This window comes from Hyperolius riggenbachi, chromosome 2 (assembly GCF_040937935.1).
Source record: "Hyperolius riggenbachi isolate aHypRig1 chromosome 2, aHypRig1.pri, whole genome shotgun sequence".
Lineage (NCBI taxonomy): Eukaryota > Metazoa > Chordata > Amphibia > Anura > Hyperoliidae > Hyperolius > Hyperolius riggenbachi.
The window spans coordinates 31,540,962-31,653,882 of record NC_090647.1 but is presented as its reverse complement, the minus strand read 5'-3'; the positions used below and the strand labels follow the sequence as shown (position 1 = coordinate 31,653,882).

General features: G+C 47.7%; 2 protein-coding genes across 3 annotated transcripts; both read left to right on the top strand.

Moving 5' to 3' along the window:
* Positions 1–2,596: 2,596 nt before the first annotated feature.
* Positions 2,597–94,802, top strand: RELT (RELT TNF receptor). Of its 2 annotated transcripts, none has more exons than XM_068266606.1 (11): positions 2,597–2,659; positions 30,166–30,240; positions 55,247–55,390; positions 56,717–56,895; positions 58,258–58,337; positions 58,451–58,687; positions 69,810–69,890; positions 71,870–71,951; positions 82,900–83,121; positions 84,621–84,801; positions 92,156–94,802. In XM_068266606.1, exons 2-11 carry the CDS (start codon positions 30,202–30,204, stop codon positions 92,165–92,167), a joined length of 1,257 nt encoding a protein of 418 aa, XP_068122707.1. In that variant the 5' UTR covers positions 2,597–2,659; positions 30,166–30,201; the 3' UTR covers positions 92,168–94,802. The 2 variants fall into 2 exon arrangements, with proteins under 2 accessions (XP_068122707.1, XP_068122708.1); XM_068266607.1 differs by lacking the exon at positions 2,597–2,659 and adding an exon at positions 28,143–28,218.
* A 13,914-nt stretch (positions 94,803–108,716) lies between these two features.
* LOC137545414 (embryonic polyadenylate-binding protein-like) lies at positions 108,717–111,829 on the top strand. The gene has a single exon (XM_068266605.1). It carries the CDS (start codon positions 108,792–108,794, stop codon positions 110,637–110,639), a length of 1,848 nt encoding a protein of 615 aa, XP_068122706.1. The 5' UTR covers positions 108,717–108,791; the 3' UTR covers positions 110,640–111,829.
* The last annotated feature ends 1,092 nt before the right edge of the window (positions 111,830–112,921 follow it).

Sequence of the window (112,921 nt, the reverse complement as noted above, 5' to 3'; positions counted from 1 at the left end):
TAATTTATGGCGCCGCCTGGAAAAGCATGCACAAAATCGTGCGTTGAGCCACGGTTGTGGAAACGTGGGCGGTTACTGGACATTCCAAAAGCTCTAGGCTGATAACAGTCAAAGGAGGCAAACCCACAGGAGCGATTGCGATCAGTGATATCACAATTGCCGGCCTTGCAGCATCTCTTGAGAGATTTTGCTCAGATACAAAGGATAGGACCGCTGCAAAATCGCTTTTCAATTTCTGTACAAAAGCGATTTTGCAGCAATTTCACTACCCGAACCAAAAAAACATCAAATTAAATCACGGTGAGGGCTCGTTCACACTAAGGGCATTTTTGCCCTTTTTTCAAGCGCAGGCGATTTTCAAAATCACCCATAAACCGCTTGTGCAATGAATCTCTATGAGAAGCAGAGATGCTCAACTCCAGAACCTAATGGAATCCGAATAGTTGTTATTCAGATTTCATCCGGTTAAAATCAAATCACCTGTGCGGGGTGGGCGGGTTAATCTTATCTATCATGACGTTTTCTTCGTCCGTCCCTCGGCGCCTCCCACGATGCGGTCCAAGCGACAGTCACATGACTAAAAACTCTTCCTCTGAAGGAGAAAGTGTTTATAGTCACATGACGCGCGTGGGCCGCATCGTGGGAGGCGCCGAGGGACGGACGAAGAAGACGTCATGATAGATAAGATTAAAGGATACCCGAACTGACATGTGACATGATGAGACAGACATGTGTATGTACAGTGCCTAGCACACAAATAACTATGCTATGTTCCTTTTTTTCTTTCTCTGCCTGAAAGAGTTGAATATCAGGTATGCAAGTGGCTGACTCAGTCCTGACTCAGACAGGAAGTGACTACAGTGTGACCCTCACTGATAAGAAATTCCAACTATTAAACACTTTCCTAGCAGAAAATGGCTTCTGAGAGCAAGAAAGAGGTAAAAAAGGGGGGATTTCTTATCAGTAAGGGTCACACTGTAGTCACTTCCTGTCTGAGTCACGACTGAGTCAGCCACTTACATACCTGATATTTCACTCTTTCAGGCAGAGAAAGAAAAGAAAGGAACACAGTATAGTTATTTGTGTGCTAGGCACTGTACATACACATGTCCATCTCATTATGTCACATGTCAGTTGTGGTATCCTTTAACACCCCCGCCCACACCGCACAGGTGATTTGATTTTAACTGGATGAAATCAGAATAGCAACTATTCGGATTTCATCCGATTCTGGAGTTGAACATCTCTAATGAGAAGGTTCATATCAGTGTTTTCGGCAAATTTTGTACAGCAGCTCCTCAGCTCCTCTATAGAAACAAGACCTGAGGCTTCTACTGACCCCCTGCAGACGTCCTGTGCCCACGCTGGGACAAAGCAATCCTCCGGTCCCTGGCCGCGGTTCACTTTCGTTTCGTCAGTTGGCGGGCCACTGCGTCTGTGTGGCCCTGGTAGTGCGAGTCCTCGCTCCCGCTCATGTCGTAGGGAGCATCTGGCGCAATACGAGGTTTTCTTGTATTGAGCCTGCGCAGGACGCTCCCAGCTAGGTGAACAGGAGCAAGGATGTGGCCAGGTCCGCGCAGGTGCGGTGGCCTTCGACTTGTAAGTCGGCGGTAACAAAAGTGAGCCACAGCGGGGGACCGGAGGTTTGTTTTGTCCCGGCGCGGGCACAGGACGTCTGCAGGGTCGGTAGAAGCCCCAGGTAAGTTAAAGGGAACCTTAACTTAGAGGGATATGGATGTTTCCTTTTAAACAATACCAGTTGCTTAGCAGGCCTGCTGATCTCTTTGACTGCAGTAGTGGCTGAATCACACACCTGAAACAAGCATGCAGCAATCCAGTCTTACTTCTGTCAGAGCACCTGATCTGCATGCTTGTTGAGGGGCTGTGGCTAAAAGTATTAGAGGCAGATGATCAGCAGGACTGCCAGGCAACTGGTATTATTTTAAAAGGAAAAATCCATATCCTTCTCATTCTAATTTCCCTTTAAGGTCCTTTTCTTTTTTAAGACCTTACCAGTGGCGTAGCTAAGGAGCTGTGGGCCCCGATGCAAGTTTTACAATGGGGCCCCCCAAGCACTCTATACATAACAATTGATACGGTGCACCAAAAGCTCCCAATGGCAACTACAGTGTCAGAGGTGCAAGAGGGGGATGGGGAACAGCTTGTTAATGATTACCACTATTCAAAGTATCTATAGAACTGATTATTATGAGCACAGGACCAATAGAGAGCTAATACTGTAGTTGAGGGAGGGCCCTTCGGGGCCCCGATGCGGTTTCTACCTCTGCACCCCCTATTGCTACGCCCCTGGACCTTACAGGTTTCCCGTTAATAAAGACCCCTATGGGGGTAACAAAATCGTGGAAAATAAAATAAAAATAATACAGGTCACTATAATAGGGACTAGGGAGCATTATAGAGGAGGAACATGGAGCCAAAAATTATAGGGTAAAAAAAGACTAAAATACTACAGGCTTCAGTACATAGAGCTGAGCTTCTGAAGGTGTAATGCACCAGTGCGGCCACTAGGTGTCTCCGGTAGGCGCTGCGGTGAGAGGAGGGGCGGTGACGTCCGGAGAGGGAGTAGAAGAGGCAGAGAGTGGCACACCGCGTGCTCAGAGCTGCAGAGACAGTGCGGAGTCCCGGGACCTGAGGACAGGTGAGTGCCGCCCCGGGGGACAGACCTCTATTATTACTGTTAATTATTATAATACTGCTATTTCCCTCATTACTGCTCAGTCTGGAGGAGACACTGACTAGTGATGCTGGGGACACAGGGGTGACACTGACTAGTGATGCTGGGGACACAGGGGTGCACTGACTAGTGATGCTGGGGACACAGGGGTGACACTGACTAGTGATGTTGGGGACACAGGGGTGACACTGACTAGTGATGCTGGGGACACAGGGGTGACACTGACTAGTGATGCTGGGGACACAGGGGTGACACTGACTAGTGATGCTGGGGACACAGGGGTGACACTGACTAGTGATGCTGGGGACACAGGGGTGACACTGACTAGTGATGCTGTACAGAGTGGTGTGTGGGGGGGGGGGGGCACAGGGGTGACACTGACTAGTGATGGTGTACAGAGTGGGGGACACAGGGGTGACACTGACTAGGGATGCTGCACAGAGAGGGGGACACAGGGGTGACACTGACTAGGGATGCTGCACAGAGAGGGGGACACGGGTGACGCTGACTAGTGATGCTGTTCAGAGAGGGGGACACAGGGGTGACACTGACTAGTGATGCTGTACAGAGGGGGGACACAGGGGTGACACTGACTAGTGATGCTGTACAGAGGGGGGGGGGGGGGGGACACGGGTGACACTGACTAGTGATGCTGTACAGAGTGGGGGACACGGGGGTGACACTGACTAGTGATGCTGTACAGAGGGGGGGACACAGGGGTGACACTGACTAGTGATGCTGTTCAGAGAGGGGGACACAGGGGTGACACTGACTAGTGATGCTGTACAGAGGGGGGGACACAGGGGTGACACTGACTAGTGATGCTGGGGACACAGGGGTGACACTGACTAGTGATGCTGGGGACACAGGGGTGACACTGACTAGTGATGCTGTACAGAGTGGGGGACACAGGGGTGACACTGACTAGTGATGCTGGGGACACAGGGGTGACACACTGACTAGTGATGGTGTACAGAGTGGGGGGACACAGGGGTGACACTGACTAGTGAAGCTGTACAGAGTGGGGGACACGGGTGACACTGACTAATGATGCTGTACAGAGTGGGGGACACGGGTGACACCGACTAGTGATGCTGGGGACACGGGTGACACTGACTAGTGATGCTGTTCAGAGAGGGGGACACGGGGGTGACACTGACTAGTGATGCTATTCAGAGAGGGGGACACAGGTGACACTGACTAGGGATGCTGGGGACACGGGTGACACTGACTAGTGATGCTGTTCAGAGAGGGGGACACAGGGGTGACACTGACTAGTGATGCTGTTCAGAGAGGGGGACACAGGTGACACTGACTAGTGATGCTGTACAGACAGGGGGACACAGGTGACACTGACTAGTGATGCTGTACAGAGGGGGGAACACAGGTATGACACTGACTAGTGATGCTGTACAGAGGGGGGGACACAGGGGTGACACTGACTAGTGATGCTGTACAGAGGGGGGACACAGGGGTGACACTGACTAGTGATGCTGTACAGAGGGGGGACACAGGGGTGACACTGACTAGTAATGCTGTACAGAGGGGGGGGGGACACAGGGGTGACACTGACTAGTGATGCTGTACAGAGGGGGGGACACAGGGGTGACACTGACTAGTGATGCTGTACAGAGGGGGGACACAGGGGTGACACTGACTAGTGATGCTGTACAGAGGGGGGGACACGGGTGACACTGACTAGTGATGCTGTACAGAGGGGGGGACACAGGTATGACACTGACTAGTGATGCTGTACAGAGGGGGGACACAGGGGTGACACTGACTAGTGATGCTGTACAGAGGGGGGACACAGGGGTGACACTGACTAGTGATGCTGTACAGAGGGGGGACACGGGTGACACTGACTAGTGATGCTGTACAGAGGGGGGACACGGGTGACACTGACTAGTGATGTATAGAAGTTATGGGGGATGCAGGACACTCAGTAGTGATGGGAGGACAGGGGTGACACTGGGGACAATGGAGGTAGAGGCTGCGCAGGGTGACATTGCTGATCTCTGCAGTACTCCGGCCTCATATCCTCTGTACAGCAGGCTGCCTTATTCATGCTGATGTAAGTCTTGCCTCTGCTCCCCTCTCAGTATATATAGCATTGCTTCCTATACATTGTCTCGCTCTGCTTTCTACCCTTACTGGGTAATGTGTGGTAACCCATGGCAACCGATTACGGTAGTCTGTCATGTGTCCTCTCATTGTCACCATGCACCAGCGCAGGAGAGTGCAGTGGCTGTGCCTAGTGTGTAAGCAGTGTTGACAGTGTCATATGATGTATATACGTGGCGGTGTGTGCAGTATGTATATACGTGGCGTCTGTACATTGACGTCCGAGCAGCCTTAGGACGCCCGGCTCTGTACAGCGCTCTCCTCGTAGTTTGGGATGTGATGACGTTCTCAGCAGGGAATGTTTCTGTATGCATAATATAGGGGAATGGAGTGTGATGTTTTCCTGTCTATGGGAATTTCCTCGTATACATAATACAGGGATACGTCTTGTGTGGGGATGGCGCTGGCTGGTATCTCCGTGGCAACAATGCCTGTTCCTCTCCTCGGCCGTGGAAGCGATGTTCTCATTGCCGCTGGAATCCTCAGTGAGTTTGGAAACGCTGACTGTTCTACCTGCGCTGACAACTTTCCAGCCCAGAAACAGGGATAGTCTCAACAGAAAATCTCCTCTTTAACTCTACTTTTTTGCAATGTCAGGTTTTGGATAGGCACACCTTGCCGTGTTTCTGTAGTCAGGTGCTCAGCCTTGATGCAAAAGCGGCATCAGTCCAATACAAGCAATTCAAGGTCGGCTGGCACACCAGTTCAAAGTTCCAAGCAGTTTTATTGTATGCACAACATGACAATTGTTTCGGGGCCACGGAGGGTCCCCTTCATCAGATAAAGTGCAGACATACCAATGTCAGTTTACTATTCTATTACATAGATTTGGTAAGATTGGATGAAAATGATTGGATCATTAGTGGCCACCCTAATGCTGGGCATACACGGCAAGTTTGTATCCTTGTCAATCGAGCCGCTGATTGCTCGATTGATAATATACGACAGGTCCGATGACCTGCCAAATAGATTCCCCGCTCGATCCCGGGGATGAGCGGGAATCGATCCGCGCGCAGACGAGCGGGGACGCGGCGGGAGTTGATCCGGCGGCTAATCGGCCGCCGGATCGACCCGTGTATGCCCAGCATAAGGCTGCGGAAAATGTCACCATTCTGTACATGAAGAATGATTATAGTTGCGGTGATGATGTTTGACCTACAAAGGCATAAAGAAATAATGTCCACATCTCGCTGTCCTGAATGACAACACACAGCTAAAATACTTTCAGTAAAGTTAGTTCAGTAGGCCGGCCAGCCTAATATGGAAGCCAGTTTTCTGGGCCTTGTAAATATCCTGTATCCTGGCAACACAGGCCGTATCCATACATGCTGTGTAGTGTTGGGTTGCAGAGTCCCGGGCTCGACCTATGTAGGAATAGGATGGCCAATCATCCTGCATCCCTCGTGAGCAGCGTTCAGGTTTCCCCTGCAGGAATAAAACTGTAAGAAACTGTAACAGGAGAGGTCACAGCTTCCCAGAATTCCTGAGATTATAGCCTAGCCATACTTATAGCCTAGCCATACCGAAACTCCAGTAAGTTTCTGCGGGGGCCTCCTTCATCCCTCTGGAAGGTCCAATCTTTTCCTGCCTTATATACAGTAGAGGACCAAACAGCTGGGCTGGCAAACTTGAGCTCTGGCCAGCCCACAGTTCTGATATTTGTCACCCATTGTAACCTTTTTGTTAGTTTTGTCTAGGGCCGATTGCTGTACAGTTTGCGGGTTCAGCTGTAGACACTTTAGAGTTTTGGTTGCAGCAATCGGGAACAATTATTTCAGTAGAGGAACGTGTTAGGTGTGTACGTAACTCAACACATACTGAGGTCTTAGGTAGGTCCCTCCACCCCAGTATAGATAGCCATATGAACTCCCAGTATTAGCGGGGTTCTCCTGCCTGATATGCAGAGTAAGCATCAGTCTAGAATCAGCTTGAGGGGGCACCATTTATCCCACTGGTATGTCTTGGGCGATGGGGAGGGAACCTGGGGGCCCGGAGGAAGTCCAACAGGAGGAGGTTCTACAAAATAACTTCATGCAGATAGTGTCCTGGCCTCATATATTTGTATAAAAATGCGAAGTCCTTGTTATGAGCGGTCACTGGTGGCCATGTCCGCTAGGCCTGAAGGATAAATCGAATTTAAACCGAAATCGTGATCACCAAGATCATGATTTCGAAATCGTCAAAGCGACGAGTATCGGGATGACGTCATTTCCGTATAGAGGAAGTTTGAAGAAGCAGCTTCATACTTCCCCCTGTGGCCCGCAGCATCGGCAGTGTTGGACATACCTTCCGCACGAACCCAACACTGTCCGGTCTTTATGGCCGTCTGCCGGCTCTTGTGCACGGCATACTTCCTGGTTCCTGTATATCACATGACATACAGGAAGTATGCCGTGCATTAGATCCTGCAGGAGGCAAAGTGGATAGATGGGCATTGCAGGACTTGTGCTGGAAGGTATGTCCAGCACTGCCGCAGATTGGGGGGCAGAGGGGCCCACAAAGAGAGACCCAGAGGGGGCACAAAGAGAGAACCAGAGGGGGCACAAAGAGAGACCCAGAGGGGGCACAAAGAGAGACCCAGAGGGGGCACAAAGAGAGACCCAGAGGGGGCACAAAGAGAGACCCAGAGGGGGCACAAAGAGAGACCCAGAGGGGGCACAAAGAGAGACCCAGAGGGGGCACAAAGAGAGACCCAGAGGGGGCACAAAGAGAGACAGAGGGGACACAGAGGGGCACAAAGAGAGACAGGGGACAGAGAGACCCAGATGGGGCACAAAGAGAGACAGGGGACAGAGAGGCACAGAGGGGGAACAAAGCTTGATTTGAAGGAAATCGTGAATCGAATCAAAATTGTGATTTTTTTTTTTCCTAAATTCGTTCAGGCCTGGTGTCCGCACTGTAATCAGCTTGCAGCCCCCGGTCAACTACCTCTGCTCCTGCAGAGCAGCACTAGTGGTGCCAGGCCCCTGCTGTACAGACAGGGTCTCTTTAAAGAACAAACTCATGAATTTCCCTCTGTGAAATACATCTCCTGTATAAATAAACTGGCGTGCTTCTGTTTACTATAAATATGCCTTCCCTTCCAGTGACCTCACAGGTTTATATGAATTCCTCTGTAATCGTTTCTTTGTCATTGTCTTGTTATGCAGGCGGGACCTGACATAGCAGTACAATTGCTTTTAACAGGAACCTAAACTCAGAACTTCCTCTCTGCTCTAAAAAAATAAGCAACAGCATAATAACCTTTAAAGAAAAACATTTCTTTGTTACCGCTGATACAAATCCTGCAATAAATCTGCACTTTGTCTACTTCCTGCTTTCATGCAAGCAGACATATTTTTAACATCCTGCGATTTTATATTAGCTACTATACCAAGGCAGCCGGCTGACACCGCTGAGGGATCAAATTACACTTGTGATTAGACAGATGAGGAGGAATTAGACTGGCTAAACTCTGTAAATATAAACAGGTTGCATTGCTCTCTGTTTTCCTTAAAGAGACTCCGTAACAAAAATTGCATCCTGTTTTTTATCATCCTACAAGTTCCAAAAGCTATTCTAATGTGTTCTGGCTTACTGCAGCACTTTATACTATCACTGTCTCTGTAATAAATCAACTTATCTCTCTCTTGTCAGACTTGTCAGCCTGTGTCTGGAAGGCTGCCAAGTTCTTCAGTGTTGTGGTTCTGTGATGCATCTCCCCCCTCCAGGCCCCTCTCTGCACACTGCCTGTGTATTATTTAGATTAGAGCAGCTTCTCTCTTCTCTCTTATCTTTTACAAGCTGGATAAATCGTCCTCTGAGCTGGCTGGGTTTTCACATACTGAGGAATTACAGACAAGGGCAAAGCTGTTTGCAGGAAGAAACAAGCAGCCTGAAACTTCAATGCATGAGAACAGGGGGAAAGAAACACACAAATGATCTCTTGAGATTCAAAAGGAAGGCTGTATACAGCCTGCTTGTGTATGGATGTATTTTCTATGTGTGGACATACTGTACATCAACCTACTTCCTGTTTTGGTGGCCATTTTGTTTGTTTATAAACAAACTTTTTAAAACTGTTTTTAACCACTTTTAATGCGGCGAGGAGCGGCGAAATTGTGTCAGAGGGTAATAGGAGATGTCCCCTAACGCACTGGTATGTTTACTTTTGTGCGATTTTAACAATACAGATTCTCTTTAAGCTCAGGTCCACTTTAAGCCTAGTTTGCACAAAGGGGGCATGATGGCTGGCAGGCATGGCCCATTTGAGTGATAGAAAACAATGTTTGTAGGGCGAGTTTTGAATAATTTTTGCCTAATTCAGGTGATAAAATGAAGGCCAACCAGTTCAGAAACGATGAGAACCAAATGTAAACGTCACAAACCGAACTCAGAGGCGCCCCCGCCAGCATGCTATGAGACATCACGTCTGCCCGGAGTGGGAGTCTATAATTTCATTTTTAAAGTGAGCTCAGATTCCCTTTAAAGCGGGATTGTCACCATAAAAATCAAATTTCAACAGCAACTGGTCTGAGTGTATGAAGTGATAAAGATGCTAATCCTGCATTCAAAACTTGCAATACTTTTTCTGCTGTTATGGTTTGTAGTTATCACATACTTTAGGAGCACCGGCCCTAGTGCCAAACAGTGCCAAAGAGTTGCATGCTGGGAGTTCTTTTTGTCTTTAATATATTCCTCCTGTTCCATTTATTTCCCTGCCTAGCTGCTTATCAGATACACCCTCTGATTACTTGTGTTTACAAGCAAGGCTGAGGTGACTCAGTGATTGGAAGATAAGTCAGTGCAGTTGTTAGTATACACCTCAGTGGGAGTGTCTGAAGACTCTGGGAGGAGGGCAGCTAATGAATACACAATGAGCAAGAGAAGGGAGGGGGGAAAACAAGAGTCAGGGAGGATATGATGTCAGCATTAGCTTGGTGAAATGGTCACTGCCTAGAATAGGATTTTCTGCTTTTCCTTTATAAAATTCACAGGAATCAGTATGTGGATAACACAATACATCTGTTATACAAGTAGACGTAGTATTTATCTACTTATATATGTGTTTTTTATTTCTAGGTTAGCATGGATGTCGCTTGTTCTTTAAGCCTAGTACACACTTTCAATTATGATTGACCAATCACTGACCAATCTTACCACCTCTATATAGTATGAGAGATTACATACATAATCTGCTCATAGTTTTCAATATCTGTCGATTCTCATACTACATGGAAGTGATAAAATTGATCAGTGATTGGCCAATCATATTTGAAAGTATGTACCCGGCTTAAAGCAAACTTGAAGCGAAAATAAACAAGACAATGAACGAGATAAAATGATATAATGAACTGTGGTACAGCTAAGAAATAGAACATTAGTTGCAAAGAAAAAAGTATCATATTGTTTTCAAATACAGGAAGAATTAAAAAAAATTTCAATTATCTGGGCAAAAGAGCTTCTCTGAGCTATTCCACCCAGTGGGTCGAATTCAGTCCTTAATTCAGCACTTAAACAGCCAAGAAACAGTGAGAGGCAGCTTGAGGTAAGGTTTTATTGCAGGAAAGTTCAAAGGGTCATTATTTCTGCACTGTTTTATAGCTTAAAAGACAGAGTGTGGTTTTTAAAAATGTTGTAACTGTGACAGTATGCTGCAATGTTATAAAAAAAAGCTATATAAATGAAAATAAGAATATGAGACCCTTTTCTTTGCTACTAATGTTCTATTCATTATCCGTACTACACATACAATTCATTATATCATAAGGTTTTTTTTGCTTCAGTTCCCCTTTCAGGCATTGCTTCCTCATGCAGCTCCTATATATCCCCCCAGGTCTGCCCTGCACATGTTTCGCCCTTTGTGAGGCACTTGTCTATGTAATTAGGTGTCTGCAGTGATTTGGGCGGAGCATGTAATTGGACATAGCTGTGTGCAGAACATCTGTAAGCCGGTAGTTAGGTGAGGCAGAGTCCTGTCATTACAATCTACAGGGTGAGGCTGACAACTGCTGTACAACATGTATGGCTGCTCTAGGCCGAAGTGTAGTTAGATGCCAATTATTCAGAATGAATGCAGATTTGATGCTAATTGTTTGCAAATGTATGCAGCCTGGGAATGGGCTGCATTTGGAACTGCATAAACTTTGCATCCACTCATGCCAATCCCTAGTGCTAGGTGCACAGATATGGTTCATATATATCTAGCAATGTATGGGTAGATTGACCAAGAGACAGATCTCTCTCTGATCGGATCTGATTAGAGAGAGATCTGTTGGCTGCCCATACATCCTCTGATAGATTCCGACGCCCACTTCTTGTACATGTTTTCCCCTAATTATTGTGTCCTCCTGTCTCCTTCTGTCCCCAGTGTGACCCTCTCTGTCTCCAGTGTGTCCCCTTCTGTCCCAAGTGTGGTCCGCCTTTCCCAATGTGGCCCCCTCTGTCCCCCTGTTTTGCCTCCTGTGTCCCCAGCGTGCCCCCTCTGTCCCCCTGTTTTGCCTCCTGTGTCCCCAGTGTGGCCCCCTCTGTCCCCCTGTTTTGCCTCCTGTGTCCCCAGTGTGGCCCCCTCTGTCCCCCTGTTTTGCCTCCTGTGTCCCCAGTGTGGCCCCCTCTGTCCCCCTGTTTTGCCTCCTGTGTCCCCAGTGTGGCCTCCTGTGTCCCCCTGTTTTGCCTCCTGTGTCCCCAGTGTGGCCCCCTCTGTCCCCCTGTTTTGCCTCCTGTGTCCCCAGTGTGGCCCCCTCTCCCCCTGTTTTGCCTCCTGTGTCCCCCTGTTTTGCCTCCTGTGTCCCCCGCTTTACCTAATCTGTCCCCAGTGTGGCCATCTTTGTCCCCCTGTTTTGCCTCCTGTGTCCCCCGGCACCCGTGTAGCCTGCTCTGCTCCCCATGTGTATGTAGGAGAAGTGGCATCGTGTCTCTCGGCTCCAGCAGGCTACAGAGACCTCTTGTCTCCTGCGTGGCTCCCCCTAGTGACAGCTTCTGCCACCACTGATTCTACCCACCTGCCCCCCCCCCCCCCCCCATACCATGTAAATGCCCCCTCTATAGCCTGTCCAGCTGCCACGACTCCCGGTCTCCTCTGGTGCCTCCCTGAACACCTCCGTCTCATGGCGTCACCTCGCAGAGAGCGTGACATCACACATGCCTGGTGCCACATCGGCGAGACAGTCAGGTTCCCCGGGAATTGTGGCAGCTGGACAAGTGAGATTTATGGTGCCCGCCGGGGGGGGGGGGGGGGGGGGGGGGCAGTGCCCGGTGTCCGCCGTATTCACCAGTTGTCATCGCAATATCATACGCTGTTACAGCCCCGCATCCAATCCATCACGTTGGAATGAGATTTTCCCGTTTGTTTGATTGAGGCATTCGACTGATTTTAGCCTGTAATCGGATTTTAGCCTGTAATCGATCAGGCACGCTTCTTGCAGAACCCATTTTCATCCGATTGGATACAATTATCTAATTGGATGGTCAATCAGGCCGCAATATCGCTAGCTGCATGGCCACCTATAGCAGATAACTGTTTATATACTGCTGTGCTGTAATCTCCTTTCGTAAAATTGGAGTCGCTTTCTCTCTTTCTTTTTGTTTCCCTTGTTAAGCCAGAGCAGCGTGGGTAAAAATAACTCTTCCCTTAAAATAGCCTTTAACATATCCGGAGATGATAGGAGTGAGTAGAAATCCCCTCCCCCTCCTACATCCAGGAGAACCAGTGTCAGTCTTCCTTCCTCCATCCATCGGTTGTGTTATCTGTAGAAAGATTCCAAGCCGGGCTGCTCACATCAAATGTAATGCCTGATCTGTCTACTCCATCCACCAGGATGCTATATAAATACATAATAATAATATGGTAGGACATTATACTATGACTATGGTAGGGTTAGATTGTGAGTTCCTCTGAGATGACTATGTGCTCTGTAAAGTGCTGCTTTAAGCCTCTGTAAAGGCTTAAAGGAATCATCAGGCTTTAAAGAGAAACTCCAATCTAGAATTGAACTTTATCCCAATCAGTAGCTGATACCCCCTTTTACATGAGAAATGTAATGCTTTTCACAAACAGACCATCAGGGGGCGCTGTATGACTGATTTTGTGCTGAAACCCCTCCCACAAGAAGCTCTGAGTACCGCGGTACTCTGGGCAAACTGCCACAATGTAACAATGTTCACAGACAGGAATTAGCTGTTTACAGCTGTCTCTAACAGCCAAAACAGCTAGGAGCAGCTACATAACCTGCCCACAGTAACAATGTCACCATGTAATAAATGTCAGAATGTGAATCTGGGAGAGGAAAGATTTTACAATGAGCAAACGCTGACTAAATCATTTATACATAATTATGGTAAAAATGAAGCACTTTTTTTTACTACATTATTTTCACTGGAGTTCCTCTTTAAGGGAGTGACGGGATACAATACAACATTTTAGCCTCGCGGCAATAGGGTCCTATGGCAATGAAGGAGACACATGGGGAAGGGGCTCAGGGCTGTCTATATACTAGGGATTCTGGGGAGATATAACTGTACTCAGGAGACTGTGGGGACATGGCAGTGCTGGGGTGACACATTGTGGACATGGCTATACTAGGGACTGTGCAATATTTGGGGGATAGAACCACAGATTATGAGGGAACATTATTGATAAGGGGGTTGGGGATAACTTGTAGCTACAGATCTTTAAATAATGAGCCCTAACTATTTTAGAGGAGTGGGAGAAGAAACAGAGGTGAGGGAGAGAGTAGAGGTAATGCGCAATGCAGATTGCATGCAAGCTAGCAGGATTCTGGATCCTCTAGTATTTGCTGCTGTCAGAGTGAATCTCGGCTCACGTGTGCAGAAGTTCTGTAATCTGACCTGTTGCTCCGCTATTGGAGAACAATTAGCTTATAACCATCACCTTCCTTTTGTTTGCCTATGCTAATGATAGTATGTCCTGGTCTGGATAGCCAGTGAATTAATGATAACAGAGGAATTCAGCTCTGTGACTGATAAAAATGCATACCATTTGAGTACCTCAGTGTGGAATTCCTAAAATCTGTAGCTGATTTTCCTGTTCAGTGCACATTGCTGGAACTTGTAAACATTTAAATGTATATTATTCAGCAGGGAAGGGAACAACGGATCCCAGTCACTGCGGGCTACTGGTTGTCTTGGCCTGTCGGTAGCTCTGGGCCCACCAACAAAGGGAAAAATGATAAGCTATCCAATCGGACCAGAAGAATCATTCCGAAGTTTGGATTGCTGGACGGAACCATAAAACGATTGTTTGTGGTCGATCCACACCATTAAAGGAGTTATCAGGCATTTAAAAGTAAATAAGTGCTACTTACCTGGGGCTTCCTCCAGCCCCAAGCTCCCAGCATGTCCCTCGCCGCAGCTCTGCAGTCAGCTGTTCGCCACCGCTGTCTCCCGGTCCTCGGCGATGATGTCAGGCCGACCTAGAGTTTGGCCTGTACTGTGCCTGCACGAGCAGCGCTATCAATCACCGCCACGTGGACCAGAGCGTACTGCACAGGTGCAGTCGTTCTGACGTCATCGCCGGGAGGCAGAGGCGGCGAACGGCTGACGGCAGAGCTGCGGTGAGGGACATGCTGGGAGCTTGGGGCTGTAGGAAGCCTCCGGTAAGTAGAACTTATTTTCTTTTAAAATGCCTTGATAACTCCTTTAACGGCAGCAGATCCTATTGCTCGTATGGTCAATCGTTCTGGAGAGTTTACCGTTAATGGCACCTTACCGTGCACAGGTTTTATGAGCCTATATTCTGGTATATCACTGTTACGTAGACATTTTGCTCGCAGGATACAGAAATCTTGGCAGTGTGACATTTTTCACGTATCTGATTCCTGGAAGAAGCGATTTGCGCAGGCTGTAATCTCGGTGCGCAGTCCTCGCTGCCCGGCAGAGACAAGCAGGCACACGTTCGGCCGCGCTCCGCCAGCGTGCGTCTGCTGGGAGACTGATAACAACCACCCACTTGTTTACCCTGACAGTCTGGATGGTATAACGTCAGGATATACAAACGCCTGGCAGTGCGGGGGAATGGGTGCCAATTTCAGGGAACGTCTGCGCGCCGCTGCTGGACAAACACCAGAGCCGGGATAAACACTGTGTGAGCTTATATATAGCGGTGGGGATCAGCTGATCTCCTTAAAGGGGACCTGAACTCTTGCACAGGACAGAAGGAAAATAGAGAAATCCACCCTGTATGTAGTTAGAGAGTTTAGCCTGTCTAATTCCCCCACATCTGTGACTAATCACAAGTGTAATTTGATCTGCCAGCTCAGGAATTTCCTCTGCCCTGGTAGAGCTGCTAATTTGTAAACCCACAATGTTAATAATATGCCTGCATCCATGAAAGCAGGAAGTAGACACACTGCAGATTTATTGTAGGATTTGTATCAGCTGTAACAAGGAAATGTTTTTCTTATTATGCTGTTGCTTATCTTTTAGAGCAGAGGGGAAGTTCTGAGTTCAGGTCCGCTTTAAAGGAAACCTAAAGTGAGGCCTGGTGCACACCAAAACCCGCTAGCAGATCCGCAAAATGCTAGCAGATTTTGAAACGCTTTTTCTTATTTTTCTGTAGCGTTTCAGCTAGCATTGTGCGGTTTTGTGAGGGCCGGTGCACACCGAGCGGGATCTCCTGCATTTTTGCAGCCGCTTGCGGCTGCAGATCCTCTTGGTCAATGTATCTCAATGGGCTGGTGCACACCAGAGCGGGAGGCGTTTTGCTGAAACGCATACTCCCAGGGTGAGGCATTTTTTGGATTGCGGATGCGTTTCTGCCTCAATGTTAAGTATAGGAAAAACGCAAACCGCTCTGAAAAACGGCAGTTCAGAGCGGTTTTGCCGGCGTTTTTGTTACAGAAGCTGTTCAGTAACAGCTTTACTGTAGCAATATCTGAAATCTACTACACCAAAACCGCTTCACAAAACGCTACAGAAAAAGAAGAAAAAGCGTTTCAAAATCTGCTAGCATTTTGCGGATCTGCTAGCGGGTTTTGGTGTGCACCAGGCCTCAGATACATTGACCAAGCGTATCCGCAGCCGCAAGCGGCTGCAGAAACGCTGAAAAAGCCGCTCGGTGTGCACCAGCCCTAAGAGACAAATGGAGGCTGCCATGTTTATTTCCCTTTAAGGAGCAGGTAATGTATTACCGCTGTATTGCGTCGTCGTCGGGCATTCGAACGCCGCTATCGACGCACTCCCGACCCGCCGGCGATCGAGAAAAGTCTTCCGCACGGATGAATCGATGGGAACGATTTCGGATGGAAATCGATCGTTCTGTCAGCGGTGTGCGCGGCAATTTCACAGCCGATTCGATCACTGTGATCGAATCGGCCGTATATCGGCGGGAAAATCGTTAGGTGTATGGGCCCCTTTGGTTGGTAATCCAATTCCTATAGTGCGGGCCAGATGTTATAGGAGCAAGTATTAACATTTTAGTGTCCTGAGTGAGAAAAGACCTGTATGTGAAGTGTTTGTCCCTAACAGGTCCCCATCCCGCCACTCTGCACAATATGAAGGTCACCCCCGCTGTCGTGAGGCGTGTGCCGTTGTCACCGTGTCACCCGATCTGACGGAGTCTTCGGAGGCTCTCGCAACCTCTGTATTATTCATTCACATTACGGCCGCCTTTGTGTGGCCAACAAAGGAAACTCATTCTGAGGAAGACCAGTACAAGAGGCCCTGTCACGCAGCCCATCCTACATAATGCAGAGAGGTTAGAGTGATCATGTCAGTTTGGGGAGTCGCTGTGCACCAGGCGTTTATTGCCGTAGTAACAGAGCAGTGTTAGATCTCTCGCCGCCGCGGATCTGCCAAGTGAAATGTGGTGGCTGCTGCTGTCCTCACCCTAGTGATGGATTCTGGTATTCAATGGGTGTCCAGAATCTAATCCTGACCAGTCTACAGTCCAGCGCTGCGTATTATTATAGGCCAGGCTACTGCACTGCTGCCATCAGACTGAGTAACAAGTTCCAAAGCACAAAAGGGTGAGAGAGCCCTGCTCTTGTGAGCTTATAATCTAAAGGAGTGTGTGTGTGTGTGTGGGGGGGGGGGGGGGGGGGCAAGAGGTGGGGAAGCATGCAGTATTCATACAAACTGTTTGTGTTTAGGTTATCTAGTAGTGTAATTTGCCCAGACTCCGAATGGAGAATGGCCTGAGGTAGAGCGTATGCTTGTCTGAAAAAGGTGAATTTTGCGGGATCGTTTCAAGATTTCAAAGGTTGGAGAGTAGCGGATGTGCTGTGGAAGGGCATTCCAGGGGAAGGGTGAAGCACATGAGAAATCCTGTATACGCGAATACGAGGAACAATTTCCTTTGTCAGATCTTGAGTATACGGACTCCACTTCCAGACTTTTACACACGGTAAATGTGGCCTGGTCAATATTTTCCATTGATATGTGTCCGATTCGATCATTTGATTGGATCTGCTAGAAATATCAAACAAATATTTATTGATCGATTCAAGTGAGCACGCTTGACGGAACACAGCCCCCCACCCACTGAGGCTTAGCCCAAGCTACTTATTATGCAAGACTCTTCCCCCCAGAGCATTCTGGGAAACCAGGTATATTTTCTACTGGCTTTAGAGCTCTTAGTAAACAAACATTCTGCACCTGACAGGAGGACTAAAGATGGCACGGCCTGTGATAAATCTCAGAATGTAAATCAGGGAGAGGAAAGATTTTACAATAGGCAAACACTAAATTAATATGGTAAAAAAAAAAAAAAAGCAATTTTATGAATGGTTTTATTTTGACTACAGGTCCTCTTTAAAGCCAATAAGAGATCCTTGTTTGTAGTGTTCCCTATAGTGACAGTTGGTGTGACCTCCCTATAGCTCAGGCCGTATGGGAAGTGTCTCTGCACCCGCCCACGTCCGAGCCCAGCAGCTGGGAGTTGTATTTCGGGGCACTGCTCCCTCCTCTCCGGTTACAGTAAGGGAAGGGTCAGTGAGCCATTGTCGCTGATATTTATGGTCAGCCAGTAGCAATTTCCTTCCCATAAGCCTCTGGGGCCGGCTGGCGTTGCTCACAGTTGTCTGTGGCGGAAACAGTTGCTGTGGAGATGGATTCTATGAGAGGGGTGGGATGCTACTGCGGTTTCCCAATCACTTGTGATCTAAGAAAGGGAATCGGATCACAGACAGTGGAAGCAGGGGCCTAAAGCTGCCCATACATTCTTCATCAATGTGATCAAATCTGCCCAAGATTGTCACCCCAACATGCTGACCAATTGTAATTTCCATCAATTTGTAGTAGGGGGCAGGAGGTGTGGCCTAAAGCCAGTGACGTCTCCCTCACTGCTAATGCTGCTCTCCTCGGGGCCCCCATGCAGAGTATTAGCGCACCAATACTCATCTCTGCAGCCACGCACTCCTTCCTCTGCGCTGCCGTCATCTCCCAGTGCCCTAGTGACCCTGTGAACTGGCAGCGTACTTACAGGACCACTCCAGCGAAAAAAAGCAAGCAGTTAAAATCTGACAGAACTGACATGTTTTTGACTAGTCCATCTCCACATGGGGTATTCTCAGGATTTTCTTTGTTGTTGAGTTTTCTGCATTACCGAATGCGATAGTGCTTTGTGAATTGATTAATGGCTGCAGAATATCACGGTTTCATCTAAAATGGAGAGACTTCTGTGATTCAGGAACCACAAGCGTTTTGCGATCTCCTGAAAAGCACTGCTAGTGGGCCCCAGGCCTATGAGGTGGATCAGGAAGCAGAATTAAAGGGTCTGTTTAGGCAATGTTAGAGCCCCTTTTCATTATGTGTGTTCTGATCCGAAAATCAGATCGCACGCGCGTTTCTGATGCTCGTTAAATCGCAGGAGCACCATGATTAACACTGTAACCGTGATACCTCTTTTCCACCGTAAGACCATTGCCTGAGTTGTGATTTTTTTTTTTAAGTGTAATCACATGGCCTGCTGTTTTTGTGCTTAGGTGTACCTTATGGGCACGTACGAAAATCACGGTACTTTGTGATTTTACAAGCGACTTTTCCTATCCTAGGTGAAGCCCCGCTCCCTCATCTCCTGAAACGCCTGAAAAAAATGGCGATTGTAGAAAACAACAGCACCCAGGTGTTATTTGGCATTGTGTGTTTCAGTATTGTGGTCCCCTCTTTCTGCCTGTAACAATGTGAAGAGCGGTGCCCGGTCCCCCAGGTTTCCTCATGTCACTTCCCTTCCTCCTCGCCGCACACAGGAAGTTCAGCAGCTTGTTTTTCCTCTCAGGAACCTTTTCCGCTCACAATAATCTTGTGAACTGGAAGTTGGGCCTGTGCTGTGCTATTGAGTGTACAGCGTGACAGGTTAGCTTTTATGTGTTGTGTATTGTCACCGGCCTTGCATTGTCACTTGTTATGTGAAGAGAGGAAGTGACAACATCCCACAGCACTTCCTGTGAGGGACCCCCCTGCAGTTTGTGCTTTTTCCTCCTCATACATTCATGAGAAAATAGAATGACATAAAGGGCTTCCTGTGTACTAAGGGACAGGAGGTGGCCATAATCTCTGTTCTGTAAAGAGGATCTGTCTCGTGTTTTTTGTACAGAAGGAAGAAGTCTAAATACAGATGGTTTATTCTGTGTCTCGCCCTCAGACTGGGAGCTGCTAGCGATGATCATAACCTGCTAAATACGATTATGCAAAATTTCCCGTAAAATACCGCAAGATTCCATAAAATACCACAATTTCGGCCATACGTAATTACTATTTGCAAATTCAATTGATTTTGTGTAATCCATTCGTAATTTTGCGAAATTACGCAAAGGGAAACATTGGGAAAAAGTCAAAGAGACCTTGTAGTTTTTGAAAAAAATGTTTTTAAAACATTTCAAAGGGAAAATATATATATATTTTTTAATCACAGTTAAATGACAAATGATTTTCCCAAAAAAACTACAAGGTCTTTTTGACTTGTTCCCTCTGTTCCCCTTAAAGCGTGCCTGAACTCCTGCATAGGACAGAGAGAAACGCAACCTGTGTGTTTTTAGAGAGAAGAGCCTGTCAATTTCCCCCTCATCTTCAAGTGATTCCAACTGCAATATAATCTCAACTGTGTCAGCCTAGTGATTGGCAGACACAGCTAATATGTAAACACAGGATGTTGACCCTTTGTCTGCTTCCATGAAAGCAGGAAGTAGACACACTGCAGATTTATTGCAGGATTAGTATTGAGCTGTAACAAAGAAATGTTGTTCTGTAAAGGTTATTATGCTGCTGCTTATCTTATAGAGCAGAGAGGAAGTTCCGAGTTCTAGTCCGCTGTAACATACGTACAATAGCAGGTATGGGGGTTTTGCTTGACACTGCAAAATTAGGGTTACAAAAGAAATTGGTTAAGTTACTTTCTGAAACGTTGCATTGTGATTTTGCATCATATTTGTCAGGGCTGTGAGTCGAGGAGTCGGAGCAATTTTGGGTACCTGGAGTCGGAGTTGGAGTTGGTGGTTTCTTAAAGGACACCCGAGGTGACATGATGAGATAGACATGTGTATGTACAGTGCCTAGCACACAAATAACTAGGCTGTGTTCCTTTTTTTCTTTCTCTGCCTGAAAGAGTTAAACATCAGGTATGTAAGTGGCAGTTCCTGTCTGAGTCAAGACTGGGTCAGACTACAGTGTGACCCTCACTGATAAGAAATTACAACTATAAAACACTTTCCTGGCAGAAAATGGCTTTAAAACTTAAAAATTTGATTCAAATATAAAATAAAAATGCAGGATATTTTAAAAAGTCATTTTTAGGAGAAGGGGGATAGATACAATTGTTTATCTCATAATTTTTTTTTCACCCTGGATGTCCTTTAGGCCCCATTCGCACTAGAGCCTTTTGCCGCGATTTCGGCAAACCGCTAGCGCTCTTTAAAAGCGCTAGCGTAATGAAACCCTATGGGCCCGTTCTTACTTGGGCGATTTGCGCTAATCGCTGCAAATCGCCCAAAACGCGAAACGCAAACGCGTCCCCTGCACCATTTTCAGGCGATTTCCCAGCGATCGCGTTTCAGTGCTATAGAAGCACTAAACGTGATCGCGCCAAAATCGCCGCAGTGTTCAGTGATTTTTCCGCATGGAAGCGCGGAAAAATCACTCCTGCAAAACGCAGACAAAAATTGCCGTCGTTTTGAAAACACAGGTATGAATAGAGCCCTAAACTGAGTAAAAGTCGGATGATTTTTGGACCAAATCCACAGCCCTGTTAAGTATTAGATTAAGGAGGAGTCAGAGCCATTTTGGGTACCTGGAGTCGGAGGTTTCATAAACTGAGGAGTCGGAGTCGGATGATATTTGTACCGACTCCATAGCCCTGGTACTTGTTAATTGCCATACAAAATTATGATTATGTGAAATTTGTCCTCATCACTATGAGTTGCACCATGCTGTTCCCCCCCCAGTCTTTACAGTGGTATCTCCTGCCTGCATCCAGCAGAACGCAGCATCCTCCCCCCATCCGCAGCAGCATCCTATCTATGTGTCCTCCGGATCCTCTCGCTGCGGCTCTCCTTATGCAGGTGATGACTCAGCATCTTCTGTATATACATCTCCTCTAGCGGCCTATTTAGTAACTATAGGCTGGACACGGTGTGCGCGGATCCCTCTGCACAGCCACAGTCTATTCTTGCTTCCTTACGTTTGTGTTTCCAAGCAGATCATTACATAAAGGGGTACTCCGGACGCATAATCTCTCATACACAGTCCAGCCCCTCCTCTCATTCACTGTAACTGTTAGAAAAATAATACAAAAAGTAATATATTGATTGAAATAATTTTGAACACCGTAAAAATCTCGCATTTTACTGCGATATGCGCTTGTGATTCCCATTCAATAGAAAAAGAATCTCAACGCAATCGTCATCAAAGCATTGCATGCAGCACATTTGCATTTGATCACAAACGCTGCAGTGTAAATGGATCCCAAGGGATACATTAGCAGCAGCGCTTTGCTGATCGCCGGTGATCAGCAAAGCGCTGCAAAAGCGCGAAGTGTGAACCAGCCCTAATGTTAACCCACTCGATACCCTACTTCACTATATCGGCAGCTGGGATATTGGGCGGGGCTTGTTGCTGCCTTCCTCACCAACAGCACAGACACAAGACTACATTTCCCATAAACCTTAGTGGGGCTGTTATCTGCCAATACCCTTACTTAAAGAGAAACTCCGACCAAAAATTGAACTTTATCTTAATCAGTAGCTGATACCCCCTTTTTCATGAGAAATCTATTCCTTTTCAGAAACAGACCATCAGGGGGCGCTGTATGACTGATATTGTGGTGAAACCCCTCTCACAAGAAACCCCTCCCACAAGAAAAGTTTGAACTTTTGGCAGTTTCCTGTCTGTGAACCTTGTTGCATTGTTGGAAATAGCTGTTACAGCTGTTTCCAACTGCCAAACACCATGCAGCAGCTACATCACCTGCCAACAGTAAAATGTTCACTGGAGTTCCTCTTTAACAACACTGATTGGCAGTGGCTGGTGTCAGTTTGCTGTTCTGCTGGCTGTGATTGGGTGATGCTGTAAGCAGTGTAACCATTCTGATTTATAGGCCTGTGTGATTCTGTGAGGGTGCCCATATATTGTTCGATTTAGCAGGCCAATCAATTGTCATATCCGATAATTTTATCGTATTGGAGGAAACTTGGTGCTGCATTTCTTGCTAAAATAGTTTGTGAATGCTGGACATAAACGTGACATCATGACTACCTGGTGCGGATCCGCAGAGCGTCCCCAGCCACGGACATGCGACCAAGGATGCCCAATGCCGGGCAACGCCTGCACACTGCTCATCGACCCTGGCCTATCCGGAAGTAGCTCTGGGGGCTTTTTACAACATAACGAGGGGGGCGGAGAAGAGCGGGGGTGGAGCCATGAGCATGAGGACTGCCTACTATACATGCCTGCTCCTCCCGTTTAGAAAATTTATGAGAGCGAAGGTATCCTTTAACGCGGACCTGAACTCAGAACTTCCTCTCTGCTCTAAAAGATACACAGCAGCATGATAACCTTTAAAGAGGAACTCCAGTGAAAATAATGTAATAAAAAAGTGCTTAATTTTTACAATCATTATGTATAAATGATTTAGTCAGTGTTTGCCCATTGTAAAATCTTTTAAATCCCTGATTTACATTCTGACATTTATCACATGGTGACATTTTTACTGCTGGCAGGTGATGTAGCTGCTGCATGCTTTTTTGCCAGTTGGAAACAGCTGTAAACAGCTATTTCCCACAATGCAACAGGGTTCACAGACAGGAAACTGCCAGGAGTACCACGGTCCTCAGAGTTTCTTGTGGGCGGGGTTTCACCACAATATCAGCCATACAGCGCCCCCTGGTGGTCTGTTTGTGAAAAGGAATAGATTTCTCATGTAAAAGGGGGTGTCGGCTACTGATTGGGATAAAGTTAAATTCTTGGTCGGAGTTTCTCTTTAAGGAAAAACATTCTTTGTTGCAACTGATACAAATCCTGCAATAAATCTGCAGTGTGTCTACTTCCTGCTTTCATGGAGGCAGACATATTGTTAACATCCTGTGTTTACAAATGAGCAGCTCTGCCGAGGCAGCCAGCTGACACAGCTGAGAGATCAAATTACAGTTGTAATTTGTCGCAGATGAGGGTGAGTTAGACAGGCTAAACTCTCTAAACACATACAGGGTGCATTTCGCTGTTTTCCTTGTGTCCTGTGTAAGAGTTCAGGTCCACTGTATCTGGTAAGATTGGATGCGGCAGTACCAGCAGTCTCCAGCATCCCCCCATACACTGCAGTGATTCTCAATGCTTATTTTGGAGCCTTTTAATAGAATGTTAATTAGATGCCAGGAGAAGGCGTGTAATATAAATAGCAGAGGGAAGATATCAGAGACATGAGCCATGCGTGGTGTGACCTGTCCTCGGGAGGGGGAATTGTGAACAGCAAAGTGATGCAGCCCAGGCATCTGGCATCCTTATCACCCCAGAGGGATTCCTGATAGGTGGCATTTGTCACTTGTTTCCTAACAGAGCTGCCTGCTTCTTATTGATGCCATCAGGTGTCACACGACAGCTGAAGGGACAATTGTAGTGAGAGGGATATGGAGGCTGCCATATTTATTTCCTTTTAAACAACACCAGTTGCCTGGCTATCTTGCTGATCTGTTTGGCTGCAGTAGTGTCTGAATCACACAAGAAACAAGCATGCAGGTAATCTTGTCCGATCTGACAGTAATGTCAGTAACACCTGATCTGCTGCATGCTTGTTCAGGGGCTATGGCTATAAGTATTAAAGGCAGAGGCTCAGCAGGGCAGCCAGGCAACTGGTATTCTTTAAAAGGAAATATGGCAGCTTCCATATCCCTCTCTCTTCAGTTGTCCTACTTACACACCAGGACGTTGCGTTAGAGGGGACGTTATAGGGCACATAACGTGCCCCTAATGCAACGCCTGGTGGTGTTGGAGCAGGACGCTACCAAGAGCCGCGTTACAAGCAGCTCTTGGTGCGCCTGCTCTGCCGGAGGCACTGCGGAGACCACGTGAGCGGAGCTCTCCGCATAACGTGGTCCCGCCAGCCAATCAGCGGCCGCTCCAGGATGTAAACACTGCAAGTGCAGTGAATAATAAGTAGCCATGTGCCTGGCTACGTAGCGGCCTCTCCCCGCCTCCTCTCCGCCCATAAAATGAAAAAAAAACCCTACTGAGCATGTGCAAACAGTCGGCTTAGCCGCGTGTAAAGTACAGCATGCAGTACGTTATGTAGACGTGCTGCGTCACAATGTAACGCAACGTGGGCACTGTGAACAGCCCATTGATTTTTCATTACTGTGTGGTGGGCTACGTTACAGGCTGCACTAACATGCGCCTGTAACGTCCCACTGTGAAAGCAGCCTTAAAGAATGGGAATTTTTCGGACATCTACAGTCAGACTTTCTATCGACAAACTGCACAAAAGCGATCCAAAGTCAATTGATCGGATATGTTGGAGCAACAGGTTACTGGCAATTTCGATAAAAATAAAATAAACCTTGTATGGCTAGCTCTAGAACTTTTAAGGACAAACAGTTTCATAAAAAGTCACCTAAAAGGTTAATAGACTTAGACTATATTCCACTTTGCTTGGAAGTCTTTAAAGTGGACCTGAACTCTTGCTCAGGACAGAAGGAAAACAGAGAGAAGTGCACCCTGTGTGTATTTAGAGAGTTTAGCCTGTCTAATTTTCCATCATCTGTGCCTAATCACAAATGTAATTTGAGCTCTCAACTGTGCTAGCGGGCTGCCTCGGCAGAGCAGCTATTTTGTAAACACAGGATGTTAAAGAGAAACTACGACCAAAAATTGAACTTCATCCCAATCAGTAGCTGATACCCCCCTTTACATGATAAATCTATTCCTTTTCACAAACAGACCATCAGGGGGCACTGTATGGCTGATATTGTGGTGAAACCCCTCCCACAAGAAACTCTGAGGACCGGGGTACTCCTGGCAGTTTCCTGTCTGTGAACCCTGTTGCATTGTGGGAAATAGCTGTTTACAGCTGTTTCCAACTGCCAAAAAAGCATGCAGCAGCTACATCACCTTCCAGCAGTAAAAATGTCACCATGTGATAAATGTCAGAATGTAAATCAGGGATTTAAAAGATTTTACAATGGGCAAACACTGACTAAATCATTTATACGTAATTATTGTAAAACTGAAGCACTTTTTTATTACATTATTTTCACTGGAGTTCCTCCTTAACGCTGTGTCTGCTTCCATGAAAGCAAGAAGTAGACACACTGCAGATTTAGTGATTTGTATCAGCTGTAACAAGGAAATCTTTTTTCTTTCAAGGTTATTATGCTGTTGCTTATCTTTTAGAGCAGAGAGGAAGTTCTGAGTTCAGGTCAAATCCTTAGGGAGGGGGCCAAAATAGTCCCAGGTCACAGTGACCAATCAGAATGGCCCAGGATGAGGGATATTGGAGTGGGCGGGCAGCATTGCCCAGTGTGTTGGAGTGGGCTCTGCCTAGGGCTGCCGTCATTCCATCGCTATCCAGTGATTGGTAAAGCTGCAGTGCCCGGCCGCTCGCTCGAGTGGATCCGCCCCCCGCTCATTAACACTTATACATATTCACTGCTTCTGGCCAATCCGCGCACAGCGGGGCCAGAAGCAAGGTATTACAGACAGCGGACCGAAAAACCGAAGGTACTGACGATCAGCAGATCACCTTGCCACGAACCACGATTTCGGTTTTACACCGAAAAACCGTGCAGCCCTAGCCCTCTATAGGACTTTAGTGCCAGAGCTTGGTCTAGTCTAGGGTCGGGCATGTGCAAGGCACGCTTCCTAGACCACCAATCCCATTGCAAGCTGAGAGCCTCTAAAGGGTGCAGACACACATCCAATTTTGATTGACTGATAATTAGCCAATTCTACCACTTCTGGTAGTATATGAGCTTACCTACACAATCTGTTCATAGTATTGAAAGTTTGTTAACCCTCGTACTACATGGAGGTGATAAAATTGGTCAATTGTTGGCCTATCAAAATTGGATGTGTGTACAGACCTTTTAGTTAAGTTCCCACTGCAAGACTGAATCGCTGGAAACTACCTATGAGCAAAGTTTCCATGATCTTTATACTAAAGAAGTTTAGGGAGAGGACATGGACAACAGCAATAGGCCGCGAGAAGATTACCAACGATTGGATGGCTAAACGAGGAAGGATGGAAAGATCGTTTAAAGATTCATACACACAGGGGTCGTTGAACGAGTTGATCCGTCATGACAATCAAAATGCACAAGCATCGTCGTACATCGATCATCTGCAACCACCGTTTACTGCTTTTAAGAGATAGTTACACAATGTCGATTGGAAGGATTGTTCGTCTGTCATTTTGACAGATGAAATCTTGCTGTGGGTATGAACCTTTAGGGAATGTCTTCCTATATGTTACAAAGGAAGAATTGGCACTCCTAAACCAGGCTGCATCTGAAATGACTGCCAAAAGAGACCTGCAGAGCCCCCTAGAGGCTAAATACACGCCTTGTATTCAAAACCGATGCTAAACTATGCACTAAATCCCCAAACTCAGAATAAAAATAGAATGCAAACTTGAAATAGCAAATGGGTGCAGCTAGCCATAAAGTAAACGTACATTTTTTTATACAGCAGGGAGAGGTGACAGCGCTTCCCAAGACAGACTGCATCTGAATGACTAGCAGCATAGATGTGCAGAGCCTAATTATAGGCAGGATACGCAACTTGCATTCAAAACAGATGCACCAAAATGAACATAATGGAGGATGTTAGCTTCCAAAAACAGGTTGCATGCAGAGTGTTCCATACTAGACTCTTCCACCACAATGAGGCTTTTCTCATGGAAGGGACCCTAACCTCTAAAGACCAAACAAGTATAGTGTGAAGCTGGGGCAGTTGGCCACAAAAGGGTTGACACATATTTTTTATACGACCAGGGCTATGGAGTCTGTACAAAAATCATCCGACTCCTCAATTTATGAAACCAAGACAAATAACATTTATATCGCGCTTTTCTCCTGGCGGACTCAAGGGACCAGAGCTGCAGCCACAAGGACATGCTCTATAGGCAGTAGCAGTGTTGGGGAGACTTGCCTAGGGTCTTCTACTGAATAGGTGTTGGCTTACTGAACAGGCAGAGCCATGATTCGAACCCTGGTCTCCTGTGTCAGAGGCAGAGCCCTTAACCATTATACCATCCAGCCAGCAACCACAGACTCCAACTCCGACTTTAGGTACCCAAAATGGCTCAGACTCCTTAGTCTAATACTTACCAGGGCTATGGATTTTGTGCAAAAATTATCCAACTCCCAACTCCTTAGTTCATGAAATCACCGACTCCAACTGTAGGTACCCAAAATTGCTCCGACTCTGACTCTACAGCCCTGTAGACAACAGGGAAAAATTGGCAGTGCTCCTAAACCAGGCTGTTATAAGGGTGGGTTACCCCTGTCATGTGCTTTGAGGAGCTGTGATGTCCACCAGACATCTGGGGTGGCTACAAGAGGACACCTGCCCTACTAGAGGGGTACTAGTTCTTTTATTCGGTACCTAATTGGAGTGTCTATTTCCACACCTTTGTATATACAGTATATATTAGAATCCATGTGACAGATTTGTCACCTCATTTGGGTAATGACTTCCAAGCCTTGCAGGTTGTGTGACTAATTTGATGTAGTCATTGCCTCATCTGGATGGAGTCAGTCCCAGAAACTGTCATTAGATGACTTGGCGCTCTCACTGCACCACACGTCTTTCCCAGCTATTGTCATGTTTGGAGGCCGGGCTGGTGACGTAGGTTGCACATAGAAGGCATTGTCTGCGTCCCTTGAGGGCACCAGCCGTTTACTACGCTTTGGGTGAGGACAGGCGGTGCAGACTCCCGGGACGAACAGATTCTCCAGGCTTCTTCCTCCTGAAAGATCCAGACGGTAAAGAGATATTATCACGTAGTGTTTTGTTACGAGAAGGCTTAGTGCAGTTCTCATGATGTTTGAAGGCATGTTCTGCCTCGGGACCAACTCTCTGAGGGAACTAGTGAGGGGTTCTAAAGCTTCTTTCCCAGACCATTACATCTGAAAAGCAGATCTTTCATCTTGTAGATTATGATCTCCAGTTGACTTTTGTTTCTGGTGTACTGCCCTCTTCTTTCTTCCATTCCTCAATCGAGTCCAACTCTTCAAGACCTCATGGAGTTTAGCACACCAGGCCCGTCTCTCAGCCTCTGTTTCGCTGATATTTTGTGTGGAGCATATTTGTTGCTTCACAAATGCTGTTATCCTTCGATGTCTCCTTTTCCATAACTTTTCCCAACATTGAGGTCTTCTCCAGTGAGACTTGTCTCTCATTTGGTGGCCAAGTATTAAGTATTTATTTTTTATTTTACTCTGAACCTTTCTAGTGAACATGTGGACAAGTTACTTGTTATAGTTAGTTTTTCATCTCGGATCCGCTTTAAGGGCCACTAGAAACAGCGACTGCGTTTTGCAAAGCATTGTTATAGAGATGTTAGCAGCGTTTTCTGGAGGAACTTCTGGTGATTTTAAAGCACTTTTTAATGTAATGCTAGCGATTTTTACAGTGATTACGATTTCTCTCTTTTTTTCCTGCATATCTGAGTAGTAAAAGCTGTATAAAATTGCTTTGTGCAAACTATTAAAAAGTGATTTTTGCAGTGTTCGTAAACTTTGTATTAAAGCGCAATCATTCCAAAAATGCTGCTGGTAATTCTGTCACTTCCTCCACTTTTTCTGTAAATAAGAAATAATAGGAAAACTTTGCTTAATTATAGTTGTTTCTTCATGTTGAGCCGGAAACTGGCTTTTGCACTTTCTACTTTAACCCTCATCAACTTCTTCTGTTAATACCATGCCAGGTTACTGTAAAGCAGTGGGTCAGGTATACATCAAACAAATGGCCTGTGGATAAAACTTGTGACACTCTTCTCAGCAGGAAAGCTCTCTCTGGCCCCCAATGCCTCTTTTTCTGCCATATTCCATGTCCTGGTGAGAAAAATCCTAGAGTTCTACTATTTAATAAGGCTTCTGCTTTGTGGGCTGGCTTTAAAAAGTCTTCTATCCAGTCACCACAACCGTTACCAGGAGAAGGGAGATAGATGGACATTGCTGCATGGGGACGCTCGAGCCACAAGCGTCACCTCAGGGTCTAGGGCAGTGATCTGCAAACTTGGCTCTCCAGCTGTTAAGGAACTACAAGTCCCACAATGCATTACGGGAGTCTGACAGCCACAGTCATGATTCATAAAGGCAAATAAATTGTGGTTCCTTAAAGCGGACCCAAACCAAACATTTTTGCACCACTCTGACACATACAAAGATAAATAAACACTCCTTCAAACCTATGAGCATTTCAGTGCATGCTTTTCACCCTTCTCTTTTCATAGCTAGGGTTATACTGGGGGCAGCCATTAGCAATTCCTCCATTGCCGGACACCATCTACTCCACCAGTTTGCCGGAAAAAATCCCAGCAATTTGAAAGGAAGGGAGGGGTTCCTCCAATAAATGTCAAATATTTTATATTTGTCATCATGCAGCTAAAAAAAGGCTGCTATTTATTATTATAATTTAGAAAATAGATTTTATTTCTGAAATCTTGTATTTTTAATTTGGGTCCACTTTAACAGCTGGAGAGGAAAGTTTGCAGATCTAGGGGACCAGGGGCAGGTGACCAGGAAGAGGAACAGTGGGGGTTTTGGAGGTAACATCATTCTTGGGAAGATGTGCCTTTTTTATATAATTTTTTTTCTTGCACAATTTAGTTCTGTAGGATTTTTTATTTTCGATAGTTTGTGTAAACTTGAGGGTGCTGGAAACGTTTCTATTTAGTTTTATTTACTTTTTGTTGTTTCTTGTTGCAGATAATCTCCAATAAAGAGACAGGGTTACAAGTCACGATGAGGACCTCATACCAAGTTCAAGTCTTCTGCCTGCTGGTGAGTTCATAAGTTTATCATAAAAGCTGCTAAATTGCATCTCATAAATATGACAGAACAGCCAACCTGTCTGACCTCAGCCTGCTCTCTGCAACCGACTTGACCACAATCGACCTGACCGCTCCAGACCTGCTCTGCAACCGACCTGACCGCCCCAGACCTGCTCTGCAACCGATCTGACTGCCTGCGACCTGCTCTGCAACCGACGCGTTCCGCCTCTGACCTGCTCTGCAACCGACCTGCCCGCCCCTGACTAGCCCTGCAACCAACATGACCGCCCCCGACCTGCTCTACAACCGACCTGACCGCCCCTAACCTGCTCTGCATCTGACCTGTCCGACCTGCTCTGCAACCGACCTGACCGCCCCCGACCTGCTCTGCAACCGACCTGACCGCCCCCAACCTGCTCTGCAACCGACCTGACCACTCCCGACCTGCACTGCAACCGACCTGACCGCCCCTAACCTGCTCTGCAACTGACCTGTCCGACCTGCTCTGCAACCGACCTGACCGCCCCCGACCTGCTCTGCAACCGACCTGACCGCCCCCAACCTGCTCTGCAACCGACCTGACCACTCCCGACCTGCACTGCAACCGACCTGACCGCCCCCGACCTGCTCTGCAACCGACCTGACCGCCCCCAACCTGCTCTGCAACCGACCTGACCACTCCCGACCTGCACTGCAACCGACCTGACCGCCCCTGACCTGCTCTGCAACCGACCTGACCGCCCCTGACCTGCTCTGCAACCGACCTGATAGCCCCCGACCTGCACTGCAACCGACCTGACCGCCCCCGACCTGCTCTGCAACCGACCTGACCGCCCCTGACCTGCTCTGCAACCGACCTGACCGCCCCTGACCTGCTCTGCAACCGACCTGACCGCCCCCGACCTGCACTGCAACCGACCTGACCGCCCCTGACCTGCTCTGCAACCGACCTGACTGCCCCCGACCTGCACTGCAACCGACCTGACCGCCCCTGACCTGCTCTGCAACCGACCTGACCGCCCCCGACCTGAACTGCAACCGACCTGACCGCCCCTGACCTGCTCTGCAACCGACCTGACCGCCCCCGACCTGCACTGCAACCGACCTGACCGCCCCTGACCTGCTCTGCAACCGACCTGACCGCCCCCGACCTGCACTTCAACCGACCTGACCGCCCCCGACCTGCTCTGCAACTGACAAGACCGCCCTCAGCCTGTTCTGCATGTAGAATGTTACATAAAACACCAACGCCTGTGTCTGCTTGGTGTTTATGTATGCAGGGAGTAGGCAGGAAATACCAGAAGAAATAGTAGATGTGGGATAGATAAGGATGGAATGGGTTCAGACCCATCCATTACTCAATAATCTAGTCATTGTTAAATAATCTGACCTCCCCTCCTTTTTTGTAAAGTGCAAGCGTGTGGATGAGCTATCTGTCCTGCTCATTTACTTGTCTTTCCTCTTGTCAGGCTGCTGTGCGCAGTGCTGAGCCAGTCTAAGCTGTCAGTTGGGCAGTTGGGCCTTCCACCAGCCATTTTTATTATGGCTGCAGCAGCCCTACCCTACCCTAATTCCCCCTCAAATGTGACTAATCACAACTGTAATTTGATCTCTCAGCTGTGCCAGCTGGCTGCCTTGGCAGAGCAGCTAATTTGTAAACACTCTTGTTAACCCTATGTCGGCTTCCATGAAAGCAGGAAATCTACACACTGCATATTTATATCAGCTGTAACAAGAGAAAGGTTATTATGCTGTTGCCTATCTTTTAGAGCAGAGGGGAAGTCCTGAGTTCAGGTCCGCTTTAAAGCCTGAATCTTAAAGGACAACTGTATTGAGAGGGATAGATGGAGGCTGCCATATTTATTTCCTTTTAAGCAATACCAGTTGCCTGGCTGCCCTGCTGATCCTCTGCCTCTAATACTTTAATGCATAGCCCCTGAACAAGCATGCAGCAGATCAGGTGTCTCTGACATTATTGTCAGATCTGACAAGATTAGCTGCATGCTTGTTTCTGGTGTGATTCACACACTACTGCAGCCAAATAGATCAGCAGGGCTGCCAGGCAACTAGTGTTGTTTAAAAGAAAATACATATGGCAGGCTTCATACCCCTTTTGTTACAGGTGTCCTTTAAAGAGAAACTGTCACGAAAATCTTAAAATTCAAAACACATACAAATAAGATGTACATTCCTCCCAGAGTAAAATGAGCCATAAATGACTTTTCTCCTATGTTGCCGTCACTTGCAGTAGGTAGTAGAAATCTGACTTTACCGACAGGTTTTGGGCTCTTCTTCTTTATAAATACATTCCCTGAAAAAGATTTATACAAAGATGCTGGCCAGCCTCCCTGCTCGCTGCACACTTTTCTGGCAATTTGAGGGAACAACTGCCATTCAATAAGTCCTTTTAAAAATAAAGAAAACCCTAAGAACCCCCTATGAGAAGATGGGCTAGTCCAAAACCTGTCAGTTCTGTCAAATTTCTACTACTTACTGTGACAGCAACGTAGGAGAAAAGTCATTTATGGCTCATTTAACCACCCTGGCGTTCTGATAAGATCGCCAGGGAGGCTGCGGGAGGGTTTTTTTTTAATAAAAAAAAAACTATTTCATGCAGCCAACTGAAAGTTGGCTGCATGAAAGCCCACTAGATGGCGCTCCGGAGGCGTTCTTCCGATCGCCTCCGGCGCCCAGAATAAACAAGGAAGGCCGCAATGAGCGGCCTTCCTTGTTTTGCTTAGATCGTCGCCATAGCGACGAGCGGAGTGACGTCATCGACGTCAGCCGACGTCCTGACGTCTGCCGCCTCCGATCCAGCCCTTAGCGCTGGCCGGAACTATTTGTTCCGGCTGCGCAGGGCTCGGGCGGCTGGGGGGACCCTCTTTCGCCGCTGCTCGCGGCGGATCGCCGCAGAGCGGCGGCGATCAGGCAGCACACGCGGCTGGCAAAGTGCCGGCTGCGTGTGCTGCACTTTATTTCATGCAAATCGGCCCAGCAGGGCCTGAGCGGCAGCCTCCGGCGGTGATGGACGAGCTGAGCTCGTCCATACCGCCAGGCTGGTTAAAGGATACCCGAACTGAAATGTGACATAATAAGATAGATATGTGTATGTACAGTGCCTAGCACACAAATAACTATGCTGTGTTCCTTTTTTTCTTTCTCTGCCTGAAAGAGTTAAATATCAGGTATGTAAGTGGCTGACTCAGTCCTGACTCAGACAGGAAGTAACTACAGTGTGACCCTCACGGATAAGAAATTCCCCTTTTTTACCTCTTTCTTGCTCTCAGACGCCATTTTCTGCTAGGAAAGTGTTTTATACTTGGATTTTCTTATCAGTGAGGGTCACACTGTAGTCACTTCCTGTCTGAGTCAGGACTGAGTCAGCCACTCGCATACCTTATATTTAACTCTTTCAGGCAGAGAAACAGAGAAAGAAAAAAAGGAACACAGCATAGTTATTTGTGTGCTAGGCACTGTACATACACATATCTATCTCATTATGTCACATTTCAGTTTGGGTATCCTTTAACTCCGGAAGAAACGTACTTCTTATTTGTGTATGTTAACATGTATTTTAAATTTTAAGATTTTCGTGACAGGGGTCTTTTAAGTTGTTTGGAAAATGTAAGTTGCCAATGCTGATGGCTTTTGCAATATGCTGTTTGGCTGTTGCATGGCAACCGGTATTTTCTAAAAATAAATAAAGATGGCCGCCTCTATGTCCATCTTGCTTCAGGTTTCCTATAAATAAGGAGAGCAGAATTAGAATGGTGACAGAGCCGGGGAAGCAGAGACCCCTTCCCAGAATAGCTCTCAGTGTAAGACCCTCCTCAGCAGCTGGAGACTCGGCTGTTTGAGGAGGAAACATAAGATCTGGCTTTACAGACGGACAGTGAATTATTATCCAGCAAAGAAAATTCTGACTTCTTCCCACCCACATAAAGTGCAGATGGAAAGTTATGTTCATGCTTGTGGTCCCTGATACTGAGGAGGTAATCCAGGTGCAACATGCGGCCCAAAAAATGGCTGCCGTCATAGATGCTGATGTTGAATTTTATCATTAGCAGGTAATTTTGTCGCAGGAGTTTGGTCAGCGGCGGTAGCGGAGATTGGCTACTATGTAGCTGATTGGCGAGAAACGTAACGGCGGTGACTGCGTCAGCAGCGTAGGTGGAATCTCCAGGTTGCGGTGGTGGTTAGCGGCAGGAGCGACAGGGAATGGCTACTGTGTACAGGAACTCCGGTTAGCGGCAGTGGCACCAAGTAGCGGTGGTGACTTTGAGGATAGCGACAGTGTTCAGATACTGTGTATCGGCAAACACCGTGTGTTCGGGACACACAGGACTGACACTCCCTGGGCACATGTTCATATAATTGGCGGTACTATTGCACTACTAACCGTGGTCAGGGCCGGATTTTCCATAATGCACCGTAGGCCTTATGTGGGAGAGGCTGGCCCCCTCGACAGGTCACTGACCTCAGGAGTTTACAGTCTAATCCTTGCCTCATGTCACTGACATCAGGCGTATACACCCTAATCCTTGTCTCATGTCACTAAGGATGAAATGAGACAGTGATTAGAGTGTAAGAGTCTAAAGGCGGACTTTTTCAAACTACGGGTCGCCAGACCCGCAGTTTGGGCGGTTGTTCTGACGACAGTTCCACGCGAGTACAGGCTGTTGTCAGTCTGATAAGACTAATTTTGACTGATCCGCTCAGCGACCCGTAGTTTGAAAAAGTTCCCCCATAGAACACCTTTAAGGAAAGTTAGTGACATAAGGAAGGGTTTAGAGTCCAGAAATATTTTTACTTGTGGGTGTGGCCTGTGTTCAGGGGCGGAGTTTAGGCCACCAGAACGCCTGTGCCTACAGGCCTCTGAGTTGTAAATCCAGCCCTGGCCGTGGTGCCTGGCCTATTGCATTTATACACTTGCGTAGAGTGATTCAGGTCTGCCCAATAACCCTCCTTCCCATTTTGCTTTTATGCATTCCTACTTGGGGTATGTGATACACTACATGGAATGCACAGTACTACCACTATTGCATTCGATCCCAAGCAGAGTCTCACTACTCAGTCGTCTGTACGCGGTACTATTACCGCTACTACTGCCATATCACGCCTTTGGGCTGGGCACTTCTCCTGAAGAAGTAGTAGTAACTGACGAAACGTGTCAGGATGAGTACTCAACCCTACTGACTGAGTGTCCTTATTCTGCACGTGTACTGTACTGCCTCAGTGAACTTAGGGAAATGCACAGTTTTATTTTCCTCCCATAAATTTGAGTTTATAAATGAACTATATCCTGGAGGGGAATGTAATTATACTTGCTGACTAATGTGATGTGTGACTATGCTGGGTTATATTTAACCTTTAGATTATACATGTTTTAATGTGATGTTAATAAAGTAAATTGTTTTATCAGTTAAGAGGATGACCTATGACTCAGCTTATACCATACCGGATGACGTATCCCCTTTAGGCCCGTTTCACACGTGACAAACATTGTGTACGCTTTCCGTTTTTGCAAATTCGCATTCGCGGCACATCCAATACAAGTCAGCGGCATCGCATTTCACATGTGTTGTGCGAATTTTCGCATCCAGATTTTTTGCATTTTTAGTTTATTTCGGCATGGACTTGCATACAATGCATGTCAATGGAAATGCAAAATTTTGCATTTCTGATGCTGAAATTTGCATGGGAATGTCACGTTAATGACCTATATATACATGGTAAATGAACTTCATTGATACGCATGGAAAAACGGGAATGTGAAAATTTGCATAAAATCGTGAACATGTGCAGGAAGTAATCATAGTCTCCTTGTTGTATGTTGTCAGATAGCACTGTGGGAGATCTTCCTGGATATTTCCAGAAGGGGGGAGATGATCTGGGTGTTTCATGTACTGAACAAAAGAAGGCTGAGATTTGTGTGCTGTCCCTGGCAACCTCTGTGAGTTCCAAGATCAAAGAAGTTGAAGGGACTCCGAGCACCTCTCATGGGCATGCCTTTAAGACTCCGACCAGTGCTGCAAAGCACTTAATGATGCATACCTTTCTGTAGCTTGTGCTCTCCTGTTTCATTTGATGCCTGAATCACCGCTCTACACCAAATAGTTTTTGTTCGATTTCAATTTAAAAGTCACAACTGCCATCTTAGCTATGTTATAACTTCCGGGTCACCCCTGTCTTCTCTGTTAGAGAAGTGCATCACTGAATGAAGCAGGAAGAGGAAGTGACACGCATGGCCATTGCAAGAGGCTCCTCCAGAGGGGTCATAGCCCGTCTCTCCTTCCCTACCAGGTTTCGGCGCTATGCCGTCATCCCCTGCCAAAACCTGGTAGGGAAGGAGAGATGGGCTATCTCATACATTGACTGATAAGGTGCACTTGATATTAGTCAGTGCAGAAACCTTATATGCGATTTTATCCAGTACGGGTCCAGTTTGCATGGACCCACAATGTAAGTAATGTGCTTTTATTGATGAAGATTGTGGAATAAAACTGTAACCCCCTGTTGCTGAAAACTACTAAGCCTGGCTTGTTGTTAGTCCCTTGGTGGTGGACACTGTGTACCTAATAAGCACTGGGTGACTGCAGGCTGTAGCAGCAGGAGTGGGTGACGTATCAGCGCTGAGGATTACAGATTGCAGTTTCTACAGTTCCTTTGTGGATTGGAATTAACCTCTGGCAGCTAGTTGTATTGGGGTGGAGCGCTTGATCATTTTGCCGAAATTTCCGGCAAAAACGCTCAGATGTGAACGGGGCCTAAGGGCCCTTTTCCACTGCAAAACTGTTTTTGACCTATTTTGATGTGCGTTTTTTTATGCGTTTGCGTTTTCTGACTAGCAAGTGCTGTCTTGATTTTTGAAAATAGTTACTTGTGGTTAAATAAAATCAAAACAAAACGCAAACACATTTCTATGCGTTTTTCATGCATTTTTATAATTTACATTGAAACGCAAAACGCATCATAATCGCACAGACATGCGTTAGCATTTTTTTTTAATCGTAATGCAGCAGTGGAAAGGGCCACCCAAGATTCTTATTTTAAACAGGCTGCACTTAAGAATCAGCAAACGCATGCGTTTTGCGTTTTTTGAAAAAAACGCAGCTAGTGGAAATGTATCCTTAGGTCCGTACACAGGCTAGATTAAAGTTGGCTGAGGGGGACGAAATCAGCCGCCTCTGCTGATAATCTGGCCTGTGTACAGCATCCCCCGACCGCCGCTTGGCCAGCGATCTGCGGATCAACTCGGCCAAGCGGCAGGCGATAACTTTGTTCTTGTCCCACCACTGCGTGACGTCACATCTGTGCTGTTCCTACAGCTCCCCCGCCCTCCATAGCAACAGAACACGTCATTGGCCTGCAGGCTAACTACTGGTCTGTACAGTCTCAGCCCAGCGATGTCCCCTGAAGGATCGGGTCTCAATCCCTGTCTGCGTCATCTATCTACCATGTGTACGGGCCTTAAAGGACACCCGAGGCGAAAATAAAGTAACGAAACAAACGACTGTATCTATCTTCCTTCTCCTAAAAATGACTTTTTAAGATATTCCACAGTTTTATTTTATGCTTAAATCTACTTTTTAAGTTTTAACTGTTTTATTGTTTTTGCTCAATGACACATTCATTGACGTATGCCAGAGCCAAAATCTATGAACTATTGATCCTTTGTATCTCTTTCCTGCTCTCAGAAGCCATTTTCTGCTAGGCAAGTGGTTTATAGTTGGAATTTCTTGTCAGTGAGGGTCACACTGTAGTCACTTCCTGCCTGAGTCAGGACCGAGTCAGCCACTTACATACCTGATATTTAACTCTTTCAGGCAGAGAAAGAAAAAAAGGAACACAGCATAGTTATTTGTGTGCTAGGCACTGTACATACCCATGTCTGTCTCGTCATGTCACATGTCACCTCGGGTATTCTTTAACTCTGAATCCTGTATTCATGCCTGACAAAGGCAAGAATACATCCTTTCCCTGGATCTGCCCTCTGTCCTGAGGTGAGGTGATGCATTATGGGTGTTTTTGGATGTGTGAATGACGAGTTGCAGTTGCCGTATGTATTAAAGCGGATCTGAACTAAGAACTTTGTCTTCGCTCTAATAGATAACCAACAGCATAACAACCTTTACAGTAAAACTTTTCTTTATTACAGCTGATATAAATCCTGCAATACATCTGCAGTGTGTCTACTTCCTGCTTTCATGGAAGCAGACATAGGGTTAACAGCCTGTGTTTACAAATAAACTGCTCTGCTGAGACAGCCAGCTGACACAGCTGAGAGATCAAATTACAGTTGTGATTAGTCACAGATGAGGGCGAGTTATGCTTCATACACACTTGAGATAACAGTCTTTGGAAAATGAAAGATCACAGACCAATTTTACCCCATTCCATGCAGTATGAGAGCCATACTCTACACAGTCTATTCTATGGAGCTGAACTCCCCATCAGATAAAATCTTTGCAAGATGCTGCACACACAGATGCCCGTACACACTCAAAAGATCATTATCTGCAAAAGATCTGTTCCTGCAAAAGATCCATTCCATGCAAAATGCATTATAGTCTATGAGATCTGCAGATCCTCATACACACTTGGTTTAACAGACTTCATCTGCATATCTGGCAATCATCTGCAGATCTGAAAATCCACCCTGTTGAATCTGATCTGCAGATGATCTGCAGATGATTGTCTGTTAAACCAAGTGTGTATGATGATCTGCAGATCTCATAGACTATAATGCATTTTGCATGGAATGGATCTTTTGCAGGAACAGATCTTTTGCAGATAATGATCTTTTGAGTGTGTACAGGCATCTTTGTGTGCAGCATCCTGCAAAGATTTTATTTGTTGGGGAGTGCAGCTCCATAGAATAGACTGTGTAGGTCTGGCTCTCATACTACATGGAAGGGGGTAAAATTGGTCTGTGATCTTGCCTTTTCCAAAGACTTTTATCTCAAGTGTGTATGAAGCATTAGACAGGCTAAACTCTCCAAATACATACAGGGTGGATTTTTCAATGGTTTCCTTTTGTGCTGTGCAAGAGTTCAGGTCCACTTTAAAGTGAACCAGAGACGAAGCACCCTTGTGTATTTTACCATAGAAATCAGTGGGAACATTAGAGAAAACATTTACCATGCTCTCTGTTCCATCCTCACTGCTAAAAGTGTCTGTTATCTAGCTGAGATAAGAATCCCGGACTGAGCATTGAGTTTGGCTTTGCTATAATGACTCAGCTATAATGATTCCTGAGCAAAGCCAGCAGGGGGCAGGCTTGGACTTGAAGACAGCAAAGAACACAGTCTCAGCTATAATTATTCTGTAGCAAAGCCAGACCGACTGCTTAGTCGGGATTCTTATCTTAGAGGTGATAACAGGCAAATTAAACAGAGAACAATGTAACAAAGAGCAGATTAGGTGTTTACTGTCATGTTCCCACTGATTTATAAGGTAAAATACATGAGGTTGCTTCATCTCTGGTTCTCTTTAAGAAGGCAGCTGTGTGCTTTGCGGTGGTATTGGTAACGAGCAGCAGGTTCCTCTCAGTCCTCTGGCGGTCTATAAACCCTCCGATCTCTGAGTATTGAGGTGAAAGGCTGGGAGCGCGCTTCAGGTGACAGGGCCGTGTTTAGTAAATAGGCAGTCGGGGCTCCTCCCTGGCTCGGGGCACCATAAACACACAATTACTGTGCTGGCAAAACACAGCTTGTAAAATGTCACACTCGGTAACAGCACTGCTTGGCTGATTCCAGGCATAGCAGGAAGCACCTCTTTATTACTTCCCCAGGTGTTCCCTCCTATAGAGCGGCTCACAGCAGGGGCCTCAGCACCTTCTCATTGCTGCATTATCCCTTCCTCTCAGAAGTCCACGCTTGTCACGCTTGTTGCCTGTGACACTTTCCCTTGTATTATTTTTTATTGAGTTTCTTTTCCTGCTTTCTGCTGTTTTTCCCAGTCCAGCCCCCTCCAAACTGTCAGTGAGTCTAAAAGTGTACTGAAGAAAATGGCTGCTAGACGGGCGCTAACCTGGCAGTACTGACCAATCCTGTCATTTTGGAGTAGCTTAAAGTGGATCTGAACTCTTGCACAGGACAGAAGGAAAAAATAGAGAAATGCACCCTGTGTGTTTTAAGAGAGACTGTCTAATTCCTTCTCATCTGTGACTAATCACCACTGTAATTTGATCTGTCAGCTTTGTCAGCTCAGGAATTCTGCAGTCTCGGCAAACACATCTAGTATGTAAACACAGGATATTAACCCTTTGGCTGGGTGCACACATAACATAACGTGAAATGCTGCGCTTTGTGTCAAGTTTTATGTTAATGTTGTGTGCGTTTTTACTGCGCTTTTGGTGCGTTTGAGTTTTTTTTAACACAGATGCGTTTTTCAACTGTCTCGTGTGCATTTTAATGCGTTTGCGGTTCATGCGTTTTTATATTTACAATTATGCAAATCAACAGGAAGACAACAGGAAGCGGAAATACAATTACAATTATTTTTTGGGGGGAAAAAGCATATAAAAACGCATGAAAATGGCATACCATTGCATTCCCATTGACTTTCATTATGTTTGCTTTTGATGCGTTCATGAGTATTATGCAACAAAACCTGCATTTTCAAAAACACGCATACAAAACGCATATGCATTTTTTTATATGTGTTTTTCCTGCGGCCCATACACTTCCATTAGCGGCAAAAACGCTGCTGTTTACTGGACGCTAGTGTTTCTGCCTTGTGTGCACCCAGCCTTTGTCTGCTTCCATGCAAGAAGTAGACACACTGCAAATTTATTGAAGGAATTTATTGAAGGAAGTGAAGGGACACTTAGGGCTGGTGCACACCGAGCGGCTTTTTGGGCGTTTTCAGATCCGCTTGCGGCTGCGGATCTGCTTGGTCAATGTATCTCAATGGGGTGGTGCACACCAGAGCGGGAGGCGTTTTGCAGAAACGAAAAATGCCTGGGTGAGGCATTTTTTGGATTGCGGGTGCGTTTCTGCCTCAATGTTAAGTATAGGAAAAACGCAAACCGCTCTGAAAAACGGCACTTCAGAGCGGTTTTGCAGGCGTTTTTGTTACAGAAGCTGTTCAGTAACAGCTTTACTGTAACAATATATGAAATCTACTATACTGAAAACCGCAGCAGCAATCCGCAAAACGCTAGCAAAACGCCTCATAAAAATTAAAAAAAGCGTTTAAAAATCTGCTAGCATTTTGCGGATCTGCTAGCGGGTTTTGGTGTGCACCAGCCCTTAAAGAGGAACTCCAGTGAAAATAATGTAATAAAAAAGTGCTTCATTTTTACAATAATGATGTATAAATGATTTAGTCAGTGTTTGCCCATTATAAAATCTTTAAAATCCCTGATTTACATTCTGACATTTATTACATGGTGACATTTTTACTGTTGGCAGATGATCGGTCATACAGCGCCCACTGATGGTCTGTTTGTGAAAATGAATAGATTTCTCATGTAAAAGGGGTTATCAGCTACTGATTGGGATAAAGTTCAATTCTTGGTCGGAGTTTCTCTTTAAGCCAGAAATAAAAAAAAATGAGTTTTACTTGCCTGGGGCTTCTACCAGCCCCCTGCAGCCGTCCCGCGCCCTCGCAGTCACTTGCGGTTCCTCCAGTCCCCTGCCGCCAGAAAGTTTCATTTTCGCTGACAGGGAGTCGGCGGGCTTTCTGCGCAGGCCTGGCCACGCGTATCCTTGTGCATGTTCCCGTCCTCAATAGGCGCAGGACGCTATTGCGTACGGGAATGCGGAAAAAATATGCATGGCCTGGCCTGTCGGGTCTGCCGGCGAAAACGAAACTAGCTGGCGGCGAGGGACTGGAGGCTCCGTGAGTGACTGTGAGAGCACAGGACGGCTGCAGGGGGCTGGTAGAACTCCCAGGAAAATAAAACTGATTTTTTATTCCTGGCTTAAGTGTCCCTTTAAGCTGTAACAAAGAAATGTTTTTCTTTAAAGATTATTGTGCTTTTTAAAGGACAACTGAAGTGAGAAGGATATTGAGGCTGCCATATTTATTTCCTTTTAAACAACACTAGTTGCCTGGCAGCCCTGCTGATCTATGTGACTGCAGTAGTGTCTGAATCACACACCAGAAACAAGCATGCAGCTAATCTTTCACATCTGTCATTAATGTCAGAAACACCTGATCTGCTGCATGCTTGTTCAGGGTCTATGGCTAAAATTATTAGAGGCAGAGGATCAGCAGGGCTGCCAGGCAACTGGTATTGCGTAAAAGGAAATAAATATAGCAGCCTCCATATACCTCTTGCTTCGGGTTCCCTTTAAGCACTGTGCAGCAAGGCAGCTCTAAGGAAAGGCAGGAAGTAATGCTGATAATCCATAGATGCACACTTTCTCCATTCTGCGCTCTCGCATGCGCTTCAGCTGACTGCCTTGCTTAGTTTAGTGTGATATGTGATGAGGATGTTGCCTGCAGATCAGGGGATGATGGATGAGGGGGGATGAGGTTCTGGGGGGATGATGATGGATGAGGGGGATGGTGCGGCTGTCAGTACGGCGGTCCCTCACTAATGGAGGATGCTGAAGGAGCGCGGCGTCCTTGAGTCGGCAGTCAGGTGTACGCGTTGCAGCGCTGGGACTGCGGCTACTCAGCTGATGTCCTTGATTATGTCTCTGTACAGAGGAAACGCTGAACCGCAATGTTCATTTTCCACTGAGCTTTGCTGATGTCACCGGGAGAGCGAGACGTCTCTAGTGACTCCGCCGGCAGCTCCGGGGGTTGCAGCTTAGCGGGATGCAAGTTGTGCAGCATCTGTTAACCAAATGGCAGCTTCTAACAAAATGTTTAGTTTGAAAGCTGCTGGTGCATAGGAAGTCTCTGCCTGCATATTGTGTGGGGCTGCCTAGTGCAGCCAAACAGGCGGGTGGCAGTAACGTTATAGTTCCTTCTCTTCCTCCACCGTCGGCTCTGAACTTCCGGCAAGTCTTCTGGGTCCCGATCACATCTGATCACATGATATGACATGTGATAGGGATCCAGGAGACAGTGTCAGTGTTACAGTGCTACCCGGTGGTGGAAGAGGGGTGATGGTGGAAAAGTCTCTTCTATCTCTTCCATCACCCCTCTTCCACCACTGCGTGGTGCTGTAACGCTGACACAGTCTCCTGGATCCCGATCACGTCATGTCATGTGATCAGAACCGAGAAGACATGTCGGGATTTCATAACCGCTGTGATGGAGGAAAAAGAAGCAGATCCAGCTGCCCAGACAGGTATGTATGAGAGCTCCCCGCTGCACACTTAGCGTATTCTGCCGATCCCAGGCATACTTCCCTTGTGGCAGGAAAAACTCGGCCCTGTAGCCAAATAAAGTTTTACTTCATTTGGCTGCTTAGGGGTTAAAGGACAACCAGTGCAAAAAATGTAAAATACATACACATAAAATGTACATTCCTTTCAGAGTAAAATGCAGTATAATGTACTTTTTTCCTATGTTGCTGTCACTTACAGTAGGTAGTGAAAATCTGACCGATGTGACAGGTGTTGCACTGGTTCATCTGCCAGGGCTGTGGAGTCGGTACAAAGATCATCCGACTCCTCAGTTTGTGAACCCACCTACTCCGACCATTTACTGAACAGTAGTTGCTCAGTCCAATTGCCAAGATAGCGTTCAAATAAGCAGAGAGGCTGGCCGGCATATTTGTATAGATCCTTTCCAGCGAGTGCTTTTGTACAGGATAAAGGTAATACTGAGAATCTCCCATGAGGAGACGAACTAGATTAAAATCTATCAGATCTGTCAGCTATTTACTATCTACTATAAGTGACAGCAGCATAAGAAAAAGGTAATTTACAGTGCATTTTAAAGGCTGTGCTGTGGCTGTGCGCAGTAGCTGAGCTGTGCTGTGGCCATGCTGTGGCTGTGTGCAGTAGCTATACAGTAACTGTATTTGTGCTATGGCTGTGGCTGTGCACAATAGCTGTGCTGTGGCTGTGCGCGGTAGCTGAGCTGTGCTGTGGCCATGCTGTGGCTGTGTGCAGTAGCTATACAGTAACTGTATTTGTGCTATGGCTGTGCTGTGGCTGTGCGCAGTAGCTATGCAGTAACTGTGCTTGTGCTATGGCTGTGGCTGTGCACAATAGCTGTGCTGTGGCTGTGCGCGGTAGCTGAGCTGTGCTGTGGCCATGCTGTGGCTGTGTGCAGTAGCTATACAGTAACTGTATTTGTGCTATGGCTGTGCTGTGGCTGTGCGCAGTAGCTATGCAGTAACTGTGCTTGTGCTATGGCTGTGGCTGTGCACAATAGCTGTGCTGTGGCTGTGCGCGGTAGCTGTGCTGTGGCTGTGCGCGGTAGCTGTGCTGTGCCTGTGCACAATAGCTGTGCTGTGGCTGTGCACAATAGCTGTGCTGTGGCTGGGCACAATAGCTGTGCGCGGTAGCTGTGCTGTGGCTCTGCGCGGTAGCTTAGCTGTGGCTGTGCGCGGTAGCTGTGCTGTGGCTGTGTGCAGTAGCTGTGCTGTGGCTGTGCTCAATAGCTGTGCTGTGGCTGTGCACGGTAGCTGTGCTGTCGTTGTGCACGGTAGCTGTGCTCAATAGCTGTGCTGTGGCTGTGCTCAATAGCTGTGCTGTGGCTCTGTGTGGTAGCTGTGCTGTGGCTGTGCTCAATAGCTGTGCTGTGGCTGTGCGCGGTAGCTGTGCTGTGGCTGTGCACAATAGCTGTGCTGTGGCTGTGCTCAATAGCTGTGCTGTGGCTGTGCGCGGTAGCCGTGCTGTCGTTGTGCACGGTAGCTGTGCTCAATAGCTGTGCTGTGGCTGTGCTCAATAGCTGTGCTGTGGCTCTTTGTGGTAGCTGTGCTGTGGCTGTGCGAGGTAGCTGTGCTATGGCTGTGCACAATAGCTGTGTTGTGGCTGTGCGCAGTAGCTGTGCTGTGGCTCTTTGTGGTAGCTGTGCTATGGCTGTGCGAGGTAGCTGTGCTATGGCTGTGCTGTGGCTGTGCACAATAGCTGTGTTGTGGCTGTGCGCGGTAGCTGTGCTGTGGCTCTTTGTGGTAGCTGTGCTATGGCTGTGCTGTGGCTGTGTGCAATAGCTGTGCTGTGGCTGTGCGCGGTAGCTGTGCTGTGGCTGTGTGTAGTAGCTGTGTTGTGTCTCTGTGTGGTAGCTGCGCTGTGGCTGTGCGCAATAGCTGTGCTGTGGCTGTGCACGGAAGCTGTGCTGTGGCTCTGTGTGGTAGCTGTGCTGTGGCTGTGCACAATAGCTGTGCTGTGGCTGTGCACGGAAGCTGTGCTGTGGCTCTGTGTGGTAGCTGTGCTGTGGCTCTATGTGGTAGCTGTGCTGTGACTGTGCGCTGTAGCCGTGCTGTGGCTGTGTACGGAAGCTGTGCTGTGGCTCTGTGTGATAGCTGTGCTGTGGCTCAGTGTGGTAGCTGTGCTGTGGCTGTGCACAATAGCTGTGCTGTGGCTGTGCACGGAAGCTGTGCTGTGGCTCTGTGTGGTAGCTGTGCTGTGGCTGTGCACAATAGCTGTGCTGTGGCTGTGCACGGAAGCTGTGCTGTGGCTCTGTGTGGTAGCTGTGCTGTGGCTGTGCACAATAGCTGTGCTGTGGCTGTGCACGGAAGCTGTGCTGTGGCTCTGTGTGGTAGCTGTGCTGTGGCTCTATGTGGTAGCTGTGCTGTGACTGTGCGTTGTAGCCGTGCTGTGGCTGTGTACAATAGCTGTGCTGTGGCTGTGCACGGAAGCTGTGCTGTGGCTCTGTGTGATAGCTGTGCTGTGGCTCAGTGTGGTAGCTGTGCTGTGGCTGTGCACAATAGCTGTGCTGTGGCTCTGTGTGGTAGCTGTGCTGTGGCTCTATGTGGTAGCTGTGCTGTGACTGTGCGCTGTAGCCGTGCTGTGGCTGTGTACAATAGCTGTGCTGTGGCTGTGTACAATAGCTGTGCTGTGGCTGTGCGCAGTAGCCGTGCTGTGGCTGTGCATGGTAGCTGTGCTGTGGCTGTGCGCGGTAGCCGTGCTGTGGCTGTGTGCGGTAGCTGTGCTGTGGCTGTGTGCGGTAGCTGTGCTGTGGCTGTGTACAATAGCTGTGCTGCGGCTGTGCGCGGCAGCTGTGCTGTGGCTGTGCACAATAACTGTGCTGTGGCTGTGCGCAGTAGCTTTGCGCACAATCGCTGGCAGTGCTCTCATAGTGTTTAACATAAAATGCCCGCATCAGATAAGCTGGATTTGTAAGATAAATAAAAACATACATCTCCTTGATCTTAGATTGCTACACCCAGATTAATGTATCGCTGGTATGCGGAATAAATATAAATACAGCTAAGTGAATAAATATTCCTAATCTTAACGTCCTGCTGACTAACGTGTCACCTGCAGGATAGGAACTGTAATTATAGCTCTATTATTATACGTGGTGGCGGAAGAGGCAAGAGAGGCGCTATCATTTACATCTATGCATAATTACCATGATTATAATAGATAGGCAAGTTTGCCCGCCCACTCTCATTACCCCTGATGACTCCGGGTGGCGAAACCGGTCGGGCCGAGAGGGGGCAACTACATACACTATTGTAAATGCAAATCGCATAGCAAACGCGGTAATATGCAAATTGCTTTGTAATCTCCCATTTGGACTAACTAACCACAACTTTTTCATGTCGGGAATTGTAATCACCATTACTGAATTGGTGTATATGATGTACAATTAATTAACATAGCGTAATAACAGAATATTGCCTCGTTTAGGTTAGTTCTGCAAATACATAACAATACCATGTGTCCAAGTAAACCTCATTAAAGGATACAGAGGTGACATGTGACATGAGATAGACATGTGTATGTACAGTGCCTAGCACTCAAATAACTATGCTGTGTTCCCTTTTTTTCTTTCTCTGCATGAAAGAGTTAAAAATCAGGTATGCAAATGATAGCTTATGGCCGGGTCGGGACTGGGTTGGACTATAGTGTAATTCTCACTTAACCTGTTGTTGACTGCTCCACGCCAATTGGCGTGAGCAGTGCGGCAGCCCCAGGACCGCTCCACGCCCATTGGCATGAACGGCTGTCTATGGGGCTAGCAGGAGATCGCGCGCAGGCTGCGCGCGCATCTCCAGCTCGGGGGGCGGAGCTCTGCCCAGCCTTCAGTCTCCAAGTGGTGAGCGCTGCTCGGGAGACTTAGACGCCGTCTAATTACTTTGTACAGCGCTACGATCTGCAGCAGCGCTGTACTGGGGATGGCCGTGTGACACAGCTGTCCCCCTGGGACACAGGGAAGTGATCCGCTGTGATAGGCTGAAGCCTAGCACAGCCGATCGCGCTGATAGGCTGGCGGGGGGAGGGAGGGTTATAAAGTTAATTAAAAACAGCAGTATTTTATTAAAAAATAATATAACTAAATATTTATAAAAAACAAACAAACACTGGGGGGGGCGATCAGACCCCACCAACAGAGAGCTCTGTTGGTGGGGAAAAAAGGAGGGTGGGGGAATCACTTGTGCGCTGTGTTGTGCGGCCCTGCAGCTTGGCCTTAAAGCTGCAGTGGCCTATTTAACTAAAAATGGCCTGGTCACTAGGGGGCGTTAACACTGCAGTCCTCAAGTGGTTAAAAGGAAGTATAGCCGCAAAACATTTTCCTGGCTTCTGAGTGCAGTAAAGAGATAAAAAGGGTCAATAGTTCATAGATTTTAGCTCTGGCATACTTCAATGAACGTGCCATTGAGCAGAGGCAATGAAACAGTACAAACTTAAAAAGTAGATTTAAATAGAAAATAAAACTGGGATATATATATAAAAAAGGTCATTTTTAGGAAAAGGAGGATAGATACAATTGTTTATCTCATCTGTTTATTTTCACATCACCCTTTAAGGAATCAAGTTGAATTGAAGCTGAAAGTTTATATTTCAATATTATTGAAAGCATAAAAGGAAATTAACACTGCAATCAGAAATAAAACCACAAGTAATTAAGAGGCTACAAAGAACCAAAAAGCCCTCTTACTAAAATGTAAAGCAAAACAAAAGTTTGCCTTCTTAAAACAGAAGGTATTTTGGATAATTCAGATTGGAGTGAGATGTGATGTCTCCCACAATGCATTACTGCTGAATATGCAAATCATCCTTTGTTGTCCCTGTAAGCTAACCACACCTCCAAAACTGCTGGAATGCAATAATGCTTCAGCTTGTTAATTGTACAGAGCCAAACTGACACATCATTGTCTTCCAGCGGTTCTGGGGGTGTGGTTAGCTTACAGGGACAACAAAGGATGATTTGCATATTCAGCAGTAATGCATTGTGGGAGACATCACATCTCACTCCAATCTGAATTATCCAAAATACCTTCTGTTTTAAGAAGGCAAACTTTTTGGTTTTGTTTTAGAGAAAGCAAGGGGATTCTGGAAGAATGTCTATTTTTGCTTCACCGACTATTCAAAAGCTTGTAGATCATGATAGACTGTGGCAGGTTATCATGGAAATGGGGATACCAGGACATCTCATTTGCCGTTTGGGGAATATTTATGCAAACCATGAAGCAACAATTAGAAGACCGTATGGAATAAGACAGGTTCACAACTGGCAAAGGAGCGCGACAAAGTTGCATATTATTTCCTTATTTATTATACTTTTATGCCGAATATGTCATGCGGAAAGCTGGTTTGGATGAGTCACATGCTGGAATTATAATAGGGGGCGGGAATATTAACAATCTGAGATATGCTGATGATACCACTCTGATGGCTAATGGAGGAATAACTGTAAGAGCCTACTCATGAATGTTAAACAAGAAAGTGCTAAAGCTGGTCTACTGCTTAAAGGGAACCTAAACTGAGAAGGATATGGATGTTTTCTTTTAAAATAATACCAGTTGCCTGACTCCTGCTGATCCTGTGTCACTAATACTTTTAGCCACAGCCCCCGAACAAGCATGCAGATCAGGTGCTCTGACTGAAGTCAGTCTAGATCAGCTGCATACTTGTTTCAGGTGTGTGATTCAGACACTATTGCATCCAAAGAGATCAGCAGGACAGCCAGGCAACTGGTATTGCTTAAGGGCTCGTTTCCACTCGAGCGAATCTGCATGCGTTTCCTGCATGCAGATTCGCTCAACCAATACAAGTGGATGGCGCCGTTTCCACTTGTCAGGAATTCTGTGCGGCTCGCTATGCAGAAAAAATCTGCACAGCAGAGCTGTCAGAATTTGCACGCCGCACACCCGCACGCGAATCGTCGGTAATGTAACTAAATAGGAAAACCGCAAGCTCTTTAGTCTTGCGGTTTTCCCGGCGTTTCCGCGTGCGATTTCGTCTAAAAACCCATTTCAATGCTTGCCGGCATTGACATGGTTAAATTCGCGTCGTTAAAACCGCGGGCGATTCCGCGTGAAAATCAGCATGGAAACGTCAACGAATCCGCAACCGCATGTGGATTTGTTGACGCGGTTTCCGCGAGCAAATCGCGCCGCTCAAGTGGAAACGTACCCTCAAAGGAAACATCCATATCCCGCTCAGTTAAGGTTCCCTTTAAAGGGAACCTTAACTGTGGGGGGAAAAAAAATTCACTTACCTGGGGGCCACCGCGACTAAGTTTCGTTTTCGGCCGACTGCCAGTCGTCCTCCGGCAAAGCGTCTTCTTCTTCCGCATTCCCCGTCGTAAAGAGCCGTAAAGCGCGTCCGAAACGAAACTTAGCGAGGGAGACCGGAGGGCACCGAAGGACCGGCGTGGGCACAGGACGGCTGCAGGAGGCTTGGGAAAGCCCCAGGTAAGTGAATTTTTTTCCCCCCACAGTTAAGGTTCCCTTTAAAGGACAACTGACCTGAGAGTGATAGGGAAATGACCATATTTATTGTGACTGATAGATAGACAGCATACGGGAAGCTATGAACATGCCTATGCAGCAGCTGAAAGAAGCCATGACTGACAGATATCTCTGGCGTGCAGAAGTACATAGGGTCACAAAGAGTCGGAGTCGACTTAAGGAATGAGGAGGAGGAGTGATGAAAAGGGGGGGCCTAAATTTTGTAAAATTACATCATAAAATGTCAAACCCTATTGCATTCTAGTTTCTCAAAACGTTAGAAGACACAAACAAGTGTTAGGGCTGGAACCCACAAGAGCGTTTTTTTGAGCATTTTGGCAGCGCTGCGATACGCTAGCGTTTTGCCAAAACGCTGGGCTAATGTTAATGGATGGGGCAACTTCCACAGGAGCGTTTGCGTTTCCCAGAAACGCAAACGCAGGACATGCAGCATTTTGGGAGCGTTAGCGCTTCAATGTAAAGTATTGAAAGGCTAACGGAAACGCTCAGCAAAACCGAAACTGAGCGGTTTTGCTAGCGTTTTGCGGTTCAGCACACTGTAACAAAATTAAAAATAATTCACAGGACCAATCAGGATAAAAACGCAAAATGCTACGCACCCGCTGAGCAAAAAAATACAATGTTGCAAAACGCGACCGCAAACGCGCATGAATCCGCTTGCAAACCGCTCAGACAAAACTCTAGCGGTAGCGTTTTGCGTTTGCTGTTTTCAGTGGGTTCCAGGCCTTAGGGCCCGTTTACACCTAATCAGTTGCTCTCAGTTAAAACTGAAAGAAAACTGTAATGCCCATGTTTTCCTATGGCACCTTTCACACTTAACGCGTTTTAACTGAAATCTTTGTCACAATGCACTGCTATGTAAAAAACGCATACTAACGCGTACCAACGAGTACTAACGCACACCAACTGATTAAGTGGCACAGACTAACCAGCAAGCTCATGGTGACCCAGAACTCATTGGGGTGTGTAAGGGACTACAATGGTCCTAAAAGCCCCCTTACTAAGATGTTAAGAAAAACAAAAGTTTGCTTTCCTAAAACAGAAAGAATTTGCGATAATTCAGGTTGGAGTGAGCTCGAGATGTCTCCCAGTGCATCACTGCTGAATATATGCAAATTAACCATTGTACCCTTAGAAGCTAAACACACCTCCAGAACCGCTGGAATGCAATGATGTGTCAGCTTGTTAATATGTACAGAGCCATAATAATCCAACATGCATACAGACTGTTTCGGATTGTTTGATCCTCATCAGTGCATGGCATGGATTAATTTGGCTCTATGGAGTAGGGCTTGTAAATCCGAGAGGCACAGACTAACCAGCAAGCTCATGGTGACCCAGAACTCATTGGGGTGTGTAAGGGACTACAATGGTCCTAAAAGCCCCCTTACTAAGATGTTAAGAAAAACAAAAGTTTGCTTTCCTAAAACAGAAAGAATTTGCGATAATTCAGGTTGGAGTGAGCTCGAGATGTCTCCCAGTGCATCACTGCTGAATATATGCAAATTAACCATTGTACCCTTAGAAGCTAAACACACCTCCAGAACCGCTGGAATGCAATGATGTGTCAGCTTGTTAATATGTACAGAGCCATAATAATCCAACATGCATACAGACTGTTTCGGATTGTTTGATCCTCATCAGTGCATGGCATGGATTAATTTGGCTCTATGGAGTAGGGCTTGTAAATCCGAGAGGCACAGACTAACCAGCAAGCTCATGGTGACCCAGAACTCATTGGGGTGTGTAAGGGACTACAATGGTCCTAACTGATTAAGTGTAAACTGGGCCTTAGGGTCTTCGTTTGGAGAAATACTTGACAGGAAGAGGGTAGGAAATCCATTAGCTTTTATGTGATCAAGGTTATAGGAGTCACACAACTATGAAGTTACCCTGTAACTTTTTGTAAACTTTTTAGGCCAAGGGCCATATCACCATTCCTGAGAGTGCCCGGGGGTCGAGCTAGTTAAATGAAACACCATTTTTGCTGATATCTGAGGAGGCCCCTGCATGCAACGCCACAGCTAAGGCTTTTGGGCGGCGTGGAATTAACAGCTCTAAAGATATTTGGGGGCCACCATAAAAGACTCGACGGGCCGCATTTGGCCGGACTTTGGACGTGCCTGCCCTGTAAGGAGCTGTTCCATTTGTAGATTGGCTTTGGCCGCTATCATCTGCATAGAGGGAAAATCTGTAGACTTCCACTTAGATGAGATTTTTTGTCTGGCAGCAAGAAGATGACTCATCTTTATTGATCGTCACAAACTGCACAAAATTGTTTCTAGTTTATGGTGTAAACTGATTACCTGAGCTGTGGATGTGACCCTATAGACAGACCTGCCGTGCTGCATATTGATGAGGAGTACACGGCCATATCCACAAGGTCACCTTGTCATAATAATACAGATATTTCCCCCCCCCCCCCCCCCCCATCCCCTTAGTAATGAAGGCTCAGGTCTGAGAGGCAGGATGTGTCACCTCATCAATGCTCCCCCCGTCATACATCCTTACTGTGAATAAACAGGACCCCCTACAGATCAGGGACTTTCATTCTCAGATTCTATCGCTGGAGTCACCCTGCTAAAGGTGCCCATTAAAGCGGACCTGAACTCAGAACTTCCTCTCTGCTCTAAAAGATAAGCAACAGCATAATAACCTTTAAAGAAAAAACATTTATTTGTTACAGCTGAAACAAATCCTGCAATCCTGCAAAATGTTTTGACGCGTTTCGTGAATAGGACAGTTGTATAATTCACTTCTTCAGGAGTAGCGTATTATTCCCAGCAGACATGGGGTTAACATCCTTTGTTTACAAATTAGCTGCTCTGCCAAGGCAGCCAGCTGACAAACCTGAGAGTTCAAATTACAGTGGTGATTACTGTAGTCAAAGATGAAGGGATGCATTTCTCTCTGTTTTTCCTTCTGTCCTGTGCAAAAGTTCAGGTCCACTTTAATTGTACAATTTTTAAATATGATGCTTTCTGAACGATTATTTCCAGTTTTATTAAAGCTGGACTTTGCACAAGGAGATGTGGCTGTCTCCGGTTTGGCCGCGGCTCCCGTCAAGCCGTACCATAGCGGGAATCTACAGCATGTCATCCAGAATCGAACCTTAGTGTGTGATTTGGATGGCAGCCTATAGGCCTATATTGCACTGTGTATGCCCAGCATAACAGATTGCCAGCCAATGTGGCAAAATAATCGCTTCCTCTTTAAAAGGAATGGAATCCCACCTCATAGTGCGCATCAATTTTCAATAGATTCCAGCAGGAATCCAGTTTGATGCAGTTCAATGCTGTGGGCTGTCGATCTACTGCCAGTCCTGCCCCCTCCCTTACTGACCTAGATCTTCCGCCCTGCCCCCTGGAAACCTTTGATCTCTGGTCAGAATTGATCGAAATTCTGAAAAGACAAACGATTGTTCCCTCAATACGAATTTCGGAATGATTCTTTAGTCTGATCGGATTGCTTATCATTTTCCGCTCTGTTAGTGGACCCAAACAATCGTTTCCAAGCTGTTGCAACAATTGGATCAGATGGTTGATCATTTGGGATAATGAACCAGTCATGGGCACCTCTAGGGGAATCGATTCCCTGCAGATCGATGGAATCTGGAGGGAAAGTGTGTAGACACCTTAAATTGACTGAAATAAAGAATCCTTCAAAAATGTGTACCATTTATGGGGTAATTTTACAGAAAAGAGACCCCTGTCCTTTTCCGGGGGGAAACATTGTATACAAGAGGACTATTTATTCCGGTATCATGGCCATCACAGGAAAGAGACTTGATGCATGGAAACAGGAGAGAAACAGGAAGTGAATAAAATTCTCTTCACTTTGTACCCAGACGGCGATACGTCCCAGCAAGACTACCCCTCTCTCCTTCTCACAAAAGGGGTTTAATTAAACTTAAAAGTTTATTGGAAATGCCTGGAGGTAAACATTGGTATGTACAGTACGAATCCTACATAGAACTTGCTTGCATTTCTCTTTTTTTTTTTTTCATTAAAGCAGAAACCAGTGCTTTATCTGCACAAATGAGGCAGTCAGACTGCAGAAGAAGCTCTCCTGAAAAGTAATAACACTTGTATCTGGCTGAACAAACACTCCTGATAGCAGGATGGCGTTTAAATGTGCAAAAATCATTATTTCTCTGTGTGGCAGTTTAATGAAGCAGATTTTACCTCACAGCAATATGGAGGCTGCCATATTTATTTTCTTTTAAACAATGCAGCTTGTATGGCCGTCCTTCTGAACCTATGCCTTCAATACTTATTGCTCTAGACCCTGACCGGACAGATCAGGTATTCTGACTGAAATGTGCCTGGATTAGCTACATGCTTGTATCAGGTTTGTGATTCAGACACTACTGCAGCCAAAGAGATTAGCGGGACTGCCAGGCAACTGGTGTCTTTTAAAAGGAGATAAATATGGCAGCCTCCCTATCACTTCATTTTGAGTTCACTTTAAAAAGAAATAACTATTTCAGCCCCCATATCCTTCTCACGTCAGCTGTACTTTGAACTTCACATACAGAATTTGAGCCCTTAAGTTGAAAATATATATAAATTAAGTTGAGAATATGATACCCCAGGAAAGTTCTGATTTATTTTCCTTAGAGGCACTAAGCTGACAATCCTGCACACAAGTGTCATACTCCGTTTTTTATAGCCTGATGAAGTGGGTTGAGCCCGCGAAACGCGTTGCATTATTGTTTGGAGTGTATGAATTAAAATTTTACATGTGTTGAAAAATCAACATCCTCGCTTGTTTGCTTGCGGGAGAGGTGGATCCACCCATCACCCCCCCCCCCCCCCCCCGATTTAAAACCTTTTATCTTATTTTACCCTTTTGGCGCCTCTGTTCCGTCTACACAATTTGTCCACCCTTGGTGGAGGGGTTTGGCCCCCTTCTTTCTTCACTACAGAGAGCGACTTCTTAATCCTGAGTGGGGACAGGTCTAATCTCCTCACCTGCTTATACAGTGGTTGCCTGAGAGGCAACCCGTGTTTGTGAGTATAAACTCTCTTATACTATCACATATTCACTTAACAAAACTTACTGCACCATATTGGGCTCTCGGTGTTCCCCTCCCTTACTTATTTCCACTTTAGGCTTGCTTCAAAACAATCTTTTGATTTTTTTTAATAACATGGCATTCAGTTTATCACAAGCTTTTTTCACTGACAATTTGTCACTTGGTGATAGAGTAATAATGTTGTCTTTTCTCCGGCAGGTCCTGGCCTGGGAAGGATTGGGCCAGGAGGCGGAGCCATCTGCGGAGCCAGAGAAGGTGGAGTGTTTGAAGAATCAGTACACGGATGACAGCGGTCACTGCTTCAACTGCACAATATGTCCACCTGGGCAGGAACCAGACGGGGTAATGCTCCACTGCCACTCTCTGTAATGCAGTGTACAATAAACTGACAAATGTCTGCTACATTCAGCTTCATAATTTACTGACACAGAATACATATGCAGATCGGCTGCTCTGACTCCGCTGACTGCATAATTGCTCCAGGTGTGACTCCTGGCTGCATACTTGTTCCAGGTGTGACGCCACTGGCTGCATGCTTGTTCCAGGTGTGACTCCTCTGGCTGCATGCTTGTTCCAGGTGTGACTCCTCTGGCTGCATGCTTGTTCAAGGTGTGAGGCCACTGGCTGCATGCTTGTTCCGGGAGTGGCTCCCCTGGCTGCATGCTTGTTCCAGGTGTGACTCCACTGGCTGCATGCTTGTTCCAGGTGTGACTCCACTGGCTGCATGCTTGTTCCGGGAGTGACTCCACTGGCTGCATGCTTGTTCCGGGAGTGACTCCTCTGGCTGCATGCTTGTTCCAGGTGTGACTCCACTGGCTGCATGCTTGTTCCAGGTGTGACTCCTCTGGCTGCATGCTTGTTCCAGGTGGGACTCCGCTGGCTGCATGCTTGTTCCAGGTGTGACTCCGCTGGCTGCATGCTTGTTCCGGGAGTGGCTCCCCTGGCTGCATGCTTGTTCCAGGTGTGACTCCACTGGCTGCATGCTTGTTCCAGGTGTGACTCCACTGGCTGCATGCTTGTTCCGGGAGTGACTCCACTGGCTGCATGCTTGTTCCGGGAGTGACTCCTCTGGCTGCATGCTTGTTCCAGGTGTGACTCCACTGGCTGCATGCTTGTTCCAGGTGTGACTCCACTGGCTGCATGCTTGTTCCAGGTGTGACTCCCCTGGCTGTATGCTTGTTCAAGGTGTGATGCCACTGGCTGCATGCTTGTTCCGGGAGTGACTCCACTGGCTGCATGCTTTTTCCGGGAGTGACTCCTCTGGCTGCATGCTTGTTCAAGGTGTGATGCCACTGGCTGCGTGCTTGCTCCGGGTGTGACTCCATTGGCTGCCTGCTTGCTCCGGAAGTGACTCCACTGGCTGCATGCTTGTTCCAGGTGTGACTCCATTGGCTGCCTGCTTGCTCCGGAAGTGACTCCACTGGCTGCGTGCTTGTTCTGGGAGTGACTCCCCTAGCTGCGTGCTTGTTCCGGGAGTGACTCCACTGGCTGCATGCTTGTTCTGGGAGTGACTCCGCTGGCTGCATGCTTGTTCTGGGAGTGACTCCGCTGGCTGCATGCTTGTTCCGGGAGTGACTCCGCTGGCTGCATGCTTGGTCGCTGATAGTCAGTGTGAATGTGCATTCAAGCTATTTAACGCTTTGCATTGTGTTGTTTTGGCCTTGGCAGGTGTGCGGCTATGGCGCTGGCTCCAGGGTTGGATGTAGGCCTTGTGGTCTCAGCACCTTTTCTGGTCGCCTTGGGATGGAACCCTGCAGCATGCATACACAGTGCCGCAAGAAAAAGAGGGTTCTGCTGAGAGCCGGGACACCAAGCGCCGACGCTGTGTGCGGAGACTGCCTGGCCGGGTATGTAGCTGGTAACACGTCACCATAAAAACTGCTTCTGTGCACATTCCTGCTTGTGGCACACTGGCCAACCCTAATTATGCCTCAGCGCAAATATTATTACTATTCATATTATGTATTTATATAGCACTGTACAGAGTACATAGTCATGTCACTGACTGTCCTCAGAGGAGCTCACAATCTAATCCTACCCTAATCCTACCATAGTCATAGTATAATGTCCTACCATATTATTATTATGTATTTATATAGCAGTGACCTCTTCTGCAGCACTCTACAGACAGAGTACATAGTCATGTCACTGACTGTCCTCAGAGGAGCTCACAATTTTTACCATAGTCACAGTCTAATGTCCTACTATATTATTATATTATATAACACTGACATCTTCTGCAGCTCTGTAACAAAAGTTTATTTCCATGCTTGTATACAGGTTGTATATGAATACAGAAGGCCTATATAAGTTGCATGCATGTATACAGTAGACACATGGAGGTTGTATATATGCATACAGTAGGCACATGGAGGTTATATATATATATATATATATATATATATATATATATATATATATGTATGCAGTAGGGACATGGAGGTTGTATAGATGTATACAGTAAGCACATGGAGGTTGTATATATGTATACAGTAGGCACATGGAGGTTGTATATATGCATACAGTAGGCACATGGAGGTTATATATATATATATATATGTATGCAGTAGGGACATGGAGGTTGTATAGATGTATACAGTAGGCACATGGAGGTTATATATATGTATACAGTAGGCACAGGGAAGTTGTATATATGTATGCAGTAGGCACATGGAGGCTGTATATAGGTATACAGTAGGCACATGGAGGCTGTATATAGGTATACAGTAGGCACATGGAGGTTGTATATAGGTATACAGTAGTCACATGGAGGCTGTGTATAGGTATACAGTAGGCACATGGAGGCTGTGTATAGGTATACAGTAGGCACATGGAGGCTGTGTATAGGTATACAGTAGGCACATGGAGGTTGTGTATAGGTATACAGTAGGCACATGGAGGCTGTATATAGGTATACAGTAGGCACATGGAGGTTGTGTATATATATGTATACTGTAGGCACATGGAGGTTGTATATAGGTATACAGTAGGCACATGGAGGCTGTATATAGGTATACAGTAGGCACATGGAGGTTGTATATAGGTATACAGTAGGCACATGGAGGTTGTATATATGTATACAGTAGGCACATGGAGGTTGTATAGATGTATACAGTAGGCACATGGAGGTTGTATATAGGTATACAGTAGGCACATGGAGGTTGCACATTGGAAGTTGACAGTTACACTCTGTCTTGGTTTCTTTTCAGACACTTCCCTCTGGTGGCCAAGAGTCCCAGTATCTGCGTGGCGTGCTGGCTGGCTCCCCCGGAGACCGTGGGATGTGAAGGTGAGCGATTCCTCAGCCAGTACGGCTGATACATGTCTGCAATTACCGTCTTCACTACAAGCTCCCGGCAGTGTGACCCCCCGCTCATGTTCTCTCTCTGTTTCTGTCTCCAGGTCAGAGGACACTGCGGCCCCGCGCCCCGAGGACGCTGGAGGCCCCCAAGGCCCCCCAGAACAGCACACATAAGGGGGTGTCGGACGGTTCCCGGACGCAGTACGCCGTGCTGGCCATAGTGCCGGTATTCTGCATGATGGGCCTGTCCGGCATCTTCCTGTGTAACTTCCTGAAGAAGAAGGGCTACCGCTGCACCTCCCACAAGCCTGACGAGGAGGCGTCGCCAGAGAAGGACGGTCAGTGCCCGTTACCATGCCGACTTCCTCCCCGCTGCCACTTATGTTATAGACTGAACCCTTTCTTAGCTATTTTTCCGAATCACCCGCATCCCCCCAGAGTGTGTGTTTGTAGGTGGGGGGGTTGGGACGTGGGTAATCACTGGAGTGCTGCTATGGGGTATCCTTAGCTCTACCTCCTCGCGCAAGAAAGAGAAGGCGACCCAACGTGGGCAGCAGGGGCGGCCCCCACATGCCGCTGCGACACCGTGCCCTGTACACTGCGAGCATCACCCATAGACTTTTATTTCCCTGAGCGCCGTGCGTTAAGCATGGTTCTTGCGGTAACGTGCTGTTGCCCTTGCGTCTGATTGGATACTTCTGCCGCACCGCAGTGGGGCCGCAATAAGTGTGAAGTCTCCATAGACTTGCATTGCTTTTGCGGCAAAATACAGTAACGCATCTCAGTGCATAGGACTTCCTTTGGATAGGAGATGATGACAGTGACAGGTTCACTTTATAGCTGTTTGTTTTTGGACACGACTTACGGTATGTCATAGTGGGAACACAGAGTGAAACAGCAGCACAGGAACGGGAGTTCCCTGGAGGGGGTGTAAAGCTCTGAGGAACATTGTGAAATTCTCCTCATAACTCTCCTCACAGTACAACACATGGTGCTCTGTACACACATCAGCTCCTTTCAGCTCATACATTGCAGGGATGTGGCAGACCCTGCATAGCGTTCCCTGCTCTGCCGACTGAGAAGGGGCATTGCTGCGTCACCTGGAGATGACCCGTAAGTGGGCAGCTCTGTCCGCTGTAATCACTGTGCCACTGTTGTAAGAAGAAGCATTGCAGTCATGCACTGACTGTATAATTACATCAGGGATGTTCTGGAAAAATCTGAACTCTCTCATACAGGAAATGCCTTTGATTTGACTTTACAGGGAACATTCTGCTGCCTCTATAAATGATGCTAACTGTTTTCCACACGTAAGTCAGCAGGGGTGGATTGTCTGGGTCAGTCATGCAACCGTGGCAACGCGTCGCACGACTACTTACGTCTCCTGTGACTGAAGGGTCCAAGACACAGAACATTTATATTGCGGTTTTCTCCTGGTGGAATCAAAGTGCCAGAGCTGCAGCCACTAGGGTGCGCTCTATAGGCAGTAACCGTGTTAGCGAGTCTTGCCCAAGGTCTCCTTACTGAATAGGTGCTGTCTTACTGTACAGGAAGAGCCGAGATTCCAACCCTGGTCGTCTGTGTCAGAGGCAAAGCTCTTAACCATTACACTATCCATCCAGTATTTTACAGCGGAAATCCGAATACTGTAGAGATTTTAGGCCAATCGTAAGACTCTGAAATATTAGGCCAGTCAGAGGATTGGAAAGTAGCAAAAGGCACGGACCAGCTACACAGAGACAGCACATGCAGGGACACAGGGGTTTTATTATAGAGGATGATGAGTACTTGAGGTAACTGTTCCTGGGCCGACATGGTTAACTGTGCCCTTCATGAAGGATGGGCCACATACTTCCATAATGTTGTTGAGAACTACTGCTGTGTGTGACTCAGAGCAGGAAGAGGCTTGACAGCGCCATCCTGACTCCCTTTGTCCGGTTCTTCTCCTTAATAACCCAAATACAAAATACAAACAAGCCTTTGACACCTCTTGAGGACACTTCCAGTGAGGACAGGAGCCTAGTTGACAGGAGCTTGAGGGATATTAGTGGCCCTGGAAGCAATCTGGCCTAATTGACGCATAAACTGCCCCGTTACTGTAGGCCTCTGGGGTCAGGGATTCAATCTTGCCATGGGAATTGAGTGGTGTCTGTCTCTCGCCTTCTACCTTCCTGGATTAACAAGTCCCTGTGGAGCTTTTTTATATCCAGACACTTCTTATTAACAATAAACTGTCAGTGCAGGGCTGGCTATGTGGCCTTCAGACTGCCAGGGAGGGAGATGTTACCTGGACAGCTGACTTCCTGCATCAGAGGCTGCAGTCTTAAAGGGGAACTGAAGAGAGAGGTATATGGAGGCTGCCATGTTTATTTCCTTTTAAGCAATACCAGTTGCCTGGCAGCCCTGCTGATCCTCTGCCTCTAATACTATTAGCCATAGCCCCTGAACAAGCATGCAGCAGATCAGGTGTTTCAGACTTTAAAGTCAGATCTGACAAGACTAGCTGCATGCTTGTTTCTGGTGTTATTCAGATACTACTGCAGAGAAATAGACCAGCAGGGCTGCCAGGCAACTGGTATTGATTAAATGGAAATAAATATGGCAGCCTCCGTATACCTTCAAAGCGCCAGAGCTGCAGCCACTAGGGCGTGCTCTATAGGCAGTAGCAATGTTAGGGGAGTTTTGCCCAAGGTCTCCTTACTGAATAGGTGCTGGCTTACTGAACTGGAAGAGACAATATTTGAACCCTGGTCTCCTTAAAGGACATCCGAGGTGAAAATAAACTGATGAGAAAAACAATTGTATCTATCCTCCTCCTAAAAATGACTTATTTAGATATCTCACAGTTTTATTTAATATTTACATCTAGTTTTTAAGTTTTTACTATTTCATTGTCTCTGCACAATGACACCTTCATTGAAGTATGCCAGAGCTCAAATCTATGACTATGAATTGACCCTTTTTATCTCTTTCCTGCTCTCAGAAGCCATTTACTGACAGGAAAGTGTTTTATGGCTGTAATTACTTATCAGTGATGGTTTCGCTATAGTCCGACCCAGTCCGACCCCGGTAGAAACTGTCACTTACATATCTGATGTTTAACTCTTTCAGGCAGAGAAAGAAAAAAGGAACACAGCCTAGTTATTTGTGTGCTAGGCACTGTACATACACATGTCTATCTCATCATGTCACCTCGGTTGTCCTTTGGCCAGTAAACTATCCAGCAATGCCGAGCGTTCCCCAATCCATCTTCCTGCCTGTGGGAATATGCGACGGCACGCAACGGGTGCAAAGGAGCGCTGAAACAATTGCGGCACTTAGCGTGGGAGTTGTCAGGGATTTTACAGACCCCATCCGCCACGACGGTCGTTATCTCCGCACGTTGCAAAGCGTCGTCTGTCTAATCGCGCACTCGCACCCGCGCTGCAAGATTGTGGAAATGGTTGCTTGTCGCAGGCTCGGCTGGGCCACACTGCAGTCAGGTCAGTTAGCAGAGCGCAGTGGGGTAATCTGAGGACAGCGATTAGTATGAAAGGCACGCGAGACGACAGCGCAGACACTGAAGAATAATAACAGTTCATTTTTAGCTTTCTGCTGCCCGTCCTTGTCCAGCCCTTCTATGCAGACGCTGCACACAGGAGGACCAAACTCAGAAAGATCTTTACATTGAGTTTTTAATGAGTATAAAGTGTGCCTCCAGATTAGACATTGAATGGGAAGGCCCCTTGTAATTTAATGGGAACCTGAGTGGGGGGATTTGAAAAAAATTATACTTATGTGGGGCTACCTTCAGGCTGATTGCAAAATCCTCCGGGCTGGGACGTAGTGCGCATGTGCAACCCCCCATAGCGCTCCTGTTCCCGGCCTGGGAGCGCAACGGGAGAGCATGAGTGGCCGGACTGCCCCTGGGAGGAGGAACTCTGCAACAAGCCTGTTAAAGGGGACCCAAGGTGGGAGGGATAAAGAAGCTGACATGTTTACTACCTTTGAAACAATGCACGTTGCCTGGCTGTCCTGCTGATCCTCTGCTTCTAATACTTTTAGCCATAGCCCCTGAACAAGCATGCAGCAGATCAGGCTTTCGGACACTATTGTCAGATCTGACAAGATTAGCTGCATGCTATTCCAGGCTACCTATACTGGGCCAAATATTCCAGGCTACCTATACTGGGGCAACTATTCCAGGCTACCTATACTAGGGGCAACTATTCCAGGCTACCTATACTGGGAGCAACTATTCCAGGCTACCTATACTGGGGGCAACTATTCCAGGCTACCTATACTGGGGGCAACTATTCCAGGCTACCTATACTAGGGGCAAATATTCCAGGCTACCTATACTGGGAGCAACTATTCCAGGCTACCTATACTGGGGGCAACTATTCCAGGCTACCTATACTGGGGCAACTATTCCAGGCTACCTATACTGGGGGCAACTATTCCAGGCTACCTATACTGGGAGCAGCTATTCCAGGCTACCTATACTGGGGGCAACTATTCCAGGCTACCTATACTGGGGCAACTATTCCAGGCTACCTATACTGGGGGCAACTATTCCAGGCTACCTATACTGGGGCAACTATTCCAGGCTACCTATACTGGGAGCAACTATTCCAGGCTACATATACTGGGAGCAACTATTCCAGGCTACATATACTGGGGACAACTATTCCAGGCTACCTATACTGGGGCAACTATTCCAGGCTACCTATACTGGGGGCAACTATTCCAGGCTACCTATACTGGGGCAACTATTCCAGGCTACCTATACTGGGGGCAACTATTCCAGGCTACCTATTCTGGGCCAAATATTCCAGGCTTCCTACACTGGGGTAACTATTCCAGGCTACCTATACTGGGGGCAACTATTCCAGGCTACCTATACTCGGAGCAACTATTCCAGGCTACCTATACTGGGGGCAACTATTCCAGGCTACCTATTCTGGGCCAAATATTCCAGGCTACCTATACAGGGAGCAACTGTTCCAGGCTACATATACTGGGGGCAACTATTCCAGGCTACCTATACTGGGGCAACTATTCCAGGCTACCTATACTGGGCCAAATATTCCAGGCTACCTATACTGGGGCAACTATTCCAGGCTACCTATACTGGGGGCAACTATTCCAGGCTACCTATACTGGGAGCAACTATTCCAGGCTACCTATACTGGGGGCAACTATTCCAGGCTACCTATTCTGGGCCAAATATTCCAGGCTACCTATACTGGGGCAACTATTCCAGGCTACCTATACTGGGAGCAACTATTCCAGGCTACCTATACTGGGAGCAACTATTCCAGGCTACATATACTGGGGGCAACTATTCCAGGCTACCTATACTGGGAGCAACTATTCCAGGCTACCTATACTGGGCGCAACTATTCCAGGCTACCTATACTGGGGGCAACTATTCCAGGCTACCTATACTGGGGGCAACTATTCCAGGCTACATATACTGGGGGCAACTATTCCAGGCTACCTATACTGGGGAAACTATTCCAGGCTGCCTATACTGGGGCAACTATTCCAGGCTACCTATACTGGGAGCAACTATTCCAGGCTATCTATACCGGGGCAACTATTCCAGGCTACCTATTCTGGGGCAACTATTCAAGGCTACCTATACTGGAACAACTATTCCAGGCTACCTATACTGGGGCAACTATTCCAGGCTATCTATACCGGGGCAACTATTCCAGGCTACCTATTCTGGGGCAACTATTCAAGGCTACCTATACTGGAACAACTATTCCAGGCTACCTATACTGGGGCAACTATTCCAGGCTACCTATACTGGGGACAACTATTCCAGGCTACCTATACTGGGGCAACTATTCCAGGCTACCTATACTGGGGCAACTATTCCAGGCTACCTATACTGGGAGAAACTATTGCAGGCTACCTATACTGGAGCAACTAGTCCAGGCTACCTATACTGGGGGCAACTATTCCAGGCTACCTATACTGGGGTCAACTATTCCAGACTACCTATACTAGGGCGACTATTGCAGGCTACCTATACTGGAGCAACTAGTCCAGGCTACCTATACTGGAGGCAACTATTCCAGGCTACATATACTGGGGACAACTATTCTAGGCTACCTAAACTAGGGCACCTATTCCTGGCAACTTATACTGGGGCAACTATTCCAGGCTACCTATACTGGGGCAACTATTCCAGGCTACCTATACTGGGGGCAACAATTCCAGGCTACCTATACTGGGGCAACTAGTCCAGGCTACCTATACTGGGGCAACTATTCCAGGCTATCTATACTGGGGCAACTAGTCCAGGCTACCTATACTGGGGGAAACTATTCCAGGCTACCTATACTGGAGCAACTATTGCAGGCTACCTATACTGGGGGCAACAATTCCAGGCTACCTATACTGGGGGCAACTATTCCAGGCTACCTATACTGGGGCAACTATTGCAGGCTACCTATACTGGAGCAACTAGTCCAGGCTACCTATACTGGGAAGAACTATTCCAGGCTACCTATACTGGGGGCAACTATTCCAGGCTACCTATACTGGGGGCAACTATTACAGGCTACCTATACTGGGGGAAACTATTCCAGGCTACCTATACTGGGGCAACTATTCCAGGCTACCTATACTGGGGCAACTATTGCCGGCTACCTATACTGGAGCAACTAGTCCAGGCTACCTATACTGGGAGCAACTATTCCAGGCTACCTATACTGGGGGCAACTATTCCAGGCTACCTATACTGGGGGCAACTATTCCAGGCTACCTATACTGGGGCAACTATTCCAGGCTACCTATACTGGGGGCAGTTCCAGGCTACCTATACTGGAGCAACTAGTCCAGGCTACCTATACTGGGGGCAACTATTCTAGGCTACCTAAACTGGGGCACCTATTCCTGGCAACTTATACTGGGGCAACTATTCCAGGCTACCTATACTGGGGCAACTATTCCAGGCTACCTATACTGGGGGCAACTATTCCAGGCTACCTATACCGGGGGCAACAATTCCAGGCTACCTATACTGGGGCAACTAGTCCAGGCTACCTATACTGGGGCAACTATTGCAGGCAACTATACTGGAGCAACTATTCCAGTCTATCTATACTGGGGCAACTAGTCCAGGCTACCTATACTGGGGGCAACTATTCTAGGCTACCTAAACTAGGGCACCTATTCCGGGCAACTTATACTGGGGCAAATATTCCAGGCTACCTATACTGGAGCAACTATTCCAGGCTACCTATACTGGGAGCAACTATTCCAGGCTATCTATACCGGGGCAACTATTCCAGGCTACCTATTCTGGGGCAACTATTCAAGGCTACCTATACTGGGGGCAACTATTCCAGGCTACATATACTGGGGGCAACTATTCCAGGCTACCTATACTGGGGAAACTATTCCAGGCTGCCTATACTGGGGCAACTATTCCAGGCTACCTATACTGGGAGCAACTATTCCAGGCTATCTATACCGGGGCAACTATTCCAGGCTACCTATTCTGGGGCAACTATTCAAGGCTACCTATACTGGAACAACTATTCCAGGCTACCTATACTGGGGCAACTATTCCAGGCTATCTATACCGGGGCAACTATTCCAGGCTACCTATTCTGGGGCAACTATTCAAGGCTACCTATACTGGAACAACTATTCCAGGCTACCTATACTGGGGCAACTATTCCAGGCTACCTATACTGGGGACAACTATTCCAGGCTACCTATACTGGGGCAACTATTCCAGGCTACCTATACTGGGGCAACTATTCCAGGCTACCTATACTGGGAGAAACTATTGCAGGCTACCTATACTGGAGCAACTAGTCCAGGCTACCTATACTGGGGGCAACTATTCCAGGCTACCTATACTGGGGTCAACTATTCCAGACTACCTATACTAGGGCGACTATTGCAGGCTACCTATACTGGAGCAACTAGTCCAGGCTACCTATACTGGAGGCAACTATTCCAGGCTACATATACTGGGGACAACTATTCTAGGCTACCTAAACTAGGGCACCTATTCCTGGCAACTTATACTGGGGCAACTATTCCAGGCTACCTATACTGGGGCAACTATTCCAGGCTACCTATACTGGGGGCAACAATTCCAGGCTACCTATACTGGGGCAACTAGTCCAGGCTACCTATACTGGGGCAACTATTCCAGGCTATCTATACTGGGGCAACTAGTCCAGGCTACCTATACTGGGGGAAACTATTCCAGGCTACCTATACTGGAGCAACTATTGCAGGCTACCTATACTGGGGGCAACAATTCCAGGCTACCTATACTGGGGGCAACTATTCCAGGCTACCTATACTGGGGCAACTATTCCAGGCTACCTATACTGGGGGCAACTATTCCAGGCTACCTATACTGGGGGCAACTATTACAGGCTACCTATACTGGGGGAAACTATTCCAGGCTACCTATACTGGGGCAACTATTCCAGGCTACCTATACTGGGGCAACTATTGCCGGCTACCTATACTGGAGCAACTAGTCCAGGCTACCTATACTGGGAGCAACTATTCCAGGCTACCTATACTGGGGGCAACTATTCCAGGCTACCTATACTGGGGGCAACTATTCCAGGCTACCTATACTGGGGCAACTATTCCAGGCTACCTATACTGGGGGCAGTTCCAGGCTACCTATACTGGAGCAACTAGTCCAGGCTACCTATACTGGGGGCAACTATTCTAGGCTACCTAAACTGGGGCACCTATTCCTGGCAACTTATACTGGGGCAACTATTCCAGGCTACCTATACTGGGGCAACTATTCCAGGCTACCTATACTGGGGGCAACTATTCCAGGCTACCTATACCGGGGGCAACAATTCCAGGCTACCTATACTGGGGCAACTAGTCCAGGCTACCTATACTGGGGCAACTATTGCAGGCAACTATACTGGAGCAACTATTCCAGTCTATCTATACTGGGGCAACTAGTCCAGGCTACCTATACTGGGGGCAACTATTCTAGGCTACCTAAACTAGGGCACCTATTCCGGGCAACTTATACTGGGGCAAATATTCCAGGCTACCTATACTGGAGCAACTATTCCAGGCTACCTATACTGGAGCAACTATTCCAGGCTACCTATACTGGAGCAACTATTCCAGGCTACCTATACTGGGGGCAACAATTCCAGGCTACCTATACTGGGGCAACTAGTCCAGGCTACCTATACTGGGGGAAACTATTCCAGGCTACCTAAACTAGGGCAACTATTCCAGGCTACCTATACTGGAGCAACTATTCCAGGCTATCTATACTGGGAGCAACTATTCCAGGCTACCTATACTGGGGGCAACTATTCCAGGCTACCTATACTGGGGGCAACAATTCTAGGCTACCTATACTGGGGCAACTATTGCAGGCAACTATACTGGAGCAACTATTCCAGGCTATCTATACTGGGAGCAACTATTCCAGGCTACCTATACTGGGGGCAACTATTCCAGGCTACCTATACTGGGGGCAACAATTCTAGGCTACCTATACTGGGGCAACTATTGCAGGCAACTATACTGGAGCAACTATTCCAGGCTATCTATACTGGGGCAACTAGTCCAGGCTACCTATACTGGGGGCAACTATTCTAGGCTACCTAAACTAGGGCACCTATTCCTGGCAACTTATACTGGGGCAAATATTCCAGGCTACCTATACTGGAGCAACTATTCCAGGCTACCTATACTGGAGCAACTATTCCAGGCTACCTATACTGGGGGCAACAATTCCAGGCTACCTATACTGGGGCAACTAGTCCAGGCTACCTATACTGGGGCAACTATTGCAGGCAACTATACTGGAGCAACTATTCCAGGCTATCTATACTGGGAGCAACTATTCCAGGCTACCTATACTGGGGCAACTATTGCAGGCTACCTATACTGGGGCAACTATTGCAGACTACCTATACTGGAGCACCTAGTCCAGGCTACCTATACTGGGGCAACTATTCCAGGCTACCTACACTGGGGGCAACTATTCCAGGCTACCTATACTGGGGCAACTATTCCAGGCTACCTACACTGGGGCAACTATTCCAGGCTATCTATACTGGGGCAACTATTCCAGGCTACCTACACTGGGGGCAACTATTCCAGGCTATCTATACTGGAGCAACTATTCCAGGCTACCTATACTGGGGCAACTATTCCAGGCTACCTATACTGGGGCAACTATTGCAGGCTACCTATACTGGAGCAACTATTCCAGGCTACCTATACTGGGGCAACTATTCCAGGCTACCTATACTGGGGCAACTATTGCAGGCTACCTATACTGGAGCAACTAGTCCAGGCTACCTATACTGGGGGCAACTATTGCAGGCTACCTATACTGGAGCAACTAGTCCAGGCTACCTATACTGGGGCAACTATTACAGGCTACCTATACTGGGGGCAACTATTGCAGGCTACCTATACTGGGGCAACTATTCCAGGCTACCTATACTGGGAGCAGCTATTCCAGGCTACCTATACTAGGGGCAACTATTTTAGGCTACCTAAACTAGGGCACCTATTCCAGGCAACTTATACTGAGGGCATCTATACATGGCATTAGAATGCCACACTCACTCCTTTCCTTTTTTGGGGGGGGGGGGGGGAGGTGTCATAATACATCTGGCATTTCAAAAAAACCTCAGATTTACTTACCTGGGGCTTCCTCCAGCCCCTGTAAGCCTATGTGCCCCTCACCGCAGCTCCGCTCTCGGGCAGCCTCCTGGGGTCTCCTCCCTAGCAGCTGCTGACCCGGCCAGGTCGGTGGCCCCTACATATGCACGAGCACGCGGTCGCACTCCTGGTGCTGGGGGCATTCTGCACAGGTGGAGAAGTGCTGCCGCAGAAGATATGCTAATGGGCTTCCTGCCTCCAGTGTGTATGTGTGTGTGTGTGGCTAGGTCTGTGTGTGTGTGTGTCGTGGGCGTATATGAATAAAGGGCGCGGGGGAAATTTGGACACCAGGAAATAGCCAGTCATAGAATATTGGTTCATTTACCGAAATTCTACTATTTACAGTTGCAATTCTTGATAGTAACATATCGGTAAATTATATCTTACTACAGCTAAACCTAACACTACTCTCACACAGAACCCTCCCCCCTGATGCCTATACCACCAACTCCCGGCTTAAACCCCTTTCCTAATGCCTAACCTTAACCACGCTATAGCGGGTGCCAGAGTCGCGCACTATGGAGACTGGGGCAGGTAGCCCAGCCCACTTGCTGTTTATTGGGTGCCTAGTGCCCAGGTTTCCTTCTTTTACCGATATTTGTAAAGGTGCCCAAACTTCCACAGCTCTCCAATGCCCACATTTCATGATTCCGAGTCTTGGCTTGGGATGCCAGTTGAAGTTATCTGCTGTAACGTGTAGTGTTGTGGTTTATAGAAGGTTTATTTGTATAATGCAGCATACATTAATTTTCCCCATTTGCTTCTCTGCAGGTATAACACCAGGCGGGGTGGAGGAGAACGGCAACGAGGACACCATCGGGGTCCTGGTGCGTCTGATTACCGAGAAGAAAGGTGAGCGGCGTCACGTGCTATTTACACGTAGGGCTCAGTTTCCTAAGACCTCACTGAAATTTTTTTTAGACCTCAGTAATTTACTGAAAAACATTTTTTCAATTCAGGAAGACCTGTTGGGTAATACGTAGAACTGTAACCAGCTCTGGAGAAGGTTTTGGCAACAAGCTGTGTTCTGCTGAGGAGGGGGGGTTGTTTGTCAAACTCAAATACAAAGTGGGCCTGAAATTGAACACTGGGACCGCATCGTGGACCAATCTCAATGTCTAGTGGCCACCTCCCTTCCTTATAAAGTTCCCTGGTGCCTAATGGCACACTTCCTCCCCTATACAGTTCCCTGGTGTCTAGTGGCCTCAGGTCCTCCACTATACAGTTCTCTGGTGTTTAACCTCCCTGGCGGTTTAATTATTTTGCCAGGGAGGCTGCGGGAGGGTTTTTTTTAAATTAAAAAAAAAATATTTCATGCAGCCAACTGAAAGTTGGCTGCATGAAAGCCCACTAGAGGGCGCTCCGGAAGCGTACTTTCGATCGCCTCCGGCAATCGAAAGTAACAAGATAGGCCGCAATGAGCGGCCTATCTTGTTTCGCTTTCCTCGTCGCCATGGCGACGAGCGGAGTGACGTCATGGACGTCAGTCGACGTCCTGACGTCAGAGCCGCCCGATCCAGCCCCTAGCGCCGGCCGGAACTGTTTGTTCCGGCTGCGCTGGGCTCGGGTGGCTGGGGGGACCCTCTTTCGCCGCTGCACGCGGCGGATCGCCGCGGAGCGGCGGCGATCGGGCAGCACACGCGGCTGGCAAAGTGCCGGCTGCGTGTGCTGCTTTTTTCAGAACTCAAATCGGCCCAGCAGGGCCTGAGCGGCGACCTCCGGCGGCATACCCCGAGCTCAGCTCGGGATTATCGCCAAGGAGGTTAATTGACCTCACTCCCTTATACAGTTTCCTGGTGTTTAGTGGTCCTCCCTCCCTACCCTATATAGTTCCATGGTGTTTAGTTGTCCACTCCTCCCCTATACAGTTCCCTGGTGTCTAGAGCTTTCCCCTTCCTCCACCATGTGGCTTCCCTGATGAGCTAGGACTTCGCCTCTGGTCTAGCTTTTCTGGTGGTCTAAAGTGGTCCACAAATAATGCAAAGTGGGGAAAACACTTGGGTGCCAAATTTGATGGCTCTGAGGGCCAGATTTGGCCAGAGTTTGACATGTATTTGATACAGTAATGTTCTCCTACTTCTGCCCTGACTCGTGCTGATTCTTCAGGTGGTCTGTCTAAAATTTGAGCCGTTCTGTTGCAAGCATACCACTAGAGGGCCCTCTCTCTGTATCAGTATTTTCCTGTGCAGTGGGATACAGCGCAAACCTCTATGAATATGCCCTTTTCCTGCATTTTGTGGTTTGTTTTTTTTAACCTTCTGATGTTCTGCCCTGCAGTACATCGGCGCCAATGGAGTGAGGAGTAGAACGGGGTTGCTCCTCCTATTGGTTGTCTCCTTTGCTTTTCCATTTTACTGAATGCTGATTGTCAATTACCGACAGCTCCAGGCTGGAGACAAATACGGAGCATCTCACTTGTGCTACGGCATGCGCTAATCTTTTGGACTTAACATATATTGAGATGTTTAATGCACACGTCGGTTATTTACCTCACTAGTTGGTAATTTTAGTTTTCCATGCTAGAACAGCCTTTAGTGAATTGACATTTGACAAGATATTTTTTTAAAATCATCTGTTTCTGAATGATTGAATGTGGTAATGCTTAGTGAATTGAGCCCATAGTCTTCATGCAGATCTAGCAGTCTCAGGGTCAGTGTTCTCCCCATGCTCTTTTAGGCGGGTTTCCCACCCGCCTACTTTTTCATGCCGCCCGGCTGCAATAAAATTTCTAGAGAAACACTGAGGGTGGTATGGGGGCGTCCGGTGCAGTGTCGGTCTTTAGTAAGAAATGATCTGTGACATGCTGTTTTTTTCCCCTTATTGCACATTAGAAAATGCTGTTGCTTTGGAAGAACTGCTGAAGGATTATCAGAGCAAGCAGCTCCCCGCTGTAGGAAGCAAGTCACCCCAAAGGTATGTGTCTGCAGTGATAGTGCCGGTTATTGCACACCTAATACTTACCTGTGTGTATGGCAAGGCAGGGCCTAAGGGCTCATTTCCACTAGTCACCGCGTGCGGCTGCGAGACGCACGACGGGACTTCCGGGTCTGCGGGTACACAGACAAATCACACAAGACATGCCATTCACGGCTATGGGATCCGCTGCCTCCCGCACGAAAACTGATCGCAATGGCGGCGCCATTATTTCCTATGGCAGAGTTTCCCAGAGCAATTTGACTGCGGGGAAACTCTGCGGATTCGGCCCGGTTTCCGCACTAGTGGAAACAGGCCCTAAAACATTACATACATTAATATGTGATTAAGGCAGCGTCTGCAAAGACTATGCGGTCAGTTCATACATATCTCTCTGCATGGGAGCACCGTGGCTTTGTGTAGGTCATAGATATGTGTTGCTAAAAGGCTGAACTGGATATGGCGTTATTATGCAAGATGGCTGCTTCCACACTAGGAAAATGTGATGTGATGGCACTATTATTGTTATGTATTTATATAGTGCTGACACATTCTATCACATTGTAGCACTGTACAAAGTACATAGTCATGTCGCTGACTGTCACTCAGAGGAGCTCACACTCTAATCCTACCATAGTCATAGTCTTGTGTTTCCTTCTATATTATTATTATTATGTATTTATATAGCAGTGACATCTTCTGCAGTACATTACAGAGTGTGTAGTCATGTCACTGACTGTCCTCAGAGGAGCTCACAATCTAATCCCTACCATAGTCATCATGTAATGTCCTACCATATTATTATGTATTTATATAGCACTGACATCTTCTGCAGCACTTTACAGAGTACATAGTCATGTCACTGACTGTCCTCAGAGGAGCTCACAATCTAATCCCACCATAGGAGGAGGACGTGTGTTGGGAGAGCTCCTGGACTTCCAGGGGAGGCCTTTGGTCTGCATTGTCGGATCCAGCTTTAAAGTGCTTTTCTGGGCATACTTTCCACCTGAAGTCCCTGCTCCGGGCCTTGCCGGGCAGGGGCTTGCCTAAGCTAACTGGCCGCTCCAGCCATGGAGCGGCCAGCTCATACCCCCCTACGACTTCACCAACTTACCTGGGGGACGTTGGAAATTCCTCGGGTGAAGATATCGCCAACAACGCGATTGCATGGGTAAAGGCAGCGAAAGCCTGCGTGGAAACCCTGGAACAACTGAGGTACAACTTTGCAAGGGCCCGCTTCCGCTATGGAATTAAATGGAAGCCAGAGATGCTGTGGCAAGACAAGGCGATGCTAGACCTGAGGAAGCGAATTATACAGCAAAAATCAAGGTTAGCAGAGCTTGAGAAGATTGGTGGTCCCTTTTCCGAACAGTTAGGATATAAGAAGAGGTTCAAAAAGATGTTGAAGCCTGAACAGTATGTAGACGATAGCGACACGGAAGATGACTGTGTCATACTTGAAGATGAGTGCACCCCCCCGGAGAGACCCCCGTGGATAAAGGTGGAGGTGTCCCAGTCTCCCATCCCGCCCGGGCAGAGTGTGTGTGCAGAAGACCTCATGGAGGGTGGAAGTAAGGTGCAAGTACCGGGCCCTGTGGCGGGTGTCCAGGTGAGTGCCGATGATGCTGGTGCTGCTGCCCCTGCTGCTGGGGGTCCTGGCGGTGTGCGTGCTGCTGGGGTTCTCAGCGAGGCGGTGGGTGGCGGTGCTGGTGTTGTCCCTGTTGTAGCTGCGGCTGGCATGCCCCCCTCTGACTTACCTGGAGGTGGCGGTGTGGCTGCGGCTGCACAGGCCTCCCTGGACACTCGCATGGTCTCTGCTCCCGGTGGACTCCTGGCCCTCGCATCGGGGTCACCTATGGTGGCTGGTGTGGGGTCTGGGGTGAAGTTGGGAGCGGGGCCATGCGCCCAGGGTCATTGGGAAAGCTCCCCGCCGTGTACAGCGGTAAAACAAGATGGCGCTGGCCTCCCGAGCGATGCTCCGGCCACGCCAGCTCAATTTCCGGTCGGCGGGGCGGAAGTGACGTCGGCAGCTATCATTCCGCCTGAACACGGAAACGCCATAGTGGCCAATGCGGCCGAAGACAGAAATGCAGTTCCTATTGATGCGGCGGTAATTCCGCGTCAAGACGGAGTTTCTGAAGCGGCTAAAGCGTCCAAAGATCCGCATGAAGACGGAATTGCTATTGAAATTGATGAAGGTGAATGCGGAATCGTTTCTGATATTGCTGCTGATGGAAATGCCATTAGTGTAGATAGAGAGGAAGGCGGAATTTGCCATGATGATGCAGGGGATGCATCCCCACTACTGTTGGAGGCAGGGGATGCGGAAAATCAACCGGCAAGTACAGAACTACAGAGCGAGGTGGCTGCTGAAGGTGATAATAATGATGCAAGTGGGGAAGAAGATGGAATAAGATTCCAAAGAAGACAGTCTGGAAATGAAAGAGTCATGGTTGCAACCACATCTGCAGGACTGCAGGAGGATCCACAGGGGAGCGGGGCAGCGTTCCTGGGACTTGTGGATTCTACACTTAATGAAGAACAAAGCAAGGAGATATTGCGTTTGGCTGCGCAACCAAAGTTGGATATGGACTTATCCGTTGAGGAGTTTGTAGAGGAAGATACCTTTCAGGAAGATGGATCAGAACAGGCTGACTCCTCCGATATGGATATTATTGAAAGTGACGTTGAACAACTGGCCCAGGAATTCTTTCCATCCTCTGGTGAGGAGGAGGGTGCGAGTTCTCCTGAGGACCAGAGAGAGGAAGAGGACGCTGAACAACGGATGGGTGAGGTGCAAATGTCTTTTCCTGACAAGGTGTCAAAAAGAAGAATTAAGAAAAAAGGGAAAAACAAAATAAGCAAGTCAAAAAAATTAAATATTGATGTTGGTAGGAAAGAGGGGGAAAGTAGAAGGGTCTCTGTGTCAGAGGTAGAGGAAACCGATGAGTCCTCCCAAGGTGCCCAGGGTGGGGCGGGTGTCCCTGCATTTGTGCAAGAGAGTGAGGGTGGGGAGATTTTGTTGGTCCGAAAGGAGAAGGGGGGTACCCCGGTAAGGAAAGAAAAAGGGGGCAAAGATCTTGACCTGCTTTTTGGGAGGAACCTCCTCTCAGATTTCATATCCGAAGACAGGGAGGGGTACCAAAGAGGGGGTAAGAAAAAGAAAAAAAAAGAGAGGCACCCAGAACCGCCCCCTTTGGTGATCAGTGACATTGTCACAGAATTCAAAACAATTGATCTAACATACAGACTAGAAAAGACCAGGCTCGTGGTTATTGACGAGCATTCTGGCGAGGCTGTGGTTTTGGCGGTGGAGCCAGGGGGATATTATGGAGGCCTGCACCTGGTGGGCATGGGCGACCCCAAGTGTGGCCTCCAGCTCGAGTTCCATGCAGACGGAAAGAAATTTATTGTGCGCAATGACACTATTACCAGATACTCCTTTTCAGGAAAACAGGAGTGGATGGAGGCCATATTTGGGCTCGGGCCGAATGCCCCCAGGTATAGGCCCCCCCCTCCCCCTGTCTCCACTGCGGGCAGCCTCGTTCAGACAGACGTCGCAGCTCCTGCAGCCAATCCTGGCGCTGTCAGGAAAGGTGTTAGTACGGTTGTAAGCACTGATACTAGTGCTGGTGTTGTAATGGGGGCTGGTGGGGGTGCTGTGAATGGGCCGGAGCTGCCAGAGCTGGAGAGCGTAATTAGAGTGGGCTTTCCTGAACTTGGTCCTGCCCAGAATCCTGGAGCTTTGGCTCCCCTGGCGGCCTCGGCCCAGGGCACCTCATCGGCTCGTCCGGCTTCTTATTCGAGGATTGTTAGGGGTGCTGCTCCTGGTAGGAGGGTTCTGGCTCCCCTGGAGACAGGATTGGAGGATGGTGTCCCAGGTCGAAGGAATGTCGTTCGCCTTAAATGGGATCATATCTTTCTACCTGTCCCGACTAAAAAGCAGTTTACTAAGTACCTCCTCGACCTGGGAATAAGGCCGGCAGACCTCTATGCGATCCTGGCTCCAGGGGATCCTCCGTCATATTATGATGTGTCCTTCCTCTCCCAGCATGGTATGGAGTCCTTTTTAGAGGAGCGTTTAAAGTTTTCAGAGAATGGTGAATGGCATGGTTTTAAGGTTATTCCATTGTCCAGACAGACGCTGGAGAGGAAGGCGCACATTGTAGTGCAGAATGAGAGCATTCCGGTGCGGGACCTGATGACTTGGGTCCAACATTGTGCTGACATAGTGTCCCCGCCGCACAAGGTCCTGGACGAGCTCGGGATCTGGTGGGGGGAGTATGAGGTGGCGATCCGGCTCCATACAAAGGAGGGGGTTGTCACCCATATTCCCCGTTCCGCCCTCATAGGGCGGGACAAGATCATCACCTACTACCCGGGCCAACCCAGGACCTGCAACAGGTGTGGCAAGAGGGGACATTTGGCCAGCGGCTGCCCAGATCCGAGGTGCAGTCGCTGCCAGGAGTTCGGGCACTCTGCGTCATCCTGCAGAAGGATTAAATGTAATTTCTGTTTTGAGTTTGGCCATCCATATACGGAGTGCCCGATCTCCTGGGCGACGATGCCCTCGGATCTGAATGTCGCCATGTTGGCAAGGATGGGAGAGAGCCAGGATGTCTCTGTGGTCGATCCCAATGTGTGTGTTGAGTCTGTCCCAGTTCCTAACGTGTCTGCGTCCAGTGTGAACCAGTCCTCCGTAGTCCCTCCCCCCAGCTCTCTTCCAGCCAGCATGGCCTCTGATAGGCAGCCTGGGCCTGAGTCATCGGCTCCCGCCCGGGATGCTGCTCAGGGCGGAGGTGGCCCTCCTCCCAAGGAGCAGCGACCCAGACCTATGAGGAGCAGGGAAGGGGGTGGCCTTCGGCCCCTCACTGCTGCTCCCATGGGTCCGCCTTTAGCGCCCATACCTCCTCCGAGGAGGAAGAAAAAGGCTCCCCCTACTGCTGCTCCGGCTGCAGGTGATCCTACCCTACCCCCTCCCGTTCCTGGCCCCTCAGTTCCTGCAGTGTCCCTCCCCCCTCCTATCCCCCCAGCTCCTGCAGTGTCCCTCCACCCTCCCACCCTCCCAGTTCCTGCAGTGTCCCTTCCCCCTCCTGGCCCTGTTGTCCCAACCCCCTCTCTGGCCCCTCCTGTCATTGTCCCACTCCCTCCCCCCCCTTCCACCTGCCCCTCCGCCTTAGCCAGCGGTAGTGGGTTTGCTCTATCTAGTTCTGTCCCCGCAGGTTATGCCTTTTCGGCCCCTTGCCCCACAGATGCAGCCCTTGCCCCTTGGAAAAGGGAGCACCTTTCGCAGGAGGATAAGTCCTACCTAGAGGAACGTTTTAAAACAAAAAAAAAGAAAGGCGTTAAACCTTTGTGTAGGGGTCTCCCTGAGAATCCAAGGGCAGCAAACAGAGTAGCTGCCCACCAAAGGAGACAAAGGGAGAAGGAGATAAGCCTGTCTAACAGGTTTGACGTTCTGGCTGTCTCTCCTCTTGCCTCTGAGGAGGAGGAGATGGTGGTGGAGAGTCCTGCTTCCGTAGGGGAGGCTTTGTGATTTGTGTTTACGTTGTTTATTTTTTGTAAATGTTGTCTTTTGCTTTATTTTATTGTCTTTGTTTAAAGAAGGATAAAGGGAAACCTTAAATCACCCTGATGGCGGTTCCCCCACCACTCATATTGGCAACGATCAACGTTGCTAGTATTAAAATGACCAGAGCTCGAAAATTGGCTTTTTCGATTTTGGCTGCCCATGAGGCTGATGTTTTTTTCCTGCAGGAGACCAGGCTCACCTCTGCGGCTGACCTCTGGTTGGCTGAGAGGGACTGGGTGTCCGGTCCGAGTTTTTGGTCACTTGCGGGAGAGCCTGGTAGTGGTGTGGCGGTCCTTTTTAGGGCCGACATGGTAACTTGCCGGCGGGTTATTGAGGTGGAGATGGGGAGGTGTCTGGTCCTAGACGTCTGTGTGAGGGGGCAGGACCTCAGGCTTATTAACATCTATGCCAACCCCAGGTTTAAAGGGGAGAGAAAACGCCTTCTTACACAGATCAGGTCATACCTTTTTTCAGCCTATCCAGTGATCCTGGGTTTTGATTTTAACACCATCACTAGGGCCATGGACAGGGCAAGGGCCCAGGTCCGGATAGGTGTAGATAGCAGGTTTCTAGTTAGATTAGTTAATGAGTCCGACCTGGTAGATGTGCACGTTCGTCACTCCCCAGGTCTCACGGGTTTCACTTTTCAGAGAGGTAGTAGTAGGTCCAGGATAGATAGATTTTTTGTTTCAGAGAGCCTCATCACTTCAACTCCTAAGTTGTTGGCGGTGGAGTTCTCGGATCACCTTATTCTGTCAGTGGGCTTAAATGCTTCGGATGCTCCTCCCAGGGGTCGGGGTATCTGGAGAATGAATTCGTCCCTGTTGCTGGAAGAAGAGGTGAGACAATCCTTTGAGGAGTTTTTTCAAGCACAGGTTTCCATCCTGGACTGCTTTGACAATAGGTCTGAGTGGTGGGAGGAGGTCAAAAAACGTGTTGTCAGATTTTTCAAGGGTCTAGCTACCCGTAGAGGTGTTGATAGAAACTTGGCTTACCAGGCTCTAAGGGAGAGGTTGACTATCCTTGTCTCTGAGGGCGGAGATCCGGGGGAGATCTCTGAGGTCAAACTTCACCTCAGGCAGCAGCAGTACGATCGGCTGGCTTCTTTGGCTCTGGAGAGGGATCATGGTAAGTACCACTCGCCTGACCCTTACCAGAGTTTTAAACAAAGTTCAGCGCTTAAGACGGTCATCGGTCTCAGGGATGGCTCGGGGTCGCTGGCAAAGTCCAGGTCAGAGATCTTAGCCATCGCTAGAGAGTTTTACGCTGATCTGCTTGGGGAGAAGCCACTTGACCAGACAAGGATGGAAGACTTCTTGGATTCCACACCAGGTCTGGGAGATATTGATATTTCTGCCATAGATTTAACAGTGGAGATTACTGCAGATGAAGTAGCAAGAGCCATTGGTGGCCTTGCGCCTAAAAAGACCCCGGGTCCGGATGGACTGACGGCCGGGTTTTACAAGGCTTTCGTGTCCGTTCTGGCCCCTCAATTGGCTGGAGCTTTTAATGATTGCCTTGCTGAGGGTCAGTTACCACCCTCCATGAGGCAATCTGCGGTAATCCTGCTGTCAAAAGGTCGTGATCCGGAGATGATTGAGAACTGGCGTCCCATCAGCCTTCTCAACGTCGACAGGAAGATCCTGGCGAAAATTTTGTTCTGGCGGTTGTCCCAGGTGACAGATGTACTTTCCTGCCATCAGCACTGCTCTGTTGTGGGAAGGAGCACGCTCTCAGCACTGTTAGCTGTCCGGGAGGTCCTGGAGCGGTGCAGGGCTGAGGGTTGGGGAAAATACCTGCTGACGTTGGATCAGTCCAAGGCTTTTGATCGGGTCAATCACAAGTATCTGTGGCGGTTACTTACTGTGTACGGTTTGCAGGGGAGGTTTGTAGATTGGCTGCGAACTTTATACAAGGAGGCTGAGAGTTTTATGCTGATCAATGGATGGATAGGCCAGCCTTTTGAGGTGAGCTCGGTTGTCCGCCAGGGTTGTCCACTGAGTTCTCTGCTATACGTGTTTGCCATCGACCCCTTCGTGAGAAGGCTAGAGGGCAGCATGCTTGGTGGGGTTCCGGTGGGCATCTCTGGGAGCTCATCTTTGAAGGTGGTGGCATATGCTGATGATGTCACTGTGGTGGTCTCGGATGCAGAGGAGGCGTTGGTGGTTGCTGAGGAGATCACCCGGTACTCATTTGCATCTGGTTCCAAGATCAATCCGGATAAGTGTGAAACTCTCTGGATGGGCAAAGATGGAGAGTCCTTTAGACTTCCCGGATCCTTTCCCGTGCCTCAGGATGAAATCAAGATTCTCGGCATCAAATTTGGCCCAGGCGATTATGGCCTGCGAAATTGGGTTAGCAAACTATCAGATGTCGACAGGAAAGTGGTCCGCTGGAAAGGTTGGAGTTTGACCTATAGAGAAAGGATTGACCTGATCAAGACTTACCTGATACCAATATTGTTGTATGTCAGTTACGTCACGATTTTGCCAGCATCCCTGTATACCAGGATCAATGGCTTGTTTTTCCAGATGTTATGGGGAAACAAGCTAAACCATGTGCGTAGAAATATTACCTATAAAACTAGGCGGGAGGGTGGCCTAGGTATGTTCAACCCGATTGTTTTCTTCTCCTTAATTTTTATTAAGCACAATATTGGTAGTATGTTAATGGAGAACCCGCCTGGTTGGGTAGGGATCTTTCAGACTTGGTGTGAACCTTACCTTGGGGAATGGAAGAGCGGTGGCCCAGTGAAAAATCTGAGGAGACGTCATGGCTACCTCCCGGCCTATGTCTTGCCGTGTTTGAAGAAACTGTTGCAGTGGGGATTGACAGTGGAGAACATCAAATCGGTCGACAGGAAAGCCCTGTCGGCATGGGTGGTGGACTCCTGCTTCCCTGACTCACTGACCTTGAGGGATTGCCCAGGCACAATTTTGGAGGAGGGATTGCGTTTGTTGAACTCGCCGCGGATTCCGAACAAATTGTGGGACATTGCCTGGCTTACCTTCCAGGGCAAGCTTTACGTTAGAGGGTTCATGAAGTGTCGGGATGTGGAGGAACGTGGTTGTCCTCGGCAGGGGTGTGCTGTTGAGGAGACCATGGACCACTTCTTGATGTCATGTCCCTTTAATGTAAAAGTGTACAATCAGGTAGGGAGGGTCCTGAATATCCCGTTTCTGGCGCATCTTGGTTATGCCGAGTGGGCCTATGGAGCGTTTAATCAGCGCCAGGGTTATGATTTGTGCACTTTGTATATAGTTAGCCTAGTGGTTAGGAGACACTTATGGTTGGCACGGTGTGATCTAGCGATTAGAAAGAAAGACTTGCCCGTTCAGGTGGTGGTGAGCACTATTCTTGGTGAGGTGGGAACCATTCGGTACTTGGAGAGGAAGAAGCTGGGGAGAGGGGCTTGGATTCTGGCGTGGCAGAATGTCAGGCCTCCTTGACTTGGTGGAAGTCTCTCCTGGGTGCAGCTTACTGTCTCTTTCTTTTTCACCCTAGATTTTGATTTTTCTTGATTTTTTGAAGTATTGGCCGCAGGCACACAGGGAGCATCCCTTTGTGCTTCTCTTTATGTGTGGGTGAGGCGTTGTCTTGTCTTTGGGTATTTTTTTTTAGTTTCTATCTTGTCTTGTGTTCATCCTCAGTCTCATGTTGCTGGGTATTTTTTGGGCGTAGAAGTCCCATGGTATGTGTGAGGTGTGCATGGTGTATGGTGTGTATGGTGTTGTGTTGGTGCTGTCTTTCACTTTTTGGGGTGGGATATGTTGTATATTTTTTTTCTTTCTTTTCTTTTTTGTCTTGTCAGTACGAATGACATAGTGTAGGTGTTGTTTTGTCATTTTTGGTGGTGGTTCATGTTGTATGTATTTTTGTTCTTTTTTTTGTCTGGTAGTCTCGTTTTAGTATGGATGGTAGTGAATGGTGTCTCCCCTGATACGGTACATTGTGTTTTTCTTGATGTAATGATGCAGTACAGGTGTTGTTCTGTTTCCTTTCTGTATATATACATGAGATGAAACTTGTCTTTGATTTGTTGTGTCTATTGCATACCTTATTTTTTTTTGATGTTGTATGCATTGGAGTTACCTTTCCAGCCTTATGATGGCATACCTTTTAACCTTATTTATTTTTTGTGTATGCTATCTTTTTCGATTTACTTTAATAAAAAAAAATCCACAATCTAATCCTACCATAGTCATAGTCTAATGTCCTACCATATTAGTATGTATTTATATAGCACTGACATCTTCTGCAGCACTTTACAGAGTACATAGTCATGTCACTGACTGTCCTCAGAGGAGCTCACAATCTAATCCTACCATAGTCATAGTCTAATGTCCTACCATATTATTATTATGTATTTATTTAGCACTGACTGTCCTCAGAGGAGCTCACAATCTAATTCTACCATAGTCATACATATATACATCGTAGACTTGGGCCAATTTAGGGGGAAGACCATTAACTTACCTGCATGTTTTTGGAATGTGGGAAAAAATTGTAGTCTCTGGAAGAAACCCATGCTGACACGGCGAGAACATACAAACTCTGTGCAGATAGTGCTTTAACTGGGATTTGAATTGGGGACTCAGCACTGCCATATTGTAATATATTCCATTTCTCCATTTCAATCTGTAAGCAGCTAAGAATATCAGGAACTGACACTAAGTTTAAAGTGCTGTTCTTTGCAACCTTGGCAACAGAACTCTGTGTACTGTGTTTGGAGTACTGTTGCCTTGCTGTGGGTATAAGAGAAGGACTGGGCATTTTTGTAATGAAGGAAGGTTTGGTGAATGTCGTGAATGGCAGTCACTGGACTCACTGCTTTTATATGATCTCACAACAAACTGCAGCTCTGGTAATGATAAAAACAACTTGAATGCACGTTGTGTTCGGTGGAACTAATGGCGGATATTTGCTTCCAAAATGGTTTGCATATAAGAGCAGTCCATACTAAACTCTTCCTCCAGCGTTGAGGTTCCTCCAGTTGGAAAGGGTCCCTTCCTATACCAGTCAGCAAGCAAGCAAACTCGAACTGGAGGGAACCTCAACGCAGGGGAAGGGGTGAAGTACAAAAGGCATGCAAACCATTTTGGAAGCGAATATCCTCCAATAGAGGAAATGAATACAACTTGCATTCTGTTTTTTATTATAATGACTACAGTTCCAGCTTGTTGTGCATGTTTTGAGTGCAGAGGGTTATGATTGTTTGTATGTAAATTGACCACTCCCCTCAGCACTTTCTTTCCAATTTGAATCCGGGGCCCCCATAGGATGAGCACAGCTTCCCTTACGTGTGTGTCTACATTTCTATGATCTGTCAGAAGCATAAAAAGTGACTCATCACACTTCCTGTCTGTGTTTCGGCAGATTCCACCTCCTCCCTCAGATGCCCAAAATCTGCAAACATCAGCACCACCTCCACACGGTGCAGAGCCTGGCCTCCCGCTCCGACATCTGCTGCTCCCGCTGCAGCCAGAAGAAGTGGCCCAGCATCCCCACCGCATCCCAGTCCAGCCACAGCCTGAAGTCTGCCAGGACCGCCTTCAAGAACTCCAGGTCCGGGGAGATCACCATCCTGTCCGTGGGCAGGTCAGTACTGCTCTCTGTGCTGCTTAAAGTGGATCTGAATTCTAGATTTGCAATGGGTTTGTGTGGAAATAGCACTCTTCTTTTTCTGCTCAATGACGTGAAAGCAATATGACATTTTTAGTTGCTTCACACATAGTTCTGTTTGATGGAGCAGAGTGGTCTGTACATGACGCAGATAGACACCCAGTATAACAACTTAGAACTCTTTACTGAAGAAAATGTTACATAGTTACATAGTTACATAGTTATTTTGGCTGAAAAAAGACATACGTCCATCGAGTTCAACCAGTACAAAGTACAACTCCAGCCCGTCCCCCACATACCCCTGTTGATCCAGAGGAAGGCGAAAAAAACCCCACCAGGCATGGTCCAATTAGCCCCAAATGGGAAAAATTCCTTCCTGACTCCAGATGGCAATCAGATAAAATCCCTGGATCAACATCATTAGGCATAACCTAGTAATTGTAGCCATGGATGTCTTTCAACGCAAGGAAAGCATCTAAGCCCCCTTTAAATGCAGGTATAGAGTTTGCCATAACGACTTCCTGTGGCAATGCATTCCACATCTTAACCACTCTTACTGTAAAGAACCCTTTCCTAAATAAATGGCTAAAACGTTTTTCCTCCATGCGCAGCTCATGTCCTCTAGTCCTTTGAGAAGGCCTAGGGACAAAAAGCTCATCCGCCAAGCTATTATATTGCCCTCTAATGTATTTATACATGTTAATTAGATCTCCTCTAAGGCGTCTTTTCTCTAGACTAAATAAACCCAGTTTATCTAACCTTTCTTGGTAAGCGAGACCTTCCATCCCACGTATCAATTTTGTAGCTCGTCTCTGCACCTGCTCTAAAACTGCAATATCTTTTTTGTAATGTGGTGCCCAGAACTGAATTCCATATTCCAAATGTGGCCTTACTAGAGAGTTAAACAGGGGCAATATTATGCTAGCATCTCGAGTTTTTATTTCCCTTTTAATGCATCCCAAAATTTTGTTCGCTTTAGCTGCAGCGGCTTGGCATTGAGTACGATTATTTAACTTGTTGTCGATGAGTACTCCTAAGTCCTTCTCCAAGTTTGATGTTCCCAACTGTATCCCATTTATTTTATATGGTGCTAGACCATTGGTACGACCAAAATGCATGACTTTACATTTGTCAACATTGAATTTCATCTGCCATGTATGTGCCCATATAGCCATCCTATCCAGATCCTGTTGCAATATGACACTATCTTCCTGAGAGTTGATGATTCTGCACAATTTTGTATCATCTGCAAAAATAGCAACATTGCTCACTACTGCATCTACTAATGTGATAAATCATACAGCACCATCAGATAATGCAGCTTACTTAGAACAGAGAAGACCACACAGAGTGAATACAGGAAGTCACAATACCGTAGAGATCATTGCATTTTACACACAGTGACATCTTGTGGTCATTTTACTATACTGCAGAGGTTCATGCCAGCGTAATTAATTCTGTCTTCTGACTAACAGGTTTCGGGTGGCGCTCATCCCGGAGCAGAAGTCCAACCCCACAGAGGTGAAATCTGCCCCGGACATGAGTTGTCCGGACAGCCAAGCCCTTCCCAGCAGCGAGGACTCCGAACAACGGACGATGCTGTTCAACCCCCTGAAGACCAAAAACCACAGTCTAGAAGACACCAGCAAGCTGGAGGTAACGTGTAACATTACGGCCATATAGCTGTTAGTGCTGTGGTGATTATCTGGTGCAGCGGTGGAGATGTGTAGAGGCTGTAGCTCATGGGAATTCTCAGTATGAGAGGGACCCTAATCTGCTGAAAATACCACAAACCTGCCTCGATGGACAGAGAGGCGTTTGGTTCAGTCACTTAGCAACCAAGGATGGACCGCGACTCAGATGTCGCTACGAGCATGGGGTGGGGTTTACAGCAATATGTCTCTTGTGGGTTGTGGAAGTGAGAGGAAAAATATTAGATAAGAATTGAACTTCATCCCAATCAGTGGCTGATACCCCCTTTCCCCCTTTTCTCAAACGGATCATCAGGGGGGTCTGTGTGGCTGATATTGTGGTGAAACCCCTCCCACAGTGTGATGTCAGGACCATGGTGCTGGCAGCTTCCTGTCTGTGAACCTCATTGCATGCGGGGAAATTCGGGCAGCTGTTTCCAACGGCCAAAAAAGCAAGCAGCATCTCCTTCCACTGACATCACCTGCCAGCAGTAAAAATGTCCCCATGTGATAAATGTCAGAATGAAGGAGAGGAAATATTTTACAATGGGCAAACACTGACTAAATCATTTATACATAATTATTGTAAAAATGAAGCACTTTTTTATTACATTATTTTCACTCGAGTTCCTCTTTGTGTTCAGCTGGTTTAATAAAGATTTATTGGAAGAAAAAAAAACAGCTACATCAACTATAGAGGCAGAGACTCTGTGCAGCTTCCTGCAGCCTCTGCTCAGGTAAATTTCCCAGCATGCCTCTTGGTAGACAACGTGTTAGTCATGTGATCAGCAGCCCAGATAAGGAGAATTACAGATAGAATCTGGGCATGAATTAGCACTGCGGACTGCTGCTTTGTATATGCAGAATTTAGTATTTGGGTTTACGTCCGTTATACAAGTCATTGGAAATCCCTAGACTGATATCCTGGCTGGCTTCTAGGTCTCGTCAGCACACGGTGTGCCTCGCTCTCCTCTAATGAGCCCTCCTGGGTGTGTTGTCAGCCGTATGTCCCGCCCCAGAGGATCACTGCCAGGGAAGCTAATGTTTAATGAGTTGGGTAGAACAGGTTCATTTAACCTGCAGGGTGTGCAAGGAACAGCGCCGGCTTGTACGCTCCGGGGGTTTTATATCCACTCTCCTCATGTCTAACATAGCTTTCCATCGCACAGATGATTTCTGGTTTATTACGGATCTGTCAGAATTGGCACTGATGCTTGGAGTCTATGGAAAGTTACTCGATAACTTGCTCATCGGTTGTGAACTCAGTAAAGCTGACTGTAAGAATCTGAGAGGTTCTTGCAATGTAAAACCCTCATTCACTTTAAAGTAAACCTGAGCTGGGGGAGGGGGTGGATTATACTTACCTGGGTCTTCCTCCAGGCTTATCTCTCCCACACCGTCCTCCTCCACCTCCTGAATGTTCTGCAATTGGCCTTGTAAATTCCTCCAGTGCAGAAAGTCCTCCGTTCCGGGGGCCAACTGCGCATGTGTGGCCCAGTCGTAAGCACTCCATTGTCGCCAGGAGCATTCTGCGCCTGCACCGACTGACCCCGACTGGAGGACTTTACGGGGCCAATTGCAGAAGATCCAGAAGGCAGAGGAACACAGCGGTGGGAGGGATAAGCCTGGAGGGGGCTGGAGGAAGCCCGAGGTATGTATAATCCCCCCCCCCCCATCATCTCAGGTACACTTTAAAGAGAAACTCCGACCAGGAATTTAACTTTATCTTAAAGAGAAGGTTCAGGGACTGTTTAAAAAAAATAAAAATCCGCATCCACTTACCTGGGGCTTCCTCCAGCCCGTGGCAGGCAGGAGGTGCCCTCGGCGCCGCTCCGCAGGCTGCCGGTGGCCGACCCGACCTGGCCAGGCCGGCGGCCAGGTCGGGCTCCTTCCACGTTCCAAAATGCGCCTCACGGCGGCGCGCTGACTTCATCGGACGTCCTCCGGGCTTTACTGCGCAGGCTCAGAACTACTGAGCCTGCGCAGTAAAGCCCGGAGGACGTCCGATGACGTCAGCGCGCCGCCGTGAGGCGCATTTTGGAACGCGGAAGGAGCCCGACCTGGCCGCCGGCCTGGCCAGGTCGGGTCGGCCACCGGAGACCACCGGCAGCCCGCGGAGCGACGCCGAGGGCACCTCCTGCCTGCCACGGGCTGGAGGAAGCCCCAGGTAAGTGGATGCGGATTTTGATTTTTTTTAAAAAGTCCCTGAACCTTCCCTTTAATCAGTAGCTGCTAGCCCCTTTTGCATGAGAAATCGATTCCTTTTCACAAACAGACCATCAGGGGGCGCTGTATGACTGATATTGTGGTGAAACCCCTCCCACAAAGAAATTTTGAGTACGTACTCTTGGCAGTTTCCTGTCTGTGAACCCTGTTGCATTGTGGGAAATAGCTGTTTACAGCTGTTTCCAACTGCCAAAAAAGCATGCAGCAGCTACATCACCTGCCAACAGTAAAAATGTCACCATGTAATAAATGTCAGAATGTAAATCAGGGATTTAAAAGATTTTACAATGGGCAAACACTGACTAAATCATTTATACATAATTATTGTAAAAATGAAGCACTTTTTTTTAATTATTTTTCACTGGAGCTCCTCTTTAAGTACCAATGTTTTAGAAGAAGACTGGGTTGATGTGGCCAACAGATAGACCCCTCTCAGATAATTATCTGATGGAATCCCTCCACGCCTGCTGGGTCATCTATGCCCCTCCCCCTTCCTGGGCCGATTTTCAATAGATTTTAAAATGTCCACTTCCTGTGGGGTAACCAATGCCCCTCCCCCTTCCTGGGTCTTGCAGAGTGTGGGTGCTCTCACCTGTCTCTTCTCTCCTGGGAGCTGTGTTTCCCCTGACTAAAGGCTAGAGGCCAAACACTACAGGCACCGCTGCACATACCTTACGTGACCACTAGGGGCCGCTAGTGTTTAAGACATGACACAGGCGCCCTGGAAGAGACAGGGAGGGGCATTCGGTGGTGGAGAGAAGACACGGGAGAAAACACCAGTGAACAGGTGAGAGGCGGAGCGCCTCTGCATTGGTCATCCCTAAATCACTGTGCAGAGGGTGAGCTGGTGGTCACATGTCCCCCAGGACTGGTCAGAGAGGGTGAGCTGGCGGTCACATGTCCCCAGGACTGGTCAGAGAGTGTGCAGAGGGTGAGCTGGTGGTCACATGTCCCCCAGGACTGGTCAGAGAGTGTGCAGAGGGTGAGCTGGTGGTCACATGTCCCTCAGGACTGGTAATAGAGGGTGAGCTGGCGGTCACATGTCCCCAGGACTGGTCAGAGAGGGTGAGCTGGCGGTCACATGTCCCCAGGACTGGTCAGAGAGTGTGCAGAGGGTGAGCTGGTGGTCACATGTCCCCCAGGACTGGTCAGAGAGGGTGAGCTGGCGGTCACATGTCCCCAGGACTGGTCAGAGAGTGTGCAGAGGGTGAGCTGGTGGTCACATGTCCCCCAGGACTGATCAGGGAGGGTGAGCTGGTGGTCACATGTCCCACAGGACTGATCAGGGAGGGTGAGCCGGTAGTCACATGTCCCCCAGGACTGGTCAGAGAGGGTGAGCTGGTGGTCACATGTCCCCCAGGGCTGGTCAGAGAGGGTGAGCCGGTAGTCACATGTCCCCCAGGACTGGTCGGGGAGGGTGAGCTGGTAGTCACATGTCCCCAGGACTGGTCAGAGGGTGAGCCGGTGGTCACATGTCCCCTAGGACTGGTCAGAGAGGGTGAGCTGGTGGTCACATGTCCCCCAAGACTGGTGAGAGAGGGTGAGCTGGTGGTCACATGTCCCCCAGGACTGGTCAGAGAGGGTGAGCCGGTAGTCACATGTCCCTCAGGACTGGTCAGAGAGGGTGAGCTGGTGGTCACATGTCCCCCAGGGCTGGTCAGAGAGGGTGAGCCGGTAGTCACATGTCCCCCAGGACTGGTCGGGGAGGGTGAGCTGGTAGTCACATGTCCCCAGGACTGGTCAGAGGGTGAGCCGGTGGTCACATGTCCCCTAGGACTGGTCAGAGAGGGTGAGCTGGTGGTCACATGTCCCCCAGGACTGGTCAGAGAGGGTGAGCCGGTAGTCACATGTCCCTCAGGACTGGTCAGAGAGGGTGAGCCGGTGGTCACATGTCCCCCAGGGCTGGTCAGAGAGGATGAGCTGGTGGTCACATGTCACCCAGGACTGGTCAGAGAGGGTGAGCTGGTGGTCACATGTCCCCCAGGGCTGGTCAGAGAGGATGAGCTGGTGGTCACATGTCCCCCAGGACTGTGTCAGAGAGGATGAGCTGGTGATCACATGTCCCACAGGACTGATGAGAGAGGGTGATTGGTGGTCACGTGTCCCCCAGGACTGGTAATAGAGGGTGAGCCGGTGGTCACGTGTCCCACAGGACTGATGAGAGAGGGTGATTGGTGGTCACGTGTCCCCCAGGACTGGTCAGGGAGGGTGAGCTGGTGGTCATGTGTCAGTGTGATTTTCATTAATTTACATTGCGGCTAGGAAGGCGTGGGGCGGCTGAGACCGCAGGGCATAGACTGCAGTGTGACTCTCCTCTTGTACAAGTCACGGGGCCGCGCCCGAGGATGGGAAGTCTGCCAGCGGCCGGGGCACAAGGGACCTCATTGTCAGGGTGACATCAGCTGCATGTGGCAGAGCTCTTTAGAAAATGGACTTTGTGGGTTTAGCTTTTGCTCTGTGCTGTGCAGAACAAGGACACCACAAGGGAGGAGAGACGGTCCAATCAGAGCGCTGCGTGCGACTCAAGGACACGGCTCTCCTTCATCATCTGCTGCTCCTACACGGCTCAGGCCATTAGCCTCTGCACAGAACCTTAAAGAAAACCAGAGATCTCCGCTCACAAAGATTTTTCACTTACCCGGGGCTTCCTCCAGCCCTATAAGCACGGATGTGTCCCTCGCTGTCCTCCCGCGGTCCTCCTTTAACGGCAATCATCCCCAGTAACTGGGTCAGTCGGCTTTAGTCTGGGTCTTCTGCGCATGCGTCAAACTCCTGCACATGTGCAGAAGACCCCGGCTGACGTCACTGAGCCGAATACCGGGTCTGATTGCCGCCAAATGGAGGACCGTGGGAGGACAGCGAGGGACGCATCCGTGCGTATAGGGCTGGAGGAAGCCTCGGGTAAGTAAAAAATCTTTGTGAGCGGAGATCTCTGGTACCCTTTAAGTTAAAAAGAACCTGATGCGATAAACAATTGTGTCTATCCTCCTGTTTCTAAAAATGGAAGATGAAGAGAATCAGCAGGACAGCCAGGCAACTGGTATTGCTTAAAAGGAAATAAATATGGCAGCCTTTATATCCCTCTCACTTCAGTTGTCCTTTAATTCAGATAAAAACGACGAGTAGCACCGACCTATTTGTAGCGTTGACCTATTTCTGGCAGATCTGTATTACAGCTGCTGCTAATGTCTTCCAACACATCACCAATTATGTTACACTGGCAGCAACTTCAATCTGTGTGACAATAAAAGTTTGTTCCCCCCCCCACACACACACACACGCACGTCTTCCCTTTAAGAGGCTGCGATGGAAAGGGGCCCTGCGATTGGGGAAATGGCTGCGACGCATGGACTCGGGATCAGACAGGCGATAGCTGGGGGGGGAGGGGAGATCCAGCAATGACTCCGCTCTCGTGATCCTTGTAAACCGGAGTCTGGAAAGTGTGAGTCATGCTGAGAATAGCTTCAGGTCAAACAAACGCGGAACGGCCCAGACAGGTTCCCTTGCTGAGCATCAGAGGAGCGCACCTGCTAGCCGCCAAGCGCATTATTCAGATTCAAATGACGCCTTCACACCTGTCTGCTGGTTTCAGCAGAGGCAGCAATTATGTGTTTGCTGACAGTATATATACTGCAGGCCTGATAGAAGAAAGATAACGCTCCAGCTATACTTCACAGCTAAGTACACACAATGCAATCATTTTCACCCAGCAGGGATCAGGAAACAATCACTCGGGCAACTATTCGGGGGTGAGGTACAGACTGATCGCTAGCCTGAAGGCTACCTATGCATCCTGTTTCTGTGGAGGGGGGCGGGGGGACGGCAGAGCGGATTTCTGAAGTATGTGTTGTGCCAGCGCCACTTCAGTTGGTCGATGGGATAAGCCGATATGAGTAAAATATCGGCTTACACGCCACCTATCCTAACCTTAACCCCCCCCCTCCCCCCACTTTAACATTCCATACCTAGTGCCAAACATTAACATCCCCCCTCTAAAGCAGAACTCAGAACTTCTTCTCTGCTCTAAAAGATAAACAACAACATAATAACATTTAATGAAAAACATTTCTTTGTTAGAACTGATACAAATCCTGCAGTAAATCTGCAGTTTGTCTACTTCCTGCTTTCGTGAAAGCAGGCATAGGGTTAGCATTCTGTGTTTACAAATTAGCTGTTCTGCCTTGGCTTATCCTAGTTATTTTTGAGTGCCGAAATTACTGCTAGTAGCAGCCGATCCTTTACAATTGGCTACAACCATTAAATTCTATGTAGCAGCCTGTCGGCTACTACTCGCAACGGGCGCCCCAATAACCGTCTGGGCACCCGTTTGCCGATAATTTACATTGGTGTCTATGAGACGCCTGCTGATAGCGTGGCCCAAGAGACTTGCGGGCGGGGGGAGCAAAAATAACATTGCGATCAGTCCTGCCTGGGGGTTGGTAAGGATTGGAAGCAGTGGATCCTGGATGAAGCCAGAGCAGGATCGCTTGATGGCCGCTGTACACACAGAATTATTGTCTGCTGAAACGGCCGTTATGTCAGCGGACGATTGTTGCATGTGTGTACATACCTTTAGGCCCATCTCTGGGATTGGGCTGTTTTGGACTCCACTGACCCCATCCTCTTTTCACTCTCAACTCCACCTAACTAACACCCAACCCTTATACCTACTGGAATCTGAGGCTTAGCCTAGGCTGTTTATTTAGCAAAATTCCCAAATCCCCCCCCCCCCCCCCAGAGAATTCTGGGAGACCAGAGATCTTTTATACTGGCTTTGGAACTCCGTAAACGAACATTCCACAGAGATCACCTGCCAGTACTAAAGATGACGCCACCTGTGATAAATTTCAGGATATAAACCAGGGTGAGGAAATAATTTACAATGGGCAAACACTGACTAAATAATCTATAAATGAGTATTGTAAAAAATAAAAAAAAAGCAATTTTATTAATTTTCTTATTTTCACTACAGTTCCTTTTTAAGTACCAACCAGTAAAATGTGTAATAAATGCATTTGTCAAAGGCTGCCTCAAACTTCAGTAGTAGTGGGCTCACTATTTAACACTTTACAATGTGTCTCCTCTTTCTATAGGACGTCATCTGACTCCGCCCACCTTGCCCGAGTAGTCAGTCACCTGCACAGACCCAAGCTGTGGTGGGAGGGGCCTCCTGCTGGTCGCAGACGCACGGCGTGGAGTATGGCGCAGATGTCTCCACAGCAACACATCGCACTGCATTATAAAACTATCCTCGCTCATGGACAATGCCGGAGATGTTCCCATCAGATGTCGATGCCGGCCAGGGATTTTCGCACACCTGGCGTAGCGGCAAGCGTCTGTCTGAGGCGGAGCCGTAGTTTCTCATTGATCCATCGATAAAATAGACTGTTTTAATAACTGCAGGGACAATGTGGCGGTCCTCACAGCTGAAGAAAGCTCATCGGGGGTCTCGGAATATGGAGGACGGCGCTCGCCAGACCTGGTGACGACGGGGGTGACCTCTTGGACGCCATATTTGATGAGGGCATAGTGTCAGTCCTTCTTACTTTAAACCTAAGTCTTTATTGCTGCTGTTTTTTTTTATTTATTTATTTAATTTTAGCACATCTTTGTGTTTAGACACCGGTACAGTCAGAACGTTGCACAGGGCAGGGATCATACTGGTGTACTGTATGTATGATATGTTTACACTACAGGGGCATTTCTGCAGCAAAGCATGCTGGGAAGTATCTGCTTCAGCCATGTTTGAGAACCTTCTGAGTTCCCAGCCTGCTCTTCTGCTGCTAGTGTGGCCTGCTGCAGGGTGGCAAGGCATGCTGGGACTTGTTGTTCCACAATGCAGAGGCACAGATACCCTACAGTCGGTCTCCTTTATCAGGGGAACCATAGGAGAAAAAAATCTTGTCTTGTTGTCAAGTAGGTGTAAGGAGCAAAGAGCTCCACCCATAGCAACGAATCAGAATCCTCCTGAGCTGTAGTACAGTGTATGCTGATTGGTGAGCTCCACCCATAGCAACGATTCAGAATCCTCCTGAGCTGTATTACAGTGAATGCTGAGTGGTGAGCTCCACCCATAGCAATGAATCAGAATCCTCCTGAGCTGTAATACAGTGTATGCTGATTTGTGAGCTCCACCCATAGCAACGAATCAGAATCCTCCTGAGCTGTATTACAGTGACTGCTGATTGGTGAGCTCCACCCATAGCAACCAATCAGAATCCTCCTGAGCTGTAATACAGTGTATGCTGATTTGTGAGCTCCACCCATAGCAACGAATCAGAATCCTCCTGAGCTGTAGTACAGTAAATGCTAAGTGGTGAGCTCCACCCATAGCAACGAATCAGAATCCTCCTGAGCTGTAGTACAGTGAATGCTGAGTGGTGAGCTCCACCCATAGCAACGAATCAGAATCCCTCTGAGCTGTAGTACAGTGACTGCTGAGTGGTGAGCTCCACCCATAGCAACGATTCTCCACCCAAGCATGGATTCTGCTTAGCTTGCCCTATTTATTGAACAATAATGGCCAATGAAATGGTAATTTCTCCAGATTACTTGCAAATGTAATTCTAATATTCATGTACTATTGGAATTGGCACAATCCAAATCAGCAAAAAAGGCGTTTGATTTGCCCATTTCCAAGCGCCATACGATTTAGGGCCAGTTTACACTTGCTTAAAAAACGTACCCGTTCGGAATGTTTTTCGGTCCGCTTAGCACCAGAAACAGATCTTAATATTAAAAATAGGATCCGCCTCCACTTGTCAAAAAAACTGAATCCGCTTGCCGCGTTGCACTAAGCAGAACGCAGAGTCCAAACTTTGCACATTTTCCCAGACCGGAAGGGAAAATGTATGCAATGAAAGCCTGTGAGAACGGACAGTGTCGCCCTTTTCAATAACCAACGTGACGTAATATGTGTCCTGTTGCCGCTCGGTCCCCGTACACATCCCGGTGGCCAACAGAAACATGGGGATCTCCACTGGGCTGCAAAAAAACAATGGGAATCCTCAGTAACGGAGGATTCTCATTGGTTCATGGTGGACCAATGAAAAAAATCTCCCTGTTGCTAGGGCGAACTGGTCTATTGTCTCCTATCTGCCTCTACTGTCCTCCAGGCTGTGTACCAAGGGACCGAGCAGCGGGACACGTAAGTGGCGATGCGTGTGGGTGTACGTGACCGAGGCAGTACACGTGATCAAAGCGGATGGGTGGCTGCGGAGCGGATTGTGAAATAGCTGCAAACGGACAGATGCGCTTAGGGGATGCGCTGTCTGTGTCCATTTTGCATTTACTTTAGTGTGAACCAGCCCTTACACGCAAGGCGGAAAAAAATAGCATCTCAATGACCTATGGAGTTCTGTGGTTCTCTAGCAGCCTATCAGAATCCGCCTTTCTTTCTCCCATAATGCACTGCAAACATGAATGTGAGACTCTGGTCCCCTCATGTGCTCAGCATTCATGAATAGAAGCCTGAGAAAACTAGTGCAAGCTCTCTATAGTAGATTATGCAGATGTAAACTAAACGCAGCCATGAGGGACTCAAAGAAGCAAGATATCCCCTCTGTATTGCACAGTGCCATAAATATCCTTCCTTTTATTATCATTGTATGTGCAAGACTTTATTTTCTGATACGTGCATATGAATAGTTGGCCTGAATGGAAATAAAATATATATTTTGTCATATAGATGTAATATATTAGAATTAAGCAATTTTTTTTTAAATAAAGAGTATATTAATACATTTAAAGCCTATATCTCTGGGCTTCTTTTTAAATAAAATAAGTTAAAAGGAAACCGAGGTGAGAGGAATAGGGAGGCTGCCAAATTTATCTCCTTTTAAACAATACCAGTTCCCTGGCAGTCCTCCTGATTCTGTGTCTCTAATACCTTTTGCCATAAACCCTGGAACAAGCATACAACAGATCAGGTACTCTGACTCACCTGACCCAAGTTAGCCATATGCTTGTACCAGGGTTATGACTCAGACATGACTCTTGCCAAAGGATCAACAGGGCTGCCAGGTAACTGGCATTGTTTGCAAGGAGATAAATATGGCAGCCTCCATATCCCTATCACCTCGGGCTCCCTTCAAGGGGAAAAAGAATGGCTCAGGAAAGCCCGCTTTGGTCTCTGAACCTCCATCTCCCCCTCACCCAACACAGCACTTCTGACTCCTGTTTTGCAGATTCCAGACGGAATACGGTGGTAGCTTTATTCAGAGCTGTCCCACCTCATGTGCTACAGGGCGGAGTTCTGGAACAGGTGTGACATAGCGGCCATCTTGTTATGTGCCACTGCTGAAACTTCACCACACGGTGATGCTGAGGGAAAAGGGACCTGCGAAAGAAAGCAGAGGAGGTGCAGGAACCAGGGGAGCCTTTGAGGCGTTATCGTCTATTCTCCCCACAGGTGTTTTTTTAGGTGTGCCCAGAGGTCCGCTTTAACATTCAGCCTTCAGACCTCTGGTTCCTCAGCTAGCACTTACAGTACATGAGTGTGCTGTTCATCAGGTATCAATAAAACTAAACCAATTCAAAAAGTGCACCAGTCCTCCTCACACACACATGGTAGCCATTTTGTAACCAAACCAATTTTCCTCTATGCAGCTGGCTAGCACTTACAGTACATGAGTGTGCTGTTCATCAGGTACCAATAAAGCTAAACCAATTCAAAAAGTGCACCAGGCCTCCACACACACACATGGCAACCATTTTGTGACTTGACCAATTTTCAGCTCGATGCAGCGGATCATTTTTTCTCCTTGTCGCTAATTTTCAGGCATGGTATATAACGGCAGTGATGTCACTGCTTTTATATTTCGGTCGCTTTTGTTCAACCATCAAAAATGGCGTCCTTCAGCGTGTGATAGACGTGTGGTAGCATGTTAGTATGTGTTTGGCTCAGCAATGTTACTACTTGTGGTGAATGGGGTTCATATTAGTGTTTCAATGAAGAAAAATTGTGAAAAAGTGTAAAGTGCATACATATAAAATGTAGATTTCTCCCAGATTAAAATGCACTTTATTTTAGTTTTTGTTGACGTCACTTTCAGTTGGTAATAAAAATGTGACAGATCTGACAGGTTTTTAACTAATCCATTTTATGACGGGGATTCTTTGTTTTTTTTTATTACTAAATGGCAGTTGCTCAGTCCAGCTGCCAAAATAGTTTGCAAACAAGTAGGGAGGTGGGGCAGTAGCTTTGTATAGATCCTATTCAGAGAGTGCTTCTGTAAAGAATAAAGGAGATACAGAGAATCCCCCATGAGGGGATGGACTACTGCAAAACCTCTCAGATCAGTCAGCGTTTTACTACGTACACTATAATTTCGTTTTAATAAACTGGGGTATAGTAAACTATCTCTCCAGCTTCCGACCAATCTCCATTATAAGTCTATGGGCGTAGCACCTGGTATAGTAAACCCGGAGATAATAAAACTTCTGTTATAGTAAACATGTTTTTTGGCCCCTACGTGATGCTGACTGGATATAGTAAACAGTGGGTGGCGCATGCGTCATGTGTTATTGGCGGTGCATGCGTCATGCCAGTGGGCGGAGCATGTGTTATGTGTCAATGGGTGGAGCATGTGTCATGTCAGTGGGCGGTGCATGCGTCATATGTCGGTGTGACACCCATGGTCAGGTGCTCTCTTCAGGCTGGTCCTGCAAGTCTCGCCAGCGGAGGTATCGGAGCCACTCGCAGGAAGCCAGTGGCTGTCTCTATTCCAAGATGGCTGCATTTGTTAAGGAGCCCTGGATACTGTATCTGTAATTTGTCCAGCCTGGCTGTGCAGCCCTAAAGTATACTTAACCTTGTAGTCCAACAAATGTGCAACTGCTTGTACTGTACCTCCAATGGGAGGAAAGAGTTGGTACTTTACAGCAGGGCTGTGGAGTCGGTACAAAAATCTTCCGACTCCTCAGTTTATGAAACCTCCGACTCCGGGTACCCAAAATGGCTCCGACTCCTTAGTCTAATACTTACCAGGGCTGTGGATTTTGTACAAAAATCATCCGACTCTGACTCCAGGTACCCAAAATTTTTTCAACTCCACAGCCCTGCTTTACAGCAGAGAATGTACCAGGGCATGCTGGGATATTACTAGGACAAGTGCTTGTACTGTACCCCCAATGGGAGGACAGGGCTGCTCCTGTGCAGCAGAGAATGTACCAGGGCATGCTGGGCCATTTCTAGGACAAGTGCTTGTACTGTACCCCCAATGGGAGGACAGAGCTGCTCCTGTGCAGCAGAGAATGTACCAGGGCATGCTGGGCCATTTCTAGGACAAGTGCTTGTACTGTACCTCCAATGGGAGGACAGAGCTGCTCCAGTGCAGCAGAGAATGTACCAGGGCATGCTGGGATATTTCTAGGACAAGTGCTTGTACTGTACTTCCAATGGGAGGACAGAGCTGCTCCTGTGCAGCAGAGAATGTACCAGGGCATGCTGGGATATTACTAGGACAAGTGCTTGTACTGTACCTCCAATGGGAGGACAGAGCTGCTCCTGTGCAGCAGAGAATTGACCAGGGCATGCTGGGATATTTCTAGGACAAGTGCTTGTACTGTACCTCCAATGGGAGGACAGCGCTGCTCCTGTGCAGCAGGGAATGTACCAGGGCATGCTGGGACATTTCTAGGACAAGTGCTTGTACTGTACCTCCAATGGGAGGACAGCGCTGCTCCTGTGCAGCAGGGAATGTACCAGGGCATGCTGGGACATTTCTAGGACAAGTGCTTGTACTGTACCTCCAATGGGAGGACAGAGCTGCTCCTGTGCAGCAGAGAATGTACCAGGGCATGCTGGGCCATTTCTAGGACAAGTGCTTGTACTGTACCTCCAATGGGAGGACAGAGCTGCTCCTGTGCAGCAGAGAATGTACCAGGGAATGCTGGGATATTACTAGGACAAGTGCTTGTACTGTACCCCCAATGGGAGGACAGGGCTGCTCCTGTGCAGCAGAGAATGTACCAGGGCATGCTGGGCCATTTCTAGGACAAGTGCTTGTACTGTACCCCCAATGGGAGGACAGAGCTGCTCCTGTGCAGCAGAGAATGTACCAGGGCATGCTGGGCCATCTCTAGGACAAGTGCTTGTACTGTACCTCCAATGGGAGGACAGAGCTGCTCCAGTGCAGCAGAGAATGTACCAGGGCATGCTGGGCCATTACTAGGACAAGTGCTTGTACTGTACCTCCAATGGGAGGACAGAACTGCTCCTGTGCAGCAGAGAATGTACCAGGGCATGCTGGGATATTACTAGGACAAGTGCTTGTACTGTACCTCCAATGGGAGGACAGAGCTGCTCCTGTGCAGCAGAGAATTGACCAGGGCATGCTGGGATATTTCTAGGACAAGTGCTTGTACTGTACCTCCAATGGGAGGACAGCGCTGCTCCTGTGCAGCAGGGAATGTACCAGGGCATGCTGGGACATTTCTAGGACAAGTGCTTGTACTGTCCCTCCAATGGGAGGACAGCGCTGCTCCTGTGCAGCAGGGAATGTACCAGGGCATGCTGGGACATTTCTAGGACAAGTGCTTGTACTGTACCTCCAATGGGAGGACAGAGCTGCTCCTGTGCAGCAGAGAATGTACCAGGGCATGCTGGGATATTTCTAGGACAAGTGCTTGTACTGTACCCTCTAATGGGAGGACAGAGCTGCTCCTGTGCAGCAGAGAATGTACCAGGGCATGCTGGGCCATTTCTAGGACAAGTGCTTGTACTGTACCTCCAATGGGAGGACAGAGCTGCTCCTATGCAGCAGAGAATGTACCAGGGCATGCTGGGATATTACTAGGACAAGTGCTTGTACTGTACCTCCAATGGGAGGACAGAGCTGCTCCTGTGCAGCAGAGAATTTACCAGGGCATGCTGGGATATTTCTAGGACAAGTGCTTGTACTGTACCTCCAATGGGAGGACAGAGCTGCTCCTGTGCAGCAGAGAATGTACCAGGGCATGCTGGGATATTACTAGGACAAGTGTTTGTACTGTACCTCCAATGGGAGGACAGAGCTGCTCCTGTGCAGCAGAGAATGTACCAGGGCATGCTGGGATATTTCTAGGACAAGTGCTTGTACTGTACCTCCAATGGGAGGACAGAGCTGCTCCTGTGCAGCAGAGAATGTACCAGGGCATGCTGGGCCATTTCTAGGACAAGTGCTTGTACTGTACCTTCAATGGGAGGACATAGCTGCTCCTGTGCAGCAGAGAATGTACCAGGGCATGCTGGGATATTACTAGGACAAGTGCTTGTACTGTACCTCCAATGGGAGGACAGAGCTGCTCCTGTGCAGCAGAGAATGTACCATTGGAGGTACAGGCATGCTGGGATATTTCTAGGACAAGTGCTTGTACTGTACCTCCAATGGGAGGACAGAGCTGCTCCTGTGCAGCAGAGAATGTACCAGGGCATGCTGGGATATTTCTAGGATAAGTGCTTGTACTGTACCTCCAATGGGAGGACAGAGCTGCTCCTGTGCAGCAGAGAATGTACCAGGGCATGCTGGGATATTACTAGGACAAGTGCTTGTACTATATCTCCAATGGGAGGACAGAGCTGCTCCTGTGCAGCGGAGAATGTACCAGGGCATGCTGGGATATTTCTAGGACAGGTGCTTGTACTGTACCTCCAATGGGAGGACAGAGCTGCTCCTGTGCAGCAGAGAATGTACCAGGGCATGCTGGGCCATTTCTAGGACAAGTGCTTGTACTGCAACTCCAGTGGGAGGACAGAGCTGCTCCTGTGCAGCAGAGAATGCACCAGGGCATGCTGGGCCATTTCTAGGACAAGTGCTTGTACTGTACCTCTAATGGGAGGACAGAGCTGCTCCAGTGCAGCAGAGAATGTACCAGAGCATGCTGGGATATTTCTAGGACAAGTGCTTGTACTGTACCTCCAATGGGAGGACAGAGCTGCTCCAGTGCAGCAGAGAATGTACCAGGGCATGCTGGGCCATTTCTAGGACAAGTGCTTGTACTGTACCTTCAATGGGAAGACAGAGCTGCTCCTGTGCAGCAGAGAATGTACCAGGGCATGCTGGGATATTTCTAGGACAAGTGCTTGTACTGTACCTCCAATGGGAGGACAGAACTGCTCCTGTGCAGCAGTGAATGTACCAGGGCATGCTGGGATATTTCTAGGATAAGTGCTTGTACTGTACCTCCAATGGGAGGACAGAGCTGCTCCTGTGCAGCAGAGAATACACCAGGGCATGCTGGGCCATTTCTAGGACAAGTGCTTGTACTGTACCTTCAATGGGAGGACAGAGCTGCTCCTGTGCAGCAGAGAATGTACCAGGGCATGCTGGGCCATTTCTAGGACAAGTGCTTGTACTGTACCTCCAATGGGAGGACAAAGCTGCTCCTGTGCAGCAGAGAATGTACCAGGGCATGCTGGGCCATTTCTAGGACATGTGCTTGTACTGTACCTCCAATGGGAGAACAGAGCTGCTCCTGTGCAGCAGAGAATGCACCAGGGCATGCTGGGATATTTCTAGGACAAGTGCTTTTACTGTACCTCCAATGGGAGGACAGAGCTGATCCTGTGCAGCAGAGAATGTACCAGGGCATGCTGGGCCATTACTAGGACAAGTGCTTGTACTGTACCTCCAATGGGAAGACAGAGCTGCTCCTGTGCAGCAGAGAATGTACCAGGGCATGCTGGGATATTTCTAGGACAAGTGCTTGTACTGTACCTCCAATGGGAGGACAGAGCTGCTCCAGTGCAGCAGAGAATGTACCAGGGCATGCTGGGCCATTTCTAGGACAAGTGCTTGTACTGTACCTCCAATGGGAGGACAGAGCTGCTCCTGTGCAGCAGAGAATTTACCAGGGCATGCTGGGCCATTTCTAGGACAAATGCTTGTACTGTATCTCCAATGGGAGGACAGAGCTGCTCCTGTGCAGCAGAGAGTGTACCAGGGCATGCTGGGATATTACTAGGACAAGTGCTTGTACTGTACCTCCAATGGGAGGACAGAGCTGCTCCTGTGCAGCAGAGAATGTACCAGGGCATGCTGGGATATTACTAGGACAAGTGCTTGTACTGTACCTCCAATGGGAGGACAGAGCTGCTCCTGTGCAGCAGAGAATGTACCAGGGCATGCTGGGATATTACTAGGACAAGTGCTTGTACTGTACCTCCAATGCGAGGACAGAGCTGCTCCTGTGCAGCAGAGAATGTACCAGGGCATGCTGGGATATTACTAGGACAAGTGCTTGTACTGTATCTCCAATGGGAGGGCAGAGCTGCTCCTGTGCAGCAGAGAATGTACCAGGGCATGCTGGGATATTACTAGGACAAGTGCTTGTACTGTACCTCCAATGGGAGGACAGAGCTGCTCCTGTGCAGCAGAGAATGTACCAGGGCATGCTGGGATATTACTAGGACACGTGCTTGTACTGTACCTCCAATGGGAGGGCAGAGCTGGTCCTGTGCAGCAGAGAATGTACCAGGGCATGCTGGGCCATTTCTAGGACAAGTGCTTGTACTGTACCTCCAATGGGAGGACAGAGCTGCTCATGTGCAGCAGGGAATGCACCAGGGCATGCTGGGATATTTCTAGGACAAGTGCTTGTACTGTACCTCCAATGCGAGGACAGAGCTGCTCCTGTGCAGCAGAGAATGTACCAGGGCATGCTGGGATATTACTAGGACAAGTGCTTGTACTGTATCTCCAATGGGAGGGCAGAGCTGCTCCTGTGCAGCAGAGAATGCACCAGGGCATGCTGGGATATTTCTAGGACAATTTCTGATATAGTAAACTTTCCCTGTCCCTTGGAGATTACTATAACAAGATTGTACTGTACTATAAGTGACACCAAATTGGAATAAAGTAATTTACATTGCATTGTGGTAGACGTACATTTTACATGTAAGCATTTTAAATATTCATTTTTTTCTCAGTAGTGGTCCTTTCACATGCCCCTTGCAGTGTCCGTTACCAGCTCTGTGTGCTTTGTTTGGCAGTGGGGGCAGCAGATGGGACAGGAGCACTTGTAACATTATCAGCGCTGGTGCCCATCCAGGCTTGGCACCTCTCTTGGCATCTATGATCAGTGATTCCTTTCCTTGCCCGGCCCTCTGTGTGTCTGGGTGTGAGAAGGGATAGCCTGTGAGTGCCGCAGGGAGCGAGGAGGACGCCATGTGCGGCATGCGGCCCCCGAGAGACGCCAGGACAGAGCTGGCAGGTAACACCTACTTAAAGACAGCATGCGTCACTTTAAAAATGATCATTGTATTATTATAATGCTGTACAGTGAGGGTGCTTTAAAGCGGACCTGTAAAAGATAAGAAAAAAACTTTAAAGAAAAAACATTTCCATGTTACAGCTGATCGTTACAAATCCTGCAATAAATCTGCAATGTGTCTAACATCCTGTGTTTACATATTAGCTGCTCTGCCAAGGCAGATGGGCTTCCTGAGCTGACACAGCTGAAGAGCTCACATTAAACTTGTGATTAGTTACAGATGAGGGGGAAATTAGGCAGGCTAAACTCTCTAAATACATATCAGAAACTAGTGAGATAGAGAAGAGAAGTGGGTATGACCCGGTTGAGCACAAATCACGATATATCTATTATATATTGCAAAAAGACTTTATTAATCCAAAATTGTAATCACATAAAAAACATCAATATTAAAAATTGATGTAGCACAAGTTAAGTAGCGGTAACACAAGCAAACACAGCAGCCAGCCTTGCATAGGCTTCTAAGCGGCAGATCTCATGTTCATACATTCATATAACGGCTTTGACAGCAATGGTTTAGTTGGCTAGAAGCAATAAGCAGAAAGATGCATAGTTCCACACATAGCCAAGTTGTCTCTAAATACATACAGGGTGCATTTCTCTCTGTTTTCCTTCAGTCCTGTGCAAGAGTTCAGGTCCACTTTATAAAAAAAATCCAATATCCACTTACTAAAATTAGGTGACTATCGCATAATTACAAATACGCCACTGACCGTATCCTTTCCAACAACCCTGCTGAGCGCTAACAAGCACCTGGCCAAAGTATAGCAGAGGCCGACGGGCGGGGAATTTGTCGCTTTCAGCTTCCCGTGAAATAGGGAACTTGGCGAGTTTGTTGTCTGATTGCACTATGTGTGCACTATGCATATAAATGGGGACTTTATTTTTAATTGAAGGACAACTGAAGTGAGAGTGATATGGAGGCTGCCATATTTATTTCCTCTGAAACAATACCAGTTGGCTGTCTTTCCTGCTGATCCTCTGCCTCTAATACTTTTATCCATAGCTTCTGAACCAGCATGCAGCAGATCAGGTGTTTCTGACATTATTGTCTGATCTGACAAGATTAGCTGCATGCTTGTTTCTGGTGTGTGATTCAGACACTACTGCAGCCAAATAGACATGCAGGGCTGCCCACAACTGGTACTGTTTATAATAAATACGGCAGCCTCTGTATCCCTCTTGCTTCAGTTGTCCTTTAACCCTCCTGGCGGTCTATTAAAAACCGCCAGGGGGCAGCGCAGCGTTTTTTTTTTATTTATTTTTTTTTTAATCATGCCTAGCGCTAGCTACATGACAGCCGCTGTGCAGCGGCATCCCCCCACCCTCTTCGATCGCCTCCAGCGATCAAGCCCGTCCGGAAATCCCGTTCGGGATTTCCATTTGGGCTTCCCCCATCGCCATGGCAACGGGCAGGATGACGTTGTGACGTCAGAGGGAGTCCCGATCCACCCCTCAGCGCTGCCTGGCACTCATTGGCCAGGCAGCACATGGGGTCTGGGGGGGGCGACGCGGCGGGTATCGGCGCGGAGCGGCGGCGTTCGGTGTGCACACGCAACGTGTAGCAAAAAAAGTAAATTATGCAAATCGGCCCAGCAGGGCCTGAGAAATCCTCCTGCGCGGCTTACGTTCGGGGTTACCGCCAGGAGGGTTAAAGGATATTTCCACTTGAGTCACATAACAGGTAACTGAGTGTCAGTAAATACCTTTTCATTTTATTGCAGAGCTGCTCTTTATTGCAGATCTTTTCTATTTATTTATTGATTGGACATTTGCAACAGTGTGTGACTCGGTGTAAAACATCCCAACGTTCTCATTTCTATTTGGCTCATTGGTTCATAAGTCTGTACAAAGAAGAGAGTTAGGCCTGGAGCCTACTACAAAACGCTATCGCTAATCGCTAGCATTTTGTATGAGCGGTTTGCAAGTGATTTCATGAGCATTTTCAGGAGCGATTTTAAAAAGTGTAATTAATTTGCCAGCGGTTGTGTAGCAATTAGCGTTTTTAATTCTGATTGGTCCTTTCAATTAATTTTTATTTTGTTACAGTGTACAGTAAACTTCAAAACGCTAGCAAAATCGCTCTGTGTAGGTTTTGACGAGCGATTACGCCAGCATTTATATACTTTACATTGCAGAAACGCTAACTCTAAACGCGAAAAATGCTGCATGTCCTGCGTTTTGCGATTTGGTAATCCCATCGCTCCAGTGGAATTTGGTCCATCCATTAACATCAGCTGAGCGTTTAGGGAAATCGCTAGTTGTTTGAATCGCTCCCTAAACGCTCAGAAAATCGCTCTAGTGGGTTGGAGCCCTCAAACGTCGGATCAGCTTATTTCGGCGCGCGGCACTCAGAGCCGAGCGCCGAAACAGGGCGCCCCATAGCAGCAGTGCTATGCTGCGTGGGGCGCGTAGCGGTAATTCTGGGCTCTGGCGGCTGCCAGGCCCCGAATTACATCTCCCTCCGAGTTGTGACAACTCAGAGAAGGAATAGTTTTAATGCCGCCTCGGAGTTTAGCGGCAGTGGTGAGAGCCGTCATTTAGCTCTCACCGCGCCAAACTAAGCGGCGCCGAAACAATATGCACCCCTCAAACGTATTGTCTCCCTCCACTGCCCCCTACAACTCTGCTCTGGTTATAGCGGCGACACATTCATTCCACAAGGCATCCGTGTGATGCTGGCTATGCATATGTGACAGCTGGTGTAATCACTCCCATCCAATCAGCAGCTGACAGGAATGTCAGGCAGTGTTCCCAGTTAATGATAGGCAAAGCACTGGAGCAGTGAATAGGTAAACACAGGCATATCGGTGTAATATAGTTGGTCAAAATTAATGAACGATAGATGATTTGGATTGTGGGAAAACAGAGAGATACTTTACCTTCCTAATTATCTTATCTTTGACGATTGCCTCTTAAAGGGATCCAAGCAGGGTTTTTTTTTCTGCAGTTTGTACTGGTTTATAATAGTTGTAGGAGCTACCGTTCCCCTCCCCTCTGCCCTTATTTATCCAGAGAAACTGGTGAAGGTAATCAAGTGTCTCTTCTCTAAACTGTTTGAAGAACAGTGTCCTATCCCCCCACCACCAAAAAGAAAAAAAGAAGAGGTAGCATGGCATATTTTTTGATAGTGAGCCACATTGTTAGCATGCATCTTATATGTGCTCTTTAGATGCCCTGGGAGCTAAAAATCCTGCTCAATTTACTTTAACTTTACTGTAGCAGATAAGCCCTTGTTTGAATTGTTTTACATCTGCAATGGTCAGCGCTGACTCATATCCTCCTGGAAAGTGGTCAAGGTATGAGAGTCATTGGGGCTGCAATTTAGCACAGACATAGGTCTGGGGATCCCCTCAAAATTTGGGGAGTTTAGGAGATATCAGCTGCATAAGCCGATATGTATTGCGCATGCGTGAGAGAAGATGGGATTAGGCAGCAGGAGAAAAAGTATCCTGCTGCGCATGCGTATCAGACAGTGCGCTGACAAAGCAGCGAATCGCGATGGGAGATGGAGATAGTTATAACACCTACACTATAATGGCTATTAGCACGGAAAGTTTTGCTGCGTTAAATTTCAGGAGACTGAGGCAGGGAACACATTAGGCAGAGACGCTAGTGGTTTGGAAACCGCTATCATTTTTTATACTAATGCAAGTCTCTGGGCTGCATAAAAAAACGCATAGACGTGCGATATACATTGTGGGTTTTTGAAAACGCACAACTTGCTGCATAATTTTATTTAATTTTTTTTTATGTTTTTTTTTTTGAAATGTGTTACTGTATTTTATTCTATTGGTTAGGTAAATTAATGAAAAACGCAATGAGACACAAACACAAAAGCAAACAGAAACACAGCAAAACATGAAAACTGCACAGTGCAGAAAACACATGGTTTTCTGCACTGCCTAGTGTGCTCCAGAGATGGATTAATAGTATCATATAATGATATATAGTGTAGTTTCCAGTTTCGTAACTGTCCGATCTGCTCCCAATCCACAACGAAATCAATCAGAAACAGTTTGGATACAGATAATAATGAGGACAGCCGACATTTCTAATGAAGAGAAAAGCGAAGCATTCACACAGCAGGGCACAGGGCTGATTTCATACCTGACTGTTAAGTTCCCCACGATACCTGCAGATATTCTGGTGTCTCAACTTGTGCCTGTCCCCAGACAATGAACCGGCCCTGGTCTGAAGGGGGGATTCTGGGCAGCTGTAATACCCCCCTGCGTTTGCCTATGAGATGTAATGGTGCCCTAGGTAAGGTAGTAGATGTGGCACCCCCTTGTGGTCTTTTTGGTAAGCTGAAGTGGAGAGATGTCAGAGAAGGTGGCAGGTGGCCCCTCACCACCCACTAGGCCCCAAGCACCTGCCTAGGTTGCCTGGTGGGTGATCCTGCTCGGGTGTGCTTTCCAGACAACTCCCTGACAAACAACTGTGCAGTGTGATTCAGTAACATTTTGAAATTCTGTTAATTCTTTTTAAGCTTTGAGTCATCCAGGAAGTGCACTGCAATATTTGAGCTGCTCTGATTGTCTAAGTTTCCTTTTTGTTATTGTCTATAAAGTTTATTTTATGTTTACATTTGAAAGCCCACTGCACATTTTTTAAATTTCATAAATTCTGTTGCGGTGACACATGTGTAGTTTAGCATGAGTCAGCCGTTTAAGGTGTGTATAGTTTATAGACAGCTGCTGTGTGCTAGTCGTGTCCGTATGTGTGTGTTATGCATTACTCTAAATCAGGGGTGTCAAACTCAAAATAGAAGCGGGCCGAAATTGAGCTCTGGGACTAAGTCACGGGCCAACCTCAATGTCTAGTGGCCACCTCTCTCCCTTATAAAAAATACCCCCCTCCAATCCCTATACAGTTCTTTGGTGTCTAGTGCCCCCCTCCTTCCCCTATAAGGTTCCCTGGTGTCTAGTGGCCCTCTTCCATCTATACAGCTCCCTGGTGTCTAGTGCCCCCCTCCTTCCCCTATACGATTCCCTGGTGTCTAGTGGCCCTCCTCCATCTATACAGTTTCCTGGTGTTTACTGGTTCTCCCTCTCCATACAGTTTCCTGGTGTCTAGTGGCCCCCTACCAAATACAGTTCCCTGGTGTCTAGTGGCCCCCTGCCTCTCCTATTCAGTTCCCTGGTGTCTAGTGCCCCCCTCCTTCCCCTATACGATTCCCTGGTGTCTAGTGCACCCCTCCTTCCCCTATACAATTCCCTGGTGTCTAGTGGCCCTTCTCCTTCATCTATACAGTTCCCTGGTGTTTACTGGTTTTCCCTCTCCATACAGTTTCCTGGTGTCTAGTGGCCCCCCTCCCTCTCCTATACAGTTCCATGGTATCTTGTGCTTTCACCCCTCCCTATTTGGCTTCCCTGGGGATCTAGGGCTCACCCTCCAATATAGCTTCTCTGGTGATCCTAAGTGGGCCAAACATAATGCAAAGTGGGGAAACCACCTGAGGGCCAAATCTGATGGCTCCTAGGACCAGATTTGGCCCACGGGCCGGAGCTTGACATGTATGCTCTAAATACACCGCTCTGTCACTGCAGCTGTCCTTATAGGTTTTGGGGCCCCACGTCAATAGAGTGCTTGGGGCCCCATGTAAAACTCGCTCAGGGGCCCCTATCTCCTCAGTTACGCCACTGTGTCTGCTGACGCTTATGTACCGATGCCTGAACAACAGTCGTGTCGTCTGGTACAACCAGAAAGCAAACCTGAAAGCCCTTTTCCACTGCCAGCATTTTCTGATCCCATTCCGATCGTTACCGGATCGCAAAACGCTAGGTACAGTTAAAACTTTTCGTTAGTGTGATCTATTAGCGGTGCAATTTTCTCCTGGGCACAATCATCATCCTGCTGCGGTTTCAGTGCAATTGAGCTCCTATACTTTGTATAGCAGCTCAATCGCCGTTGTGGAACTTAGGAAAAGTCGTGATTGGAGCGCAATTGCGATCCTGTTTCTAAGTGGAAAAGAGCCCTAAGGACCAATTTGCAGTGAGCGTGAATTCAGATTAGTACTAAAAGCGATGCAATTTCAGTGGAATAGTTTACATTGAATGCATTTTTTTGTTCCCCCCTTACAAATCGGACAGCTTATTGCACCCACATATCCGTTCCCCATGTAATGATTGTCAGACGCATGTGAAAATTCGTATTGAAATTTGCATACAATAGCACAAAAATTTGCATATGGAAAAAAACGCATGCAAAATATAAATCCTTGCAGAAATTGAGCCTTTTTAATTTTCTTGAGGTTGGGGTAGCAGTTTTTTTTTTACCACCCTGCTGCTAACTTGCAAACCCCCTGTTGATATCTCTCTAGGGATGGCCAGTGAGGTGCTAAGATGGCAGGTGAGTGCAACATCTCTCTGAGGCCCCACCCCCTCTAGCCTAACTGCTCCTCTGAGTAACTGTTAAACGGTTTCTACTGAGGATCCTGTAGCTGCTCCCAGAGACTTGCTGCATCTTAGCTCAGCCATGACTGCTGTTCGGCCTGCATATCCCATGGCTTCCCTCTATGTGGGCGACCTGCATACAGATGTGACAGAAGCTACGCTGTACGAGAAGTTCTGTCCCATCGGCCCGGTAATCTCCATCCGAGTTTGTCGCGATGTGGCCACTCGACGATCCCTCGGCTATGCTTACATCAACTTCCAGCAAACTGCCGATGCAGAGAGGGCCATGGACACTATGAATTTTGAAGTCATAAATGGCAGGCCCATCCGGATCATGTGGTGCCAGAGAGATCCAGGGCTGCGGAAATCCGGGGTAGGAAATGTATTTGTCAAAAATCTGCACGAGTCGATTGACAGCAAAGTGTTAAATGACACCTTCTCCTCGTTTGGCAACGTTCTGTCTTGCAAGGTGGCCTATGATGACCACGGGTCGAAAGGTTTCGGGTTCATCCAGTATGAGACTCAAGAAGCGGCTGACAAAGCCATACAGTCCTTGAACGGCATGCTCCTCAATGAACGCAAGGTATTTGTTGGTCACTTTAAGACCCGAAAAGAAAGAGAACTAGAATACGCCGCAAAAATCACTGGCTTTACAAATGTGTATATCAAAAACTTTGGTGAAGACATGGATGACAACAGGCTCAAGGAGATCTTCTCTGCTTACGGGACCACACTGAGCGTCAGGGTCATGGTGGACGCTAATGGCCGCTCTCGCGGGTTTGGCTTTGTCAACTTTGAAAAGCACGAAGATGCACAGAAAGCGGTGACTGAATTAAACGGTAAGGAGATGAACGGGTGTATCGTCTATGTCGGCAGGGCCAAAAAGAAAGCAGAGCGGCAGAACGAGCTAAGACGCAAATATGAACAGTTCAGGCAGGAATTATGCCTTAGGTACCGCGGTGTGAACTTGTATGTTAAGAACCTGGATGACAGCATGGACGACGAGAAGCTCAGAAAAGAATTTCAAAAATTTGGCACCATTACCAGCGCTAAAGTCATGAAAGAGGGAGCACGCAGCAAAGGTTTTGGTTTTGTCTGTTTTTCGTCGCCAGAAGAGGCCGCCAAAGCTGTCACTGAGATGAACGGGAGGATCATCAGCCGGAAGCCCCTGTATGTGGCACTAGCTCAAAGGAAAGAGGACCGGACTCGAATGTTCAATAACAGATATATGCAGACCTCAACGGTGGTCAAGGCAGCGCCATCCTATCCACCAACTGGCTCATACCCGCAGCCCACAAACTTTTGTCCGGTCATGCCACAGCCATCAAACTCAGGTCCTATAGCACCTATACGCCCGACAGCCCACTGGACCTTGCAGCAGTCCAACCCAGTATACTGCCCGCCTCACAATGCCTCAGGGTGGCCAGTTCCTATCAGGTGTTCTATACCGAAGATAAAAACTTTCTCTCAGCCAGGCAGGGTTTCTCCTCAGAGTCAGAGAGTGGCTGTATTTGACACACATTCAGTCGGTCCTCGGGCCCAGATGAACCCACCTGTCATGCACTCCATGCCCCTGTGCAAGTATCCAGCAGTATGGACCGCCCAGCCAGCGGAAGTAAATCCACCGCTCCAGCAGGTGGCGGAACCCGCGACTCAAATCCAAGGACAAGAGGCGCAAACATCAGGTCTCCTCCCAGTCCAACCGCCACAGGACGAGAAGCAGGTGCTCGGCGAACGGATGTTTCCTCTTGTACAGAGCATGAACGCCGCTCTTGCTGCCAAGATCACGGGCATGTTGTTGGAGATGGAAAATTCTGAAATAATGCACATGCTGGACTCTCCGGAATATCTGCACTCGAAGGTTGAAGAAGCAGTTGCTGTCTTGCAAGCACACCACGCTGAGGGAGGCGTGGCCAGCCCACAAATGTGATGTGCCGCTGTCCAGACTGAGGGCGACATCTGACACTCGCTACTTTTTATTCCGATGCCCCTTCTTATTTATTTTCTTATGTTAATTTATCTATTTTTAATTTTTCTACCATCTTCATTCCTTCCTCCCTCCCCTTTCTGTCTTTTTTTATTTAGTTTCTCTTTTCACTGTGGGCCTCTAGATTTCTTAATAAGGTCTTATTTTAGAAGAAAAAATATATAATTATTCTGAGTTGATGCAGATTTTACAGAATGTAGGCAGCTTAGAAATTAACTGATCAAATGGAGAAGTTCAGTTCCAATCTGCAGAAAACTAGCATTAAGTTTGCATCCACTCAGAATTACAAGAAACTCAGTGGCCACCCTTAGATCTCTCCCACCCCTGCTTGTAACTCCCTTACAAGCGTATAGTTGGCACCCCGTTGATAACTCCCACCCACCAGCTGATAACTCCCACCCACCAGCTGATAGCTCCCTCCCCTGCTGATAACTCCCACCCACCAGCTGATAGTTCCCACCCCTGCTGATAACCCCCACCCACCAGCTGATAGCTCCCACCCCTGCTGATAACTCCCACCCACCAGCTGATAGCTCCCACCCCTGCTGATAACTCTTACCCCCCCCCCCCAGCTGATAGCTCCCACCCCTGCTGATAACTCCCACCCACCAGTTGATAGTTCCCACCCCTGCTGATAACCCCCACCCACCAGCTGATAGTTCCCACCCCTGCTGGTAACTCCCACCCTCATTTTGATAGCTGTCCCACCCTTGCTGATAACTCCCACCCATCAGCTGATAGCTCCCACCCCTATAGTAAGCCCCACCAACAGCTTTTATAACAGAAAAACTAGAGACCCCATGGAGAAGCGCCATGACATAATGGAAAAACAAAACTATTCGTTTTACCAGAGTACTAAAGTTACAGAAATCAGATGGGCTATTAGCAGGATAAGTCATTAGTCTCATGTCGCCACTAGAAGGTGCCATCTGTAGAAGAATTCTCAGCTAGCCTAATGGTAACGGGGCCCTATGGTGGGCCCAGGCCTCACTCCTATCAGGAATAGGGACTGACACTGCTGTATCTAACTTCTACCTGGCCCTGTGTGCTTCTACCTGTCATTTATTGACCATTTTAAGTTATTTGTTAATTCTACAATTTTTCTTTCAATAAAATTAACTTAAGAAGTAGAATATTGTTCTGTTCCTTTTTTATGCCTAAAAGTGGCCACACAGGTAACATTAAAATGATTACATTTTATGCCAATTCAATAAAAATTATCAGTTCTCACAAAAAATTGAAAGTTTTTTGAATTTCCTCTTTTTTTTTCTTCTATATAAGTCAATCAGGAGTGGTGGATTTTTCTGATCAATTTTTATGAAAATTAAATGGTGTAGGGTAGATTGCCAATTTATTACTATATAGACCCAAGCAATTTTTTCATTTTCATTCAGAGTTTTCAATTTTTTCCCCATAATTTATGAATAATTGAACATATGAGTGGTACATTGGTCAGATTTTTTACATGTTACAATCAGTCAGAAACACTGATTGTAATTCTTCAATTGAAAAGAAATTAAAACATTTATATGGTGTGCGGCCACTTTAAGAATGGATATTGTGAGATAGCGATGAGAAGACCTCTCTAACGTGTTATCATGTTTTACAGCCCAACTACAGCCATTTTTTACTTGTAGACAGAGCAGGTTCTGTCATGAAGCAAGTTGAAACATTTGCATCAGGCCCAGAGATTACAGGGGCGGCATTTTTGTACTTTTTGTACATTTTTGTACATTGTTTACACTAACAGCATGCAGTCAGAGTAGAAAGAGAAGCGAGAGGAGAGCGAGGTGAAGAGGTCATCATTGAGGAAAAGCAGCTTGTTGTGCTGTGTGAGGAGTCTGACAGTGAGTGAGGAGGTAGGAGAGCAGCATTGGGGAAAAGCAGCTTGTTGTGCTGTGTGAGGAGTCTGACAGTGAGGGGGGAGGCAGGAGAGCAGCACTGAGGAAAAGCAGCTTCTTGTGCTGTGTGAGGAGTCTGACAGTGAGTGAGGAGGGGGAGGCAGGAGAGCATTTGACTCGCACAGCAGAAGGGAGGAGGTGGCACTGCTGTCCTGACTGAGGAAGAATGGAGGGTGAGCAGTTTTTTTGTCACAGACTCACAGCCAGTCAGTGTGCTATTGTGTTGAGCTGCAGCAAGTCACGTGAGAACATTAAATGAAGCAGAGTAAATTAGCGGTTGCTGTGCAATCATTCAAAATGTGTGTATGTGTGGGTGGAGCGCAT

What these genes read in the sequence shown, in the direction of transcription:
- RELT (XM_068266606.1), top strand. Translation starts at nt 30,202, where the DNA reads ATGAGGACCTCATACCAAGTTCAAGTCTTCTGCCTGCTG. An exon ending in TTCAAGTCTTCTGCCTGCTG is followed by an intron (nt 30,241 to 55,246) that starts GTGAGTTCATAA and finishes TTTCTCCGGCAG; the next exon opens with GTCCTGGCCTGGGAAGGATT. An exon ending in ACCATCCTGTCCGTGGGCAG is followed by an intron (nt 83,122 to 84,620) that starts GTCAGTACTGCT and finishes TCTGACTAACAG; the next exon opens with GTTTCGGGTGGCGCTCATCC.
- LOC137545414 (XM_068266605.1), top strand. Translation starts at nt 108,792, where the DNA reads ATGACTGCTGTTCGGCCTGCATATCCCATGGCTTCCCTCTATGTGGGC.